Genomic DNA, 114,228 nt, shown 5'->3' on the forward strand with positions numbered 1-114,228 from the left:
CTCCTGCCACTGTTGCATTACTATTTCCTCTTATAGCTTGGTTAATTTTTCATTTATAAATTTAGATGCTGAGTTGTTTAGAACCTATACATTTAATATTGACAGTTCGTTTCAGGGTAATGCAACTTGCTTGTTTGTCTTTTCTTGTGTTGTGAATGTTTGTTTTTGCTTTGTCTGACAGAATGATTGCAATTCTTGCTCTTTTTAATTCACCAGATGCATAGTAAATTTTGTTCCACTGCATTTTTATGCTCTGTATCTTTGGTTTTTAAATGTATTTCTTGTAAATAACAGATTGGAGTTTGTTTTATTAATCAGTCTGTCACTCTTTTTTATTTTATTGTTTAATGCATTCACATTTAAACTATAAAGGTCAGGTTTATATTTTCCTCTATTTGTATCTAATATTGGGGTTTTTCTGAATTAGGATTTTCCCCCTATTCCTCTCTTTAACACAATAAGTTGTCCCTTCAGTTATTTTAGCTTAATCTACTTTAGGGAAACCCTGTTGCTCCTGGCTCTCTTTCCTTCACCTTTAAGGTCCCTCTCCCATTTGTTACCCCTTTCTTAGTTTAGGAGTTTTGCTTAACTTACTAGTTCGTTTTTCTTTTAGTTAATTCCCTGTGAGTTTCTTTTAGTTTAGTTTTCTTACTAGTTCTTTTTTTCTTCATTCTTCCTTTCATTTTTTTCTCTCGCTAAAATTTCCCTTTCCTTTCCTTCAACTTGTTTTGTTTGTTTTTAATAACATTTTCAAGTCTTTTCCTAAAAGTCTTTCCACTTACTCTCATTATTATCTTTCCTTTCTATCTATTTCAGACTCTTATTCACAGACTTTATGGCTATTTAGTCCTTTAGTTTCTGTATTCCTCATAGAATTAAAGTTTTTAAGGTACCTATTTTGGGTTCCATCTTCTAAACTGTTTTTGAATATTGCTTTGTAGAACTTGTCTCCTGGGATCCCTTTCCTATTATACCTCACTCTTGAAAATACCAATTCCCAAAGGTAATAGAGAGAATATTACCCCCTTGGTACTTGACAAGATGTGTCCAACTGAACAAATAGTAATAGTAACTGTGCTCTGGAGAAGAGCTATAGCTATACCAGAAGAATCACTGTATGTATTCAGAGTATCTCTTCTCTAATAGCTATGCCTCAGGGGATCTATTTACTGGCCAACTGATCAGTTAGTCAATCAACAAGCTGTGCCAAGCACTGTGCTGAATGGAGAATACAAATATGAATAGAAAGGAAGACCTCAAGGAGCTTACCTCCTAATGGAAAAAAAGAACATATAAAAGAAGTTTAAAAAGAAGAAAAAAGGAATCCAGCAAGACAGCAAGATATCCAGAGGAACAAAGTCTGCTGGGAAATGAAGACCAGCAAATAAAGTTCTAATAGCCTTTAAAATTAGACCACTATGACCCTCATCAGCAGTTGATGCATAGCCTTCTAGCTACTATTCAGGAGATTACAAGATTACAACAGCTAGGTGGACATTCAAATATGTTTGATCACTGGATTTTGTCTCCACTGACTGCATCTCTTTCTAGACTCCAATTCAAGGCAATAGCCAACCCTATTGGGTCACTTGGAATACTGTGATAGCACTGAGATTAGTTCTTGCTATCTCATTGTTGGGCTGCTTTGAAAAAGTAATAAGAGAACAAGGCAGGATTAAACCCAGGTTACCTGCTCAGAATGAGAGTACAGATAAGCAAATTCAGAACTGGTTCAATGACTGGACCCAAAGACTATTTGCTGTAACACTTAGAGATAGTTTTCAACTCACAGAGTGTATACTTTGGCAAGGTTACCTTTGTTTAAGCGTGCTTTGTAGATCATTATCCAGTAAGCCAACACCTTTATGAGTCAGCAGAAGACAAAATTAGTTCAAAGCAAAGGCTTTTAGTGAATAACATATTGTGGACAGTAGCAATATCACATCTCCAATAATTTTTGAGAAAATCAATTACATATTATATTTTTCCTGTTGGAAAAAAAAATCCAAACCTTTTCTGATCTGGAGGCGGAGGGAAGGAGGAAGGGAGGAAGGGAGAAAGATGTCCAAAATGGCAGAGTTCCTCTCTACTTTTCAAAATGTTACCCTACCTGAAAATGATTTGAGATAATATTTATAGGAAACTTGGGCAAGGAAAAAATATGTTAAAATACAGTTTGGGGTTAGTTTTCTAAAATAGTTGAATAGCAAAGTAACTACCCCATTCTTTCCTAGACCACTCCCCTGAAGAAATCAATTAGGGGGAGAGGGAAAAGGGGAGAGATGATCTTTTATGAATAAGAGGTAAGTTTGGCTGTCAGCCTTGATCCATTTCACTAAAAAGGGTGTTAGTTTTTGTACTGCCCACCTTCCTTAAAGGGCAAAGTCAGGGGAAAAAAGATTTTTTTTTTAGCTAGAATAAAATTATTGTTTAATATTTCCAATTTTGTTAAAAAGGAGATTTTTCATATACTTCCACACTCCCATAAACCTGGAGCATACTCTCCCACAAATATCTGCACAGGTAGCATTTGTGGAGAGGCCTACACACAGGAAGTAAATGTGGACAAAGCACATCATTAAGCTACAACAAGCTATAAAGATGCATATAGAGGTAAACTGTCAATGGCGCAGTTTTTCCCAGTTCCTCAGTTTCTCAATTCCATAAGCCTTTTCAAATCTCCCATGCAGACAAGTGGGCATCGGCAAAGTCAGGGGCAAACAAAATTAACCTCAGAGAGATGGGAAAGTTACTATCTTTTCCCTACCTAGACAAATTCCTACATATATATGCCTATGTATTGCTATCTATATATATAGAGAGAGAGATATATATGTATGTATGTGTATGCGTACCTATATATGTATGTGGGCATATGTCGGGGGGGGGGGGGACAGCAAAGCCTTTCCAGGCTTTAATTAATGAGGGCAGCTAGGTGACATAGTGGATGACTCACACTCATATAGTGCTCTCAGGTTTGCAAAGTTTTACAAAAATTTTATCTTTATATCCTCACAACAAGGCTACAGGGTAGGTGGTATTACTATTCTCATTTTACAGAGGAGGAAAATAAGATGAATGGAGCTTAAGTAACTTGCCCAGAGTCACACAGTTCATGAGCATCTGAGATGAGATTTGAACTCAAATCTCTCCCAACTCCAAGACTAGCACTCTGTCTCCTAGGACAACAGCCTTCAGACCTACAAGAACCAGAAGCAGTGGTCCCACTAACAGAGATTTTGAGAATCAAAAAGCAGCTTCCTCTAATAAAGAGATGTCTGAGAAGGTTGTTCATGAAAGGTTGCCACTTGTCATTGTGTGTTTCCCGTGAACTCTACTGGAACAATCTGGATGTCTCAGCACCATCTTTTCGCTGAGTCAGGTGGACTTTGTCACTCTCTTTCCCTGACATATCCTTTTCCCTCCCATGTCCAAGCCCAGTAAGGCCAAATCACTGATGATCACCTCTCTTTGGAAATCAATCAATCAATGAACACTTTTGGAACTCTGAGGTTGTGTGACTGGACCTTGTCTTTTCTGGGCTGAAGAGTCTTTAATCTCAGAGATCATGAAGACTTGCTTTACCTTCTCCTTCTCCCTACCCCTTCTTAAAGATTCTGTATAGGGGAGCATATTTTCCAAAGGATGAGCTATTTAATGATCCGGGGGAAAGGGTGCTGAACTTAGAGTCACAAGTTGTTATTGTTCAGTCATTCCAGTCATGTCCAACTTTCTGTGACCCCATTTGGTGTTTTCTTGGCAAAGATAAAAAAAAGGAGTGGTTTGCCACTTCCTTCTCCAGCTCATTTGAGAGATGAGGAAAATGAGGCAAACAGGATTAAGTGACTTGCCCAGCATCACACAGCTAGTAAACGTCTGAGGACAGATTTCAACACAGGAAGCTGAGTTTTCCTGACTCAGTCCCAGCACTCTATCCACTGTGTCCCCTAGTTGTCCCTTGGAGATACAGGACCAGAGTTAAAATCTAAGCTTTACCATTTACCACCTGTGTGACCTCAAGGAAGTCAATTAATTTCCATGCACCTCAGTTTCTTCATTTGAAAATTTGCTGTAGTTTCCTCCCTCATCCAACTGAACTCTCCTTGTAACAAAGAAAACCAATGAAGCACATCAAACCTACAAAAAGACCTCACTGGATGGTTCAGTGCCCCCCCCTTCCCCCTCCCCCCACCTCTCCACCTAGAGGAAGTAAATATTTCATTATACCTTCTCCAAAACAAAGATTGCTCAATGCCCTTTTCTGTGTCGTTTTTTGTTTCTTTTGTTTTTTTTTTTTTACCTTCCAAGAGCTTACTTTATAATGGGTGTGATAACAAGAAAATAATTGCATACATACAAACAAGATAAACGCAGTGTAAATGGAAGATAATGACAGTATTAGCATTATTGTTACTTATTCCATACTGTTTGAATTGAATATTTACTCAATTAGTTCCAGGGCATTTTGAAGCTATGTAGTATTCTGTGTCATTTTTGTATCTATGCTCAATGTCTTAGAGTTCATTGACATGTGGGAGCCTTGTCAGAACCAGTTCTACTTATTTTACTCTGCACTGGTTCCTAAAAGTCTTTCCACATGTATCTAAATTCTAAGAATTCTAAGAATAACCATTCATTTTTATTTTATTTTATTATTCTGAATTTGTTGTTGTTCAGTCATTCAATTATGTTTAACTTTTCATGACCCTGTGGATTTTATAGTTCATGGAGTTTTCTTGGCAAAGATACTGGAGTGATACCTACATGGATACACATAGAGTCAGACATGACTGAATGACTGACCAACAATAATAACAACTCCAGGGAAGGCACGGGCATTGAAGGACTTCTTGTAGCAGACAGCTTTTTAGTGGAGACTTGATGGAATTCAGGAAAGTTGAAGGGGGAAATGAGGGGAGAAAGTGTTCTAAACATGAGGAGATAGAGTGCCTGGTGGGAGTAATGAGGATCCCTGGGACTGAATCCCAGAGGATGAGGGAGGATAGGAGTGTAAAGTGTTAAGAAGACTGGAAAGGTGAAAAGAAACCAGGTTACAGAGGGACTTTGAAAGCCAAGTAGAGGAATTTCTGTTTGATTCTATTTGATAGGAAGTCATTGCAGTTGATTGAATAGGTGGGATGGGTAAGGAGTAATATGGTCAGTCTTGCACTTTAGGAAGATCAATCTGGAGTGGGGAGAAACTTGAGACGGAGAGACCAAACAGCAAGTTATTGTAATGATCTAGCTGTGAGATGGATATGGGCCTGCACTGAGGAGAAAAGAGAGCATATACAGAGATGTTGAGAAGGTACAAACAAAAGGCCTTGCCCATCAATTGGATGGGGAGAATAAGAGAGGGAGGAGTCCAGAACGACACCTAGTTTTTTTAAACTTGGGTGACTTGAAGGATTGGTGGTAAACTCATTAGAGCAGTTAGGAAGCAGAAAAATGTAATGCAAAGATTTTTCCCTACTTACTATTTCCTCTCTTAGCACTCCACCCCTCTTCACTCCTTACAAAAAAAAAGGTATCAAAAAAGAAGAGAAGTTAAAAAAATGAATGGTGGAAACTATCTTTACATGGGATTGGGAAAAAAGTAAAATATCATTTACCAAAAAAAAAAAAAAAAAAAAAGAAGAGAAGTGATCAATACCAGATCACTGATCTGTCCATTCCAATCTCACTCTTCTCTTTCCCTTGCTGATATCCTGATAACTGGTTCTTACCTTTTAAAAAAAATTCTTTTCATCCTTCTTTCAGTATCCACTTTCCAAAGCTGAAATTCATTTTTCTGGAGATTATTCCCTTCCAAAGACAATCTTCCTTCTTAACTCCCTCCCTCCACCCCATGTGTTCCCTGCTCTGCTTGAAATATTCTACCCCAATCTATGTGTGTATGTGCATGTTCAAAGCTCCTTCAGCTATTTCAGATGAACGAGATTTATCTACTGCTTGCTCCTCCTTACCACTCATCATGTACCTCAACTATGAGAATGGATGAGTTATGAGAAATGATTGGTTCCATTCTTTCTACACCAGTGTATTCCTTATACCTTCTCTTTTCTTTTCCCTCTTAAAAACTATTATAACAGAATCAATTTGCCCCCTAGGTCCTTCATCTTATTTAACTACAGTGTCCTTCAAAGACATCAAAGATCCAAGGAAAAACTTGTTTCTTCTACCTCTCTTAAAAATGTTAGCATTTCATCATCACATGGCTTTTTCCAATTGCTCAAATAATCTTACCTTTCTAGGTTTCTCTTGACTTCTGTATTTGCATTTGAACATTGCTACTCAGTTTTGGTCTTTTCATTAGGAATGCTTGAAATTTCTTCATTTAATTGATGCTAAATCTCTTTTTTATAGGATTATACTCAGCTTTTTGAGGTAAATTATTCTTGGTTGCAAGACTATATTTTTTGCCTTTTGGACTATTGTATTCCAAGTTTTCCTCTCATTTAGGGCAGAAGCTACCAGGTTTTGTGTGATCTAGACTAGGGCTTCTTACACTTTTTCTACTTGAGACGCCTTTAGCACTTCTTCAACTGGGGGTCGCAATCCCATAGACTATGGTCCTTGGAATTTGAATTCTTTCTGTTTGTTTGCAATATTTTTTTCATATGTAACTCTGGATTTTGATTATGACATTCCTGAGATTTTTGCTTTGGAGGTTTCTTTCAGGAGGTGAGTGATTCATGGATCCCTTACATTTTCACTCTGCCCTCTAATTGTGGGCAGTTTTCATGTATGATTTTCTGAAACATAGTGTCCGAGTCTTTTTATCATGGATTTCAGGGAGTCAAATGAATCTTAAATTATCTCTGAATAATTTGTTTCCAGGTTAGTTGCTTTTGGTAGAAAATGACCCACATTTTCTTTTAGTTTTCAGTCTTCTGATTTTGTTCTAAAGTTCCTTGCCTCACAGTCTCTAATTTCTGTTTGGATTATTCTAATTTTCAGGGAGTCTATGACCTAGCAAAATTTACCTATTTCTTTTCTGTTATTTATTTTCCCAATACTTCTTTTTTCCAGAGATTTTATTTCATTTTTTAATTTAGGTATTCATATAGTTTTTGTGGGAAAATGCATGTTTCCGAGGGGTGGAGCCAAGATGGCGGAGGAGAAAGACGCACATACACATAGCTCTGAACCCACAACCCATAGAACGGCTACAGGGAAGTAACTCACGGCGAATTCTGCACCCAGAGGCCATGGAACATTGGAGCGAGGGAGATTTCTGTTCCGGAGAGACCTGCAAACCTCTTGCGGGGGGTCCTTCGCTCTGTGGACTGGGCGCCAGGACTGGGAGCTGAGTACAGCCCTGCCGCGGCCGCAGCACCAAGAGGAAAAGATCCGAGTGGGCTTCAGGGATGGGATCTCCAGCGGCCATGCGGGTCCCTCCACCCACAGAGGGACCTGCAAACCTCTCGCAAAAGATCTGTCGCGCTGCAGACACGGAGCCCAGCCCAGACTTGCTGCGGCCGCCGCCGCGGCACCAAGAGAAACAGATCAGAGCGGGCTTCAGGGACGGGATCTCCAGAGGCCGCACAAGTCCCTCCACCCACAGGTGATGGGGGTCGGTGAGAGAGTCTCTTTGGCAGGTCGAGAGGGGAGTGGGGTGCCCCCATAACTCAGGCCCCCCCAGGAGGTAGAAGCTGAGAGGCTGCTGCAGAACGGGGCTCCCCAAGTGGGCGGGAGCCTGAATCCATTGTGGAAGGTTTGTGCATAAACCCCCTGAGGGAACTGAGCCTGAGAGGCGGCCCTGCCCTGACCTCAGCACCTGAACATAATCTCATACTGAATAGCAGCCCTGCCCCCTCCAAAAGCTCTAAGGCTGGAAGCAGCATTTGAATCTCAGACCCCAAACGCTGGCTGGGAGGATCAGGAGGCGAGGTGGGTGTGAGGAGAATATTCAGAGGTCAAGTCACTGGATGGAAAAATGCCCAGAAAAGGGAAAAGAAATAAGACTATAGAAGGTTACTTTCTTGGTGAACAGGCATTTCCTCCCTTCCTTTCTGATGAGGAAGAACAATGCTTACCATCAGGCAAAGACACAGAAATCAAGGCTTCTGTGTCCCAGCCCACCCAATGGGCTCAGGCCATGGAAGAGCTCAAAAAGAATTTTGAAAATCAAGTTAGAGAGGTAGAGGAAAAGCTGGGAAGAGAAATGAGAGACTTAAAGTCAAAGCATGAACAGCAGATCAGCTCCCTGCTAAAGGAGACCCAAAAAAATGTTAAAGAAAATAACACCTTGAAAACTAGCCTAACTCAATTGGCAAAAGAGGTTCAAAAAGCCAATGAGGAGAAGAATGCTTTCAAAAGCAGAATTAGCCAAATGGAAAAGGAGATTCAAAAGCTCACTGAAGAAAATAGTTCTTTCAAAATTAGAATGGCACAGATGGAGGCTAATGACTTTATGCAAAACCAAGAAATCACAGAACAAAGAGAGAAGAATGGAAAAATAGAAGATAATGTGAAATATCTCATTAGAAAAACAACAGACCTGGAAAATATATCCAGGAGAGACAATTTAAAAATTATGGGACTGCCTGAAAGCCATGATCAAAAGAAGAGCCTAGACATCATCTTTCATGAAATTATCAAGGAAAACTGCCCTGAGATTCTAGAACCAGAGGGCAAAATAAATATTCAAGGAATCCACAGAACACCACCTGAAAGAGATCCAAAAAGAGGAACTCCTAGGAACATTGTGGCCAAATTCCAGAGTTCCCAGGTCAAGGAGAAAATATTGTAAGCAGCTAGAAAGAAACAATTCAAGTATTGTGGAAATACAATCAGGATAACACAAGATCTAGCAGCCTCTACATTAAGGGATCGAAGGGCATGGAATAGGATATTCCAGAAGTCAAAGGAACTAGGACTAAAACCAAGAATCACCTACCCAGCAAAACTGAGTATAATACTTCAGGGGAAAAATTGGTCTTTCAATGAAATAGAGGATTTTCAAGTATTCTTGATGAAAAGACCAGAGCTGAAAAGAAAATTTGACTTTCAAACACAAGAATGAAGAGAACCATGAAAAGGTGGACAGCAAAGAGAAGTCATAAGGGACTTACTAAAGCTGAACTGTTTACATTCCTACATGGAAAGACAATATTTGTAACTCTTGAAACATTTCAGTATCTGGGTACTGGGTGGGATTACACACACACACATGCACACACACACACATACATAGAGACAGAGTGCACAGAGTGAATTGAAGAGGATGGGATCATATCTTAAAAAAAAAATGAAATCAAGCAGTGAGAGAGAAATATATTGGGAGGAGAAAGGGAGAAATTGAATGGGGCAAATTATCTCTCATAAAAGAGGCAAGCAAAAGACTCATTAGTGGAGGGATAAAGAGGGAAGGTGAGAGAAAAACATGAAGTCTACTGTCATCACATTCCACTAAAGGAAAGAATAAAATGCACACTCATTTTGGTAGGAAAACCTATCTCACAATACAGGAAAGTGGGGGATAAGGGGACAAGCAGGGTGGGGGGGATGATAGAAGGGAGGGCATGGGGAGGAGAGTGCAATTCGAGGTCGACACTCATGGGGAGGGATAGGACCAAAAGAGAATAGAAGTAATGGGGGACAGGATAGGATGGAGGGAAATATAGTTAGTCCTATACAACACAACTATTATGGAAGTCATTTGCAAAACTACACAGATTTGGCCTATATTGAATTGCTTGCCTTCCAAAGGGAAGGGGTGGAGAGGGAGGGAGGTAAAGAAGTTGGAACTCAAAATGTTAGGATCAACTGTCGAGTAATGTTCTTGCCACTAGGAAATAAGAAATACAGGTAAAAGGGTATAGAACGCTATCTGGCCCTACAGGACAAAAGAGAAGACGGAGACAAGGGCAGAGAGGGATGATAGAAGAGAGAGCAGATTGGTCACAGGGGCAATTAGAATGCTTGGTGTTTGGGGGGGGAGGGGAGAAAAGGGGAGAAAATTTGTAACCCAAAATTTTGTGAAAATGAATGTTAAAAGTTAAATAAATAAATTTAATTTAAAAAAAAAAGAAAATGCATGTTTCCTTTGAATCTCTGAAGCTGGAGAGATCATCTGCTTGTTTGGATTTTGGGGTATCTTTGAATCTGTAATAATTCTTTATTGTTGGTAGTTTCTTCTTCTGTTTACTTTTATCTCCAACTTCACTTCCTAAATTAGAGCTCTGTGCCAATACCAGCCTATGCCTCTTGCTGAACTTTTGGGTGGAGTGGTTGGCCTTTCTCCATGTTGCATTGATTCACTTGAGTTCCTGACCTCCACTTCCTGAGGACTGTTTATGTTAGAAGTGCTGGTAGATTTATCCTGGACGTTCAGGATGGTAAATCTTCAGGAGACTCTACCGTAACTCAGAACAGAATGCCACAGACCTGGATGCCCTGGGCCTCAGACGTCTTTTTCCAAGCTCTGCTGTACTTAGGCTGGTCACATCTAAGATATGAGTTTCCAACCACCTTGGGACTTCCTTGTGAGAGCTCTTCATTCTTGCTGTCTCCAAGCACAGAGCCTTCCAGACTACAAGTCTTCAGTCTGTCTGATTACCCTGGTATGCTAGCTGCTTGTTTGACTATGATGAAACAGGGTTTACTGGAGTTCTCCTTTCCTGTTGCCTGTGGGTTTCTGGCTCTCTTGCGGTACAGTTCTGGGGTTGATTAAGTCACTTACTGGAGTTTCTCACTTTATTTCTTCCATAGTGGATAGGGTGCTGGACCTGGAGTCAGAAATATCTGAGTTCAAATTCAACCTCAAACATTTAACTAGTTATGTGACCTTATGCAAGTCACTTCACTTCTCTGGACCTCATCTGTATAATGGTTATAATAATAGCACCTACCTCACAAGATTGTTATGAGGATAATATGTGATAAGGTGCGATGTTTCACATACGTTAAAGTGCTATACAAATGATAACTATTATTTTTTTTATTATTCAGTCTAGTGTAACATTTAGGTTTTCACTAAAAATCAGCTCATGGAAGTTTGGCTGTTTACCTCCATTCAGGCTACCATATTAGCCAGAAGTGAAAATAATATTTCTTAAGTCCCAACATGATCATAATCTAGATCTGAAAGAAATTGCAGAGGCAATCTAAACTAACCCCCTCATTTTACAGATAAGGGAACTGAGGCCCAGGAAGATTTAGTAACTTGCCAGTCATATAGGTTACCTAGTGATCAGAGTAGGATTTAAACCCAATTCTCTGACTCCAGAGCCAGAATTCTTTCCACTGTGCCATATCTCTTCCTTCTCCAGCCTATCCCCAAACCAGTTTCCCCCCCAAAATCCTCCTAAAGCCCTTGACTCTCTGGTCGCATCCTTCCTTTTCTACTTTACCTTATTTCACATTATTCTCTTTCATTTTGTCTTTATAGCCCAATCCCTTAGCATAATGCCTTGCACATGCTAAATACTTTATAAATACTTCTTGAATTCAATGATTATTTCAATGTGCTTCTTCCTGACTTAGACAAATCTACCATCATATTCATATACAGTTTGTTCAGCCATTTCAAGTTGATGGGAACCCACTTCGTTTCTAGTTTTACTATAAAAAGTGCTGCTGTTGATATTTTGGCATATTTTGAACCTTTTGTTCTATCTCAAAGTCCACTTTAAATGGACTTGATCCCCAGTTCTATCCCTAGCTTCTCAGGGCAGGGTCTGAGTCTTCCTTTTCTTCCGATTCTGGGCTTCCTACCCAGTGGAGTGCTTCCTTTATACCTTCTGGGCAGCTTTCATTTACCAGGATCCTTTGAGACAGACTGTCCCCAGGAAAGGCCTCTCAAGAAGGGACACTATCTTCAGTGGATTCCCAAAACAAGCTGTTTATAACCAGGAGCCAGGAGTCTGTCACGAGAGAGGCCCAAGCAGGCTAGGGTCATAGGCCCTTGGGGCAGTTGACATTTCTCATAAACACTATGGAGAAGATCCAGTTGGGTGTGAGCCAGGGCAACTCCCACCTTCCTCCTGCCCCAGCTGTCCAGAGAGCAAAGGCTAAAGCTCCATGACTAAGCCATATCCCAGGCCGCTTCAACTTTCCCTTTTACCTCTTTTAAAATGTCTTTCTCCCTTCCATCCTCCCCTCTTTCTTTTGTATTTAGCTTCCTTGTCCTCTCTGCCTCTTCCCTCTCCCTGTTCCTGCTCCTCAGTTCCTCTCTCTTTGCTCCCCTTCCCTCTCCCTGTCCCCTCTTCCTTTTCATCTCTGTGCCTTGCCCTTTTTTTCCCCTCTGCTCTCTACCCCTTCCTTCTCTTTCTCACTTCTGTCTTCTGCTTCTTTGCCCCATCCCTTTCCCTCTTTGGCCCTTCTCTCTTCCTTCTGCTCAAGGCTCTCTTCTCTCTCTCCCTTGTTCTTTTTTCCTCTCTGTACCCCAAATCCTCCTTTCTCTGTCCCAAATTCCTTCAACTCTTTCTCCTTTCTCTTTATCATTTTATCTCCTTTTTTACCTTTCTTACCCTCTACTCTCCAGACCCTAATTCCCATGGTTCCCTACTGACTCTAATACCCTCTGGGCTCAGAGCCCCTTGTGTGGGCTGGGAAAGAAGCTAAGTTTGGCCCTTCCTGATTCTCTGTTGAGAGTTGTAAAATTCAGATGGTCCAGATCTCTAGATCTCTAACATTTAAAGGAAAGTCTCTTCCCTAAACTCTCCCTCTAAGTTTTTCTAACCATCTTCTAAGTTGAAGGAATGGGATAAAGGATGCAAAAGGTCAAGCTATTTTTGCCTCTGACATATTGTTGTCACACTCAGGTGATGACTTGCCCAGGGTCCTGCCTCAGACACTTACTAACTCTGTGACCTTGGCCAAGTCAAGGAATTCTGTGCCTCAATTTCTTCATCTGTGAAATGACAAAGCTGGACTCCATGGCCTCTAAATTCTATGACCCCATGACCTTATGGCCCCATTTCAATGCCACTAGGTAGAATTCTAGCTTGGGTTTTCCTAAGCCCAAGATAAACAGAAACTTGCTGTGTGATCTTCAACAAATCATTGGAATTCTATAGGCTGTAAATTTGCCCTCTAAAAATGCCTGGCCCACTACAGATTTAGGAGAGAATAGATTGTTTTCATAGAGAGTTTTGCAGAGTTAGGGGAAAAAAATTATATTGTGTTAACAATGAGCTGTAGTTACACAAGCAGTCATTAGCAGATGGGGATCTTCTTTTAAAGACCATGGCAGTGGGAGTGGGGGAAAATCTTCCTATTTGGGCAGGAAGGGGAGAACCCTAGATCCCTGGGTTCCACAGCCTAACTCTCTCTGAATCCGTTTCAGACCTCTCCATCTGTTACCAGTGCTCATTCCCTGGTCAGGATCCCGGCTTATCTCTTCCTATCCGAGCTCTTCTGGTTTGGTTTTGCATCGGTTCAATGCCATTATGTGTATAATTATTCCCCAGTCCCAGTGCTAACTCCGTGCTGCTTGCTTCCTTCTCCTTCCCTATGGAAAGAGAGGTATAGGAGGGAGGTGGAGAAGGGCTCAGGTTCAGGGCAAGCGTCCAGGTAGAACTGGGGCAAGCTTCTGGCACCACTAGGATTCTACAGGGAGGTGGGAAGGAAGTAGACAGGAAAGGGAGATCTGGTCCAAACCCCTCATTTTATGGAAAATAAGACCTAGAGACATTATGTAATTTGCCCAAGATCACTACGGTAAGCAGCCCAGCTAAAATTCAAACCCACATCCTCTGACACACAATTCAGTGTCTTTTTTTAACCACACAGTGTAGAGGAGGGGCCATGGCAAAAGCACTTAACCATTCCAAAGTATACACCATGTGGACTTCAAAGCATCTCTGTCTGGACAAGGCATGTAGACATTGCCATTTGTAGATGTAGCAAATAAAGGTCTTAGTGACACGATGTACTGGCTGAAAGTGTTCATTTGATCTCAGACTTCATTAACAGAAGCCTACTGCGCAGACCAAGAGAGGGGATTGTCCCACTGTCCTCTGCTCTGGTCAGACTCCACCTGGGTCTAGTTCTAGGCACCATATCTTAGGAAGGATACTCACAAAACGGAGGGAACCAGGATGGGGAGGAGACTTGAAACCATAATCACACAAGGAAGGAACTTGAGCCTGGGGGAGAAAAGACTTAGAGGAGACATAATCCCTGTCCTCAGGTATTCACATAGCTGTCATGTGGAAAAGCTTATTTTACTTGGCTCCAAAGGTTATAACCAGGAGCAATGGGTGAAGATTAAAGGGAGATTTCAATTGAGTCTAAGGGGGAAATTCTTTGCAAGCTGGAGTTGTTTAAGAGAAAAATGAACTGCTTCAGCAGCTAATGAACCCCCTGTCATGAACCACACTGACCACTTGTCAGGGTATTTCTGCTTTAGCCAGGGCTGGATGAGGTGACTTCTGGGGGTGTTTCCAATTCAGAGTCTGAGGTTGTACAATTCCAGTGTTTAGGCTGGCCTATGCCAGGGCCGTACCTGAATGAATTCCCCTGGGAATTCATTTGGATTTTTGACTCAAGCAGCTAGGACTTGATGATTAATGGAAATGAAAAAGTTATTTAGAGAAACAGAACATTGAGGAAGAAACAGTGAGACCATAATGGGATGAAAACATCCTGTCCCTTAATGGTGTAATTATATCTCACCCACTCTTGGTGTGGGGCAGGCAGGAGGGCTGGCAGAGTTCAAGAAGGAGGGAAGGGATGCTGGATGAACCTGAATGACATTGATCAAATGCATGATCTGATTTTGAATCACAAAATTTCAAAGCTAGACCAGATCTTGGAGATTACCTGATCCAACTCCTTCATTTTACAAAGGAGGAAACTGAGACCCAGATTAAGAAAGTGACTTGTGTAAGGTCATTCAATGTGTTGGTGGCAATCAGGAAAGTACATCTTCCAATTTCCAATAAAGTGTTTTCCCTTGATTTTTTGTGTTCTCTAACGTTATCAAAGGAAAAAAGATATTACCTTTGTACTCTGAGTACAGAATGCAGTAAAGGCAGGGCCTAGAATCAGGAAGAGTTGATCTCAAATACTGCCTCAGGTACTTCTTAGCTGAGCAACCCTGGGAAAGTCACTTAACCCATCTGCCTCAGTTTCCTTAACTGTGAAACGAGGATAATAATAGCACCTACTTCACAGAGATGTTGTGAGGATTAAATGGGATAATATTTGTAAAGCTCTTGGAACAGTGCCTGGCATATAGTAGGTGCTTAATAAATGCTTCTTCCCTTCCTTTCTGCATTTTTAGACTCAAGTCCATCACAAACAATTTCATGTAATATTTATCTAACACCCAAGTGTTTTGAGTTTGTAGGAAGAGATGTCCCAAGTAGCACAGTTCCCCTGGCCTTCCAACATGACTGCCTCCAAATGGTTACAGACCATGCTCCTGAACAGGAGAAAGCACAATATCTAAAAATACATTTAAGACTAACATTCCAAAAATGCTCAAATACAAATAAATAAATAAAGATAAGACACCATCCTATTTCCATTCTATCCTGGACCATTATTCTTGAAAGCTCAATATCAGGAGGCCTTGGTTGAATCTTTTTCTGAATTTCCTGAAGGTTTAAAGGATGCCCCCTTGGCATACTTCAGGCGGGCTGGGACAAAACAAATCATATCTGGACATGACTTAAGTTTGGTTATCACCCTCAATCCATATCCCTCAGAAAGGCGGTTTTGTCCTTTGCCTGTTATCTACTGTTCCAAAGGGCTTTTTCTAGGACTCTGGAAGGGGCTAAAGAAAAAAATTATCATATTTTTTCAGTTTTACTAAAAAGGAGGTCCTAAATTTACTTTCATAAAGTCGTTCTGTGTTTGAGGCATTGAGTCAAAGGATGGCATGAATGGCTTTGGGGAAAAGACAACAAAATGAGCTTAGTAATTTAAGCACAGGAAAAGCATCCATTTTCACCAGAGCCATTTGGGAAGAGAAGGAAATAGCAGACTTAGGATGTCAGGGAAAGCCTTTAGGTAGAACTTGAGTAGGGTTGGGAAACCAGTGACCTCGAGGCCACAGGTGGCCATCTAGGTCCTCAAGTGCAGCCCTTTGACTGAATAAGGTCTGCACTTGAGGACCTAGAAGGCCACCTGTCACCTCGAGGCCACAGGTTCCCCACCCCTGAACTTGAGAGAGCCTAAAACCTTCAACTAGCATTTAGATATCTGTTGAGAGAATAGATTCTACCCCAAACCAAGAAGTAAACTTAGACCCATCAAACAGTCTCTCTCTCCCTCTCTCCCTCTCTCTCTCTCTCTCTCTCTCATTAAGTGAGAGAGAAATAATACTGCCTTTGGCCAGGAGTGGTAGGAGTGGAACCAGGAAGAGGAAAGAAAGCTTGAGGAGTGTTCAGGCAAGATAAAAAGAAGTCCTGGATTGAAAGTTGGGTTCTAGTCTCTGCTCTGGCATTAATTTGCTGTGTGACGTTGGGTAAGTAGCCTCACTGTGCCTTGGTTTCCTCAAACCCAAAAGGGAAACAGTATTCCCTCCCCTACCTCTTTTGCAGGGGAGTTGTGGGAACTGAAAGATGATGGAGACAAAGTGCTCTGTAAACCATAAAGCTAGTTAGATCAATGTGAAAGATTTTTGTTCTTAGCTTTATTTTATTTTTAATCAATAAACACTTATTTTTTTTCTCCCTCCATCCATTGAAAAAGAAAAACAAAAGTAAAACCTTTGTAACAAATACTTGTAGTCAAATAAAATGCCTGTATTAGCCATGTCAGTCAGCCAGTATTTATTAGCATCTACTATATGACAGGCATTGTGCTAAGCATTGGGAATATATAGAATGAGAAAAAAACCAAAATATAACCAAACCATTCTCTGCTCTCCATGAGGGAAACAACATGCAATCATCTACAAACACGAAGTAAACAGGGAAAAAAGGAGATAGTCAAGAGAGAGAAGGTACCAGCATTGAGGGGAATAGGAAAGGTTCTTCTAGAAGATGAGGTTTTATCCAGGAGGAAGCCAGGAGATGGAGATGAGGAGAGACATGGGGGACAAGGAGTGAAAATGCAGAAGATGTAGTCTCATGTCTAACAGACATCAAGAAAGGCATTTTCACTGGAATGCAGAACACATGGTAGGTAGTAAGTGATAAGGAAACTGGGAAATTAGAGGACAGCCAGGTTACAAAGGGCAATGAATGACAAACAGCATTTTATTTTTGATCCTGGAAGCAATAGAGTCACTGAAATTAACTGAATGGGAAAAAAGGAAGATGGAAGAGTGACATGGTCAGACATCCACTACAGGAAGATCATTGTGGCAACTCAATGGAGGAAGGCCCAGAGCAGAGACATGAGGCAGAAAGACCTACCAGCAGGCTATTTCAACAGTCCAGGTGGGAGGTGATGAGGGCCTGCACCAGGGTGGTGGTGATGTAAGAAAAGAAAAGAGAGAGTAAAGGAAGAGTTGTTAAGAAGGTAGAAATGATAGGACTTGGCAACTGACTGGACGGATTGGAAGTGAGATGGGGAGGTGGGGTGAAAGAGAATGATCCATTGAGGTTGAAACCTAGTTTTTGAGCCTGGATGACTGGTAGGATGGTAACACCATGAACTGTAACAACAAAATGAGGAAAATGGGAGAGTGGAGGTCAGGAAAGAGGCTGGGTAGGGCTGGATAAGTAGATTTAAGAATCGTAGAGTTAGTGATGATCATTGAATCCAGTGGATGAGCTATCCAAGAGAAACAGCTTAGAGGGGAAAGAGAAGGGGTCCCAGGACAGAGACTTGGCGAACACCCACAGTTAATTGGCCTTACATGGATAAAGATACAACAAAGGCAACTGAAGAGAAGAACCAGAAGAGAGTACTGTCATGAAACACTGGAGAAAAAAGAAGGGAGGAGCGGAATTGACAATGTCAAAGGCTGCAGTGATCAAGAAGGATGAGGGTTGAGGAAAATCTATTAGAGTTGACATTTAAGAGATCATTGGTAACATTGGAAAGATCCATTCTGTGGTGCAAGGTTGAAAAGCAGACTCTCTGTCAGGAGGTGGACGGGATGCTTTATCCTCTAAAGTCTAGAAATTCTGATTGGTCATTTCTATAATCAGGATTCTTAAGTCTTTCAAAGTTGTTTGTCTTTATTATGTTGTTGTATAAATTGTTCCCCTAGTCATTATTTTCCATAAGACAAGCCTATAAGGTAGGTAGCATGTTTTATCCCCATTTTATAGATGAAAAACAAAAAGGATGACTTGCCCAGCTTGGAGTCTGAAGATGTAGGTTCAAATCCATCTCTGACATTAGCTAAGAGAAAATGGGAAAAATAATTTTTATTCTCTAAACCTCAATTTATTTATCTAGTAAAATTGTGATAATATGAATATGGGTTTATCTTAAGAAAAATGCTTGTAAATGGAATAATTGATTTTGTATTGCATCAATAAACTTGTGGACTGGGGGTGAGAAGGAAGTTCAGAAAATACATAAAAACGGATAAAGAATAAAGTCACCTGAAGCAGAAAACAACATTCCCTGCCTATAACAATGGAAATGGGGGAGAGAGGTCACCGAATGGAAGTTGAACGCTGAGTAATTGGAAAACTTCTGAGTAATGGAAGAACAGATACAGACCTCCTTCTTTCCTCTCCAAGAAGGGGTGGGGGTAGTGCAGAATTAGGAGAGAAGAATGTTATATATATTGTTAGACTTGGTCACTGCATCTGCTATTCTTTTCTCAACTTTGTTATTTGACACAAGTGACTTGCCCAGGGTTATCCAGCTAGTGAGTGTCTGGGGAAGAGTTGTCTTCCTGACTGCAGGTCCAATGGCCAATTCCTTGAACCACTTAGAACCACTCTCCCCTGTTTTGTTGAGCATCAGTATGTCCTGGACTGTCAGTCTGAAGGTCTTCTAAGGTTTCCTAACTTAGAAAAAACTTCTATTGCTCTCAATGTGGAAAGGGACAAAAGAGGAGTAAAAGTGAGGGGAGGGGAGATGTGAGCAGGGCAACTCTCCAGGCACAGAATGGGGAAACTCTCCCAAAGTCTGCCCGGAAGAGATTTGGGATCAGATGTCCTTGTCCCAGAAGATTAAAGGTCCCAGGCCAGAGGGAAGAGTCCAGGGAAACAGATCAGCCTCTGTCTTCCAGATCATTTCACAAAGGCTAGGATTCCACCGGCCCTTGTCTCAAGCCAGAAGCCCAGCCCATTTGGCTTTGGTCCCCAAAGGGAGGGAGAGTTTCATCGTGAGGGACCTGGGGGGTGGGAAGAGATAATGCTCTGGGATAATTAAAGATTATCTGGTTTTCTCCCTAATCCCCTGGAAGAAAGGGAGAGGGGCCAGTGGAGGGGTAGGTGACAACCCCAGATGTTTGTATGGGGTTATATATTGCTAAAGCGTTTCACAACCACTATCCCAATGGATTCCTATGAGGCAGCGCAAAAATTTTTGTCCCTATATAATATGCTAAGAAATTGAATCATAGTAATTAGAATTCTATTAATTCTGTGACTTGCCCAAGGTCACCCAACAAATCCTTTGGCAGAATAGGGGGCTAGAACCCTGAGCTCCTGATTCTGAAACCAGGGCTGTTGGCCTTAGAAGATAATGCTCTTCTGTTAGAGTGGATCAGGACTATGCCCCTCCTGCTTCTCCTTCCAAATCTTATAGAGGTCCAACAGGGCAGAGTTCTCCTAAGCCAAGGGGTTCTTAAACATGGTTTTTCCGTGTCATGAACTCCTTTTAGCAGTCTTGTGAAGCCTATGAACCACTTCTTAGCAAATGATAAAATACAAAGGATTACAAAGAAAACTGATTATGTAGAAATATGATCATCCAAATATTCAAAAATCAGTTCTCGAACCCCCTAACATCTACATATCGGCCCCATGTTAAAAACTGCTAAACTAAGTATCTAAATATGCTTCATTACTCTTTAAGAGCACATTCCCCTGGGATTCATCACGGTGAAAATTAACTAAAGAAAATCAAGGTAGAGAGAAGGAAAATACTGCATGTCCAAGGTTCATGACTCCAAGCTATTATTTAGCTAACGACCTTGAGTGTAGAGAGATTAGAGGTAAAAGAGGCCCTGGACTGGGGTAAGGGGGTTAAAAGATCTTCAGTCCCACCTCTATTACTTTCTCTAGGTGACCTTATGTAGGGCAACTCATTTCCCCAGAATATTCCTCATCTGTGAAACTGAGACACCTACCTGACCAACCACACAGGGTTACTGTGGACAATGAATGTAAAGTGCTACCTAAATTCAAATGATTATTACTTTTGGAATTAACATGAGTAACCTAGTATTACTCAGAGTCAGGCCTTAAGAGTCTTGGTCTTTGCCAGTTGGGTCTAACTGTGCTCCTAATTCTTCCTCTCTCCATTTTCTGTCAAGGACATCAACATCCCTACTGGGACTTCGGAGCAAAGAAGGGGAGAGGTGGGTAGAGTATCCATGGAGTCATTAGCAATTATCAATTTAACCAAATCATCTCCTTGCTAGAAGACTGGACTGAGCAGGGAACAAGTAGGATAGGAAGATACCATCATGGAAGCAAACACTGAGGGAGCATTATCACATCTGAGTGGCTAGATTTGACTGTACTGACAGATCTTGGCTGGGGGATTCTTTTGTGACCAGTGAGGCAGGAAGGAGCTATTGATTAAGTAGAGATTCTGTGAGTAGAGATACTCATAGAGAGGAGATTGATTCTGACATAAAGAGTGAACTGGACTAGATGTCTTCTTCTCAGGGCCCCTCCACCTCCAGGATTGTAGTTCTTCTTTAAGGGAAATAAATAAAGGAATTAAATAAGATAATAATGATCACAGCAATAGCCAACAGCTCACATTTGTAGATTTTTTTTAAAGATCCACCTTTCTAAGAGCTAGAATACAGTACCTGGCACACAGTAGGCACTTAATAAATGTTTATTGGATTGAGTTGGATTGAAAAGGGAATGGGATAACTCAGGGAATAGTAACTACCTGTCATTGAACAGCTTGAAATTGAACCTGGATTTCCACCTGCCAGGGATATTGTGGAAGAGATTCCTGCTCAAGTCCTTTCCATTCCTAGGATTCTCCAAAAGAGAAAGGTTGAAGTAAGATGTCTTCCCTGAAAGCCCTTCCAACTCAGGGCTTTATGGTTTGCTTTTCTCTTAACAACAATGTAAAGGAGATAGCATCAAGTATTATTATCCCAGTTTGCTGATGAGGAAATTGAAGAAGTAAAGCAATTGGTTCCAAGTTGCACAGTTAGTTTTTGCCTCAAGCACAAATATCCTGGTTTCCAGGTTCAAAGTTCTTTCCATTCTTTCCACATTGGATGAAGTCAAGAAGTTCCTGCCTCAAGCAGAGGAAGAGCTGAGAAGAGAATCAGAGTCCAAGAAAACAAAGAAGTTCTTTTTCCCCTGCTGTGAATTGTCTCCTTCCATCATTATTAAGCTGACTACACAGCCCCTCATACCAAGCTGGGTATATGTGTATGGGAGGAGCAGGAAGGGAGGCAGTGGAGGAGATAAAGCAGAATTTGGTGTTGTTCAGGACTTAGAAAGAGGTACGAAGATATCATTTTTGATTTTTTTCTCTTTATTTTTTTTAAATGCTTTTTAAATAGGGATGGCTCCCTGGTAAAGGAGAGGAGAAGGGATACGAGAAGAAATTTAGCAGGTGTGAAAACAGAAGATGTCGATAAAATATGTTGTTACTTTTTAAATAAAGAACAAATAAAACAGTAGTTTGTGAACAAATAGTAATTTATGAATATAATAGAATATTATCATGAATATGACAGGTCTGAGAAATCCAGGAAGACTTGCATAAATTGATTCAGAGGGAAGTGAGCAGAACCATAAGAATAGTCCATAATGACCATGATAATGTAAAGGAAAACAATTAGGAAAGACTTCAGAACTTTGATCATTGCATTGACCAAACATGATCTCAAAAGATTGATGATGAAGCATACCACCCACCTCTTGGCAGAGTCATGGTGAATTAAAGATCCTAACAGCAATATACATTTACAAACAAAGACAATTTGTTGATCTGTTTACTTGATTAAATTTGTTGATTACAAGGGAGGGTTCCTATGGGAAAGGGGAGAAAGAGAGGAGTTGGTCAGTAAGGAGAGCGATGCAAAAAAGAAGAGATCACCAAAGAAACATTTTTAAAGTACACAGAAGAGAACATAATCAGATACACAAATTTAGATTAGATTACAGCAGATTTGTCATGACTGTACAAAATTTAATATTTACTTCAAACTGTGCATAAGTTCAATTTCCTGCATGAAACTTTTTTCTGTTCTTTATTTATTATATACAAATTTGTTGATAGCTGTTAAATTCATAATGAAAGAGAATAATTTTTAAAAGAGGTTCTAGGCAAAATTTGTGATACAAATGGGATATTAATGCACTGTAAGAAATGTCAAAAGAGATGGTTTCAGACAAACCTGGGAAGACTTGTGTGAACTGATGTAAACTGAAATGAGCAGAACCAGAATGATTTGTACGTAACAACAGTGCCAAGACAAATAACTTAGAAAACTCAAGAACTCTGATCAATGCAATGGCCAAAACCAACGATAAAACATGGAGTCAAGGTGTGGAACATGACATACATTTTCAGACATGGCCAACGTACATGTTTATTCTGCTTGCCTATGTATATTTGATAGAGGGTTTTGTTTTTCCTTCTTTCAGTTTTGGGGGGCATGGGGAGATACAGAGCTAAGGGGGAAAGGGACTATTGATAGTTACCAAAAATTTTTTTAAAAGAAGAAAAGTAAGAAGAGGAAAATCACTGAAGTATTATAAAGAATGCACAAAAGAAATGGTCAATAAGAAACAGAGACAAGTAGGACAGCTTTGAAAATGTCATGTGGACTTTGATATTTCACTTAGAGAGAGAAGAGCTATACGGAGATACAAGGCTACAAGTGTAATTCTCTCTTGTGCTTTGTATATGGAAATGTCTCTCTTACTTGGTGTTAAGTTCAAAACAACATAAAAATTATATGCATTTATGTATGCATATGTAGATATACATATACATGTTGTTGATCAGTTGTTTCAGTTGTATCTAACTCTTCATGACCCACTTTGGGGTCTTCTTGGTGAAGATACTGGAATGATTTGTCATTTCCTTCTCCAGCTTGTTTTATAGATGAGGAAACTGAGGCAAACAGGATTAAGTGACTTGTCCAGGGTCACACAGTTAGTAAGTGTCTAAAGCCATATTTGAACTGAAGAAAATGAGTTTTCCTGACTCCAGGCCTGGCATGCTGTCCATTGCAACACCTAGCTATCTCATATATGACATATATACGCATATATATACCCATGTATGTATGTATGAGTGTGCGTGTATTGTACACACATCCATATATATATATATGGGGGCAGTGAGGTGGCACAGATATACACATGCATATATATGTATATGTATATATATATATTTATGTATATATAAACACATATTTAAAGAGCTTCTAAGGATCTGACCTGACCCCCTATGACCCAAGCAATACCTTGACTCTTTGGTGAACCCTCGTATAAAAAATGTGCCTAGGACAGACAATGCCAAAATTCATCCTGGCTCCATCCTCCCTTCATGAGGTTGACGGGAGAAAGACAGGGAGCTGAGCCTACTCCAGAACAAGACTAGGGAGAGCTACTTGAATTCATCTAAATTGGGCCCACCGTTGGAGAGAGCCAGTGAAGAAGAACAGAAGGAATGTTGGTTTACTTACATGCTGTTTATGAAGTGTAGACTGCCAATGTGTTCATTTGTTTAACTTAACTATATTGATTTGTTATAAGGAAAGGTCGCCATTGGGGGTTGGAGTAAGATAAAGGGTTAGTGAGGAGTGATAATAATGATGGTGAAACAAAAAAAGAAAAAGGGAAAAGACTGAAAAATACATCAACAAATATTTTTAAAATACATAGAAGAAAGTAAAAGGAAGTTTACGGCTGTGTTAAATCTACACTTCAAAAAACAAGCTATGTAATAGCTCACAGTTTCCTACATAATCTTCTTTTCTGTTCTTTGTATATTGAAACATTTGATGTTTAATAAATTCATAATAAAAAAGAAAAGTTATAAATATGTACATTGGTATAATGCTTTAAACTTTCCAAGGTACATCTTTCATCTATTCTTTTGATCTTCACAACAGCCCTATTAGAGAAAAGGAGCTAAAGGCAGAGATTTTTTTTACAGGTGTGGAAACTGAGGCCCAAGTTATATATTGAGTCAACAAAATAGCCAAAATTAGAAGCCTCCTGACCGGGGATATTTTTACTGGACTTCCAGATAGGTTGTTAGAAATGGACTTGCACAAATCAACAGCCATCTTCTTGAAGGATCATTTATTCTAAACCCAGTAACTACATTACCTCTCCTTCCAGCATCCTTCTTGGGTAGGGGAGGGAGATGGTGTGGATTTATTCAAAGGGAACAGTTGAGTCTTTACTGTGAGACAGCAGAGAAGTTCCTGAGTCAGAGACCAGCCCTGCCTAATAAAGTACTGAAAACTGAACCATAAGTAATTCCAAACAGTAGATAAATTTAAAATATTTTGTGATTTTTTCCCAAAATATATTATAGCTAGGTATATGAGCAAAGGCAGTCATTTCTTTTCTCTGAGCCTCAGTTTCCTCATCTGTGCAGGTATCTAGATCCCATCCAGTTCTGATCTCCCTTTCTCTCCCTACGCCTTTCTTTTCTTATTCTATTTTAGAAGAAAAAATATTAATATTGGGCACTGCATCTTTAGGCTTGTCGGTCAGAAACAATTTTATTTAACTTAATTTTATTCTTAAATCCAAGTGTTTGAAGGTTGGAAAAAGACATAATTCCCCAGGCCCTCTGACATGACTCCCACAATGATTTCACATCATGGGGATCACAAAGAAGGAAATCACAATACGTAAAAATACAATTTAGGTTGAGATTCCAGAATATTTGAATAACCAAGTAATCATCCTATTTCCTCCTGAATCTTCAAGAGACCATGGGAGATCAACACTGAGAATCTTTTTTGAATAAGAGTGAAGGTGCTTCCTTTTCATTGAAATACAGCAACAGCCCCTACACTGTTTGGTCTCAGGACCCCTTTACATTCTTAAAAATTATTGGGGACTCCCCAAGAACTTTTCTGTGGGCTATATCTATTAATAATTACCATATTAATTTACCAAATTAAATAATTTATCAAATTAAAACATCTTAGTATTATTATGAAAATAGTTTTGACCTTGACAATCCTCTGAAAGGGTCTTGAAGATCCCTAGGTCCCAGAACACATTTTGAGAACTACTGAAACAAAGGGTGCTTTTTTGGGGTAGGTGTAAACATCGTTCACTTCAGATGAGTGGAAAGTAACAATCTTCTCCTGGTAACACTTAAGTTTGGTTAACATCCTTACTTAATCAATTTCCCTTAAAAAACCAAAAAGGCCTTTGCTTTTGTTCTGCCTGGCCAGAGAAATGTTATTTCTTAATATTTCTAGTTTCTATGAGAAAAGAGGCTTTCCATATACTTCCACACTATACTCTGACACTTGGCGACCTCATTAGCAATGTGGCAGGAGATGATGTTGAGTGGCTGGGGCGCTCTAGACATGCTCTCACCGCCAATCTGCTGGGAGGTCAGGTTGGTAAAAGCTGTGCAGTAAAAGCAGTAGGAGAACTACTGAAACTGTTGACACCATCTGTCCTCCTGAATACTTTCTTTTCTCTGGGTTTCCATGACACTGTTCTCTTTTGTTTCTCCTCCAATCTTTATTTTCCTTTGCTGGTTTATCATCCATGCTATACTCTCTAACTGGAAGGGGACTCAAGCCTGTCTTGGGCTCTTTTTGCTTTGTACATATTTCCCATTCAGTGGCCTCATTAGCTCCTATAGGTTCAACTACTATCTCTATACAGATGATACCCAGAGCTCTATAGTCCAGAGTTCTAGTTCCCATATATATGTTTATATCTCTCTTGGATATTTCAAAGTGGATATCTTGTAGAGATAGATAGATAGATAGATAGATAGATAGATAGATAGATAGATAGATAGATAGACAGATAGATACACAGATATACAGATAGATACATAGATACATAGATGCTAGATAGAGATGTAGATATATAAATATACATGTACATATATACATAAATTCAATATTTTCAAAACTGAACTCATTATTTTTCTTTCTAAACCCAAACCTTCTTTCAATTGTTCCTGTTTCTGTTAAGGGTATCTATCACTGTTTTTCTAGTCTCCCAAGTTCACAACTTCAACACTATCTTTGACTCCTCACTCATCCTCACCTGACATAACCATTACTTTCCAAATCTTGCTGTTTCTACCTTCACAATGTTTGTGTCATTCAAATTTCTTCTGTACTCCCACAACTGCCTCAGTTCAGACTCTTCTTACCTTTCACTTGAATTATAATAATCTCCTAATTGATCTCCCTGCCTCAAGTATCTCCCCTCTACAACAGAAGGAAGTGAATTTCCTAAAGTAGGGAGTATCTTTCCCCTATTCAAAAACTTCAATGGATCCCTATTAATCTCTAGAATAAAATGCAAACTACTCTGTCTGGCATTTAAGGCCTTTTACAAACTGGTCCCATGTAACATTCCACTCTTATTGTGTATTGCTTCTCATCCCACCCTCTAGGGTCGAGCCATACTGACTTTCTTGTTATTCCTGACACATGATGGGCCATCTTCCATCTTTATACTTTTGCCCAGTCTGTTTTCCATACCTGGAGCGCATCTCTATATCCTAGATTCCATGGTTTCAAAATTGAGCTCCATAGGCCACATTTCATATGAAGCCCTTCCTAATACCTCCCAGTTCTTAGTTCCCTCCTACCTCAAATTAGCTTGTATTCATTTTGTACGTATATTTACATACATTTTTACTTCCCCCATAGAACATAAGCTCCTTTAAGGCAGGAGTGATTTCACTTTTATCTGTGTATATTCACAGCACCTAGTATAGTGCCTGGAACATAGACTAATAAATGTTCGCGGATTGATTGATTGATAAAATGCCTTCCAGCTCAAACATTCTATATTTCTGGTAGCTAAGGGACAGATGAGGTATTTGATTCCGACTCCAAAGTCCTTTGCTTTTCTTTTTCTCTCTGGACTGCTTACTGCCTTTCAATTCAACAGGTTATGAGAAAGAAGGAAGAATGTAGTAGGCTCAGGGAAGATGGTGGTCAAAGTCCAAGGCAGGGATTATGCTCACAGTGTTTAGGAAAGGAAATCATCCCTGTTTGACTCCAGCGTGCCCAGTGTGTGTGCGAATAGCAAGAACATGCAATAAGCTTGGAAAGTTAACATGGCACCAAGTTTTGGAAAGAGCACTTTGGTGGGCAATAGGGAGTCAGTGAAGTTTTATCTTAGCACCTTCGATTCTGACGTCTTGTATTCTGTATTTAAGTAACCAAACTCCCCGACTTAAGAGGGCAGATTTAAGGTTTGTCGGACCTGAAAGGCTTTTCAGGGATTAGTAAATATAAACCCTTAATTTTTGAAGAAGAGAAAAACTGAGGTTCAGAGAGAAGCTTCTTTTTGATTATTTCTCTTCCATGGACCGCGCAAGATCAGATTTGAGGAGGGCCCTATTTTGGACTTTAAAGAGCGCAGGGAGGCGCTGTCAAAATGCATACGCGGAGTTAGTCCTCCAGTCTCTTTATACTGGTAGGGAAACTGAAGCTTCAGAGCACGCCTGGCGAGCAGAGTTTTTGTGATTCCCACTCTAGTCTCAATCCTTCTTGCCAAATGCCAAGAATGCCAAATGCCCGCTGGAGTGGATGAGGTGCCCAGAGCCCACGACCCAGCGACGGTTTAGTGACAGGTACTGGCGCAGCATCTGGATTTCCCAACAATTTTGTCTGCCCGTTTTGCCTATGGCTGGAGGCGGAGGATGATGATAGCAATCTCTCTAGACACCCCCTGTTTGTCCTCGATTGGTTGGGGAGACGTGGTGCAGACTGTGATTGGTCCCTTCTTGCAGGTCGGGAAGGTGGTGGTGAGTTTCATAAAGCAGCCGAGCCTTCAGACTCGCAGCACCCCAGGGAGGCAGTGCTCGCCACCCTTCCTAGTCCCAGGGCTTTCTCCTTCCTCTGTAGCCATGGCGGGAGGAACGCTCCAGGTCTCCTGGCTTCTCCCGCTAGTCCTGTCTGCCTTCGTCCAGCCCATCCGGGGCCAGGAAAGGATGAAGGTAAGGAGGACCTTGCCACCCCGAGACTGTTGAAAAGGCTAAGGAGAGCACTTGCCCCACTGGGTCCCCCTCCACCTTGCCTGCGGCGCTAGCTGTCTCCCTGGAGTTTTTGGTTATCAGGAGGCAGACGGGTGGAAAGGGTCTGATCGCTGTCCACTTTTCTCTCTTCTTTCCTCTCTACTGGGGAGTCTCTTCCCCCTCCCTCCAGGACTGAACTGTGCCTAAGCAATTGGGTCTTAAGGGAATGGTGTAATCTTGAAGGGAATGGTGCAAAGACGAGTCTTTATGCTTCTGGGGGTGGTCCTTCCCCGTATTTCTTTCCCTCCACCTCCCCCTTTCTTTTCCGTTCCCCATTTCTACTTTACTCCTACTCGGGAAGTCCCTCAGGACCCTCTGGACAACGGAGCAACATCTTCAAAGATAGGAATTGAGGAACAGGGACATGGCATCTTGAGGTTTGCCTGCGATGGGGACTTGAGAAGACTGGTTCCCAAACCACTAAGGCAGGAATTCTTAACCTTTTTGTGTCAGTCTGGTGAAGCCTAGGAACCCCAACTTAGAGTAATGATCTTAAGGCATAAAATAAGCTACATGGGATTAAAAGGAAGCCAACTATTTAAATAGTTATAAAAATATTCTTTAAATTAAGTTTATGGCCCTTAAGCCAATAGTCCTAATGAGACTGAATAACTAAGGAGACTGGCTTCCACAGGAAATATTTTAGGCTATTCTAGACTGCCCCTGAGAATGGGAAGAGGACTGTTTCACCTGGCTGATAAACATAAGGAAAATGCCATTCAAAGTAAAGAGACTATGCATTTATGGTGTGGTGGAAAGAAACTGAACTGGTTGCCAGAGTTCTGTCTTTGGTATTGTCTGTCCAGCTTTGACCTTGTTTTAGCATGGATACAGAGATTTAGAGCTGCCACAGACCTAGGAGCTTACCTGACCATCCCTCTCATTTTATAGAGGAAAACAGAAGCCCAGAAAGTTTGTAACTGGACCCCCAAAGTCAAACAAACAAGGATTTTGAATCCAGGTGGTTTGCCTCTAAATTCAGTGTTTTTCCCTCATCCACCACACTCTCTCTCCCTTGGGTCCCTGACAATTTATGTTCTGTGTTCTCAGATCCTCTCCAGTTGTGGGTTCTACGTCACTAAGCAGTACTATCCCAAGTCTGGTTCCCAATGTCCCTGTCTCTCTTTCTCTGCAACCCTATGCTCCAGACTTGAACAAACATAACCAACAAAAAGCCTCAATGGAGAATGCTTAAGGCAGCCGCTGGCCAAGAATGAGATGGGCTGGTGGAAAAGTACCTGAGCCAGGGCCTTATGTTTATAATCCTTCCTACAGAAGACAGCCTTTCCAGGCCCCAGTCTTCTTATAAGGATTGTTGCCTTTAAAAGCAGTGAAGTAGTTGAGCTTCAGTAGGGGTAGGAGCTTGCTGTAAAGAGAAAACTGAGTATTATAGTACTTGGACATAGGGATTGATGGCCAGGGGTTGGGGGGTGGAGGGAGGCACTTGAGAAGGAGGTTGATCATGGCTAGGTTAGAAACATGAGATTGGGGAATGGGGGTGAAGTTGATGGAGCCAGATTTGGGACTGGAACAAGGTGAAGTTTGGCCTGTGGACAATCATGAGTGGCAGTCTTGGATCTGTCCAAGATAGGGCTTACCAATGCTACATGGCAAGAGATTAGAGAACCTTCTCCCCAAGCAGGAGGGAAAAGACTTGGCCAAACTTGAGACTTGGGTTCTAAGCCAAGACTGGAGAGCATCCTAATTTCACATAGGTATACCTAATCTATCTCCAAGAGGACCAAAATGGAGCCATAGTGTTCCCTGGTCAATTCACCAGCCTCTTTTTTCTTTAGTCTCTAGAACTCTCCCAATCTCCATCCACCTTTTCTCACAGGATTTAGGACAGAAGTTGGGTGGTTGTATTTATGAAGTCCTATTCTCCTACCTCCTGTCCTCCATCCCATTCTCTTCAGTTCATCAGATATTTGAGGCTAGCACTTCCCGCCAAAGGCAGGAACAGGACATGGCAGATGAAAGCATATCTGTGTTAGCACTATGGAACCAGTAATGTCTGTGTGTGAAGTCTGGGTTAACTAAGCACTTTGGAGGAAACCCAGAAACAGAATAAAAACATAGGCCCTCTCTCACAGGGAAGGTGAGACCTAAGGACATTAAAGCCAGAAACTTACAGAACTCAGTACAACTGTAAGGAATTCTATTCTGAGGGGCTATAGAGGCTAAGATCTACAATAGGGTGTGGTTGTCTGAGCAAAGTTTCTTGGAGGATTTAGAATATAAACTGTCATGGCTGGAAGGGACTCTAAGAATTATCTAAGTCTTATCCTCTTTATTTGAAAGAGTGGCTATTCATTCTTTTCAATTAATAAGCATTAATTTTCTTTTCCTCCCTGCTATCTCTCAACAGGAAGAGAAAAAAACTTGCAAAAAATATGCCTTGTCAAACAAAACCAATGTCCTCAATTAAAAGGAAGGGAAAACTGTGGCCCAGAGTGAGGCTACTCACTCCAGTTCACATAGTAACAGAGCCAGTACTTGAGACCAGTTCTCCTGACTCCTTCCTTATCCAGTGCTCTCTTCTGCATCAGTAGGCTGGATATAGGCCAAGGAGATTCAGTGTCTGGCTATCTGCGTTGGTGAAACCTACATGAGCTTCCCCAAGTTCCCCCCCCCCAATTTAGGGGAGACTTCCTACTAGAGATATGATAGATTTAAAATGTTGTACAGGACACAGTTTTTTTGGACATGGCCAATGTGAAAATTTGTTTTGCTAGATTATGCATATTTGTTATGAGGGTTATCTTCTTCTTAATTGTTCAATTGAGAGTGGGAGGGAGATATGATAAATACTTGCAAAAATAATTATTATTTTTTAAGTTGGAGGTTACCATAAAATTTATCCACTGTGATACAGGAATCTTAGTTCTAACATCAGGCATATGGTAGAGAAGAGTTTATTGCTCTGGGCTGCTTAAGCTTAAGGAGAAATGTGTAGCTTCCTTGTAATCTGAATACCCACTTCCTCTCTCAAGGGTGTTAATCATTGGGGGAAGTCAAAGACCATAGTCACCAAGTCTTACGGTGTGTTGGAAAGAGCCTGTACTGGTTGCCAAACAGAGTTCTGTCCATCTGACATCTCTTTCCAAGACAACTTTACACAAGTTCTTGCTCACGAGAGGAGGACTATGGCAGCCTCAACACAGCCAGTTTCTAAGTGACGTGTAAATTAGGCTGAACTGACATGCCAACAGAGCAAAATTGTTTTTTTAAAACATGTGTTTATATATTTTTAAATATGTTTAATTGCTTCCTTTTAGAAGTTGTGCTCTTGAAGGTGGCTGACTCCCACCCCTGGTTCTAGTTCCGAATAAATTATGTCCCTACAGTGATAGAATTAACTGCTCTTAGGCCAGGTCACAGACTAATTCCTGGCCTCCTGAACACCATGGGCTCTGAGTTCATCCCCTTCAAATCTGCTGACATACACCTGATTGCTCCTCAGCTACCACCTTTAGGGGTGGCCATACTTTAAATAATATGATCATCTCAAATTATGCCACCTCCATGATCTTGGATTCTCCAACTTGCCCTCTGCCTGACTCCTCCAAAACATATTTCTTAACTTAATCATCTCCCCCTGTCATTACACACACACACACACACTCCCCCCTTCCCCCAGCCTTTGCTCTGGTCTCTATTCCCTTAACCCTGCAGTTGGATAGTTCAACTATTCACTGTCCTCCACCCTACTTAAATTCTTTGCTCTCTCTACCCCAGCCACTCTCCCCCCTCCCCCCCCTACTGCTATTCATGCCTTACCAGTTCATTCTGGGTCATTCTCACCATCTACTTTCTCTGTTTAGTTCAGTTACTGCTAAATAATTTGCCACTGGACATTGGTGGAGGAAGTCAACTAGTGAGCCAAGTGGATCCACTGCAAACTCCCATTATTTAATATTAACTCCATGACAATCTTTTTATTTTTTCCCTTAACCCACATTCTCCAACTGCTGTTCCAATTGTTCTCCTCAAGCCCTCAACATCCCAATGCCCTAGCCCCTCAACAGATAATGGTACCTCCTACTTTACTGACGACTCCCTTGGTTTTCATATTCCATACCTTTAAATTCTGCTGAATCTTTACCTATTCAGCCTTCCTCTGGTCCAGTCTCTAAGGAAGAAGTGCATCTTTTTGCCTAGGCTAAATACAGTCTTTCTACTTGTGCCCTCAAATTTTCTCTCTCCCAGCTCCAATGGAAACTTGCCCATTTCTGCAACCTTTCCTTAGTTACTAGCTCCTCTGCTTCCTAGAAATGTGGCCAGTTCCACTCCCACCCACCCCCACCTCACAAAATCATTTCACCATATCAACCCCTCAATCTATCACCCAATCCCTCTTAAGCTTTTCAGTCTTATTCATGTCTTCTCTCATTGCCTCAACATTCTCACCACCTTACTCACCCCGCAACCACTTAAAAATCTTATTGCTTACCTCTCTACTAAAATTCCTTTTTCTCAACTGTTTAATTCAATAGCCTTTTTTCAGTCCTCATCCTTCTTTATGTCTCTGAGGTCACTGAAATAAGATCATTCCCTCCCCTCTCTTGACTTCCATAAAACTATCTAATGCTGGTTCTCTATCTTCTGATTACTCCCTTTCAAATTCCTTTGCTATCTCCTCTCCTCAAGCATGGATGTCTCTGAAGGACTTGTCCTTGGCCCCATTTCTTTCTCTCTCCATACTCATGATCTGGTGATCGTATGTATTCAATGATCATTTCTAAGATTATTCCCAAATGTATATATCCAACAATGATCTCTGATGAGGCCTTGCATCGCCAATTACCTGCTCCACCTTGCCTGCCATCTCAATGTTTATAAGACCATTGGTATTTCAAACTCACCATATCCAGAATGGAACTCTAGATTCCCCCTGTCAGTCTCATCTTCAAACTTCTCATTTCTGCTGAGGAGAACCAGGTTCCAAATCCAAGGATAATCTTCCTCTTTTTTCAAGTGGCAAAGTGCCGTCAAAACATCTACACAATCTCTCTTGAATTCATCTTCTCTCCACTAAATGACCATTACCTTGGTTCAAGCTTTCATCATCTCTCTCATCTATACTATTATTCTAACCCCCTAATTGTTTCCATTGCCTCCAGTTTTTTGCTTCTCCCAATATGTCCTTCATATAACTGCCAAAAATAATTTTCCTAAGACAGGGAGGCAGCATGTTACCATAGAAAAATCACTGGATTTGGGGTCTGGGAATCTGGGTTCAAAACCAGACTCAGTCATTTTACTACCTGTGGGACCTTGGGCAAGTGACTACCTCTCTGGTCTTAGCTCTTGATCTATAAAATGAAAGGTTTGGACTAGATGATCTCAAAGGGTCTCCAACAGTTCAAGAGCTATGTTACTTCTCCCCCAAACCAAAAACTTTTGGTGACTCCCCATTGCCTCTGGGATAAAATACAAAATCCTCATCCTTGTGTTTAAGCTCATCTGTAATCTGGATCCAGCTTACCTTTCCAACTTATTTCATGTCCCTTCCCTCTTGTATTCCATAGCCCTGGCAAACCTGATTTCTAGCTCTTCCCTGAGATCAGGATACTACCTCCTGTCTCATTATCCATATAAACAATCATGCCCATGCCCAGCATCTACTTCTGCCTCATTTCTGCCTTTCAGAATCATTCCTATTTTGAAGGTTCATCTCAGGTGTCAGAGGACCATGAGGCCTTGCCCAGTAACCACTCCCCAACCCACCAGGTACTGGTGTTCTTCCTGCCCTCAGACTCAACTTTCTGTGACTGCATTATATCCTCCCAGGAAAATGGAGAGCCATCTGTTTAATTTTTGATTTTCTATTCCTAGCACCTAGCTCAGCACCTCCCACATAAGTACTTAATTAATGTTTGTTGAACTTAACAGAGTCCAGGTCACAGATTTAGCCTTGATTCCAATTAGTCATTGTGCAAATGCAAGCCACTGGTCTCATGGATAGAGACAACAGTATGCAGTCTGTCTCAAGTGCTGGAAGCACAGTTCAAAGGGCCCATGGTTCTTAAGGCTTCATTGTATGAGATGGTGAATGCTTTGATCTGTCTCTGCAGTTGTTGCAATACCAACTGGAAAAAGATTCAGCGTTTTTCTAGCCTGGTGATGGTAGGCAGTTTAATCCTAATCCCTTAAGTAACAGGAATCTGGAGAGGTAGGAGAAACCTTAGAAATCTAGTTCTTTATTCTGTTGGATTTTTATCATTCAAATTAGTTTTTGTCTCTCATTTGACCATTCTTTAGAACAGCCCTGGAAGGGAAAACAAGTATATTTTCTTTTGGACAATAATGAGTAGAGCCAAAAGTAGAGGGAAAGCAATTTGCCCAAAGTCAAGCCTAAACTAGAAATGTCATCTCATCCAACATCTGCTACTTACTTACCATATGATCTCAGGCAAGTCATTTAATCTCTCTGAGTCTCAGTCTACTCATCTGTAAAGGGACTGGAGTAGGTGTTCTCTGTTCCCTTCAAACCCTGACATTCTTTCTCCTGACCATTTTCACTAAGCCCCTTCTTACTACATCCATGCTGAAAATTAGGTCCTTTAGACCCTAAAACAGAGGTTAGTTTGGAAATAAGGAAAAGTTGCCCCTAGTCCTCGCTGTGATGTGTGTGGGTGTCACACAGAGATGCAGAAAAAGATTGAGAGAAGAGATAGGAAGAGACCTTGAGTAAGTCACTTTTTCATTTCTGGGTTTGTTTTCTCAACTGTAAAATTACACCCTGATCTCAGATAAAATGTGGTGTTTGCAAAGATGTGCTGACTTTCTAACCTCCTCTCCCAAGAGACCAACCAAGAATGTGTGTGTTTGTATATTGGGCTACAGAGCTAGCACTATAAAGCACCTTGCTAGTGCCAGTTTGTACAAGAACTCTTTGCATTCCAATATGGAAGTGACTTCCCAGGCCAAGAAGAGGCTCTAGTGCAGCTGGGACTGGAGGTTGGGACTGAACCTGTAGGCCAGGGGACATACACTGCCTCAGAAGGAATTCAACCAAAGAAAAAGTCAACCAAAAGTCATGTCCATCTCCATAACCGTGTGTCTATAGGGTACAACATCCCCATCTGGTTTACCAAGATATATTCCCTTCACCTAGGCAATGAAAACAGTTCAATACAATAAATGTGTATTTAATGAGATAAGATGAGGTCCCTTCTCTCAAGAACTTTGCTGTCTAGCAGCAGTAGAGATGTTACAACCCACACCTGGGCCTGCACATCTGATTCTATCTATTCCCCTGCTGTATAAGTCCAACACATATCTGAACCATGAATGTTCCTGATGAATCCAGCCTTTGCTTGTTAATCTTCAAAAGGAAGCACTCAATGCCACAGTCTTATTTCATTGATAGCCCTGATTATTCCTTATGTCCTCCTGCAATTGGCCTCTCTGGGGCCCTTCAAAATTACTCTAATTCCTCTTTCCCAAGACATTTGATGACAGTGATCATGTACCTCCCCCAAGTCTTTCATTCAGGAGAAAGCACCCCAATTCATTGTTTATCATCATATTCAGATCACTAATTCCCTTCCCATCACCCTCTGAATAGCCCCAAGGTGGATATGCCTAAGACCAGGGATGCTCAGAAGTCTCTTACTGTGCTTGTGGGACTGACAACCTGGTCAAAGGAGCTTTAGGTAAATATGTAGGATATGAGCAGTGATTCATAAAAGTGGGTGGAGGCCTTAACCGGGTCAGGAAGCTGCAGATTGGTAGGAGCCAGGAGGTAACTAGAAGGTGAAGTTTGGTGAGGCCAGGGAAGGGCTCCCTACCCTGGGCTCCCCAGATCCCCAGAATCTCTAACTCAGCTAATCTATGTATGTTTCTTGTATTTTAGCCTCTACCCGCTTCATCACTAGTAAAGTCCTTTTGAAAACCCCACCCTGTTTCTCAGGTAACTAGAAGGAAGGGGACATCTGTATTTGGGCCAGGAGAATCTAGGCCAAATGGAGCTCCCTGGAGGCTGGGCATGGGCTTGGTAGCAAGGGATAAAAAAAGGGTACCCTTTCCCAGCAGCAATGTGGGCAGCCAAAAATTGTGAAGCAAGACTTCACGCCTGATGAAGTTTCCTCATTTGTTAACCAAAATCAAGCTATTATTAAAAACCTCCATCTCCATTATTTTCCTTGTTTCAGACGGACTGCTACCCAGGGATTACAGGTACCATCTATGAGTACGGGGCCCTCACCATTGATGGTGAAGAATACATCCCTTTCAAGCAATATGCTGGCAAATATGTCCTCTTCGTCAATGTTGCCACCTACTGAGGCCTGACAGTCCAGTACCTTGGTAAGCCTTGTTCCCAACTCTCTTGGGAGTTATAGGAAGAAATTGTTTATGGCTAGGCATATTCCAATCATAGATTTCTGGAGGGATGGGGGATGAGGTGAGAGTATTCTCTTCTGCGGTATTCCAATTCTACTTTCAGGGAAACAGTATTTATGCCTGAGAGTAAGTAGTCTCTCAGAAAAACCCCAGCCTGATAGGAACCTTCCTTCCCTTTGGAGAATCAAATGAAGAACCAGAAGGGGCATTAAAACATAGTATATCCCAGCTGGAAGCTACCTTAGAAGATAATTTTTAGAAAAAGCCTTGTAGAGATCTATGGAGGATGAAACTAGGCCCCAGACTGGCAATTTCAGTTGCATAGATAATTAAATACCAGTCAGGATCTAAACCCATTTCCTGACTCCCAGGGGGTCCACAGCTGCTTCCATTTTTACCATAACACTTTACTGGCACATATACACACACATTCACAAGTGATCATTTCAAAAGCCCAGAAGAAATGGCTGAACCAAAGTGGAATTCTCAGGCCTGAGGCTAGCCCCTTTCCCCACCCTTTCTGTGTTTATACCAGCAAAAATCCAGAACTTTCTGCTGTTTGGACACTTTCAGATGTCTAGGCTCCCATGATCCTGTGTTCCATGAGGGACATTATTCCCTCCATTTGACAGTCAATGAAATGGTGGCTCACACTTGGAGTTATTTCATCAGGTTACACAGCGAGTTAGTGGAAGAGCCAGGGCTAGAACACAGGCCTTCCATCTGTCTAGTAAGACCCCTTCTCTCCTCCTGTTTTTCTCTGGGTCAGAACTGAATGCACTACAGGAAGAATTTAAGTCCTTTGGCCTTGTTATCCTGGGATTCCCCAGTAACCAATTTGGAAAACAAGAACCAGGACAGAACTCAGAAATCCTTCCTGCTCTCAAGTGAGTTGGGCCTGGTGGGTGACGGGAAGGTGTTCCTGAGATGAGCATCCCCAAATCATGGCAACAAGCCCAGCAGTGCTCAAGGCCCTCTCATCACGGGAAGCCAGGATGGGAGGGGGAGGACAGTCATGGGTGAGCACTGGGTAAGGAATCCTGCAGGAAGACGGAATGAAGAACTGTGGGTGAAGAAAAGGTTAGTGTCCAGCTTCTCTGGGAGTAATGGAAAGGGCACTGGCCTTGAAGCTAGCAGACCTATGTTCATATTCTAGTTTTGTTACATGTGTGAGCTCAAGTAAATTGTTTTACCTAACTGGTGTCATTTTCTTCTGTAAAATATGGAACCTTTTTTTTTCCAGCTCTAAGTGTACAATCCTATTAAGATCCATTTCAATCCAAAAGTCCTTATTAAGTCTGAGTCTCTGTGAATTTAGACCCAGAAAAAAAGAATCTTCTGAGTGGGGATTATGTCACAAATGGTTAAAATAACAGTGGCTCAAGACAGCTTCTCCAAAGAAACCTCTCTATCCCATTTGCAACCCCAGGCTGCTCCGCCCTGCCCTCCCTTCCCTGCCCTCCCCATGGCCTAAGCCCTGCTTGGGTATCCTTCCTTGTTTTTGCTCCAGACCCATCTGACCACATTCTTGTTCACTATAGGCATGTACGCCCAGGTGGAGGCTTTGTGCCCAATTTCCAGCTATTTGAGAAAGGAGATGTGAATGGAGAGAAAGAACAGAAGTTTTACACATTCCTGAAGGTGAGTTGAGCAGCTTCTCAGTCACTTTAACAGGGAGAATTGTTTAGGGATTGAGGGAGATTACCCTTCTTACCTGGGCAGTCCCCTAGCAACGGTCAAGGGGCAACACTGATGAGGAGTAGGGCTACAAAGGCCGAATGTGTACATGGGTGGGTAGAGAGAGATACAGACTGACAGACTGACCAACCTCACCCCAGGAACAGCAGAATGGGTGCCCCTTGCCCACAGACTCAGGGTAGCTGTAATACAAGTGGAATCAGTATTACACCTGGAGTCAGAACAACATGAGAGAGAGAAGGAGAGAGAGACAGAGACAGAGAGAGGGAGAGAAGAGGGGGAGACAGAGAGGGAGAGAGACAGAGACAGGGAGAGAGAGAGAAGAGGGAGAGAGAGAGAAGGAGAGAAACAAAAAGAGAGAAGAGGGGAGAGAGAGGGGAGGGAGGGAAGGGGAGGGAGAGGGAGAGAGGGATGGAGAGAGAGAGAGAGAGAGAGGTTGAGCACATACCTCACCGTGGCATCATTTCACTTGCTCTTACCTGCTGGTTGAAGGGGGTGGGGGTGGGGAAAGGAACATTCCAAGATTGGGGACTGAATATGTGAGCAGGGAATAAGACAACACTCTGAACTTGTGATGCCTTGGTGGCCTGGGATGCAGGCTGCTTTCAATAGGGACTCATGAAGCATACGATTCAGAAGCACTCTGCAACACACATACACACACACACACTCTCTCTCTCTCTTCCTCTCTATCATTCACTCTTCTTTCACATCCTCTTCGTCTCCAAGGGCAAGCCTCCTACTGGCAGAATTCCCAACAGATGAGGTCCTATGCCAAAGCGAGAGTTGTAGGTTGGCTGAGATACAGAACCGATGCTTAGCCTAAGCCTCTAGGACCAGTTCAGGGTTTCCCCATTGTAGGCCAACTATAACTCTCTAGCACTGCATCATGCAAAGGGTGGAACAAGAATCTTCTTCCTATCCCTGGCCTCACTTTTTCACACATAGAAGAGGGTAGGACCAAGAATTGTGACTTCATTGGTATAGAGTACTACTTATTGGGTAAGGAGATTCCCTTCACCAGTACACATTCTCAGACACAGGCTCAATAAGCAGCTGGGAGCCCTGAGAGGTTAAGGGCCCTACCCAGGATCACGCAGCTGCTGTGAGTCAGAGGCAGGGCTTGAACACAAATCATCCTGACTCCAAAGTCGGTTCTCTATCCATTACCCCACACTGCCTCTCACTACTGCTTGTGTTATTTACCTTATAAAGCTGTTTTGAGAAAAGTGCTTCACAAACCATCAAGACTCCTCTCCACCAGTCCCCAGTAAGTGATGACATTATTTCCACTACACTAAGAGGAGGGTTCCTGCATTTAGCTGTCTTGCTTTTGGAGTGCCTTGAAGGCCTTTTTAACATCAGTGCTGGAAAGGATGTTACAGACTATCTGGTCTAACTCTTTTGTCATTTTACAGACTGGGAAACTGAGGCCCAGTTTAGGTGATTCCTAAGGTCCTTCTCTTTGATGCTAAAAAGGTTCCAAGTCTGCAGGGTTCCCAAAGGGTCATCTGCTATCTGGATAGTAATATGAGTGATACGCGCTTGCCTGGTGTTATCATGTGGGGCAGGACCTTAGGTACTTTACCTAGTATTCTGACTATTAAACAGGATTTTGGGAGGAGTGTGGGAAGAGAGAGGCAGAAAAGTGTCTGACTCTAAAAGATGGGGTGCTCATTATTTCTATGCTTCCATGTACCCTGCAGAATTCCTGCCCTGCCCCCTCTGAACTCATAGGCACATCCAAAAACCTCTTCTGGGAACCCATGAAGGTCCATGACATCCGCTGGAATTTTGAGAAGTTCCTGGTAGGGCCAGATGGTATCCCCATCATGCGCTGGTACCACCGAGCCACCATCAGCACAGTCAAGGTGGACATCTTGGACTATCTGCGGAAGCGTGGCAGCCAAGACAGGACTGCTGAAGACTGGCAGAAGTAACCACTGCCCTCAGGGAGTAGAAAAGGGATACTGTTCAGGGAAGGGATTGCCCCAGCCCACAACCCTAACCAGACTGTACTGTCTGTCCAAAACCCCACTGTACAAGATGCTGCTCTCAGATATCAGGATGCCTATGCACACAGATATATTTTCAGGGGTTGTGTGCCTAGGTGTGCATGAGATCAGAGATAAGTGCAGACACCCACCTCCATACCCCAGGTCCTTGCTCTACTGAATACTCAGTTTATTTTCCCATATTAATGTCTTCCCATCCCGACCAACAGAGAAAAATCAGCTTTTAAGTCAGGTTACTGAGCCTCTCAGATCTATTCCTCAGGAGAACTATGGTCCTGGAGTTTCCCATAACTCCCCAATGAGTCCCTCTGCCTTAGCTCATCTGAAGTAAGATGCCTTGGAAGGCCGGTGACCCACTTAAAATAAGCCAGGCCCCTGCCCAATACAACACAATCCTTCTCTCCCTTCTCTGAACAGCCCTTTTAAACCCCCGTGGCCCCACCCCATAGAGTTACACGCTGGTGAGCTGCCTAAAGGGCTCTGCCAGGGCAAAAGACTGGTGTGAAAGAAGAGAGAGAGTGTCCTAAACTAAGGGACAACATCTCTATGATGGTGGGATCCAAAGCCTCTCCAAGGCGGATCCCATCAGAGCCTGCAAAGGTGTCATGACCCTTAGTGCATTCAGGTTGTGACACCCAAGCAGGGATGCTGCCCCCTACATGGGGACACTCACCCTCTCCTATCACTCTGGCCCCCCCTACATTAGTCATACCCACTGGTGACAAATAAAAACCTTTCTGCAGCACCTGAGACTTTCATGTTTCTTCCATTTCAGGGATTTTTTTTGGAGGGGGAGGAATTAGAAGCTACCAGCTTTGCACTGTTGAGTCCATCAAAACACAAATTGTCCCATGAGTCCAACCATCTCATTTTAGAGAAAACTGACAACCTCAAAGGGGCTTTAAGGTTTGGTTTGGTTTTAGGTCACACAGCAGAGCTGGAAAATTCATTCAACAACTTTTTATTGAGGACCTACTATGTACAGAGTCCTGGGAAGAGAAAACAGATGTGGCAAAGAATAGTCCCTGACCTCAGAGGGGAGAGATCAGGAGATTGGCCAGTGGGTCTGAGGGGAGCACACAGGTAGCCCTTCAGCCCCAAACAAGTAGTGCGTCCTGACTCTGAGTGATGAAAATCATAACTTAACATACTGCCCTGATGAGAGGCCAAGGGCTTATTTTTTCATTTTTATATGTGCTGACTTCCAGAGGCTGAGTTCCCAAGGTGCTTCACTAGCTTGGGTTCAGAGTATTCATCTGGAAAAGAGGGACTTTCCTAGGGAAGGAAAAGCTGTCAGAATTTGTGGCTATGGTGAGGGGTAGGGGGTCTCAGAGAACAGACAGTAAGAACTTGGTTAGCTCCATAAAGCCCCTGGTTGGTTCTTCCCAAAGATGAAGGGAATACGAAAGCTCATCTCCAGGATCATTCTTGGAAGGGAAGAAGTGGGAGATGGGACCAGGGAGAAGGGCACACAAAAGGGGACAGGCTAGGAAATGACTTGGAAAGTCAGAGAGCACAGAGCACCATACTCTAGTCCTCCTTGGGGTAAGAAAAAGGATGTGAAGAAAAATTGGGTAAAGACTTTAGCTTTGTTTTCGGTCTCAGAACTGTCCCAACAGTTGGCGTGGATCACCCAATCACACTCCAGCCCACGACACCATGGTGCTCTTCTTTTACTTCTTCTCATCCCAAAGCCAGACAGCCAAGTCCATTTCAAACTTTGGGAAAGACCACAGTGACCACAAGCAGACAACCCAAACACTCTTGCCACACCACTGAGGCACAGGAGGCCCTGCAAAGTATCTAGCCAATGTGACTAGAGGGAAAAAAAGACCAGGTGCCAGAAGAAAAGTTAAGGCTCAAAACTGGGGCTACTCTTAACCAGAAACATTAACATCTAGTCAGCTCTTTTCTCCTAAACCAAAACAGTACTCTGTATCTGTTCTGGAGGGGATGCTGGGAAGTGACTAAAAGTCTGAAAACAAATATCTATACCTTGGCCAACACATATTACACTGGCCCAAGAGACGATGTGTCCATTTGGGGAAAAGGGTCAGAAAAGGGGAAAAAACAATCAATAGCTCCTGACAGTGTTACCTGGAGGATTCTGACCCATTGTGGAGTATCAAGAGCCATGTAACTCCACTCTCCTTTTCTCTAGATCTAGACCCCAGCTCCTCTCTCATCCCACCTTTCCTATTTCTAGATGGGAAACAAAAGTCTTCCATGGGCACTCCCGCTGGAAAACAAAGAGCTCCTAACAAGCAGAAAACTCAGTGGTCTGTGAAGGGTCCAGATGGGGTGAGGTGAAGAGAAAGACAGACACAAGGCCCAGTCCCCACCCTCTGCTCCTACTGCCCCATCATTTTTGTTCCAATAGCAGCTCTGGTCATATGGTTAGAATGGCCTCTAGTACTTTGGTAATCCGGTTCAGGCAGTTCTGAAAGATGAAGATAGTCAGGTTACAGAGGAATGGTCACAATGAATCCCCTCGTTTCTTCCTAAGCCCCATCATTTGCATTGTTAGAAATCACCTTATCCCTCTATCTCATCACCTGAGAAGCCAACAGTTCTTGTGCCCACTGCTTGAGCAGTATTTGTACCTAAGAAGAAAAGGAAAGACTGAAAGGGTACCTTGAAAGGGCACTTCTCAGATCCCCTCTACCCACTCTTGTTCAGGCCAGAGTCACCTGAAGCACTTGTCCCCACCAAGCCAAGTCAGTGATCTTAAACACTTAAGCATCTTTCAGTTCATTCAGCCAATGTCTATAGCTGAGGTAGATGTCACTTAAATGAATCTACTAGCCAATAAACTCTGAGAACAGGGTTCTATATCTTAGTCTATACTTTTCTCTCCCTGACTGTATGTTCTACATACAGTAGGTGTTTAAAAAATTGTTGAACTGTACCGAATTAATGGCTGACACTGACAATGAGAGAATTCTTACCATTCTCTGAAGACTCGATCAGGGCAGCAGCATACTGGGCGCTCCGCCAAGCATATTCCGGCTGAAATAGTTATTCGTGCTTATTATTCAAGCCCTAACTAACCCACCAACATTTTAAGCAGAAAATACACATTGAAAGCCTATTAAACTTGCCTAGCATTGTCTTAGGTTCTGTGGGGAATACAGAACTGTGAATCATAGCCTCTAACCTTAAAGAACTCATAATCAGGCTGTGGAAATAAAACATACATGCATACATGAAACAATCTGGAATGGAAAGATAAGGAAAATAGAAAACCATCAAAGCTTTTAGAAAAGAGATGGATCTTTAGCTAGACCTTGAAAGGCAGGCTGGATTTGGAGAAGTAAAAGGGAAGAAGAAGGGCCCTCTAGGTAAGAGGAAGAAGACATGGAAATGGGACCAAGCCCTGCCTTATCAAGTTCAACAGGAGCCAGGGTTATCATGAAGGATGTTTCTCTTAGCGGAATGAGAGATAAGATCAGATGGGTAGGGTCTGACTGTAAAAGGGCTGGAAGCCAAGAAGGATTCTAACTTGATTAAGTAGACAACAGGAAACCATCATTAACGATAATTAACATGTGGATAAGGCTCTGAGGTTCACAAAATAGTTTGGCCAGCACAACCCAGGGAGGTAGGTGATTGTAAGGATTAGCCTCATTTGAAAGATAATGAAACCAAATCTCAAAGAAACAAAGTGATTTGCCAAAGATCACAAAGCCAACACATTTCAGTATTGGGATTCAAACTCCAGGTGTCTGGATGCCAAGACCACTGTTCTTTCTGTTAGGACATGCTGCCTTTAGGGTACATATGAAATAAGACTACTTAAGGTACATCGACTGGCCAGGGACAGGTTGGATTGAAGGGGAAGAGACTGGGAAAAGGTGGGAAATAATTTTAGAGACTGCTGCTGTAAACCAGCCTCGAGGACCTGCACAGAAAGGCAGCAGACAGGAAAACATTTGGATGAAGTCAACAAGACTTGGAAACAAAAGAAGAAATGACAGGGAGAAAACTAAAAATATGCTAATATTTCTAACAGAAACAGGTGATTTTTATGAACTTGGCTAAATCAAGCCCTGCTACTTTCTCATGCTTCCTCCTTCAATCTTTTCTTGATGACTCCCAAGATTCTGAAATGACAGGAGAGCTAGAAAGGCCAGAATTTCCTAGTCACAGGCTAGAATCCAAGGTAGGTCTCTCCTCCTAGCTAGGGCTCAGTTCTGATGCCAATGATTATGGCACTGAGAAGATTCATATTTTCACTACACTGATCCCTGCTGCAAAATTTACAGGACTCCAGATGTTGAGCTGAAAGGAACCTTGGAGGTCTAGTTCCCCTAGGTTGGGTTCAAGCATACTGACCCTGTAGGTGTAGGTTGAGGGGAGAAGGACACAGAGAGGAAAAAATCTGGGGAGAAAAATGGATGAGGCTAATGCCAAGGAAAGCAACTCACCAGATGGAAAAGGCGGGAGTTGGGGATTGGAGGTGGATGCTCTGTGGCCATGGGTGGGGGCGGATATCGGATTTCTGACCAGTCCTGAAAACCACGGTGGTGCAGGAATCGGGGTACTGGTTGGTATGCACAGGGATAGGCCCCACAGATCCGCTCCTGGAGGGGGTCCATGTGGTATCTCTCTCCTGGGGCCTACGAAGAAGGGCAAAAATCAAGTTCAGGCTTCAGATAACCCAGGTCACCTCACTCTAACCAGCAGCACCTAAGTATTTAGAATCACAAGAACCTTAGGGAATACATTTTTAATTGATGTCATAAATTCACAAAATTAGAAGGGAGCTTAGTGACCTTACTCAAGGTCACAATCAGTGGCAGAAACGAGCCTGAAAACTGACTTTTCTGACTCCAAGGTAAGCATTCCACCTACAGTATATGTTGCCTATACCCAAAATGAAAAGGATTTGCAACCAAAACAGGAAAAGACAAAAACAAAAAACCTGCTGGGCTGTTACAGCCTAACTTTCATCCAAAAACACACCTGGGAGCTCTGTCCAGGGTTCACCACAGGATTCTTTACCTTCATCTTCCGTTTTTGCTGCATGACGGCTTCCCTGGTTTTCTCTTCCTCCTTGAAAGCCTTCAGCTAAGAGAAATACAGATAACCCATTTAGAAAACAAAGGTACCCAGCCAATCAATGAGCCTAGAGCCAGGAAGGCACACCCAGGCAGCCCATGAAAAATTTACCCTGCCATCTGACATATTTCTATCCAGGGTTCTTCACGCAGGACTTCAAAAAGCTAGATCTACAGAACTGGCCAAGGTCAGGGCACAAAGACAGATATAGTCTAGATGCTTGCCAGGCTTGGATAGTCAGGAAAAGACTAAACTGTAAACATCTTAGGGAAGAGCAAGGTCATAAAACAGTGCCCAGGATGTTCAGATACACCATTAGAATAGAAAGTGGGATTAGGTGAATCCAGAATCTTTGAGCTGGAGATATATTAATAATGCCTCTAGTCCAATCCTCCCTAATTTTACAGAGGAAAGTGAAGTCCAGAAAAGAGGAAATGTTTTGCTCAAAGTCACATAGCAACCAATAGCAGAGCCAATTCTAGAACTAGGGTCACCTGATTCCCATACCAAGAGTTTCTTTCATTAAACCAGGTCTACCTCTTCATACTTCATTTCTGCTCCAAAATCTGAGATATTCCCAAAGATGAAAAATATAGTGCAGGTGAAAGGATACTAGACTGGGAACTAGCTAATTTCATGATCATTAAGTCCTACTGCCTCTCTTGCCTCAGTTTCCTCCATGTTAAAGGAGATCGGATGAGATAAACTCTAAAGGCCTCGCATAATCTTAAAAGAAGCAAGAATCTACAATCTACATAGGACTGTGCTGAAACCCAGCATGCTTCTGCCCAGATCCCATAACTTGTCAGTGCACTCATCAGTGGTGCTAGATTCCAATTTCTCCCTGACCATTTCAAAGCTATTACTCATCATTACACGTGAAATACAAAATGCTATTAATGAATCAATACTAGTTCAGTCCCACATTAATATCTCACTCTTTGCACAGATACAGTTTCAGAAAGAAGACTGTGTAGTTGATTTATCCATAACCTCTTCCCACTGTTAGTCACATGAATCCAACCACAGGTCATGATAAACCATCACTGTTCTCATCAGGTATCAGTAATAATTTTTTGGACTCAGATGTGTGATTTCATTATCAAAGGCAACCCCATTAAGGAAACTTCCTTTTCTCCTACCAATGCAGACCAAAAATGTTTTGCAACTTAGCCTAGGACTGATTTACTGAATAATTACTTAACTGACCCAAATAGTCTAGAAAAGATCAGAGGTGAGGCCAGAACCGAAGTCTTCCTCACTCTGAATACTGCATCTTCTATACCATATTTCCTTTCTACTAAGCATCACATGCTTCCCTGGGGCCTTCCCTGGGCATCCTGTTCCATCACCCCATCCTCCTCCTCCTATTTCACCACAAGGTTTCCCACGCTCACTTGGGCATTTGACAGGGTAACCTGGGCCTGAAGCTTCTCCAGCTGCTTCTTCAACTCTTCCTTTTCTTCATTCATTCGTTCACGATCACTCCGTTCTCTTTGAAAATCTTCTTCAAAGATTTTAACCTGTTAGACCGAGGATGGAGAAGTCAAGGCATTAATGAAGGCCTAGGCCTTTGAAAGATGTTAAAGTGCCAAATGTTGTGTCTGTGGATGACTGCAATTTCACAAATGATCAACAAAAAGAATCAGGGAGGAGAGTAGCTGGAGTCTAGAATACAGAATGCTGTTACCATGCCAAAAATCCCATGACACAATTGGCAAATTGTTCCTAAAACTCATTTTCATACTGGAGTATGCACACTACAAACCACATCTCCCATTTCTCCCTTTCCCATGACTTCCCTTCCCATTCCCCCTCCTTACCTGTTGCTTCAATAATTCATTCTGGGTGAGTAGCTCTTGTTTCCGCAGAAGCCCTCCTGGTTCCTCAGGACTTCCAAAGGCAGTGGGTGTAGGGGATGGAGAGGCCTGAATATTCAAGGCTTCCTCCAGGGCCTTAGGATCAGAGAGAATTAAGTTATGGCAGTTTGTAGAAGCATCGAATGGCCAGATCCCTTTTAGGGACCACCAACCATCCTTGAACTGTTATCCATAAAAGCGGAAAAGCAACTCCAGGACCTCTAACTCAAGCTTCCTCCTCTGACAAGACAGAAGGACCAAATGGTGAAGGCCTGGGACCTAGCATAAGGATATGCAGAAAGCCAGGAAGTATGTGTCAAATCTTTTCCATAGTCAAATGTGTTCTCTGGGGAAAGGCATTCCAGAAAAGAGGGGAAAGGCAAGAAAGAGGAATCTGGTCTATTTAATAACAATCTCTGACATTTCTGTAGCATTTTTCTTACTTCATCAGAAGCATAATGGATTTGGCTGTGACCCTTCATTTTACCTCTAGGTACGTCTTTTTGTTTCAAGTTTGCTTTCTGTAAACAATACACTGCTGAATTCTGTTTTCTAAGAACACATTTTATGGGTGAACTCATCCAATTCACAGTTATGACCATTAATTGACTGTTTCCCTCCATTCTATTCTTTTATGCTTTTCCTCTTGGTTCCCCATCCCATCTTTAAGATTTTGCTTCGCTTAAGACCAATCCCTCCTTTAGTTTTCCCTCTCTTAGGCCTCTCTTTCCCTTCTTTCCTTTCCCTTATGTTACCTTATTGAGTAACATGCATTTCTGAACCCAACTGTGTGTGTATTCATCCCTCCTTTGACTAATTCAGATGAGAATGAGGGTCAAATGTTGCCTGTTCCCCTCATATCTTCCTCCTTCTTTGTACAGACTTACATTTATGCACCCTAATTGAGTGATTTTTCCTCATCCTTCTCCCACCCAACCTCACAGGGTAATTTCTTCTTACCCTCCCTTTCCATTCTTCTAAGATCATCAAAGCATAACAGAACTACTACCATGTCTTCTATGATCACTGATGATGACAATATTCTGAGAGAATATATGTATTATCTCTACGTATTAGAATGTGAAAAGTTTATTCTTATTTAGTCCCTTATGGTTGCTTTCTCCTTTACCTTTTTAGATTTCTCTTGACTCCTGTGTTCGTATTTAAAAGCTTCTACTGAGCTCTGATCTTTTCGTCAGGAATGTTTTGAAGTTTTCTATTTCTTTAAAGAATCATTTTTGCCCCTATAAGATTGTATTCAGTTTGGGTCAGTAAATTATTCTTGGCTGTAAGTCTTTATCTTTCGCATTCTGGATTAGATTCCAAGCTCTCTACTACTTTTACTATGGTGGTTGCTAAACTCTGTGTGGTGCTGACTGTGATCCTTGGTATCTAAATTCTGTCTGACTGCAGTCTCTTTTATTTGACCTTGAAGTTCTAAATTTTGGTTATATTTCTGGGTGTTTTCATTTTGGGGTTTCTTTAAGTAGGTGAGGGGTGGATTCTTTCTATTTATACTTTGCTTTCTAGTCCTAAGAGATCTAGACAATTTAGTCTAATGGTTGCTAAATTATCTCCCCTTGATTTGTTTTCTGGGTCAGTTGTTTTTGCAGATATGCCTTACATTTTTTTTTCAGGCTTTTGACTTTGTTTTAATATTTCCATTCTCTTCCAATCTGACCACTTCTCACTATCCTTAGATGGATCTTCATCCAGGTCACACCTGCCAACTATGGGTGTCTTACAAAACTCTGTCCTAGGTCTTCTTCTCTTCTCTCTCTATACAACTTCACTTGGTGATCTTGTCAGCTCCCACAGATGTAATTATTGTCTATGCTGATGATTCTTAAATCTTCTTATCCAATCCTAACCTTTCTCCTCACTTCCAGACTTGCTCTTCCAACTGTCTAGTAAACATCTCAAACTGGATGTTGCTTAAACACATGTCCAAAACCAAACTCATTATCTTGATCCCTCAAAGCTCTGCCTCCTTCCTAACTTCCCTGTTACTTGGAAGGGCACTACCACCCTCCCAATCACCCAGGCTCACAACTCAGGTGTCATCTTCATTTCCTCACTCTCTTATTCCCCACATCCAATCTGTTGCCAAGGCCTAATGATTTTACCTTCCTGATATCTTAAATATGGCTCTGACACTCTCTCCTCTTCTCTCCTCTGACACTGCCACACTCTGGTGCATACCCTCACCTGCACTGCCTGCTGGCTGGTCTGCAAGCCACAAATCTCTCCCCGCTGCAGGCCATGCTCTACTCAGTTGTCAAAGTGATCTTTCCAAAGCAGTGGTCTAACTATGTCACCTCATTACTAAACAGACTCCAGTGGGTCTCTATCACTTTCAAGGCTGAATATAAAATCTTTACATTCAAAGTTCTATATGACTTGCCCCCTTTCTCCACTTTTCTAGGCTTGTTATACCCCTCACCTCCACCATATACTCTATGATCCAGGAATCCAGGCCTCCTTGTTGCTCCTCAAACAAGATGCTCCCCACCCAACTCTGAGTATTTTCACAGGCTATCTCTCCCCCCACCCTCTATGCCTAAAAAGTTCTCCATCGTCTTCTCTGCCTCCTGGCTTCCTGGCCTCCCTTCAAGCCTACATTACAATTCCACCTCTTACAGGAAGCCTTTCCAGATCTCCCTTAATTTTAGTGTCTCCCTCTGTTGATAATTGTAAATTTATCCTGGATACAGTTTGTTTTTACATAGTTGTTTGCATGCTGTCTCCCCCACTAGACTGTGAGCTCCTTCAGAGTAGTGATTGTCTTTTACCTCTCTTTGTGTCCATAGGGCACACAGTGCCTGGCACACAGGAGGTGCTTAATAAATGTTTATTTACTGACCAACAGACCCATGGAATCATTAACTTCCAATTAGCGCATTCTGATTTTCAGGGAGTTTGTTGCTTGGGCAAGATTTTGTACCTACTGTTTCAAGGTATTAGTTCTCTTTCCAGCTTTTTCTTCCTTATCTCTCACAGCCTTTTCCATTGTTTCCTCCAGCACTCTCATTTGGCTTTTTAAATCTTCTTGTATTTCTTTGAAAAACTCTTGATTCATCTCTTCCAATAATTCTGGATTTGTGCTGAAACTGAATTTGTATTTGAAAGTTTGCTTGTAGATGTTTTAGAGTCATCTTCTTCCTCTGGATTTGAGTCTTGACTTCAGATTTTATATTAGGACTAGGCACTTTGTACTTCTGGAGGAAACATCTCACCTGAGCTTTGTCCTTTGAGGTCCTTCTGCTGCATTCCTGGGGCATTGTCTGTTGGGTCGTTCCTGGATATGGCTTGCAAATCTGCAGTGCTCCCAAAGTGGTCTGATTACGGACACTTTCCTCCTAGTCTGACCTGGGTCTGGGTCTGTGTAACACTTCTGTATTCCTGTCCCTGCTGAACTCAGTCAGCTATCTGGAAAGGCCTTCAGGGTCAGAGTGACAGAACTGTAGGCTCCCCTGTGGTCTGGAATTCCTGCCTTGGTTATTCTACTGCGGGGTTCAGACTGGGAAATTGGCTGAAACTGAGATCCTGTTCTGCTCCTAGGGTCAGAATCACAACAAAGCTGCTCTTTGCCTTTGAACTTGTTCCTAGCTTAGCATACAGTCCCTGAATCTACAGAGTACCTTACCTTGAAATGCCATCTCCAGGTACAAGTCCCCTCCTCAGTCCACCCTGGATCTGGGACCTGGGACTGGTAAATGAGTGATGGACCTGCCAATTGGCACCTATTCCTATACCCTACACAAGTGTAGGACCCTCTATGCTGGACCTGGGACCATTTTCCCTGAGCACAGCCTCTCTTAGCACTGGAATGTTCCACATACTTTGTTCCTCAGGGGCCACAGATGTTTCTGTCTATCTCTTTATGACAACCTGAGCTGGAAAAATGATTCACTGTTTTTCCTTGGATTTCCTGATCTGGTCTGGTACATTCTCTAGATCTTTGTGGAAGAAGGATGGGGGACAGTACAGCTACTCTTCTTCCTGTGACTTCGCCATCCTGTCTCTACCTCTGCGCATTTTTCTTGAGCTCCCTTCAGCTTCAATTCTGTATCCCCAGCTGCCTGGTGAACATCCCTATTTTGTTATCCCATCAGCAACTAAAACTCCACACATCCCACACCTGCCCTTGGATCCAACTTCCTTGTTTCTTTCGATGGCACCACCCTGCTTCCAGTCATCCAGGTCTGAAATTTCAGTCATTTTTTGATTATTTCTGCTCTCACCACTCACATCTAATCAGTTGCCAAATCCTATCAGATCTACCTCCACAAATCCCTCAAATCTGCCCCCATTCTCTCCATTTATATGGCCCCAGTTCAGGCCATCATCACCGCTCCAATCTATCCTCTATGCTGCTGCCAAAATAATCAGGTCTAATCATGTCTCTTCCTTCCTCAAAACATTCAGCAACTCCCTACTGCCTCTAAGATAAAACAGAAATCTCCCAGCCTGGCACTTAAGTGCCACACATATAGAGTAATCAGGATAGGTGGGAGTGAGGGGTGAAGCGGGGCAGCAATGACTGCTAAGATAATGGTGGCCCTTAGCTTGTTTTCTGATCTGTAGCCAAATATTTGTATTTATGGCTCGGATCCACCTCCCCAACTGTGAATTGTCCAAGATCAGTAGAGATTGGAAAAAAGAGAAGTGAGAAAAAGCAAAGACTTGGTCATCAACAAAAAACAGAGTGGAAAGGAAAGGAAGTGGACAGCCATCCCAGGGCACCAAACAAGGGACAAGGGATACTGGGAACAGGCACTGATTGCCAAGATGCTTACCTTGTTCAGACGCTGGATCTCCTTCTCCTGGTAATCTCGCTGTCGAGTAAGGGGAGTCAGCTGATCCTGGAGGTACTTAGCCCTCTGCCTCAGGTCCTTGCCTTCTGCTGTTAATCTCTCTTTATCAGCCTGGGGTGGAAAACAGGTAGAAGCTAAACAGAAGACCACCTCATCCCACACCATCTAAGCAGGGGTTCTTCACCTTTTTTAGTGTCAGAAACCCCTTTGTCAGTCTGCTGAAATCTATGGACTCCATCTTAGAATAACGTTTTTAAATATATAAAACAAAATATATAAGATTACAAAGGAAATCAACTGTACTAATATAGAATTTAAAAAAAAAAGTTCACAGGACCAACCCTCCCCTCCCCCAGCTTCAGAACCCAGTTTTATAAAAGGAACAAGTAGACTGCCTTCCTTCCTTTGTAAGATCTTGGAAGGCTAAATCTGAAGGACCTCAAAACAAATAGCATATAATTTTGAAACCAGGAGGGATCTTAGAACACACTGAGTTGGAAAAGGCCTTGAGTCATAGGAAATAGATTTTTCACAGCTGGAAAAAACCCTATAAATCACCTATGAGGGATGGGGAACCTCTAGTTCCTTGGGTGTGGCCTTTTGACTGTGTTCAAGTTCTACAGAACAAATCCTTTTATTAAGGGGATTTGTTCTGTGAAGTTTGGATTCAGTCAAAGGGCTGCACTTGAGGACCTAGAGGGCCACAGGTGGCCTCAAGAGCACAGGTTCCCCATCCCTGAGTCCTAGTTCAACTCTTCCATTTTTATCAAGGAAAATGGGCTCAGTGTGAGAAAGAAACTTAATCTGTGTCTCACAGCCACTTCCATTTAACTCTTAAGTCTTATTTTTTTTTCCCTGTAGGAAACCCTGTGGCAAAGAGTAAAATCTTTCTGAGAGTGAGGCATTCATGTAAGTATAGGACTGGCTCACTCATACCCTCTCTCATACAGGCTAATCACCTCAAAAGAACAGTCCCCTTATGCAAGAAAATACCTCATTCCACTGTTTAGGCAGATCACTGATCCATCTGGATAGAGACAATTTAGACTCCAGAAGAGGAGTGAGGAGGTGAGGCTATTATGTTTATGACCATCTCCTATATAGTACTTAATGAAATCCAGGGTCCCAAACAATAACAATGCTCATTTGTAGACTTAAGAGAATTTTCAAACCCACAATCTCATCTCATTCTCACGAAGTACACAGGACAGGTGGTATTGTATTATCACTAGTGGATAGATAGGAAGACTCAAACCCAGAGATGTGAGTTCACTTGCCCAATTCAGAGAGTGGCACAGTCATGACTATAATTCAAGTACAGTGCCAAGGTCCCTTTTCCCCAGAATTTGGGTTTACATGTTAAAGGTAGATTTGTAGCCCTTCTCAGCAGCCCCATAGATTTTGGCCTCGGCACCACAGGGCACATGATTGAAGAGGATGAGTCAGATAACACTGTCAAAGCCAGAGCCCTAAAAGAAGGGAAGGAAAGGGGCCAGGTCTTTTTAATCCATTCCCCTGAGTGTCAATGTGGGCAGTGTAGGGAAAGAGCCTCCTGGTCAGATCTCGGGGTAAACTCACACAAGAAAGTAGGCAGAGAAGAGCAAAAACAGAGGGGCAAAAAGGTCACAGTTTGAGAACCTTCAGACTCGGAGTGAAGGGATCAGGGGAGACACAGATGTGAAATTTGTTCTTAATGATAAAGGTCAGATAGGTCAAAAATATCCAATAAAGTTGACACACTATCTTTCCAGGAACAATCATCTAAACAAAATGTGTGAAAATGTGTGAAAGAACAAGAGATCTATTTGTGTAAGACAAGTTAGGAAACCAACCCCCTGGCTCTTCCTCCTCCTCCCCAAGTAGACATGAGAACATGTCACACACCTCTTCCTTACTAACTCTGTTTCAGCCAAACACGACTCCCTCTTAATGCTTTTCATGCTTCTCACCTCCCTATCTTTGCTCAAGTCACCCTCTATTCCTGGAATGTCCTTGTCTCACCATTTCCTCTTGCTGTTCAAGGTCTAGCTGTAAGGATGCCTCATCCATGAAGCTTTCTCTGATTTGTTCAGGAAGGCTGTGGCTCTGCACAGCCCACCCTCACTTAAATCCAATTCACTTGCATGTCAAGGCATCCCCTCCCTGATGTCATGGTCCTCTTGGAGAATGAAGGACAAACAGCAATTCCCATTATATATGTCTTATCTTTCCACTAAATTCTGAGTTCCCTGAATGTAGAAATCTTATCTTATTCATCTTTTTTTCTCTTCCTCATTCTATAGCACAAGGCCATATGCACATAGACAGGCACTTAATAAAAGTTTGCTGAAAGAAAGAAGAAAGGAATACATTCAAGGTCTGAAAAAAATTCCTGATCCCAGGAATTCCTGGAACCCTATAATTGGAAAACAGGTTCAACCAACACAGGTAGAGAGAATCTATTATTTTACCTATGTGGCTTTTAAGTTTAACCATGCTCAACTGGCATCTTCAACTCCCCATTATCCACTTTGTGGATTACATGTAACAACTGCTTAACCATAAGACAAGTATAGGATTAAGGTAAATGAACTATAGAAAATAATCATCATCACACAACGTGTTCCAAAGCCACAAAGAAACAACGTTTGCATTATTCCTACTGCTGTACCTCCACACTTTGTGGTACAAAGATTCAGAAGCTGATCATATCCTTAAGTTTAATTAAACAGATGGTCAAAAATTTCTGACTATTAAATTTATGCACAAGTGCATTTGTAATTAAGATATCAATCGTCAACAAAATGGTTCCAAATGTTGAAATGCAAGAGTAGATCAAGAATCATAGTATGGCTTATTTCAAAGTTTCAAGGTGTTACCTCACTCCTGATTTTGTGACAAAATGGAAACAGCCCAAAGTCTCATTCCTATTAGAAAGGAGCTAAGGCTAGAGTCCTAGGCATAGAAAAGAACCAGGAAACATGCTTGGATAAAAACAAGAATGAGTTAAGGTATGATTCTGAAGAATTTCTTGATCCTAAGGATGATTAAGCCCTAGTCCCCTCCAGCTCTCAAATTTTATGCATTTATGATGGAAGAGGTTATAGAATCAACTACTATTTGCTGTAGATGACAGGAAGCTGAACCAGTTCATCCCTTAATGTCCCATCTAGCCTTCTATGTCATGTAAGTCCCATTCAAGAAGAAAATTAGGTACTGAAGTTTCCTAGGCTCTCCTTATTCCTACTCTGGGATGTTCTCCAACTCCACCCTGACAGAGTCTAACAGTAAGCAAAGGAAAGGCCTGACTCGAGGGGAAAGGCTGAGGGGACCATGCTTGCCTCCTCCATTTCAATCTTGGACTTAGCCAGGAGAAGCTTTCTATCAAAGTCTCGCTGCTTCTGCTCTCGATCAGCCTCCAGTTCGCTCACCAACTTCTGAGAATCAGCCAGCTTCTGTCGTAGTTCTGTGATCTGTGTAAATGAAGGATAAGTGATAATGAGCAAAGGGTCCCAGGCTTAGGTCAGGGTCTATGCTATCTCTGCTCAACCATCCTTGTCCCCAACAAACCCAATGTCCCAAGGCTCAGATGCCTTGGAATCCTTGAGTCTTTGAGAAAGAAGATGGAGACCAAAACTTTCAGGCATCCTGCAGTGAAAAACTCAAATTTTTCCCTCTTCTCAAATCAATTAATTAATTAACTCACATGAATATAGTCCTATAATGTTTATATAAAGCTTTCAAACCAAAATTTTATGAAGATAGTAATGTAACGATTATCATCTTTCTTTTACAAATGAGGAAACTGACACTTAGGAAGCTGAAGTGAGTGACCATAGTCATATAACTAAGACGTATGACTCAAGATTTGAATATGGCTCTCCTGAATTCAAGTACAGCAGTACTTCTACTACAACATATCACACTGATCCAAATAAAGTCCATAATGGCTAGAAAGGAGCCTATATTACCTTCTGTTCATACTGCTGCTTCATAGAACGAAAATGCTGGTCCCACTGCTTGTTCACCTCCAGAAGCTATGGGAAGAAGCCAAAGTTAGCAAGAATTTGGAGTCCAGCTCTCTGCCAATCCTGAAACAAACAACCTTCATATAATCTCAGCAGGGGAAAGATATAGGTCATGGATCCACAGAATGTAACTCAACCCACTTGTATTCATCATCTAATCTATATAGCTAGGCTTGTGTAGACACAAAGGGCGGGGGGAGGGGGGAGAGAGCCAAGATGGTGGAGTAGAAAGACACATATAGTCTAACGCTTCCCCCACAGCCCACAAAATACCTGTAAAAAATGACTCTCAACAAATTCTAGAGCAGCAGAAACCACAGAACAACAAAGCAAAAGAGGTTTCCAGCCAAAGGCAACCTGGAAGGCTGACAGGAAAGGTCTATCTCACAGGATGCTGAGTAGAACGGAGCGCAGCCCTGACCATGTGGCACTGGGAGGAACAGGACCTGAAGAGACCTCCGGGGCAAAGTTCCCAGCACAGAGGGTCCCAGATACCTCAACCCACAAGCAATAAAGAAAGTTCCAAAGGTCAGCGTGGGAGGGCTTTCCCAGCAGGGCAAGAGGGGAACAGGGTTCCTGATGGCAGCAACAGCAGCAGCAGGCTGCAGGCAGCTACAGTGGCTGGGAAGCAACCTGGGTCCATTGTCCAGGCAGTTCAGCTTAAAGCCTCTAGCGGTAGGGAGCAGCTGATCTAAACCTCAGCCCTCAGTGACGGCCCCTCCCCAACCCAAAGCCCCAGGGAATCCAGCAGCTGAGTCCAACCTCAGCCTTGAACACGATACTGGGGAGAAAAGGGGCAATAGGATCATCCTCTTGACAAAGGATTCAGAAGTCAAGTAACTGGCTGGGAAAATGCCCAAAAAGGGGAAAAAAAATAAGACCATAGAAGATTACTTTCTTGGTGAACAGGTGTCTCCTCTCATCCTTTCAGATGAGGAAGAACAAGGCATACTATCACAGGAAGTCAAGGCACCTGCCTTCAGGGTCTCCAAAGTGAACTTAAACTGGGCTCAGGCAATCGAAGAGCTTGAAAAGTGAGTTAGCAGCTTGCTAAAAAAGAACTAAAAAAATGCAGAAGAAAATAACACCTTTAAAAAGAGGCTAAATCAATCAGAAAAAGAGGTCCAAAAAGCCAATGAGGAGAAGGAGGCTTTAAAAAGCAGAATTAGCCAAATAGAGGAGAAGGTTCAAAAGCTCACTGAACAAAATAGTTCTTTTTAAAAGAGAGAATTGAGTTCAGGGAAACTAATGACTATGACATAAATCAAGCAGTTAAAAAACAAAACCAAAAGTTTGAAAAAGTAGAAGATAATGTAAAACATCTCACTGGAAAAACAACTGACCTGGAAAATAGATCCAGGAGAGACAATTTAAAAATTACAGGACTACCTGAAAATCATGATCAAAAAAAGAGCCTAGACATCATCTTATATTAAATTATCAAGGAAAGCTGTCCCGATATTCTAGAACCAGAGGGCAAAATAAATACTGAAAGAATCCACCAATCACCTCCTGAAAGAGAACCGAGGAGAGAAACTCCTAGGAATATTGTGGCCAAATTCCAGAGTTCCCAGGTCAAGGAGAAAATACTGCAAGCAGCTAGAAAGAAGCAATTCTAGTATTGTGGAAATACAATCAAGATAACACAGAATCTGGTAGCTTCAACGTTAAGGGATCGAAGGGCTTGGAATAGGATATTCCAGAAGTCAAAGGATCTGGGATTAAAACCAAGAATCACCTACCCAGAAAAACTGAGGATAATACTTCAAGGGAATAAATGGTCATTCAATGATATAGGGAACTTTCAAGCATTTATGATGAAATGACCAGAACTGAAGAAAAAGTTTGACTTTCAAACACAAGAATCAAGAGAAGCATGAAAAGGTAAACAGGAAAGAGAAATCATAAAAGACTTTCTATAGCTGAACTGTTTACATTCCTACATGGAAGGAAAATATTTGTAACTTGAGACTTTTCTCAGTATTTGGATAGGTGGAGGGATTGTACACACATACACACACACACACACACACATAACAGAGAGTACAGCTTGTGCTGAATCAGAAGAAATGATATTCACAAAAAAACAAAGATAAAATAAAAATTAAGGGGTGAGGGAAGAAAATACTGAAAGGAGAAAGGGAGAAATGGAATGGGGCATAAAAGAGATAAGAAAAATCTTGTTCAATGGAAGAGAAAAGGGAGAAGGGGAGAGGGGAAAAATGAAGCTACTCTCTCCACGTATGTTAAGGAGAGAATAACATGCTCACTAAATTTGATATGAAAATCTATCTTATACTACAGGAAAGTAGGGAAGGAAGCAACAAGTGGGGTGAGGGGAAAGATAGAAGGGAGGGCAAATGGGAGAAGGGAGTAACTAGAAATAAACATTTTTGAGAAGGGACAAGGTCTAATGAGGGAATAAAAAGACAAGGGGGGATAGAGTAGGATAGAGGGCAAATACAGTTAGTATTACACAGCATGATTATTATGGAAGTCTTTTGCAAAACAACACATATTTAGTCTGTATTGAATTGCTTACCTTCTCAGTGGGGATGGATAGGGAGGGAGGTAGAGAAGTTGGAATTCAAAGTATTAGAAACAAATGTTGAAAATTATTATTGCATATAACTGGGAAATAAGAAACATAGGTAATAGGGTACAGAAATTTATCTTTCCCTACAAGAAAAGAGAGAAGATGGAGATAAGGGATGGATGGGGTATGGTAGAAGGGAAGGTACATTGAGGGAAGGGGTAATCAGAATGCAAGGTATTAGGGGTAGGGGGAGGGGAGAGATGGGAAGATAAATTGGACATGTTACAAAGTGATGTAAAAGCAATTAGTATTAAAACAATTGACTGAATTACTGAGACTAAATCAGAGACATCTTTAGTCTGGGGAAAAGAATTTTAGCCTAAGTTTCCTAGAGGCAGGTAACCTTGGGTAAAATTTGGCATTGATGGAAAAGTTAAGGTTTTAATGGTAAAATTTGATTTTATGATTGCTATTTAATCAGGAACTTGTTAGAACATGTATAGAAAGGCATGTAAGCCACTTAAGACTTGCCTCAAAAGATGTTCCTTAGCCAAAGTGAACTATAATCATATTTGAAACCTGGTTATCGAAACTTGCCATTTTGAGATGCTATGGGACTATTAAGTGACTGTTCTTCTGAGTCTAACTCCAGGTATGGATAGCAAGAAAGGCAGTCTGAGCCTCCAATCCATGATGCCAGTAAGCCTATGAGATGCTGGCATGAGCTGAAAAAGGTGATCTCATGGGAAGGGTGGGAGAGCGGCTGTTCAGCCTGGGCTGAGGTGGGATTCTCCTGACTCAATTTCCCCACTGACACCTGGCAGACTTTAAGCCTGACTGAATGCAAGTTGACATTCTACTCCTGCCTGGAATTGACATGAAGTTAGGGAGATATTGTTTCCCTGAAGTGTCCCTACTCTTCGTGGCAATTTCCTATAGTCAAAAGGTTTGTAAGTTTAATACCAGCTCTATTAAATTATAGATAGTTGGTAGGGGAACATTTGAGGTCTAGTCTAAAATTAAGCTAATAGGCTTAGGACTTTAGACCTTTAATTCTTAGTAATAGTGTGGAGACAATTAGGTCAAGAGTTTATGAAGTCAGCATACATAGTTATTATTTGTGCCTCACTTGGTTAATGTTAAAAAAAAATTCGTTTGTGGTCTATATTATAAATGCTTTAAAAGAAGTGTCACCTGACCAAAAGTTGGAATTGTTTTATGTGATATGAACTGCGTTAAAAATGAAAAAAAAAGAATATAAGGAAATAATGAAAACAAAAGACACAAAGGGCTACAAGAGAAGGAGAAAACAAAGTCCCTGTCCTTCAGGTGGGTATAGTATTGGTGGGAAGACAAGGCTAGTACAACATGAAATAGTGATCAGGAAAGGCAATGATCGCTGTGGGCTGGAGCAGTCAGGGAAGAGTAGGTAGGGCCTGAACTGGATCTTAAGGATAGACAGGCTTTGAATAGGTGGAAAGGAGGGGAAAGCATTCTAGGAAAGACACAGGGTCAGCAAAGCCTGGAGGCAGAAATGAATCTGCCCTTTACAGGGAAGAGGCAAACCAGCCTGCAGGAAACAGACTTCCCTTGTCCAGTGTTTAGTAGACTGTTGCACATCACAGTCAGCAGGTTAATAAAATGGATGGTGAATAAGGAAACTAGTGTTGCTTTCAGGGCTGAATAGGACTGATCTGTGTAAAAAGGAATACTGAAATTTAAGTACTATGAGTTTCACACTGAAGAACTGTAATCCTTCTCTATCAGTACTCTTTTCATGACTCATCAACTGTACCAAGTTATCATCATATGGCAAAGTCTTAGTCTTTGGTCACCCATAATAAATGTTGAAATTTGCCTTAAGATATGATGACATAGTTTTGGGTATCCACATGTTTGATGCAAGAAGTCTTTCCAGGATGCTTCTACCTGGATTCTCCCAAAGCAATTTTCATCTGGTTCAGGAAACTGGCCCTGGAGAAGAGTGGGTAAAAATCTATCTATTCCAGACCCAAAGTCTTGATAGGATTCCAAGTGTGGAGATATCAAAAGAGAATGCGATGGGCTAGGACCACAGTATCCCTCCTAGGTATTTCCTTTATCAAACAGAGCCAAGAGTCAAGCAGAGAGTTTTTAGGGAAATTAAGCTTCTCCTTCTGCCCCTTCCCTGGGCTCTTTACCTCACTCCGCTGCTGCTCAAGGATCTTCACTTTCTTCTCAATAGCTCCCACAGTCCCTGCCTCAGGTATATTACCTGGATTCATACCAGCCTGAGGGAGAATAGAAACCAGTGCTTTATTAGGGATGAGAGGATATTCTTTAATCCCCTCATACTTCCATCCTTACTACCCCTCTTCTAGACATCCACATGCCACCATTTTATTTCCTTGCATCTACCAGTCCCCCAATATCTGCTTTTTCACCTTTCAAAAGCATACAGCCGCCTCTTTTCTTACAAAAAAATAAAAGGCCCATGGAAATGAAAACAAACTGTATAATGCAAAAGAACACCACAGAAGGAGTTATGGGAGTCCCAGATCTGCCACAAATTCGCTGTATGTTACTAGACATATCAGTTTCCCTCTCTGCACCTCAATTTCCTCTTCTATCAAATAAAAAGTCTGGATCAGAATGTTTGGCTTGCAGGTCCCTTGTAGTGATGGAGTTCTAAGATTTTAGGGCTTGACTGACAGTCACTGTTAAATTTCACCTCTGTCCTAGGCCTGCAGCCCAAGATCATTCATATTCTTCTTCCTAGCAGGTGTTTCTGTGTAGGACGTGAGACTCTGGTCCTCCTTCCTGACTGAGAATTGTATCCTCTTGCACTGAGGCAGGAGTGGGGTGGTGCAAGATGTGGCTGGCCTGGAGACCTAGCAGAAATTCCCCTTCCTTCAGGAAAGGCTAAAAACAATGCATTTCTTTCACATTCTTTCATTCTTAAACATATAGTCTACCTGGAAGGGATAGGATAGGATGGAGAGAGAACTAGGTTCACTGATAAAAACTGACTAATAACCAGATATTAACTGAACTCAATTAACTCAATTATTAGGTATTTCTGTGTGTGGTCACCAAGACAAAAGGGCCCATTTCTGCACTCAGAGCCTAGAGCTCTAGATCTTCTGGCTCTGAGTACAGGGCTCTTCTTATTGGGTCACTCTGACTTCTCAGTCAATGATGACAAGTGACAAGGCAGGGGAGGTAGGAGAGGTAATGAAAGGGACAAAAGTGAGGCTATACAAAGTCAAGAAAGAGTTCTGGAAAATGTACCCTTAGGTGTGGAATATTACATATGCTGACAGAAACAGCTGCTGTAGCCTCTGGTTTTACTGAACTTAAAAAAGTTGCTCCAAGGGAGACCTTGATGGAAGTAGGTTGGGGTAGTAGGGTGGGGTGGGGTATACATTCTGAAATGAATGTGATGTTAGAAAAGGCACCCAGAAAAAACAATTTTTAAATGAAGGCTCAAGAGGGCAAGTTCCTAGGTCATAAAGCAAATTTGTAGCAAATGAGACTAAGAATGAAATGGAAGAATGGAAAATGGTGGCAGGAATAAGAGTCAAGAGACTCCAAGTTCAAATCCAAGCTCTGCTACAAACCTGCTTTATGACCTAGAACCCTGTCCCTCTTAAAAGCTCCAGTTTTCTCATATGAAAAAGGAGGGACTGAATCCCCACATCCTAGACTGCAAATTCCCACCTTTAAAGCCTAAGACAAGCAGTGCCTGGATAAGGTTGATGAGGACATAACCAGAGTACTAAGAGAACCAATTTAAATAATGTCACCACTGGAGCTCAGTATGCAAAAACAACGGGACTCAGAGGCCAGGAGGGCTGAATGCAGTGATAAAGGCCTAGTATCTGCAGTGAGGGAGGTGTTAGTCCCACTGCATCTGCTCTGCTCAGTTTCCATCTGAAACAATAATGCTTCTCGTTCTACACAACATAATAGGAATGGGTCCAGAGTAGAGTGACCAGGATGGTATGGGGACTGAAAACCATGTCATTTATGAATCTACTGAAGAAACTGGATATATTTTGCCTGAAGAAGGAAAGTCACTGGGAAAATGATTGCTTTCAGTGTTTTCAGAAATAAGATGACTTATGCTCTGTGGCTCTAGAAGGCAGACCTTGGACAAATGGGGGTAGTTATAAGGAGATTTCAGCTTAACTAACCTTTCCCTTTTAGCTCTAGAGACATTTAACAATAATAACTCAAATTTATATAGAGCTTTGCATTTTTACACAGAACTTTTTTATAAATTCTGTGAGGTTAGCAGTATAAATATTAATCTCATTATAAAGATAAAGAGACTGAAGCGCAGAGAAGATCAGGAACATTTTCTCTAAATCACACAGTTAATATGTGGCAGAGAACGGATTCACACCCAGGTCTTCATGACTCCAAAACCAATGTTCTTTCCACTTTACCATAAAGCCTCCCCACAGAGAAGCAAATGTCTCCACAGGTCAGATACCAAGTTACCTCAAAGTTAGTATTCACCCAAACTACCTGTGTATTTTGAACTAAACAGGAGACAGGGGGAAAGAGTTGCATCCTAAAGCCATAGTTGCAGAGAAAAATTACACTCCTTGCCACCTCCCACCCCCTACCCAAACCTTTAATTGATGGCTACAAAAAAGGATACCCAAGAGATTAAGGGAATAAATGAGAAATATGGTGGAATCCATTATCTGGCCAGATTCCTCTGACCTTTCATACCTGCTGCTGCCTAGCCAACGATTTCCGGCCTGAGACCTCCGTTCTTAGTCCACCTGGCAGCTCAGTGGCTCCCTCTTTGCCACTACTGCTCATAACCAACTTCTTTAGCTCCAGGTTCTCTTCACTGGACCACAGGTAAATAAAGAAATAAATTTTGTGAGGGAACCTTGCCATGACTCATTGTGGAAGGCTATATGTAGTGTTACTAAGCCCTGCATTTCAAATTTGGGAAACTTAATCCAGCACCTGTACTGCTCCTGCTTGCCAAGTCAAGCAAATTGTACACTTCTCCATAAATCTTTTGTTCTCAGAAAAGGCAATGCTACTTACTACCTAAGTAACTTTGAAAAGTCTCTTTCTCCTCCCTCCTCATCACAATAATAGCTGATATTTATACAATGTTATACATACTTTAATTTGATCCTCATAACATCCTCATGAGGTAGTTGCTACAGGTATAATAACATCTCCATTTTATGGAAGGAAAAAGAAGGTTTAAAGAGGTTCGCCCAAAACCAAACCACTCAGCAAGTGGCAGATTCATTTCAAGGATTGAATTTCAGGTCTACTGCCTCCAAATCCAAAGTTCCTATTACCTATATCTCTCTATAAAAAAATATACTGTATCCCAGACTTGAAATTCCCTTAACTTAGAATGTAATTTGTAGGTAGAAACAGTGTCCATGTCTGATAGACTACATGGGTGACGGGGGAAGGGCTCTGTGCTACAACTGCCATTCCCGAGAGTGAGTCCCTAAACCCTCTGGTGATGGCAGAATGTAAGAATGATAGCAATCAATAACTGTGATTTATAGAGAACTTCAAGGTTTGCAAAGCACTTTCACATATATATATGTAAATATATTTATACACATATGCATGGAAATATATATTTTTATGCATATATGTATAAATCATATGTATAATTTATATATATAATCTCTTTAGTTTGGTTATCTGTAAAGTAAGGGCAGGAGGCTGGACTAAATGATCTTTAAGGCTGCTTCCAATTCTAACTTCTATGATGCTAAATCATTTTCCAAGGTTACAGAGCACAAATTCAAACCAGTATCTCACAATCCCTGTATCACTCCACTAGACCTATATAAATTTCAAACTTTTTTCAGTTTACAATCCATTTCACTATATGGTGCAAAAGGCTCTAGTCACACCTTTCTTCTTCTGCAGAAAACAGCATGTTGGTAGCACTGTGGCCAGGGTAAATCACCACCAAGAAAGCCATATTTATCTGACTCCCTATTCTTGCTTCTTAACATAGATTCTAATTAGAAATAGAAAATATGAGAGTAGATGGATTCGCTGGGCATGACAGCACATGCCTGTAATCCTTGACACTAGGGAGCTCAGGAGATCTGAACTACTCTAAGGCTAACGTCTGTCAGGCTAAATCCAGCACTAATATGGCAGCCCCTGGGAACCAAGGGCCACCAGGCTGCCTAAAGAGGAGTAAACTGACCCAAGTTAGAGATGGAGCTGTTCAAATATTCCCTATCAATCACCAATGGGGCCAAAGGTCAATATAGGGAGACCTAGTCTAGGAAGGAAGGAAGAAAAGAAGGAATGGAAGAAGGGAGGAAAGAGAGAAAGAGGGAGGAAAAAAGGGAGGGGAGGAAGGGAAAGAGTAGGAGCAAACAGATTGCTGTTAGAATAAGCTTTTGCATTGTATGGATTTGGAGACACTATAGGTACTCAATAAAATATTCCTTGACTGAATGAGTCAAAATTTTTTGTGTCTAATCATTCTCCAAGTATTCAAACTACCAACACATCCCATACAACAGCTTAGATATAATACTATTGGATCTTCCTGCCAATGTAAGGCAGCACCACTACATTTTAAAATTTTACTTGTATTGTGGGTCAGTTTCTCATTTCACCAGAGGTCCACGGCATCATAACAGTACACTTGGGAAAGTACTGCTCTTAGCCCTGCTTCCTCTTTTTGCAATACTATGAATTCCTGTTCTTTCCACTGAAGTCCTCTGATGGTAAATGAAAGCTTCTAAGTTCTTGAAGTTTATTCCAGGAAAATATTATTATTATTCGTGGCAGGTCCTACAATTCTAGAAGGCTAAAATATGGGTTCAGTGAAAAACTGTGTCTGGCAAAAAAAAAAAAAGATCAGCTCATTCACTAGAAGGATGGCCATCAAGGAATGATATTTTTGGCTATAGTAACACATAAAATCATCTAAGAAGTGCAAAAATTGTGTGATGATTCGGCAGCAAGAGCATTTCTATTGATGAAATGACAAGTCTTTTGAAATATTAAAATAAAAAAGTATTCTTATTGTTAATGACATTCACATTATCATAAAAATATAGAAAAATCAAGACCCTTCCAAGGCAAAAATTTCAAAATGACTTAGTCTCTTTTTTTAAGTTCATGGTTAATGGGTCCCATTGTGGTCTCTAGCTCCTTGTAGCCCTACAAGTAACAAATCCACTAACAAGCATCTTCCTAGGATTACCCTAGGGAAGAAAGCCTTCCCTGGAGGAATAAATGGGAAAACAAGGAGAAAAGCTCAGTAGATGTACAAAGGTCAGGAGCAGGAAATAGGTGATCTCCTAGATCTGTAATGTCAAACTCAAACAGAAAGGGAGATCCCAGTGACCACATGTTGACATTTTCTATGCGACTCTATATTTTTATTTCTTTGGTTAAGCAGTAGCCAATTACATTTTAATCTGATTCTGGCCAGCACTCCAGAGTTCTAATGGTCACTTCTGGCCCAGGCTGTGAGTCAGACACCTCTAGACTAGATAACCTCTAAAGACACTTGCAACTTGAACAGTCCGGGACTGCTCCCCCTTTGCATGGATGTTGCCCAAGGAAAGGTGGGAAGGGAAGACAGCTTGGGAGCAGCAGGGGGCAGCAAAGCTCTGAAAATGCAGTATCCCTACTGCCACTATGCTCTCCACCAGTGAAGTCAGCTCTATCTAGGCAGAACTGATCAAGGACTACCAATAATAGTCTTCTCATCTCTGAAAGGAAGCCAGTCACCACAGGATTGGATGCCCAGGAAGCTTCATATGTATTTTTCTATTCTTCAGAATGTTTATGATTATTATCAAACCTTAATCTGAGAAGATTTGGACATATTAAGGTTCTGCCAGGGTTCAAAACACATTTTGCACAACTTGCAGAAAGGGAAACTGAGGGGCCCAATGTGTGAGAGTCAGAAAAAAAGAACCTAAAGGGTCCAGACACCAAGAGCCTCTACCATCTGCTGTGAATGTGAAGCCAACAATGACTGAAATCTGGGTGCCTCTGTCCTACATCAAGCCCTTTGCCCTTTCCCCAACCCCCAGATTCTTACCGAAGCTTCTCTGTGGCCTGGTCCCTCTGCTCTAGGTCCTTTTCCAATTTGGATTTTAGAGCCTCATTCTCATTCCGGAGCTGCTCACACAGTGTCTGTGAGGTAGAGACAGGTCACAACAGCACTGTTAGTTAGGAGGTAAGTAGAGGACTGAGAAAAGGAAGCCAGACGCAAAGAAGGCTTCAGCAGCTCCTGATTCACTCTTAAATAGTCTTGCCCCAACCATACCCCATGCCTAAGAAACCTTCTATCCCTCAAAAAAAATCAAAGTATCTCAAAAATGCAAGTTATCTCTAGGGCCTATCAATTCCCCGAAGGCAGGAAGTGCTTCATTTTGTCTTTGCATCCTCAGTGGCTAGCCACTTAATAAATGCTGATTCAACTGAATGGACAATTCAATACTGGTCTTCTAGTACAACTCTAAAATGTGCTTGAAAAGTAGAAAAAAAAAATTCTTCAGAAGTCATTACTTCCTGAAGTAGCCCATTTGATTTTTTTTAATAGTTCTAAGTGTTTCCTTCTAATTAAGTGAAATCTACCCTGAAAGCCAAGCAGAATAAGTGTAATTCCTCTTCTACAGAACAGTCCCTCAAATCTTGCAACCTGATGCCACTTCCCTGGCCCCACCCAAGTCTTTTTTCCTCCAGGAAGACCCTTTAAAACCTTGAACCCTCTCCACGAAGTAATAAATGATGAATGGAAGGGAGCAGAGGCTGAAGAGTGTTCCTCTTGGTCTTCAGATGAGGGTTTCCGTTGATTCCAGAGAGAGTGGGAGGAAGTTAGTGGCAGCATGCTGGGGCTCCCCATCCTTTCCAATATAGTATTGGGATCTGAGAGACACATGTGCGGTATGCTAAGAGTATTTCCACTTGGAATAAGATCTGGATCTCTATCGTGGCTCTGACACTTGCCAGGGGCAAGTCCCTTCACTCCTTGAAGTTTCAAATCTTATTAAAAGTGTAAAATGCAGATAGTAAGCTCATTAGTAGTAACAATGAGAAGCAGTATGGGCCAGGGGTCAGGTGCCCCCTCTAACACCAATGAAATCATAGGTCCAAACAGAAAAGAGTAGTAAGTATTATTTGGCCATGATTCAATATTTAAATATTATAAAATTACTAAATAACTTAAATATAATTTAAAATTACTTAAAATTTTAAGTATTATCTAAAATTTTTAAATTACTCTAAATTTTAGAGTCTAGGGATTTACAGGTAGAGTTTTTCTCTTCCACTGAGTGAGGTGGCTGTTTTCTTTACCAGACTGAAAACACCACAGACATGAGATAGATGCTGCTAGGGAGTAAGTGATCAGAGAAGCAAGTCAGTACCAACATATCATTAAGCTGTTAAGTAAACTTTAACCACTAAATTTGCGTGGATCTCAGATTTCCCAATTTCCTTCCTTCTTCCCCTTCCCCACTTCCTGTTCCCCCTGTTTGGGAAGAACTCTGAAAGCACACATTCAGACTCCTAGCAAAACCAAGCAAAAAAGTTAAGAATGAACCACATCTGACACAATTCTTTTACATGTAAGTTTACAATCCACCTTCTTTTAGACTCTCCATCTCCCAATTTCATGAGATATAAGTTGGATTTTTAAAGTCTGAAGAGATCTCCCAGATCATCTTGTCTAAGTCTCTCATTTCAAAGATGAGGAAACTAAGGTCTAGAAAGGTTAAACTATTTGGTTAAGGTAACACAGAAGCAGCAAAATAGTAGAGTTTGGATTTTTTTTTCTGAGTTCGTATTTGAACTTATGTTCTCAGACTAATCCTCCTAGAAAAAAATAAGCTCTTTCAAACTAGGTCAATAACATGCAACAAAATCAAGTTATTCTCTTATATGAAATGAAAAGTGTGTGTGAAATATATTGATACTATATTGGTCTGAACAGAGAGTATATCCCTAAAATGATATCACTTTGTAAAAGAGAGAAAAATCTCTATACACTCCAAAGTGATACTGACTAAAGGTTCTTTGAATAACTCCCCTGCCAAACTCCTAGTGTGCCCACACTTACCACCCCAGCAGCCAAGCTGCTCCTCACCTGAAGGATGGAGGTTCTTTGCTCATTCTTGTGCACCTTAGAGGCTAGCCGGTTGAATTCCAGGGCCATGCGACCCAGATGGGTGAAGACCTGGGTATGGTCAGGCTCCTCGGCACAGACACTTAGGGTGCTCTCCAGCCGCTGCAAATGTAGCATCAAATTGCTGTCTTCTTTGGGCAAGGGTGCCAGATCCTAGGAAGAGGAAAAAGGCAGCTGGTTACTGTGACGGGAGGGAGGAGAGGGAATGGAACAAAGAGAAATCTCAAACCATGGGCATTATGGCATGTCCAGTCTCATCTCCAGCCAGACTATGCCATATTCCTTCCTCACCTTCCTCACAATGGGGCAGCTTTCCTAGAAGTGACACATCAATCCAGGAAGCTAGCTTTTCCTTTCTCTCCTGACTCAGTTTCCCACTTTGGGCCCAGGCCAAAACTGGGGAAATTCCATGGTTGCACTAATTTCCTGTGTACCACTGACTCATGGAGCATGAGGTTATAAGGAGGTTATCTGCCCTAGCAGCAAACAAGGTAGCTACCTTTGTTCTTTCCCTTCCTGGACTATAGCATCAGAAACGCAGAGCTGGAAGAGACCTCTGAAGCCATCTAATCCAGCCTACTCATTCTTCAGACAAGGAAACAGAAACACACAGAGTTTAAATGACTTGCCCAAGGTCACACAACTAGTAAGCACCAGAAGAGAGGCTGAACACATATTCAGTGTAATTCCCACTCTGCTCTGCTGCTCCCAGCTGGGATTTCTCCTCTGTCTGGGCTAACAGGAGAATGGTGAAGTCCAGGAGGATGAGGATGCAGATACCTACAAAAAGTCTAATGAACAGACTACATATGAAATAATTATCTATTAGATTTATATGTCACTTCTCCTCCTGAGTTTAAAGCACTTTCCAATCTCCTTATACCAAAAGAAAGCTAAAGGTAAGTATTATTTAAAGTGTAGAAAATTATTTTGCCTCCTTCCTTCCACTAGTCTAGCAATAATCTCTCCTTTTTCCAAACCCCAGCAGAACTTTCTTACAATTGTCACATGACACAACACACTCTGCTTTGGATTATATATCTTCTCAAATGAACTCCGTGAGGGTCAGGACTATATCTTATTCATAATTATTTCTTTGCTAACACCTAGAACAAGGACTTGCACCTAGAAGGCTTCAGCAAATGTTCAATGAGTGAAGGAATATGATGACCACCCTGTACCCCACCAGTGGCTCAAGAACCTATGAGATTCCCTAATGCTGATTATGTGAAGTCCAAAATCCCTCTTCCTGGCTTTCTAGGCCCTCCTCAATCTGGCCCCACCCTGAGCCCAATTTCCTACATAGGCCACTCAGGCCCATCTCCCTACAGTCCATATATATTGAGCATATTCCTCCCTGGCTCTTTGCCTCTTCTCATGCTTATCCCCTACAACCACCTCTTTAAAGTCTATCTGGCTCAGGGCAAAAATATGGTGGAATTTCAAATTTTAGTTGTCAGAAAGTTAAGTGCCTAGAGAAAGATGTGAAATGTAAAACACAATTTCTAGATATGTGCAGACAAGTAAATACAAAAAACAAACATATCTTCTTTCCTGAAGAGTCAGAAAGATCATCTTCCCGGAAGAGTAAGACTTTGAGCAAGGTATAACTAAATTGTGATTTATATAGCTAGAATACCCAATCCAGTTATTTAGACCTTCTTTATTTCTGTAAAGGATGTTTTGCATCTTAGGTGTTTCTTAGTACATTAACTCTCAGGGCTAAAGGGCCCAAGGTCTCCCAGTGCATCCTGGGTCATCTCCAGTCATTCTGATGAATATCTGGTCACTGGATTCAGATGGTTCTGGAGGAGAAGTGAGGCTGGTGACCTGCACAACCCTCCCTCACTCAAAACAAAGTCAAGTGCAAGTCATGTCAGCATTTCTCTGAGGGCATGGTCTTCTTCAGCAACGAAGGATGAACACAAAAACATCTGTCCTTCAAAGCCTTCCTCAAGTCCAAGAAATCTTTCCTGTTTACTCCAACCTCCCCTCTGAACAGTACTCACAACAGTGAACCACAGAATTTAGCACTTAAATCATATCATGCCTGTGTGCTAATATGTCTATAAATAAAACTTTTTTCCCTCACTGAGTTTTTCAGCATGTAAGCTTCCTGAGATAAGACAATATTCTTAGATCCTCCACAATGTGTAGCACATGGCTGGGCAGAAAGCACATACTTGATGGAGACTTGTTGAATGACTAAGTAATCTTGGTACAAAACTGCCAGCTGCTTCTCGAAACACACAACGGTCAATTCCCTCTGCTTTTTTAAACTCAATGACTTCTAAGACACCAGAAGGCCCTTAATTGGAATAATAGCCTAAAGCCAGCAGACACATGTTGATGAATATGTATTAATGACTAAGGTAGGGATAAAGCAACAGAGCTAGAGAACACCTAGTTTAAATGAATGCTTGCCTGACTATTTGCTTCCTGACCTGAAGGCAAATTGCTGCCTATTTGGGAGGGCCAGGGTGGTAGACATAAAAGGGTTAATTATAGACTTTCATCATCCAGGACTTTCTGTACCCTTTTTGCTAAAGCTGGGTGCGGAGGCTTGGTGTCCCAAAGGGCTGACTCACGTGGCTTTTGGAGACACCCTTGTACCTTAGTAGCCCCACTGGCAAAATGCCCAGGCTTGCAAAATCACGATACCCATAGAGCTAAAATAGGGAAATCAATGTACTCTATACTTATGCATGTAAAATGAGAAGCTCCTGTCCCACCATCCCCATCTCTTTCCAAAGGGAGAACTCTGATTCCCTCTGGGGTCCTTGATAGGGAACAGGTTATATTTCTCATATAGGGGCAGGTGACTGAAATGGAAAGGGGGGAGGGAAGGGGGCGGGGAAGGAAGAAAGCATCTGACCACTCTCCCTAGTCCACAGACCTTCTGATCACCCTCGGGGTTCTACCTCGTTAGGCAACTCACCAACATGCAATCGTTACCACTGCCATCTGAAGGCGATTTTTGTTCCTCTGGGGAGACAACTTCAAACTCAGATGAGGTACCCTGGGTAAAGAGATAGGTCCAGGTTATGCCCAGACTGGATCAAACAAACAATAAAAGTCCCAGATAGGAGAAAACCAAGAATCTCTAAGGAAGGAGCTCTTAACATGGAGTCCTTGGATACCCCAAGTAGACTTATGGAAAGATTTCAAGGATTATGGTAACTTGGGGGGAAAAAGTTACATCATTATTTTCATCAACCTCTAATTAACATTTAGCATATTCTTCAATTATTTAAAAACACTATTCTGAGACTGGGTCCAGAGGCTTCACTAGACTGCCAAAGGGGTACAAGATACAAAAAAGGGTAAGAACCCCAGATCTAAGGTCTCTAAAAAGGCAGTCCAAGGTCCGTCCACACTGTCTGACTTGGAAAGCACACAAAGAAGACAGGTATACTTCAAATAGTTTGCAAAACATTTTTTTTTTGCAATATATAATTAAAGAACTTCACTAAAGCAGAAAACACTTTCTATGGATACAACTTACTATATGACAGTATTACTTCACTTAATGTCATGTTTTCCCATAACAAATTTTTAAAAATAATGTTTTTGATTTTAAAAAAATCAACCTTCCCTACTCCCTTCTTACCATCACCACCACAGATTCCCCTACCCCTCTACTCTCTCACTGAGAAAGCAAGAAAAACATTACAAACATAGATAATCAAGCAACACAAATTCCTGCACTGCTCATGTCCAAAAAACCCATCTCAATTTGCACTCTAAGTTGGTGTCCTCTCTATCAGAAGGGGGGCAGCATGTTTCCTCATGGGTCTCCTGGAATTGGTCATATGGTGATCAGTTTTCCTGTCTTTCAAATGTCATCACTTACATGGTCCTCCCAGTTCTGCTCACTTCACTCTGCAGTACTTGTTCAGTTATTCCCCAACTGATCTGCACCTGCTCAGTTTCCAAGTCTTTGCTATTGGAAAAGAGCTGCTATAAATATTTACATATATATGTATATATCTTTGTATATACAAAATCATATATTTTGTATATATGTGTATATCCTTCTTTGATATTGCTGGGTCAAAGAGTATGAGAAGTTTAATAGCTTCTTGCGTAACGTTCCAAATTTTTCTTTTCCAGAATGGCTGGACCAGTTCACAGTTCCACCAACAGTGCATAAATGTATGTTATACTTTTTTTTGTCAACTCTGCCAATGTGTTACGTGTGAGACAGAACCTCAAAGTTGTTTTAAATTTATATTTTTCTAATTATTAGTGATGTAGAGCATTTTTTCATATGGCCATTGATAGGTTGGACTTCTTCCTCTGAAAACTGCCTGTTCATATTCTTTAATTATTTATCAATTGGGGAATGGCTCTTATTCTTATTAATTTGAATCATTTCCCTATATATCTTAGAAATGAGACATTTATCAGAGAATCATGCTGCAAAGTTTTTTTTCCCATTTATCTACTTCTCTTCTCATTTTAGTTGCATTGGTTTCACTTGTGCAAAAACTTTTTAATTTTATATAACTAAAATTGTTCATTTTATTTACTGTCATCCTCTCCATCTCTTGCCAGGTCATGAATTTTTACACTATGCAAATTTCTGAAGATCCTCTAATTTGTTTATGATGTCACTCTTTATGTCTAAGTCACCTACCCATCTAGAGCTTATCTTACTGTAGAGTGTGAGATATTGGTCTATACCTAGTTTCTGCCACACTGCTTTCTAGTTATCCCAACAGTTTCTATTATGTATTAAGTTCTTCCCCCAATAAGTGGAATCTCTAGACTTATTGAACACTAGACTACTTACTGTGCTCGTTTACGCTTTGCAGTATAGTTGGAGTTCTGGTACTTCCCCCTCACTCCTCATAGAAGATTAAGGACAGACTGTGTCTACAGAGCCTATTTCATGTGAAGTACTTAGTGAATGTTATTATTGCTCAGTTGCTAATTACTTATAACTTCAAGAGGATCTCCATCAAGAGTTCAACAAAGCGTCCATCTAATATTTATATTATGAATATGGATTATTCCTCAGAAATATTTCCTATATGTGGAAACTGAGATGAATAACATCTTTACCTGTTTTACAAATGATTTTGTACTCTATTACTTTCACTTGATAAAGCAGTTTCTGGATTCTTTTGGCCCTCTCACTGTGTGACTACTTTACATTGAACCTTTTCTAAAACATATGACAATATGATGTTTTAACTTTTATCATTTTCCTATATTTCAGATTTAATAGTTTATTTCAAAGATAGATCAGGATGGAGTCACTGAAATTGAAAACAGTTTCTGTCTTAGTGATGGTTTTGACCTTTGCTCTAACTAGATGATAATCTGATTAAATATGCATTTAGACACATGATTTGGAAGTGATTAACTGACTATTAGGCATGAGTCTCAAGGAGATGGAGAACAAAAGAAAGGGTCCACATGTATATTTTAGCAGCAATTTTTGTCGTATCAAAGAATTGAAAACAAAATAGAAGTCCATCAATTGGGGAATGGCTAAACAAAGTGTGGTATATGAAAATAATAGAATTTTACTGTAGGGTAAGAAATGAAAATGACAGATTAGAGCAATGTGGAAAGATCCGTACAAACTGATGCAGAGTGAAGAACTAGGAGAACAAATCAATGACCAATCATAACATCAAAAAATTGAGAGGTATCAAAAAACATACCTCTCACCTCTTAGCAAAAAGACAATGATGTAGAGATACAAAATGAGACATGCATTCCCATACACGGCTCTACATATTTGCTTTGAGGATCTCTACCCAAAAGAGGGAGAGTAGTTTAGTGGGTAGTGACAGACATGAAAAAATAGCATCAGGAAACAATTTTTTTAATGAACAGAAGAAAAAAGATCAAAAGAGGGCACAGAAATTTTGTTGCTTTCCTGTTAAACTTACAATATGCCATGTATATCTTTTATTAAAACTGTACAGTGAAGCTGGTTTTCATAGTTCATTCCTCCTGTTCTTTGTATCTCTGATGGGGTGCTTGGGTGCCTTGCTGGGACTCCAATTCCAAGATCACATTTCTCCGTAGCCTCAAAACACTATTCCTGGCAGATTCCCCCCAGCCCAAGGACACTACGCCTAACAATTACTCATGAGTGGTCCCCTCTCTCTGGTACAGTAACAAACCACACCTGTAAGAATTATTAGTCTGAACTGGCTTTGTACTGGCTCATAAAGATATTCAGTATCCACTGGACAATCTATACCAACTCCCTACCTCATTATATGCATCCTGGACTCCTCATTTAAGATATATGCATATTCCCTACATCTATCTTATCAAACAAGACATTGATAGGTGGCAGATTGGGCAAACTTCAATCAGCCCTGACCACTAGTTAACTTAGTGGCACAGCAGACGTAAAAGACACACCCCTCTGTATCCCTTCCTTGGGCTTTTCCTAGTGAACTCTCGATTAAATGCCTGCTCAATAGATACAAAAAAGGGCACGTTCCTTTAAGAACTGAACACTCCCTAAACCTACCCTGAATTACCTAGTTAGCATACTTGGCACATGTTTTATTATAGTTTATCCTATATAAACTTTAACTATACCCCTCTAAGGTCACAGGTTCCTTAAGTACTTTTGTCTCCTAAAAAGTGTAAAAATAAACCTTTGCCACCTTGACTTTAAAGAACATTTGAGTCCATGAATTCATTCCAGATGACCCTGTCCCAGTACTCCAGTCCTTGAGGGGTCCCTGAACCCTCCTCAAAACTCCATCATTTTGAAATGTTTGTGTTTGTTGGTGGTTATTAAATTCACAACAGAAGAGACAATTTTAAAAACAAAACAAAAATTATTCCCATGGTAGTAACAAATCATTTTCTGTCTATATGTGTGAATGTATATGTACATAAGCATATATTTACATATACATGTTTATGAGTATGTGTATATATGTATGCATATATATGTGTATATAGACATATACAGTTCCTTTTTTTGTGCTATTTCAGTACTCACCAAGTCAAATGTCTTAAAACTTTCTTCTGAAGGAAAGTATTCATAAAATACAGATTACATGCAATGGAAAGAGATGTGACCTTAGAATTTTAGGAGTTGAACTTATGTATGAACTTATCATTTAACCTCTCAGCCTCAATTTCCTCATGTGTAAAGGTAAGAGGTTGGACTAGATGACCTCCCAGCTCCTAATCTATGATTCTAAGTGGAGTTCAAATGGAAGAGAAATTCCCTGCAGGTTCTCCTGGGGAAGTTTTCCAAGTGTTCAACTGCAGATGATTTTGTGATGACTGCATCAAGACCCAAAATATTATACAGGTCAATGAGATTCATGATTAGTCAGATAAGACTGACTTAGCAATCAACACAGGAAAATCATGAAAAACAGATACTTCCCAGAGTACTATATACATTTCATTGTGTATCTAGTTAGTACAAAAACCCTGGCCAGCCACTGCAAATGGCCAATAGGCTGGATTCAGAATTAAATAAAAGGAAAGTAGACTGGATTATAAATGGAAAACTGCGCAGCACCTTCAGTGAATTCAAGGTCTTTCTCAACATTAAAATTCATCTTTAACACAAAAAGTATCTTAGTGCAAATCATGAAACAACATGATGTGACAATAAAAGATGTAGAAAAGTGGTGTCAAACTCAAGCAGACACATTAACTTAGAAAACCACAAATTAACATAATCTATGTTGTATTGTATTTTTATTTATTTTATTAAAGATTTCCCAAACATATTTTAATTAGGTTTCTGACTTAGATGACCAAAGAGGCAGCACCCAGTAGGGTAAATAAGCCCTAGAATACTATCAATGATAACATGAAAGCAAACATCACCAAGGATGTATGTGATTTGGAAAGGAGATAGGCTGACCACAAAGCAAGAGCAAACTGCAACAGATCAACAGCCCTACTGCTGTACTAGAATCTACAGAATATTAAATAACTAGAGGTAGGCCTTCAGCAAAATGAGTGGCTCCCAATGGGTAAGTTCCTTTATAAAGATTTATGGAAAAATATGGATGTACATAATGAAACTATAGATCCATTAAAATACATTATCTGACAAATGAGGAAACTGGAGGGAACAAATGAGGGCCCTAGAGGTGAAATTACTTGCCCAAGATCACACAATAAATGGCAAAATCAGGACTGATGATATTAACAAGTAGGGTCTTCCTGACTTTAGTTTGGTTACTCTGACAATCTGCAGGGTACCTAATTTAAACAGTCTGAATTTGGCCTTATTTTTCTACTATGCTCTGGATCCCTGGGGGCAGCATACTGATTTAGAAAACTGCAAATTAACATTATCTAAGTTTCATCATATGTTCATTTATTTTTGTTAAACATTTCCCAATTACTTTTAATCTGATTCAGGTCCACTTGGGAATTTTGCTGCAGTTTCAAGTTTGCCCCCTTCCCACCTCAAAGACCCAGACTAGACCTTAGGTGTCTATCACTCTACCCTCACTCCAAAGTTCCCAGAGGTCAATGCTTAAAAGAACTAAGAGAGACTTAGGATCACAGTTATCTGAGATGCAAGGAACTTTAGAGATCCAATCAACTCCCTCATTTTACAGAAGTGGAAAATAATACTTAGAAGTTATTTTTCTAACATGATCAGATTAGTTAGTTAGTTTAACATGACTTAGTTGAAGAGCTGGGATCACAACATTGGTCTCCAGATTCCCAGTCCAAGGACCCTTCCACTACTCCACACAGCCAGATCTTGTTTCTAATGTGTCCAATTCCTATGTATATAAGGCTTATAGCCTAAAGAATCCTAGAATTTTTATTTTATGTCCCTTTTTTAGGAAATGTTGCTATGCTAACTATCATTTGCTGAATCCATCAATGCAAGTTCCTGAATTCCCACTTTTGGTACTCTCCTTTCTCATATACTGACAGGGTCATCCCTTCAACAATATTAGACCCTAAGTCTCCTTTTACTCACACATAACCAAATGAAACATTTAGTTTATATTCCTAAAGGAAAGGGACAATTCCTTCACTTTACCTAGGGCCATGCTTTAAAATGTTGAAATTGCTCAACATCAACAAAAAATATAGTTATTAAATGTTTACTATTATGTCACGCACGGTGCTAGGTTCTGGTTATAAAAAGACAAAAACAAAATGGTCCCTCCCCTCTAGGAAATTACATCCTACTAGGCAGATACAACAAGTGTAAAGATAAGTAAATACAAAGTAATTTTAGGATGGAAGAGGTACAAATAATGAATGGCTAAGGAAATCCCTACTGAGGGTGATGGTAAGCTAAACTTCGAAGGAAGCCAGGAATTTTAAGAGGTAGAAATGAAGAGAGAGTGTCTTCTAGGAATAGACACAGAGATGAAAGAGAGCATGTTTGGCTAGAACACAGAATGTATGAAAGGGAATATGAGATAGTTTTGGAGAGATAGTGGTGAGGATTACAAAGAGCATATGAGGCCATTTATAAATGTGATTCCATTAATGAAGGCTGATTGAACTTACTAAGTTTGTCCTTCTAAGAATGGGAAAGAATCCTTTGTCCTAAGATTCATTTTGAAAATGGGGATATATAGTCACAAAGAAAATATTCATAATAGTACTTCTGGCGGTAGCAAAGAAGTGGAAACAAAATTGGTGCCAAATGATTGGGGACTGACTAAATGTGGTATTTTAATGTAATGGAATATTACAACACCAAAAAGAAATGATGTATTCAGAGAAGCATGGGATGACCTATATGAGCTGATACAGAGTGAAATAAGCAAAACCATGAAAACAATACACAAAATGACTACAACAGTATAAATGGAAAAGAAATTTTTTTTAAACTGACGTGCTGTGATGACAGCACATACATAACCTATATCAAATCACTTACCATCTCAAGAGAGGTCAAGGATGAGGGAGGGAGGGAGGGTGAGAAAATTTGTAATTCAAAATTTTTAAACAATGAATGTTAAAAATTGTCTCTACATGTAATTGGGGGGGGAAAGAAAATATTTTTAAAATAACAAATGAAATAAATTTTTAAAAAAATAAGCTGAACACTGTAAAATTAAAATGACCAAGATTGGTCCTGGATTAGAGTTGAACAAATATATCTCCTTCTCTTTGAAGAGGTAGAAGACTTTGGGTGTGGAATACTGCACAGACTGTCAGACATACTTGATGTGTTGGTTAGTTTTGCTGAACTGCTTTTGTCTTCTTTTTAAATTTTTGCTACAAGGGATGGCTCTCTCCTCTGGAGAGGAGAGCAGGTAAATATTTGGAAATGAAGATGATGTAAAAAAAAAGTAGCGATATTTTTTTTTATTTACAAGAAGTGAAAACAGGAATGCCCATAAAAAATCAATGGCTTGCCCAAAGTCATACAATAAATGAGTGATCAGGTTTCCTGAATCACAATTCAACTTTCTTTCCACCAAACCAGGTATTGTCAGCTTTTAAAAAAAACAAAAACAAAAACAAAAACACCTTGAGAATCTGTACAATATCTACCAAAGATGCTGCTAGAACTTACACTGGATGGAGTCTTCTGAACTGCAGGTGCCTGATCACTCCTGGAACCAGTTGGGCTGACTGGAGGCAATTCATGGTTTGTAGTCCCTCCTGGAAAACAGAGAGAAAAGGAAGCCAAGCAGAAAGCAAGTAAAGAGATACTCTGACCAGACTTCTGAATTTAGATTTTTCTAGGGTGAAAGTCTGTAAGAGCAATATTCTCAGTAGGCTGGCTTTAGTCTTTTGTTTAAGGAAATGGGTGGCTGGTTATACCTCCTTAGGGTCTCTCAAATAGAAGAGTATCTTCTTTCCTCCTTGACTATGAGAACCAGGACTTTGTAAAGGATAGTGTAAAACCACCATTCCCACACAAGACTGGGAAAAATCCCTGAGAATCCAGGCCACTGTTCCTGCCTGATCTCTTCAAAATGCAAACTATGCAGATTATTTCACCAGTTATCATACAAAATCTCCACCAATGGGCAAGTTCCCTACAATCCCTAGGCCTGTCACTGCAAAAAAGCTAAATAAAATTGTTCCAATCCATTTGCTCTGAGTTATTTCCTAAGGATCCAATCAAACATCATGGAAACTCAGCTAAGCAGCCAGTGATAGCTTCTGGGTCAGAGAGAAAGATGAATTCAGAGTCACAGAACCTCCACACAAATTCTGGCTCTGTCATTTTCTACCTGTGTGACCCTACTTATCCTCTCTGAGCCTTGTTTTCCTCATCTGTAAAGGGAAGACATTGGGCCTCCTGGCCTCTGGGGTCCCCTTCAGCTCTAGATCTATGATTCTGTGACTCTGTGCTGTTACAGGATTGTGGCAAAGATTCAATGTGATTGCTACAGAGTTCTTTCAGAAGGGACAGTCAGCAATCCTACAGAAATTCCTGAATTCTGACTTCCTTGGATAATCTAAAAAAGATAGACCTCCTGGGACTATGGGAACTCACACTATTTAACAGGTCAAAACCATTTTGTATCTTGGCTTTTTCATTTGTGAACTGGTGAATAACAACAGTCTTTCATACCAACAATCTTTCAGGGCTGTTGTGAGAGATAACTCACTAAAAGGATTTAGAGAAATATTTATTATGGTTGTCACTGAAGAGGAAATGGACTTGAATTGTAGCAAACAAGACAAATCAGATATACGGAAAATGTGAGGAGGACTGCTCAACACTGGAACAGATCACTAATAGAGATGGTCAACTCTCATGAAAAGCAGTCATCTTTTACATGGAACATTTTAAAACAAAATTAGAATAGTGGAAGATGGACAAGTGGAACGGCCCCTACTTCTAGCAATCATATCATAAATCATAAATGTTGAAATGAACTGAAGCTGAAGAAGGGGTTGGATAAGGAAATTAATATTATCAAAACATTTGAAAAAACGTGTTGTTCTTGTTCAGCTATTTTTCAGTTGTGTCTGACTGTTCGTGATATGGTTGAAATGGTTGCCATTTCTTTCTCCAGTTCATTTTTACAGATGAGGAAACGTACACAAACAGTATTAAGTGACTTGCCCAGGACCACACAGTTAGTAAGTGTCTAAGACTAGAATTGAACTCAGAAACTTCCAGACTTCAGTCCTGGTGCTCTATCCATTCTACCTTAGTAAGGATGTGTTTAGCTAATTAAGAAAATGTACTTCAAGGAATTTTTGCATATTTATGCTCATGTTGTTAATTAGACAAATTGAATCCATTACATAAACCTGGCAAGTAATAGATGGATACTGTCTTGGGCAATGATAAGATACACTCAAAGGGAAACTTTTTCAGTGTGGTTTTCTTCTGCAGTTGAGAGCAACACTTGCATGAATTTTTCTCTGAGGCACACACAGAAGTGACATGACATCCTAGGCATCATGGGAGCAAACTTGGGCTAAAAAGAGGGTTTGCTGACTCCTTTTTGGAGTGGGAGAAGAGGAGGAAGAGGGGAAGGAGAGGAAGTAAAACCATAAATGTTTGTGTTCTGCTATTCTTATGTAAAAATTATGTAAAAACATTAGAAATCTTCTCTCTTAAAGGTTTTCCAATGAAAGATAATTGAATTTATCCTTTGATATTTTTTCTTTCACAAAAATAGTGATATTGGAGAACTAATCCATCTCCCTCCCTTTAGATGTCAATACATACAAAGTTCTCTGATTTTGTTGGTGTAGGATAACCTGGTATGCAAAGCTTAGAGAGTTTACTGAGTTTTAAGATAAGTAATTTGCCCATGGTCACAAGGCACTGTCAGGGGCAGGATCGGAACCTGTGCCCTTAACTGCAGGTCCAGCACTCTCTCTGTTATATCATATTGCCTCTCATACCTTTAAATAACTGTAAACACCTAAATGATCCCAGAGGAATACTGGGGAATACTCAGAATCATATAACAGAAATGGAAGGGACCTGAGAACACAGATCATAAAATATTAGAACTGAAAGGGACCCGAGAACACAGAATGTTAAAACTCAAAGGAGACTTAGAGATTATCTAATCCAAAACTAATGTGACAGGACCAACACTAAGCCCAAGAAAGCTAAGCTTTCTTTCTTTCTGCTAAGCAATAGCAGAAAATAGTTTTTTTTTTCCCAAAAGGTGATGAAACCATTCTCAAGAAGTTCAAAAATGGAACAGGCTTTCTCAAGGGGTGTCAGATTCTTCATCACTGGAGATATCAAGAAAAAGCTGGAAAAACATTTGTGGGAAATAATGCAGAAAGGCTTTTATTTCATTATAGGTTGGACTAGATGCTCTAGCTCTTTCTTGGTCCTTTCCAACTCAGAATTTCTGTGACTCTTAATCTCTTCCTTTTATAAAGGTTGAAACTGAGACCCAAATTGTAGAAATATCAAAATCAGAAGTTGACCAGGGTGGGGTGGCATACATCTGTAGTCTCTGCTACCTGAATGAAGATGGCAGACCTCTTGAGTTTGGTAATTCTGAGCTGCTATGAGCTAAGCTGTTCAGCTCAGGTGTCCGAGTGAAATTCAGGATCAATATGGTGAACTCCCAGGAGCAGGGAAGCTATGAAGTTGCCTCAGGTCAGAAAAGAAGACAATCAAAGCTCCCATGCCAATTTAGCACTGGGATTGGGCTCAGAAGCAGCCCCTGTACATCCAACTGGGGTAAGATGAAGAGACTCAATCTTTAATTAAAAATAAAAGCTCATAACTTGGAGGGGAGCATGAACAAATATGCATGGATACGCATGGACTTCAGGATGATAAACAATTTCATTCCTTGGTACACATAGCAAATTCCACCCTAGGGTAACCCACTGCCTTCATACCTGTGAGCTCAGCAAGGTGGTCAAAGGAAGATGAGGGAGGAGATGACTGGAGAAGCTCATTGTCCTTGGCCAGTTCCTCTACTTTTTGGCGAAGCTTGGATGCCTCCATCTGAGACTCTTCCAACAGTTCCCCTGGGGCCAGAGGGGGAGAAAGGTGCAGAAAGAAAGTTCAGTTCCCTTAGAATTTCTTACCCTATCTGACCAAAGTCTATTACTTTTCATGGATCTAGAACTAAAAAACTCCACCAAGCTGACTATATCCCAAGTTTAGATATTCCACTTCAATGCCTAGATTTCCCCCACTTTTCCCATGACTGGATTTCATCACAGCAGGTCAACTGAAGAGAGTAGGTGGAGGAAACAAAGCCCAAACCAAGCCACCTTGGTTACTTGTTGACAGTGTGAGCTGTGTGGACAGGGAAAAACTTATTTAAAAAGAATGCACTGGATTTGGGTGATAATTTTCAATTATCTTGGGACATGGATTGGTTGGGAATATAACTATCCCTCCCAAAGCCCATGGGGACACTAAAGTAAATCCCAAAGGTATCCATTTGTCCAAGGTCTTCTTGCACTCCAAGGACCTAAAATCAGATATCTGCCCAGTTTTCTTTGAAAGCAGGAAGCTTTCCCATATCCGCCACTAAAAATCTTGCCATAAGGGCCAGCCTAAGTTCCCACAAAGTTAGACTCTATAAGAAAGGCCGAGTTTGGATATTATAAAGCCAAGGATTTGACTGAGAAAATAGGATGGGAAGGAAGAAGAGGTATTTAGTGGTATAGTGCATGAAGGGAGAATGATGTTCTGCAGAATCATAAGGGGGCAAGACAGGCATCCTCCATAGCATGTGAAATATTACTCAGGGATATTCCCATGGCCCCCAGGCTACAGGGAGTGGAATAAAAGCTAAAGTAAGAGCACTTCTATCAGGATAAAATGACACTAGTGTACTCTGGATAAGATCAGCTGGCATGTGACCATGAGCAGAGCTTGTAGGGAAAATGCCATGAGATTATGTGGAGAGGCCATCTGAGGCTCAAAGGCATGGTGTTATTTGTGGCCCATTCAGCAACAGGGTCAGAGTCTCTCTCTGCTTGTGTCTTATTATAGTAAATTGAGATAGTCACAGATGTCGACATTGGATTAGGCTTGAAAATCATACTACTCTATAACCCATACACAGCAGGTACCAGAAATGGAGGAGTAAGTGATTGTAGAGCTGTGTGCTTCAAAAACAGCCTAGAACTGCTGATCTGAATTAGATGAGCTTATTCTCAATTCCCCATCCTTAGAAAAGGATACAAAGAAGCAGCCATAAGGACAGAAATTGCTTCAACCCTACCAGACTTCACTTTTCTCTCCTTGGAAGATGGGTATTGTGTTCCCTCCCTGATTCCAGGAGAGAAAGGAGCATTTTGGTATGGACTTTATTATGGATATCAGGGTCTGAAAAACAGCTTCCATAAATGGACATAGGTGCCATCATAGCACCGTGACTTTTTTTTTTTGGAAGCAAACAGGGTTAAGTGACTTGCCCAGGATCACACAACTGGTAATTGCCTGAGGTCAAATTTGAACTTAGGTCCTCTAGACTTCAGGGCTGGTGTTCTATCCACTGTGCCACCTAACTGCCCCTATAATAACCCATCTTGCACTGTCTTCCTAAATGAAAATTAGACCCACTATTTCCATCTTTCTCCACCACTTCTATAGATAACTTGTTAGGGTAGCCCTTAATTACAAGTAGGTACTTGATAGCAGCAGCAGGAAACAAGAATATCTGAGAGACCAGGAAGAGCTCACTTCAGAAGTCCCCTACACACTACGCCAACGTATGACTCTTAAGTCATAGTATAAGTCATAGCAGTGTTTCCTGGAGTGACTGCAATATGAGCCCAGCCAGAATGGAAGACTTTCTAGGTGACACCCATGGTAATGGAACAGAACTGTAAGACCTAAAGAATGTCTCTTATAAGCTTGGCAGCTTCCTAGGGGTCTTTGGAAACAGGAGACCAAAGGAAGAACACTTCCCCAAGAGCCACAAGGACAAAGATAATATAATAGATATGAGGACAGGGAGAAGGAATGGGGTATCTTCATTTCCCTGAATCCCAAAACCAGAAGAAAGTGGCTATATGATATATGAATGATAAATCTAGCTATCCAAGATCACAGCACCCTGCACCGGGGATCAACTACTTGAACCCCAAGAATAGGTTACACATTTCTAAAAGGTATTTACCCTTGTTACCTCCAGAATACTTAGTTTAGGACTTTGTACACAGTAAGCAATTAATAAATGTCTGTTTAATGAATGAATGAATGAATGAATAGGACAGAGCAGAGATCTTGAATAACCATGTGAACAAAGGCCTTATTTCTCTCCTATATAATTCTGAAAATTAGGACTCTAAAAGTTAAGACTTTTGCCACTGAGGCTGCAGTGGCCCACCCACAAAAATAGCATGCAGAACACTGAGGAGCTCAGGCCACAATCAATACCTCTTCCCTCCGTCTCATATCCCTAGAGTAAGATAATACTTACAAAAATACAGATTCCTTTATCCCTCACCCCCTTCTCCATCTTGTCCACTTGGGAATGGTCAGGGAAATGATGTTCCTTAAGCAGCAATGGAGGAGTTATTGACCTAGGAAGACTCTTGTGTAGGGAATAGGATCCATAAGGTAGCAATACCTTGACTCCAAGGAGCCAGGAGTACATACCAGAGTAAGTTAAATATCAAACTTCATTCCCTATCAGCAGTCTGTAAGTAAAGGTCCTTGGGTGGCAAGACCATGGAAAGAAAAACCTTGGAGTATATTGGGATGAAGGGGAAGGGAAAAGAGAGGAGGTCGGTGTCTGCATTACCTAACATCTTTATCCCTTGCATTTTTTCCTTCAGTCGGGAATTCTCCTCCACTAGATGCTCAAAAGCTGCAGATGCCTCTCCTTGCTTGCCCTCACCACCAGGGTCGTAGATCCGATATGGTCCTCGCCCTTCCATGGGGGCAGCTTAGCCACCAGACCTCGTGCCCACCTGACTGTAAAGACAACAGCAGGATATCAGAGTCACTTGGCTCAGCATTCTGTTCATTTCCTGGCACCAAGGAACCTCTTCTTCCAACCAAGCCCATTCTAGGGCATGACAGACCCCCAAGATCAAAAGACATGAAGACAAAAAAAAAGTTCTTAGAGGCTTGGCAGATATGAGATCGAGACCTCCATGTGTGAAAAGAAGTCAAAAGGACAGAGAGCAGGAGAAGGTATTTGACTACAATCTCCAGCTAATGAATAGAGTGTCCTTGTCATAGTAACATACAGAGAATCATGGTCAGAAACAATCATTTCTATTCCTTAAAAAACAATAATAATCTTGTCCCCAGGATTGTAAATTCAAGAATAACTGAATCTTAGAAGAAGAGTTCTTAAATAAGCATCTTCTAGTTCATTCCTTTAGTTTCAAACATCAAAGAAACTTAAGTGATTTGCACAAGGTGATGGGAGATACAGAATTTAGATCTTCTAACTCCCAGTCCATTGCTTTTTCAACTATTCCATGCTGTCATGTAAGTCAGCTTAGCTCCACCTTTAAGATCTCAGTGAGGAGTGTCTGCAGTACTCTCTCAACATGTGGCCAGTCCCAACTCAACATCTCTCTGGGATTATTTCCTTTAAATTAAATCAATAAACCACAATTTTACTTCTCAAAATCTCTACCATCCCCCTATCGACTATCTTAGAAAGAGAAACAACCCAAAGATGAGACAAGACAGTTACTTTTCTCCAAAACAAGACTGAAACTCCCCTCCTGCCTTCTTCCCCCACCCCCTCACACAGTACTTCCCAGGTTAGGGTAGGGGACCGCACACCAGAATATAAAAGGCTGAGTATGGGGGCTGCTCACAACCCAGACAGACAAGTGGGTAGTCCCAGAAATAACCACAAAGAGTTATAGCAGAGATTATGTTGTTAAAACAAAGTGCAAGGGGTTTGGAGGGAGGAGTGACAGTAGCAGCAGGGGGATATGTGAGTCTGTGCTTCAAACCCACAGCCCCAGATGTTAAGGACTGAAGAAGATGGCACCAGTTTAATTCTAGGCATCCTAACAAAACTCTAAAAGGGACAGCATCCCCCAAAATATCTTCATTGTATACTCTGTGGAACTCGCAAACTTGTATAATAGACTACCCAACCCTGTGTTCACAGAATGAGTGGGCAGTAGCTACAGAGCTTCCTAAGATCCTTGATTCTTTTCACACCAGAACCTAAGTACAGCATAGCCTGAAGTCTCTGGGTCCACCATGTGCAATTGCCAAGGCAGAAGATAACACTTCAGTATCAACCAGCAAAAAGCAAAAAGAGATTTCTTTCTGAGGTTTATTGGTCAACAAAAGTGACCAATTTCCTGGCATTTAGCATGACCCTCAACCAAAGGAACATCCCAGAACACCAAAGCAATGAAGACCAGATAAGGACACTCCATTCATTAGCTGGAGACTGTAACTTCTCCCAGCTCTCTGTCCTTTTGACTTCTTTTCACACTTAAAGGTCTCGGTCTCATATCTGCCAATATACTCTGCATATTCAAAGTTGTATATTAAGAAGGCTGGTCTATGTAAAAGGTGGAATCCAAGAGAAATCATACGACTTTTGAGAGTAGTCTTTACCTCAATCAAATAATATGAAGAAAGAGGTGAAATTAAGTTTTGTTAAAATAAAACAGAAAAGGAGAATTAGGAAGTTCTAAATAAATACATACATAAATAAATAAACACAAGCAACAGAAAGATGAGAGTAGAACAAGAGGTGCCAAATGCATTTCAGTGTTAAAGTCCTGAAGGTCCAGGCTGTAGGTTGGTTTCTCTGCCTCATCTGTGGAGAACCAGGCTGAAGATATGAGCCTCTCTCACACCACATGTTCTAAGTGTACTCATTTGCATAAGACCAAAGTTCACTTACACTTTGATTTCAAGTTGTCCCCTCACCATCCTAGTCACCCTAACACCTTGGACTCCCATCAGCTTGCTAATATCCTTCCTAAAATGTGGCACCAAGAACTGAATTGTGTATTCTTAATATGATCCCAACAGTGGATATCCAATTTCCTTCGTTTTGCACACACTCTACTTCTATTAATGATGCCTAAAATCACATGAGATTTTGAGGTTACCAGTTTATACTGCTGATCCATACTGAACTTAACAATTCTCTAAAAACACCAGGTCTTTTTCATACACATTTTGATCAGCAAGAAGATATCAGTAAGAAAGCTACCAGAAAAGGGTTTTTTTCCTCCAACTCATTTTAGAGCAACAAGAAGGAACTAAGAATGGCTGGTTAATCTTTCCACACTCCTATCACCCCTTCTCCAGCATCCTTTTTCTAAAACAAAGCTTAAACTACTCTGGCACAGTTAGGTTATAAACTACTTGAGGGCTCATAGATTTTGCCAGTGGTACAATGGCTCTAGGAGAATCCTTCAGATAAGCCAAGCTCTTATACCATAGGACTTTTGGAAGGAATGAGTGGTTGTGTATAAAATGCTCAGCAACTGAAGACATAGAAATTCATACCAAATAAAGTAAAATAATCAAAAGAAAGAAAGAAATTCTCAAAAGAATGACTCCAGGAAAGAAAAACTGAAAGATTTAAGTAATAAGAAAGCAAAGAGAAGTCTCCAATATATAACTAAGACATACTATGAGCAAAGAGAATCACAGGCTAAAACAAGAGGAGAATGATTCTATAACTATACCTACAATACAATAAAGGGGAACAGAATGGACACAAGAACTGCAGCATGGTTGAAGGCCTTAGAGAAGAAATGAAGGAAGAGATACAGAATGAAAGGTAAAAAAGCTTAGAAGTTAAGCTTAGAAAAGTATTGGACTCCTTAAAGAAATAAAGAACTTACATAGAGGAATATTCAGTGCTCATTTTGGGGTCATGACAACATAAAAAAAGTAACTATACTACTCGAGTTAATTTATACTTTTAATGCAACCACCAAATTATTAAAGAGATATTTTAGAGAAATCAATAAAATAATAACAATTCATTTAAAGATAAAAGAGGTAGAATACATTGCTTTAATAGAGAATTTATGAAAAAAGGTAGGGATGAAGGGCAAATACTACATACTTCCAGACCTAAGTATAACAGCAGACTTCTAAAACATTTGATATTGGTTAAAAAATAGAGGTATATGAGCAGAACAGACTAGACAAGGAAGAATCAAAAACAATGGAATACAGTAAACTCACTGTTCAATAAACCAGAAAACATAAATCATTTAGGAAATAACTCCTTATCTGATAAAAACTGATGGCTCTGCTTCTGCTTAGGCTTAGACCAGAACCTTAAACCATACTCCACAACACATTTTAAATGGATATATGACCTTAATGTTAAAGATCATACCATCAAAAAATTAGAAGAAAAGTAGATCAAATACCTCTTACAGCTGTGCATGGGAAATGTGTATTTAACTAAACAAGAGACAGAAGCAATTACAGAAGATAAAAGTTAATTTTGATTACACAGATCCAAAAAGCTTCTATATAAACTAAATTAATGCCCCTAGAATAAGAAGGGAAATACCAGAGTGGTAAAAAGGTCTTTGTATCAAATTTCTCTGATAAGGGTTTATTTGCAAGATATAGAAACACTTCAGCTCTAACAGCTTAAAACCACTACTAGTATATATGATCAAAAGCCATTTCCCTCCATAGATACTGTGAGTAGTCAATGGATATGAACAAACAGTCTCCAAAGAACTGCAAACTATTAAAAGAACCTCCTGAAAGAATATGCCAAATCGCTACTAAGTGAAATGCAAATCAAAACAACACTGAAGTTTCACCTTAAATCCTGTAAACTATCAAAAATGACAAAAAAATGGAAATAGTCAATGTTGTAGAGGTTGAGAGAAGAGAGGTACAGTAGTGCATTATTAGTAGAGAAGTAAATTAGTACAACTATTTTGGGAAAACAATGTGGACTTATGCAAATAAAATTATTAAAATGTCCACTTTAATTCAGAGAAGAAGATTCTTATATACACCAAAATATTTCTAGCAGTGCTTCATGTGATAGCTAAGAATTGGAAATAAAGTGGATGTCCATCAGTTGGGGAATGGCTAAACAAACTGTGGTATGTGTTAGAAATGATGAATGCAATCAATACAGAGAAGCATGGAAAGATATCGATATATAGGTAGATAGATTTAACTATATATAAAATGATTACAGCAATGTAAATGGAAAGAACCACCATGAAAAAAACAAAACCAAGTGCTGCAAAATTATAAAAAACAAACATGGCTTGAAAAAGAAATCTGAGAAGACACTCCCACCCCACCTTGTGTAAAAGCAGGAGGTCCACAGGTGTTGTACATTACACATGAGAGAGTTGGGTGGCAGGAAGACACCAAAGGTGGAGTAGCAGCCCTGAAAAGGCCTCAGCAAGCCCTCACAGCTGAGATGCTAGTCCTACCTAAATACCAGGAACAAAACGACAGCCTATGCAAAGGCACAAAAACCAGGAAGGGGAATAAGAAAGCCGGTTTGGTAGAAACATGAAGTATATAAAGGGGAAAACACATAATGAGACTGGAAAAGTAGACTGAAACCATTTATGAACTTCTCTGGGTCCCAATTTCCTCTTCTATAAAACAGGAGGGCTGAATAAGGAACAAGAGTCCTTCATCTTTTTTTGGATCACAGACCCTATGGTTGACTGGTAAAGCCTATGAACCTCTTTTCAGAATAGTTTGTTCTTTAAAATTCATAACTGAAGGAAATGCTAGCTATCAGTTAGAAGTTAATAATAAAAGAAATGCAATTTTTTCCTACCCAACTTCATGGAGCCCTTTGAATTTATCCATGGACCCCTTAGGGGATGGCAGATCCAGGTTAACAATCCCTAGACTAGATGATTCCTAAGATCCATTTCTAATTCTAAGATCTTATGAACTCAAATGTGACTGCCAAGAAGCAAAATTCCCACATCAAAGAGATGCAAGAGAGAGAGATCATGCACCAAGGAACTCCAGTCAACATCATAAAGGCCTATTCATTAGCAATAAGAAAGTAAATACTGCACTGCTACATAGTAAAATACAGACACAAATGACTTAAACATAAGGATAACTTATCCTGCAAAGGTGAATATTGTATTAACAGAATAAATCAACTTTTAATTGTTCTTAGCCTTTTTTTTAAGGCAGCTACATGGTGCTGTGGACAGAGAGTTCAAACATAGCCTTAGACATTTACTAGTTGTGTGACCCTGGGCAAATCACTTAATCCTGTCTGCCTCAGTTTCCTCATCTGTAAAATGAGTTAGAGAAGGAAATGGCAAACCACTCCAGTACCTCTGCCAAGAAAATTTCAAATGGTGTCATGAAAAGTCAAACAGGACTGAAAACAACTGAACAAAAACTTTCTTTACATGACAGACTCTTTGTCAGTCTGGTGAAGCTTTTTGACTCTCAAAACTGGAAGGCATTTTGCTCTAAATGTTTTACAGATATATTATCTAATTTGATCCTCACAAGACTATGAGGTAGGTGTTATGTTTTTAAAATAATTTAAGTAAATGCTACATTTCAGTTAGAGGTTAATGAAAATAAAGACATTTTTTCCCCATCCAAGTTCACAGATTCCCCTGGAATCTAATGTAGGCTAAGAACCCTGCGGAATTTGGTTTCCCCTTTTTCAAGCTACAAATGATACTAAAGAGCAAGGCAAAGCCAGCCAGTCCTTCAACAACAGAGAGGATTCTCTTTTCCTCCAATCAGTTCTCAGCATTAACACTGTCCTCTAATCAACTCCTATCAACAAAGCATGTCTCTCCTTCTCTCCCTCTTTTCCTTCCTCCCTCACTCCCCCTCGAGGCTCAAAAGTTGTCTCATTCAGTTGGTCATCTCTTCCTCTGCTTAGGTTTCTCAACCACTTATTCCAGCTTCTATGGCTCTTTCTTCTGTCTAGTGATTCCGTTGTCTTCTCTTCTCACATGACTTCTACGCTCTGCTTCTGTTCACTGGCTCTCTCTCCTGCTTTAAAACAATGTCTCAAGATATTAAATGACTCACCTTGACCTTAAAATGAGAAGCTTAAAATCTGTATTTCTATCAAACATAACACAAAAAGTTACTATACAATAGTCCCATAGTTCTAAAAACAGTTCTTTGAAGCAGTTTCCCAGTAATAAATTCCAAAGTCTTGAAAACAGTCATATTCAAATTAACTGCTGGGAAACAATGCACTGCATTCTTCCTTACATTAATCAATGCTCTTGCTTCTAAGGTGTTTTCATTTAATACTATTGCTTTTTGATTCTCTTTTTCCAAATTGGCCTTTACTTTTGTGTATTTTCATTTCCAAACAGCTATTTGCTTTTCTGTTTCTTTAGTGAGGTATGCCTGATCTATTCCCTTTTTTCTCCCCTCACCAGGACCAGCAGCCTAGTTCAGGTCCTTATCACCTCCCCAAAAAATAAAAAAGATGGGGAAAGATTGGGTTGTTTTAATAATACCAATAGGAGATAACTTTTTTAAGTAAGAAAAGTTATAGCAAGATGTGACGGAAAGTAAAACAAATATATCAAACTTAATTGTAAATGTCAATGGGATGAACTGACTCATAAAATGGAGGAGAGTGGCAGAAAGGATAAGAAAGTAAAACCCAACAATTTGCTACATGGAAGACATATAATTAAAATATAAAATGAAGAATTAAGGCAGAATTATTGTACCTCAACCAAATTTAAAAAAAAGAACAGGAGTGTAAATCAACACAAAGAAAAACAGAGATAAGCAAGGAAAATACATTATAAAGGCATCAGAGGCAATAAAACAGTATCAGTATTAAACGTACATGTTCTGATAGCCTATCATTCAAGTACTTAAAGGAAAAGCCAACTAAATTACAAGATCTAGACAGAAACACACACACACACACACACACACACACACACACACACACACACACACACACACACACACACACACACACACACACCCTATTAACTAATTCATTATTTCCCATGGACTCAATTATAATCTCCATGCAGATGACTCCCAAAACTATAGAGCTGGCCAGTCCTAATCTTTATCTTGAGCTCCAAGTCTGCATAACCAGTTGCCGCTGGACATCTCCAATGGATGTCCATTTCCACTGGATGTCCATTAGCTATTTCAAACTCAATACATCCAAAAAACAATTTATTATTTTTGCCCCTAAATCCATCCCTTTTTCAAACTTCCTTATTCCTCTATTTCTTGCAAGCAGGCCAAAATGGGATTTTCACCCAAGTCCTACAGAATCAGTCAATTTTGCAATAAGCCACGTCTCTCTTCCCTCTCCAGACTAGACTACACATAATAGCTTTTAAAAAATTTACATGAAGCCTTTTGCTATGTGGCCTACTTTTCCTACCTTACTTTATTTCATATTACTCTACTTTTCCTAGTCTTACACACCCTTAGCATACTACCTTGCATACAGCAGGCACTTAATAAAAAGCCTGCTGAATTGAACTGAACTTAACTGTTGACTTCAATGTACCTCTTTCAGATTTAGACAAATCTACCAGTGCAAGCCAAGAAGACATGGTCTCAGCAAACAAGTAAAAAGAGAAGCAGATGTGAATCTAAGAACTCCAAAAGCATGACCGTCAGAGTCACATACTCCACTATGAACGCTTTCCTTCTGAACAGAATGGATCTGACAGTCAACAACAGGGCTTCTCCTGTGTCACTGTCCTATAGATATTAAACATCTTCACTTTTCCCTATTTAATAACCTCTGTTTATCTCGTCTCACCACTGCCTTCCCAAGCTTCTCTTACTCAAACAGTCCTTAGCCTCCATACTACCTAAAGTAACTCTAATAACATCTCACTCCAAGTGGGGAAACTGAGGCTCTTCCCAGTTCCCTCAAGTTAGTAAACTGGTTCCCTGCCCAAATACTTCCCTGATGCCTTACCTTCCCCCGCACCCTAACATCAAAGTCCACAACTTCCTACTTTTCTTATTATATTTCCACTGAGTACATATATAGCTGAACAGTAAACAGAAAGGGCTGGAATTTTCTTCCAGTTACAAACATTCCCTGGACCTTCGACTGGTACAGAGGCATACTTAGGGACTGTAAATTCACTCTGAATAATGAAAGTTTCTAGGACTGGTTTGCAAAGAATAAGCTTATCCATCTCTCTCAGTAACACAATTATGACTCCTGAGAGTTTCCTCAAACTGGAGGAAATTCAGAGAAGGGAAAGGAGAGGGGAAAGGAAATCATGGAAACCGACTTCAGGAAAAGTAAAAGCCTCCCTTCCAAATTCTAACCTCCTTGCCTTCTCTCAGTGGCTAAAACAGAGCAAATGAACAGTAACCCAGAACAGTCCATAACCGGTACCTCAGGGTAAGTGGGATTTAGAAGGACAGAGGCAAAGTACTGGAGCTTGAGGCTGGTGAGTAGCAAGAGAGAACATGCCTGAGGTGGGTGGAGAAAACAGACAAATGTTCCCTGATTAATGGACTGGTTCCCTCTCCCTCTCCATCCTATAAAAATACCGACCCTGGGCTCCTGAGGATGACTCCCTAGTGACACAATTCTCATCCTACCCAACTGTTGCTTTCCTTATATCTGAACAACCCATAAATGAAACAGACTCAAGTCTACAGCTTCCTGCCTTGAGTAACAGTCTCTGGTTGCAGAGTCCTCGGGACTAAGCAGATTTTCAACCATAGATGTCCCTCAGATTAAGCTCTTTAGAACCCATCAGAGCTTCCTAAACAGGGTTCACAAGTTCTTTTTGGAAGAGCTAATGTCAGTCTAGGGGGCCAAGATGGTAAAGGAAAAAAGCAAATAAACTTCCTACTATGGCAGAACCAGCTGCTCAAGCCAACACTGAAAGCCGGGAAGGAAGTATAACCAAGTTGTTGGTTTGGGTTTTTTTTTAAGCACTCAAAGAGGTGAGTATTAAAAAATGAGACCATCTACCCAATATTTCATCACAAGGATGCTTCAATATCTGCCCTAACACACATATCCAATGCCTTATACTATTCTCCCTTCCAAGAGGAAAATAAAAAAATAAAGGAGATACTGGAGAGACTTCCATCCGCTAGTGACACTCTATCCTCCCCACCTCCACCCCAAACACACACAAACACATTTGCAGAAATACATGAGAACAGCGTAGAGGAAGTAGTGGTAAGAATGAGTCCCCAGAGGGGATGGAGGCGGGCTTTGGGTTTCCATCAGACATACCATACTCTCTTTTACCAGACAGAACAGCACACAGAGTAGAGGTTCAGATTGGGAAAGGTAGCAGAGATCAGCTGAAAAAGAGACAGTTTAGGAAGCAAATATGAATGTGAAAAGAGTGAGAAGGGAGAGAAACAGAAAAGAAAAATAACACATCAGTGGGAATATTTAAAGTAGGACAGCAATCAAGAGAGAAGACAAATCATGCCATTTCATTGTGACCTTTCCCTGCTCAAAAAACCAGTGATGACTTCCCACTGGCTCTATAATAAAGCCTTGGCAACAACCACCTTGTTCTAACTCATTTTCCTAGGTAGCTCTGCCATAATTCTCTTCAATCTACCCCAAACTGCAATAACACGTCTTCTCACTGAATCTTATCTCTACAACTTCACCAGCTACATTTCTGTCTTTCAAGGTCTACTTCATTCAGGAAGGATTTTCTGAAAACCTCAGTCCATCCTCTAAATACTAGTGAAAAGGCAGTTGTACCTTTTATTATTCATTTATTTATTATTATCTTTCCCCAAGCCTCTCCCACCAAAATGTAAGCTCCTTAAAGAGATATAATAATGATGATAATAATAGAAGCCTGCATTTATGTAGTGCCTTAAGTGTTTACAAAACGCTTTATTAATATTATCCTGGCATTTTCTCTGGCTGTCCCTCATGCCTGGAATGCTCTCCTTCCTCTGCTCTGCCTACAGACCTCCTTGGTTTCCTTTAAATCTCAACTAAGAATCCCTTCTTTTACTGGAAAGTTTTTCCCTCCTCTTTATTCTAGTATGGTCCCTCTGTTAATTATTTCCTGTTTGTCCTACACATAACATGATTTATTTGCATTGTTTCCCCCACTAGATTGTAAACTCACTAAAGATAGGGATTGTCTTTTGCCTCTTTTTGTCTTCCCAGCACTGAGTACAGTGCCTAGCACACAGTAGGTGCTGAAGAAATGTTTATTAATTGATCTTATTTTATTCTCACAACAACCCAGAAAGGTAGATGTTATTATTATCCCCAGTGATTTGCCCAGAACCACAAAGCTAGCAAGGCCAAAAATCCAATCCTCTATCCTCTGCAACACCTAACTGCCTCTCTCCTTGTATCCTCAGGAACAAGCAGAAGGGATAAGCCTTCCTTCATTCAATGAGCATTTACTGAGTGCACTTGGAGATACCAAGGCAAAAAACCAGCCCTAACCTCAAGGGGATTATATTGTATTAGGGGAAAATAACACATTCAAAAGATAAATAAATACAAAACATAAACACAATATTCCAAGTAATTTCTATGAGGAGGGCTGTGACATCTAAGAGGATAAGCACAGACTTCTTGGAGGAGGAGAAACCTAAGGTGATCCTTAAAGAGATTCCAAGAGTCAGAGTTGAAGAGGAGGAGAGGGAGTGTAAAGGCACAGATACAGAAGATGGAATGCCTTGTACAGGTTGAGTCAGCATGTCAGGTACATAGTGTACTTGAATAAGAAGAATGTACAATAAAGACTGGAATGGTAGGCAGTAGCCAGATGGTGAAGGGCTTTACAAGCCAAATAAGAGAAGCTTACTTTTTTAATCCTTAAGGAAAAAGGAGCTACAGTTGTTGAAATGGGGATTGGCATGGCCAAACCTTTACTTGAGGAGTATCCATCTGGCAAATACTTGGAGGATGAACCAGTGGGGAAAGACTGGGAGTAGGGAAATAAATGATGAGGTTAGTCCAGGACAGGTGACAAGGACCAGAAGAAGGGGTGGTGCAGGGATATTGCTGTGGCTGTTCAGAGAAGGGGACATATACTGAGATGTTTGAGAAGCAGAATCAATAAGACTTAGTAACTAATATATTGGATATAAAGGGTAAAGGAGAAAGAAGAGTCAAGGATGATCTTGAGGTTTTGAATCAGGTGAATAAAGAAGAGGGGTAAATTTAACAGAAATATGGAAATTAAGAAGAGGGAGATTTGAGAGGAAAGATAATGATTTCTCTTTTGGACCTGTGTTTAGATACCTCCAGAATAGCCAAAGATAGTTATAATTCAGAGTGGAGCTGGATATTTCTACATATAGATGACAGGAGAATCCATAAGAGCTGATGAGATCAGTGAGAGTACAGAAAGAGAAGAGGGCCTAGGACAGACAGAGAACAACAGGGGAATCTAATCCTGCCTCAGACACTCACTAGCTGTGTGACTCCCAGGGCAAATCACTTATTAACCTCTGTCTCAGTTTCCTCATCTGTAAAATGAGAATAACAGCACTCACCTCTCGGTTGTTGTGAGGATCAAATGAGGTACTTGTGTAAAACACTTTGCAAAAATTAAAGGACTATATAAAGGCAAACCATTATTATTGTTAAATCCAGACCAACGTCAGAGTCCTAAGAATTTGACAACAGATTTTGTGTGGGCAATTTAGGCATGAGCATCGGCTCTCCACTTGGAGTCCTCAGTCTTGAGGGGACAGTAAGCTAAGGAGGAGGTAAAAACAACTGCTAAAAGAGAAGACCCAGGGACCTAGACATCTACCTAAGGCTCACCACAAGGTGGTTCTCCCAAAGGAGCTGCCAGTTTGTCAACCTTCCTAACCTCACCCTCCTGCACTTTCTAGCAGAGGGCGAAGTCAAGAATGATTAAGAACTGAATATACATCTATTCCCTTCCACAAGCTCATCCTCCCTTCTCACATACACTCTAATAGGTATCTATATATGCACATACATTTATGTATGCATATAGTTTTTGAAAATGAGAGAATGTATGTGCACTGCTTTACAAACCTTAATAAATGTTAGCAATTTTATATATAAGTACATATATATATACATACACACACACACACACAAACCCACATAGATAGATATAGGGATAGATAGATAGATAGACAGACAGACACACACACACACACACACACATACGCCCATTAAATCTCCTATACTGGGGTGAGGAACGTATGGCCTCAAGTGGCCCCCAGGTCCTCAAGTGTAGCCTTTGGAATCCAAACTTCACAGAACAAATCACCTTAATAAAAGGATTTGTTCTGTAAAACTCGGACTAAATCAAAAGGTCGCACCCAAGGACCTAGAAGGCGACATGTGGCCTGGAGGCTACAGGTTCCCCACCCCTATCCTATACTATATACCCATAAACATGCATCATCACACAATCACATCCACACAATTATATCTACAGTTAACTATAAACAGGCATTCAAAACATCCTATACTGTATGACTGCCATATAAGTAAATGTCCATATGCATTAGTGCCTCCCCATATCAATACACACCAATGTAGTTTCTTACATCAGACTCCAAGTCCCTTCCCTATAATTCCTGCACTACATTTTGCTCTCTTTCCCACACACATACTATATACTTCTAATTGGCTATTCTGATTAAGAAGACAAAAGTATTCCCATAGAGTAAACTATTTTCTCCTATCTTACGGGTATATCCATTCACATGCGGATATACTGATATCCACACACACATACACACTCCCATAACCCACTGCACACATGTAATCTTCTATTGTTTAGACATATACAATAGTTACCTCAAACCTTATCAGTACATCCCCTCGTATGTGTACATGCACACACGCGTGTGTGCGGCGCATAGTAGGCATGTACTCACGTACTGAACAGATACAACAGATACGATTGCTCATGTATACACACGTATTTGTAAAGTACATTTCATTCACATACACGCATATACACACATATAAACAATCATCCCCTTATGCACAAACCCACATGAACTCCTCTCCATGTGCACACAGGCACACTCTGTGTACGTCCGTACCACACTTCCAGAGCCACACTATATATACCGTAACCTTGTACGATGGACAAGCACTGGTACGTCATCCCTCCTTACTACAGTCCTGCTTAACACGCCCCCTCCTGCGACCCCCTGGGGACACACGCACTGCCATGCAGGCGTAATTGGTCAGACAATGGCACGCATAGTCTACATATAGTCCTCCGCGTTGGCTGATATCCAATGTAGCCATTAAAAGCTTGTAACAGCTGCCCTAGGACTCTGGGGCCGCCGTGTCGGTAAAAAAGAGCAGGCTGCTCCACAGAGAGGGAGGGTACACACGGGTAGCTTTAATAGCTATTACTGCGCTAGGACTTTGGGGGCACCTCGTTATTTACACGGGTTTTTTACTCGTCCGTAAAGCCCGTCCCCTTGAATGCACAAACCCGCACACACTTAAACACACGACCTCCCCCCACCCCCCAGAGCCCGGGCCCGCCCATCCACCCCCCTGCCCTCACTCCATCCTCCGGCCAGGCACGTCACGGCGACAGGACAGACCCTGAGGCCGCCGCCGGGCTCGCTCTTACCCGAGCCAAGCCCGCCCCGCGAGGGTCCGCGACCTCGGTATCTCGGCTCCGCTCGGGGTTCGGGGGTTCCGGCTTCACTTCCTCCGGGGGTGGGGGGTGGGGCGGGACGCCGAGAGGGGCGGGAGAGAGAGGAAGTGAGGAGGCCTCGCTCCACGGCCCCACCCCTGGGAAAGTCCCGGATGATTGACGGGAAGCCTGCCCTATGGGGCTCCCATCTCGGGGGCGGGCCGGGGAGGTGCTGGCCAAGATGATAAACAACGGAGCCCGGGCGGGGGGCGGGGCTGGGCGGCGGAGCCCGGGCGGGGGGCGGGGCTGGGCGGCGGAGCCCGGGCGGGGGGCGGGGCTGGGCGGCGGAGCCCGGGCGGGGGGCGGGGCTGGGCGGCGGAGCCCGGGCGGGGGGCGGGGCTGGGCGGCGGAGCCCGGGCGGGGGGCGGGGCTGGGCGGCGGAGCCCGGGCGGGGGGCGGGGCTGGGCGGCGGAGCCTCGGTTCGCTCCTCGGAACCATTCGGAGCAGCTCGGGCTCAGCTCAGACCCGGGCCAGTCCTGGCGCTCTCAGCCGGGGGCTTCCCTGAGCCTGGAAGACTAATTTGTGTGTGGCCACCCCCAGCAACCACTCGCACACGCACAGGCATTCCGACCCTTGGACAAAGAAGCCGCACAAATACACCCTAAGATCACAGAGTCAGACTTGCAGCTCTGGGGGATACAGGGGTGCTAAACTTGGATCAGAAAGACCTGAATTCGAATCCTACCGCGCCCCCTGGGCAGGTCTCTGTGCCTGGGTTTATTCGTCTGTAAAACAGGGACAATACAAGCATCCACCTGGTGATCCTCGAGCTCGTGGAAGCTGATCCAGATAAAGGGCTTTATAAATTCTGTCATCCTTGGAGGTCAAGGACTCCAAACCCTTGTAGGACGCTCCTGGAGGTTGGGTCACCAAGCCAAGGCACGTCGCTGGAGTGTAGACAGCCTTGACTTTTCCTTATCCTACACCCCTCTTTTATCCAGCCATTGCGTTCTTTCCAAGGACACAACCTCCACCTTGTTCCTGAGCTCTATCCCCTCTAGCTTGGTCTCAGTTTCTAACCTCGCCCCTGCCCAAAACATCTTTCTTTCACGGGGTTACAGAACTGATATTTCTAAAACAGAGATTCTTACCACGCCATGCCTCTAATTAAAAAAAGAAAAGCCCAGTGCCTCCCTATTGCTTCTGGGATAAAATACAAAATCTCCTGCTGTCTCCTTTCCTAATTTTCCACCCTTATTTAATATGACTTCCCGTTCCCAGTGGAACAGACTTGCTAGTTAGCCCCGGCACATTTCATCTCCTTCCTCAGTGGCTTTGGAAAGGTGGTCATCCACGTCTAGTCCACCCCTCTTCTTCCTCACCTCCATCTGGTAGAATTCCTAAGTTCTTTCTGAACACAAATCCAGTACAACCTTCTAAACTAGGCTTTCCTTTTAAAAGTTACATTGTTTTAATTTGAGCATAATTTGTATTTACTTCTCTGTGTACTTGCTGAATCCCCAATAGAATATAAGTTCCTTGTTTTTTCTTTATTTCCTCCTTCCCTCTTTCCTTCCTTCCTTTTGACTTGAAGTTAGTGAAAATTGAATAAACATTTCTTCAACTGAGTGCACAAACAAGCAAATATGCTCAAACGTAGACATGCATACATGGATATAAGCACATAAATGCTTACATGCAAACATGAAGACCAAGATCCTCACACAGATGTAGCCTTACATGCATAGGCACATGGTCCTTTGGCCACTAAAACACACACATTCATATTCTACCCTAATAAACCCCAAACCCCTGATTCTCAACCTTGGTCTTATAGCAACCCAAGTTGTGTTGTAGCATCTCAAAAATATGGCCAGAATCTCAAAGCAGTTTTAATGTTCAGTTCATGTAAACATTTAAAATTAAAATAATAAAATATAATTACAATATGCTTTAAGAGGAGATAAATAATGGGTGAAGTAGCAAAGCCCAGAGAGAAAGAAATGTCACAGAAAGACAGAGGATACTTGGGCTAGGCTTTCAAAAACACAACACACATAAGAAAGCATTCGCAAAGAATCACCTCCAAACATGCAAATTTTTGTACACATCCCCACGTCCGGCCCCAAATGCACCCGCATACACTAACCCGCTCAGTTACCCTACCAACTTTTCCTCACTCTGTTCCCAGCTAACCTTTTTCAGCTGTTACCTCTTCTTTAAAATAACTTTACCCATCCCCTCAAACCAAAGGAGACCTGAAACTGAAACTCTATCCAGAAAAAAAGTGCTTTGTTTTTGCCTTTTCAGTGGGTGTTTTTTTAATGGATGTTTTTTAGTGGGTGCTATGTAACGATCTGCATTTTATTTTTCTCTGCGTGACCTGAGTACAAGGAAGATTTGAAAGCTTTGATCTCAGAGCAGTGCCCAGGGTCAGCCTGAAAACTCTGGCTTCTGTTATGAAACCTTCAGGCTTTTGGAGCTCACTATAATACTCATCATCGCTTGTGCCTTTCATTGCATGGTTCGGCTTTTGACAACAATACTAAAGAAAAGTGCCATTAGAATGTGAGGTCCTTGAGGGAAGGCACAGTTTTTGCCTTTCTTTTCCTTGAACATAAAAAGCATTTTAGTAAATCCTTGTTGACTAACTTACTGATGGCTTTAAAAAACCGTGTTGATTTGAATGCAATTTTTTAGCTAGTGTTTTCAGAAATTCAAAAGAGAATCTTCCATAAAGTGAGAGGATCAAAATAGATGGCCTTGGAGGTTCTTTAGAGCTCTGGATCTATGAAATTATCATGCTTCCTGGCAAATCCTGTGCTATGTGCAACATGGGGATGAAAGGAAGAGGAAAGGATAGGATCAGTCCAACCTCTAACCTACACAAGGCCATCATCCCCCTCCCTCAGATCAGAATCTGAAAGCCCAAAGTTACCTGGATGTACAAAGACAAAAGCAACTTGAGAAAAAGGGGCTTATGATTTGGCAAGTGTTATTTGAGAGGTGCCCATTCCTTTGAATGGAGAAGGAAATGGCAAACCACTTCAACATCTTTGCCAAGAAAACCCCAGATGGGGTCACAAAAGTCAGAGCCAACTGAAAAACGACTCCACAATGACAACCAATATTCCCTTAAATGTCAACTGATCGTGACTCTGTGATTCTCCCGTTCTGACTTCATTCTTTTGGAACTCCTACCAGTCAATAACTCTCATCAGTTTGATCCCCAAAGAATGAGATGGTAGATAGCCAAGTGATAAAGGACCTTCAAGGAACAGCAGATAGAGGTTGAGCCTGGATGGTCACCAAGAACAGAAAAACAAACCTAAACTTCTCCCCTTTAAAAGTTTTCATACAGTCTGTCAGAAAAGAATAAGTCATAGAACATCGGAGTAAGAAGGAGCGTGACATGCAGAGGGAAAATCTCTCAACCTCAAGTGAAGGGTGTGAGAGTGTGACCAGGAGGGTGCTTGTCTGGACTGATTAGGGCAGGTGTTTCAGTGACTAAGATTAGGAATCAACTCTGTCTGTTCCTGGAAAGGTTGCATTACTCTACCCCACGTACTTACTTTACTCACAATCCTTGTAACTTTCTAAATTAAAGTACCCTTCCCCAATTTCCACTCCACTATGTGTTCTCTTTCCCCTTATCAGGATTTAAGCTAAAGGTAAAACCCTGAGTGCAAAAGATTAAAGATGAAAAAAATGTCATTTGTCTCCCAACAGAGGCAATGAGTATAACATGGAGAAAGAGGCGTACCTTTCTGGACATGGTCGATGTGGAAAATTGTTTTATCAGATTATGTAGCTATGTAATAAGGACTTTATTTTCCAGTTTTAGTTTTGTTTTAATTCACTCAATTGGAATGAAAGGACAGAATAATACTTTTAAAAGAAAGAAAGAAAGAAAGAACAAAGGATAACTTTGCTATGGTATACCACATTTATCTCAATATAATTTCTTGAAATTATATTACTATACTGTGGAGTTATCCTGCATTAAAACTCGGGTACTGAACCACACTTCTTAAAAGGAATACTGAAAGTACACTGCTTCAGTTTGCTACTAAAAACAAAAGTATTTCAATGTACTGTCTTGATTGGATAGGACTGATATTGATAGTATTATAATTAGTAATAAATTGAAGTATTATTTTTAACATGTTTCAAATACACAGGATTTAAGGTGGATACAATTTGTATTTTTAAATCACTGTATTGTTGAAATATATGCTGTATGATGAAATAAGGGTGGTTGTTTTTTTGATAGAAGGTAATCTTTTTAAGTGCAGGGATCCTCTGATTTTGTGTTTGTATCCCTAGCACTTAGCACAGAGTTTGTAAGGTACATAGTTAGTTCGTAATAAATGTTTTTTCATTCATTTTTCACACATTGATAGGTGTGTATATACTGCAAAGCCTTAACTCTATCCATTTCCAATGAGGCATGGGTAAGTGAATACCCAGGCATTTGAACCATGGTTAATGACCTCAGTGTAGGATCAGTGTAGGGGAAAAAAGGCCCTATCCTTTAGCCTCACAGCCTAACCAAGTCCCTCCAGGTCATGTCCTCTACACTGGAGAGCCAGCAGCATGGTAGCTAAAGGTCTCTTCACTACTAATCTAGAGCTTTTTCTATGATACCACAGTACCTCTACAAATCCACTGTTAAACCCACAAATGCAAAATTATCAAATTCCCACCAGCCAAGCCAACAAGTCTCTGTCCACCCACCCACAACCACATTTAAGCAATTCTCTCCTCCAGTTTTTCTTTTCAGATTCCTTACTTTCACAAAGCTCCCAATAGGGCACCCCCTTTGGGAAAGGAGGAATGGAGAATAGGAGGAGCTCCCCCCTACCCCAGACGCCTGCTAGGAAGGGGATTTCCAGGTTAGGAAATTAACCCCCAAAGCCTGAGACTGGGAGTACAACTTCTGGCTACTTATCTCTGGATCAAATGAGAAAACGTATGTAAAACACTTTGCAAACCTCTAAAAATGTGGGCTGCTATTATTAATTTCAACAAAGTGGGAAAACTACTCTTTCAAAATTCCTACAAAGGACTATCACAGCTTCCCCCAGGGTGTTTGCCAGGGCAGACAACATGAGGATCCCCGAGCTCACCAGACCCACACTCTGAAGACTGAGCCACAGGCTGGAGAATGTTAAGAACTGGGAAGTTCCTTTGAGATCAACTAATCCAGGATTTCTAATCTTTTTCTTCCCTATACCCCTTGGCTTTTGGTAAACTACCCCCCACCTCTTTCCATGCCACCTATTCAAAATAAAAGGAAATAAATTCTAGAGTTTGATGTGCATATGTATATGAGAAACAAAAGAGATTAATTTCAGTAAAATAATATGTTATTTGCTAAATATTCTTGATAAGTTTCAAATGGAGAGTGGGAGAAGAGGTATATGTATCCCAAGTTGGAAACTTCTAATCTAATCCAACTCGTTCATTTAAGAGATTAGGGAACTGAGGCCCAGATATCAGGAAGTGACTTGCCCAAGGTCATACAGGTAGTAAGTGGTAGAGCCTGGAATATGATCTCTGGGGTTTTCTACTTCTGAATCCAGTACCTTACTGCACTGTTGAGCCTGGGTTGAAATCAAAGTCTCCAAATCCTAAGGGCTCTTCCCCCTATCCCATGCTCCATTTCTGTCTCTTTTTGAACCTGAGACACTTTTAGTGCTTCTTATCCCCAGAAACTATTTGAGGGAGGGGGATGTAGGTTGTTATTGCACCCCAGATTCCCTCTCCAGAGCTGTGGAATGCCAAGTCCAACTTGTCTCTGAACCTTCACAGAGACAAATAGAAAGCAAAATGAACTGGCCAGCTTGGCTCTGGCACTTTACATACATAGGAAGTTGCTCCGTGTTTTCAGGATGCCTTTCTCCAACTAGTTTATTTTTTACATTCTAACCCCTAGCCTCTCCTCTTGCACGCCTTCTTTTCATTGGAGGGTTGATGGGGAGTCCAAGAACAGGAAAAGGCAAAGAAACACTGGGGGAAATTCCCTTTTTCCCCCATGGGACCCAACCCAGTTGAACCCAGCCCAGGCCTTCCAACAAGGAAGGCCCAACACTGCTATTTCTTTCCCACTCTGACAGCTGCTGGGGAGAGCTCAGATAGACCCTTAGCTGTCCTCTGGCTGAGGCAGACAGAGGTATGAGGAGCAAAGGCAGGGGCAGGGGCAGGGGCAAAGGTAGGCTCACACTTTAATACTGGGAGCTGCATCTGATTGCCCAGTTTCTAATCTGGCAACAGAATGAGGAGAACAGAGAGAACAATCAAGTACTGGCCTTTGGCGAACCATGGATAAAGAAACTAATAGGGTAGATTAATTTCCTAATTCTGGAAAGTTCTGACCTAATTCTTCAGACTAAGTCCTCATTCTGCCAGTCCCTACTTCTCATCGTAACAGGCTCCTTTATTTGCCCTCCATTCCATTCTTCTCCTCCTCCTTTTCCCTCTCCCCAGCTGACTCTCTCAGCTCCTCTTCTTTACCCCCTTCCTTCAGTTTGGTCCTGTTCTGCAGTGTACTCCTGACACATAAGACTTAAAACTGGATGGGACCTTAGAAATGAAGCCCAATGCCCTCATTTTATTGATGAATAAACCTTGAATTGCCCCCAAAGTGCAACAGTTTTGTAAGTAATAGGGTCAGATTAGAAGCCAGGTTCTCTTACTCCTTATCAAGACACTTGGGCAGGCTTCTTCTGATATTCCTGTCTAGTCCTCTCTCAATTCTCTCCTCTTCTCCTTATCCACTAGGATATGCGCAGTCCAAAGACACCCCAGCCCTTTCTCATCTAATAGTTTGGAGAAAAACCATTATTCTTAGTGACTGAAATACTAAAGAGCACCTTCTCATCCTCCTATGGCCACTACCACCAAGGACCTTAGCTTTATCACTTGTAACTAGTGTCCCAATATTAAAGTGGGCCTCATTACAGGGATGAGGAATCCACTTCTTTCATTTTGGTATCATGCTTAATAAAGTGTAAGGTAGCACTTTAAAAATCTTGTACAATAGCCCTAAATATCCCACATGCTTTTTCCCATCCAGGATACAAAGCTCCCAGAGACCTCCTTCCCATCTCACCTTCTCCCAGAGGAAAGCAAAGGGTAAAACAGAACCTTCCCAAATCAGTCTGCATTTTCCCAAATCCAGGAGCAATGGGAGAGGTGAGAGAAAGAAGAAAAAGAGTGAAAGGGAAAGAAGCTAGAAAGAGATAGAATAGGAAAAGAAGAGAATAGAAGAAAGCTGAGGAAACTAAAGGGAGAAACTGGACAGATGACCAGCTGACTAGGCTGAGAAGGGTCAGTTTGGAAATGGGGGGTGGGGAGGGGAAAGGGGAGCCTTTGTTTCTAGTTTCAGACCCTAGAAGGAACTATGGTAGGGACACTTAGAAAGAGCCCTTAGCCTTGGGTCCTGTTGCCTTCCTTGCCCTCTCCCCCAGCCCAATAAATGTCTGTTACTCACCAGTTTCTAAGGGCGAGGGAGGGGAAGGGTCTCAAGGTGGGGGTTACAATCCGAATCCTCCTCAGCTGACTGAGAGACTGCAGGAAGCAGCACAAGGCTGACGAGTTCTAGTCAGGAGGGGAATTCCCCGAGATAGAGGGAGACAACAGCCAGCCAGCCCCACCAAGCCCAGCTGAGACTCCAGATTCAACACTCTCTCTCTCTCTCTCTCTCTCTCTCTCTCTCTCTCTCTCTCTCTCACACACACACACACACACACACACACACACAAACACACACACACACCCCTTTTATTAAACAACCATTGTTGGTCAATTCCCAGATTAGAGGTCACTCCTTTGGAGGGGGAAGGAGGGGGGACTACTAAGGGAAGGTGGAAAGATGATTCAGAGGCTGGATCACAAACTGGGGGGGGGGGGGGGGTGAAGGGGTTACTGAGAGTATACTGGCAGAGGTTTCAAACCCAGCTTCTCCACTGGGTTATTCCCAGTAGGCTCTGGTTTTGCCCCAGTATATTGCAAGTGGGGGATTCCAGACTCATCTGGTCTGGTGAGGAAATCTCTCCAGATGCTCAGCTCACATTTTCCTCCTGTTCTTTCCCATTCTTTCTGTTTCAGCTTATTGATTGGAATGTTTCCTGGGTGGTAAGAAGAGTCTGATCACTTCTCTGTCAGATAGGGATTCCAGAGGGATTGAGGTAGGGAGTGGAGTCTACCTTTTACTCCCTCATTTCAAGGGAAACTGGGAATCCCCAATTAGTAGTCTAAGGGCCTCTTGAAGAACCCCACAAAAACTCATCACTAAACTTTTATTCTGGATTAAATTTCTCTCATTGAAATGCAGAATTTAGCTCCTCAAAAGAGTTTCTCCATTTATAAATGGGAGGAGGGATGGGTTGAATTACCGTCTCTAAGGTTCTTTCCAGCTTAAACAGAACATGAGTCTGTGTTTCTACTGCTTCTACAATATGCATTTTGGCATAATGTAATCAGTCAATAAGCATTTATTAAGTGCTTACTATATATCTTAGAGGCAGGATGTCATAGTGGATAGGGGAGGGCGTTGAAGCCAGGAAGACCTGGGTCTAACACATATTGTCTGTGTAACTCTGGACAAATCCTCAGAACTCTAGGCAACTTTCTAATACCAGAAATTAAAGAGAAGGTGCTGATTTGTCCTGGTAGAAGGAGCGTCCTCCTCTGGGAGTTCCCCATGGCAATGAAATCACAGGTTCAGTCCTTGGCCCTCTCCAACTAAGTTCTAGACACTCAAAGTGAAACAGGTCCTGCCCACATATAGTTTACATTTTACAGAGGAATTAGCATATTCATATTAGTAAATGTAACACATGTATAAAGTAAATACAAAATGACTTCAGGAAGGCACTAGCAACTGGGAAAATCAGGACAAGATCCTAGTAGGAGATCACACTGGAACTGAAGCTAGTTAGGTTTTCTAAGAGGTAGAGGTGAAGAGAGCATTCCAGGCATAAGGGAAAGCCTAGGCAAAGGTATGGAGGTGGGAGATTTAAGCAAGGAACAGCAAGTAGAACCATTTGACTGGAATGGAATGTGTAAGGGTAATAAAGCATGATAAATTAGAAAAAATTTGGGTGAAGCCAGGTTGTGACAGGCTTAAAAAAAAAAAATACAAACCTCCAAAGAGAAGCCTGTATTTTATCCTAGAGGCAAGAGAGGAATAACATTTAATGCTGCCTTCTGTTTCAGTGGCCTTAGTCCTTTCACCTCTATTATCTCATTAAAGTATTTCCTCACAACAATCCTATAAAGTACAAAGACAAGGTTAATTGCCCAGTTTAGAGGTAAGAACTATGGAGCTGGGGAAAATTAAATAATTTACTCAAAGTTGTATGGATGAGTCAGGGATAGGGAAGGGAGTATCTAGATTTCTTAATTGCAAGTTATAAAATGTCAGAAATGGGGGAAAAGTCCAAGTTCATTTTATATATGGCAAACTGAAGCCTAGATAGAGGAAAGGACTTACCAAAAGTCACACAGCAAATTATAAGAAGAGGAAAAGGAAAGATTCAAGATTATCTGGTAAATGTGGTATACATCATTGAGCTAGGTATTAGGAAATGGACTAAAGAGATTTCATTAGCAAGTACTTTTACCCACACTTCCCCGAAAGGAAGACAAATACACTCCCCCACACATAATAAATAATCTCTTCACAATGAGAACATAGAGATAGATTATCCCCTCAGTTGTCCAGTCCTTGAACCTGAACCTGTCCCAAATTTCCTGAACTTTCACAGCTACCGATGGTAAGGATCTAAGCAGTCATCATTGGATAACTCAGATGGAGGCTAGATTTTCCCACAAATGACTCTTTTTGACTCCAAAGACTGTGACACCCCCATCCAGGACCTCAATCTAGTGGCCTGGGAAAAGGCTTAGGCTAGTTCAAGTGTGTTTCCCCCACATATCTCCTCTCTCTGTGTTTCAGAGAGCTGACATTCAGAAAAATTTCTGTACAATCAAAGCTTCCCATGAGGGAAATGGGCTGTTTGAGGAGGTTCTTAAAACAAATTTATAATGTCAGATCCAGAAGAGACCTTAGAACAGAGAATACCTGAGCTAGAAAGGAACATAGAGGTCATCTGAGATAACACTGTCCCACACCTCCACACACACTCACACCCCAGTGTTGTGAATTAAGGAATTAAGAATAATATTAAGGATTGACTTTGTGAAATCCCTGGTTTATTTTCTAACCTGATGGCACCCTCAAGTCTATCCCTCTTATCTTGAAACACCATAAAACTTCCCTCCTATCCTGGACCATAGGATTTCTTGTCTCCCCCCATCCTAGGTCTTAAAGTTTCCATTATCGTCCTCATCCTTTGTCTTTACCTTGCAAGACTCACCCTAGATCTCCAAGTCCCACAAGGAAACCTTAAAATCATCAGTTTAAGTTTGGTCCTTTTCCTATATCATTGCCTTTTGTTTGGCCTCATGCTAAATCTTAGGGCCATGTGCTTTTGTGTCAATAAAGCTCCCTTTGGCTACAGAGAAAGTCTAAGTGAATTCTTTCCAATTTGAACCAGCTCTCCTATTTTGCTCTCTTCAATATTAGCTTTGTTCTTTTTTCTTTTCTTAAGTTTCTTATCCCTGGGGGTCTTTGAAGTCTTTAAACTACTACTTAAATGAAATGATGAACATGAGATTTCTTGCTCAGGTGTTGGTTAGACCAGTGTTAGAGTTCTCCAAGTCCTCTCTTACCATAGGAAGAGGGCAAGAAAGAGGCAGGAATGGGGGTTGGCTCACCCCACTGGTATTTTCTAGCTCCCCCCACCAAAAAGCCATTCCAGCTTCTGTGGTTCCTGGCTTCACAACACCTCAAAACCTCCCATGAACTTCCCCTTCTAGGAGACGAGGTATCCAGAAGAAGGTGAACTGTTTTACAGAGAAAGGTGGCAGTGGTCAGATCTCATCAATACATAAGGGAATCAGAACTAGAAAAAATGCCAGGGCTATAAGGGATCTTAGATCACAAACATTAGAGATGATGGATACCCTAGAACTGAGGTGGGGAACCTGCCTAGAACAAAATGTTAAAACTGAACAGTCTTAAAGACTCCTGCTATCTTAGAAATAAATAAACTGAGGCCTGGGGAAAGGGGAGAAATGTTGTCATAGTCTCAATAAGTGAAAGAGACAGGTCTTGAATGCAAATCTTCAAACTTAAGCCCTATTCTCTTTCCACTACAATACACCATAGGGTTATTTGGGTCACTTTTCTGAACCTGCTCCTGTGTCTTTAAGCTCCATAAGATGATCTTCCCTCCTTCACACTTTCTAAACTATCTTCCAGGGGAGGATGGTTGTCTCTTTGGACCTCTTTCCATGCCAAGTACCAAGCTGTAACTTTGGCATCAGCTTCAGTAGACTGCCCAGGCTGACTTCCTGGCTTCTTCACAGCAGAAGGAGAGGGGAAGGAGCCTTCTGTTGACGTACCCTGACCTCAGAGAGGAAGCGCTGGTCACCCAGGGGGATTTCCAGAATGCTGAGATCCCAGGACTATGCAAATACAGCTCTCTGATTACCCTGGCCTGAAAGACCTCTGATCCTGAGGAAGGTAGAAAAAGCTTTGAGGAAGACATGTCAGGAGCCAAAGCCAGGAAAAAGGAAAGAAGAGTGAAAAATGAGATAAGATAAATGAGTCTAAAAGGTAAACTCCTTAGGGGGAGGAATAGATTCTCCTCTCATTTGTAGAGACACACTGCCATTGGTGGGAAAAGAGGAAATGAGTTGGAGTGAGCCAATAGACAATCTGGCATAGAAAGAAGAGCATTGAATTAGGAATTTAAAAACCTGGGTTCAAATACTGGCACTTAAATAGCTATGTCATCTTCAGCAAGTCACTATTTCCTTACCTATAAAATGAAAACTTTGGGATCTTCCAACCCAGACTTCTTAGGATTTTGAGTAGGCACAGAGTGACTGAAGAGACACAGGTCATTCTGGTCTGGGAAGTATTTTTACCTGGTTTCACTTTAGGGTCCATTCCCTCAGTTGGAATGTCCAATAGGGGAATTTTCAAAATTCTTGGAACTCCCCCCCCACCTCAAAAACAAAGTTAAAATGGAGGTTGCTAATCATTTCCTAGCATGGCATCACCTCCCTGAAATGGTGGTCCTCTTTGAAGGTCAAATAACAACAGCATTGAGTGGTGGAAAGAGCTCTAGACTAAAGGTCAATCAGGCATGTTCTAGAATCAGCTCTAACCAGCTTGCAGAGCAGATTGCTAAATTTTCATAATGATTAGTGTAAGCATTTACAGCTCAAGAAGTCAGCAAAAGCTTAATTTATTGTTTTGTTGATTGCTTAGACTTAAGAAAGTGTTAATAATGCAGATTAAACTTAAAAGTATATGCACATATTTCCCCCCAACCCCTCCTTCCAGTGGTCTCTCCCCTGCAATACTTACTGTGTATCTCTAGGGAGAGGAGGCAGTCTGGGTTATATGGGGTAGAGGGTATGGAAATTATTGGCTCAGCTTGGGTTTGGGGGCTCTTTGTAGGTTTCTGTCACTCAGCTCTTAGTCACAGCACTTCCCCTCCTAATCTTGACTCACTGATCAGTAATCATATCTATAGTTTGCTGTGGCTAGCTCCCATAAGACTGGTCAGAGGAGATAAAGGCTAAACTGCAACTAGCAGTATAAAATCCAGCCAGTTGGGATGGTGAGATTGGGAGTCAGAGGGACAAGTTTGGCCACAGAGGAAGAATCATCCCAAAGAAAAGTGTTTACCTTAATTATTTTTTGCAAAGTTTGCACAAGGTTATTGTTGTGACCAAATAATGGATATAAAATACCTTGTAATCCTAAATACAACTTTGAATTAGGTTTATTCTCGTGCTCCCATTCTGGTTTTTGTCAGTATGAGCTGAGGACAGAGAAAGCACAGTCATGTCTTTATCGAGAGCAGAGTCTCCATCTTTGTTAAAAACAAACGAATGAATGAATGAATCAGTGAAAAAAACAAAAGAGAATACTAGACTAGATGACCCCTCTAAGGTTCCTTTCTGACCTGGCATTTTATGTTCTAAGATGCATTCTAGCGCTAAGCTTCCTTCCAGTTTGAACATTCTATATTCTGTGGTACCTCCCAACTCTGGTATTCTAAGGTAACTTGGGTTGTCTTTCCAGTCTCTGAGAGATGGTGCCTGTGGTATGTTTGTGGTTGGCTAAGTAACTACCAGATCTCACCTTCCAGCACTCTATAAACAATTGACTTTGCCTCAAGCCATTCTCCATAATTAGTTGCTTTTGTGCAGGAGCTGAATCTCCTCCACCTACCACCTCCACACATATTTTCATCTAGGGGCAGGGAGGATGAGACTAGCGCGTAAAAAAAGGTTTCTAAATTGAGGGGGTGGGCTTGACCCTTGAGATCTAAAAAGAGATTGCCCTTTAGGAAGGGTGGTTTTCACTACGTGTTTTGGGGTAGGGTTTGGGGGAATGGGGAGATGAGTATAGCAAAAGCCACAGGGTGACTCAGAAGTGAAGGAAAACACAATTTGTTGGCTTGGGGGCTGCTGGGGGAAGATGTTTGGAAGAGAAGTAGCCGCAAAGGTTAAATTAATGTGCAAAAAAACTAACCTCCCTACTCTGAACTCCAAGAATTTTAAGGGAGGATAGCAGGTTAAGGAAATAGAGGTAACTGTACAGAAGAAACACCACTGGTTCTAATTTTCTTTTACTAACTAGTTGTGTAACCTTGAGCAAAACTGCCATCTCACCCCTCTTGGCCTCAGTTTCCTCTTCTGAATAATGAAATAGACCAAATTAAACACCAATAATCTCATATTTCCCCTTCTAGGTTGAGATAGGAGCACTCTAGTACTCCTGGCACTAAGTCAACACTTTGAATAAAGTACAGTATCTGGAGTCAGGAAGACTTGAGTTCAAATCCTACCTCAGACCTTTAATAGCTGTGTGACCCTGGGCAAGTCACTTAACCCTCCCTCAGTTGTTTCATCGGTAAAATGTGGATAATAATTATACCTACCTCATAGGAATGTTGTGAGGATCAAAAGGGATAACATTTACTAAATGAATTGCATACCTTAAAGTGTTATGTAAAATTTAGCCATTATTATTCTGCTTATTCCCTTTTCCTTAGAGCCCAGATCTCTGGCCTTCATTTCATGCTGGAGCTGCTAAACCCTCTCTAGGCCTTAGCTTAGTGTCTACAGTTAGAGGGGGTGGAGATGGGAAAGGGAGTGGCAGTGAGGGTTGTTGTGGCTGTCTTGGACAGTTTTCTTGGGGAGACACAAGATTAGATCATTTCATTTTGGGTAAAGGAGAAGAGGTGAAGAGGAACACTAGAATCTGGACCTGTTTTTGACCAATAGGAAGGAATGGGTTAGTGAACTAGAGGTGAAAGTATAATTACTTTTCCTCAAAGTTGCTATCTTCAGAATTCATGATAAAGAGAGAAAACCAAGCCTAGGCTAGACTTCAGGTGTGTGCCTGTGTGTGTGTGTTTCTGTCTATCTGTCTATGTGTAAGGGGGAGTAGAAGATTTCAAGGAGTTTAGAGGAAGGAAAGATTATTTCCCAAAGGCTAAGATTCTAAAGGGGACATTCAGTGTAGTACAGGGCAAAGAATAGTAGTTTTGGAGTCAGAGGCTCTGAGTCTGAATCCTGTTTTTGTAAGTTACTGGCTTCGTGACCTTGAACAAATCTCTCTGGCCCTTTGTTTCTTCATGTGTAAAATAAGGAGATCGGACTAGGTGACCTCTTAGACCCCTTCGACTTCTAATTCTATGACCCTATCACATGCTCAAGACGGATGGGATGCTCTGGAGAAAATGTTTTGTCTTTGCAGTTGCTATGATTTTGATGAGGGAGGAAGACAGGCTTGAAGAGATCAGTCTAGTACATAGGAGAACTCATCAATGGACTCAGATTTTAAAACTGGCATAGTCTTAGAAGGAAAGTGTTGGAAAGAACTTTCTCCGCTGAGTTGAGGGAGAATGTATGATCAATGACAACAGACAAGGGAAGGAAGGCAATAC

The 114,228-nt window shown here is 41.3% G+C and overlaps 2 protein-coding genes across 15 annotated transcripts; one reads left to right on the forward strand and one right to left on the reverse strand.

Annotated features, from left to right (window-relative positions):
• Nucleotides 1-27,670: 27,670 nt before the first annotated feature.
• On the forward strand, nt 27,671-41,085 carry GPX3 (glutathione peroxidase 3). The gene is made up of 6 exons (XM_072630751.1): nt 27,671-27,834; nt 27,994-28,200; nt 36,438-36,591; nt 37,397-37,514; nt 38,169-38,268; nt 40,032-41,085. Exons 2-6 carry the CDS (start codon nt 28,111-28,113, stop codon nt 40,263-40,265), a joined length of 696 nt encoding a protein of 231 aa, XP_072486852.1. The 5' UTR covers nt 27,671-27,834; nt 27,994-28,110; the 3' UTR covers nt 40,266-41,085.
• A 200-nt stretch (nt 41,086-41,285) lies between these two features.
• Nucleotides 41,286-106,755, reverse strand: TNIP1 (TNFAIP3 interacting protein 1). 14 transcript variants are annotated; one of them, XM_072630738.1, is made up of 19 exons: nt 106,680-106,755; nt 85,423-85,595; nt 82,553-82,684; nt 79,284-79,372; nt 71,709-71,789; nt 68,732-68,923; nt 66,683-66,777; nt 63,343-63,466; nt 60,801-60,890; nt 56,028-56,093; nt 55,398-55,529; nt 52,060-52,188; nt 47,225-47,356; nt 46,799-46,924; nt 45,306-45,410; nt 44,768-44,959; nt 43,289-43,349; nt 42,896-42,943; nt 41,286-42,780 (listed from the first exon to the last, which is right to left on the reverse strand). In XM_072630738.1, exons 2-19 carry the CDS (start codon nt 85,556-85,558, stop codon nt 42,692-42,694), a joined length of 2,019 nt encoding a protein of 672 aa, XP_072486839.1. In that variant the 5' UTR covers nt 85,559-85,595; nt 106,680-106,755; the 3' UTR covers nt 41,286-42,691. The 14 variants fall into 14 exon arrangements, with proteins under 14 accessions (XP_072486839.1, XP_072486840.1, XP_072486845.1 ...); XM_072630739.1 differs by lacking the exon at nt 106,680-106,755 and adding an exon at nt 99,179-99,316 and having other exon boundaries at nt 45,345-45,410; XM_072630744.1 differs by lacking the exon at nt 106,680-106,755 and adding an exon at nt 99,179-99,316 and having other exon boundaries at nt 42,875-42,943; nt 45,345-45,410.
• Nucleotides 106,756-114,228: the final 7,473 nt, after the last annotated feature.

Source organism: Notamacropus eugenii, chromosome 1 (assembly GCF_028372415.1).
Source record: "Notamacropus eugenii isolate mMacEug1 chromosome 1, mMacEug1.pri_v2, whole genome shotgun sequence".
Lineage (NCBI taxonomy): Eukaryota > Metazoa > Chordata > Mammalia > Diprotodontia > Macropodidae > Notamacropus > Notamacropus eugenii.

Bases quoted from the DNA above. Each gene is read 5' to 3' on its own strand.
- TNIP1 (XM_072630738.1), bottom strand. From the start codon at position 85,558: ATGGAAGGGCGAGGACCATATCGGATCTACGACCCTGGTGGTGAGGGC. The intron at 79,373-82,552 runs GTATGAAGGCAG...TCTGTTTTCCAG, and splicing joins CCACCTTGCTGAGCTCACAG to GAGGGACTACAAACCATGAA. The intron at 42,944-43,288 runs GTAAGAATTCTC...TTTTCTTCTTAG, and splicing joins GATCGAGTCTTCAGAGAATG to GTACAAATACTGCTCAAGCA.